The sequence below is a fragment of the Callorhinchus milii genome, unplaced genomic scaffold (assembly GCF_018977255.1).
Source record: "Callorhinchus milii isolate IMCB2004 unplaced genomic scaffold, IMCB_Cmil_1.0 Scaffold8, whole genome shotgun sequence".
Classification (NCBI taxonomy): Eukaryota; Metazoa; Chordata; class Chondrichthyes; order Chimaeriformes; family Callorhinchidae; genus Callorhinchus; species Callorhinchus milii.
The window spans coordinates 10,609,578-10,727,498 of record NW_024704749.1 but is presented as its reverse complement, the minus strand read 5'-3'; the positions used below and the strand labels follow the sequence as shown (position 1 = coordinate 10,727,498).

Sequence of the window (117,921 nt, the reverse complement as noted above, 5' to 3'; positions counted from 1 at the left end):
CGGTGGATGGAGATGGATTCTCCCCAGATATTTTATACAGAAGTCGATATTTATGAGGGACGTATATAATCAGGAGGATGAAATACAGGTTGTAAGAAATGTTGGTCATAATTTTCACTGGGTGTTTGAGTTTACGGTTGGCAGTATAGACAGAAAATAAATTACTCCAACATACATTATTTCTTTTAAAAACTTAGTGACAATCTTAAAAAGTTTCATACTACATCTGCAATCCTCTTATTCTAGTTTCAGTAAACTGACGAACACAACCTGCAATGAAGAGAAAAGATTTGAGATCAAAATCAGTTTTAACTGCTCAGCCAGCAATGCCTCACCAAATGTGATTATTTTTAGTACAGTAGTGGGTAAGAGAGATTCAAAGAGGGAGCCCACATATTCTCTGAAGATACGCCCCAGAAAGAAACAAATGATTTGCGAATTCTGAGTAAACAAAGTAGTTATTTGTAAACTGGCGATTTGGCCTTGTTTTATCAACGCCCCCAAAGTTGACAAGTAAATCCTCTTAGGTTGCTGGCAAGTCTAGGACCATGTTAGTGATGCTGCAATGCCCTGCTGGAAGTACAATAGAAAGTTGAACACATTAAAATAGTGCTAGATTTTTATTTATTACTTTCTCCTGCTTGTGCAGCAAGATTGGAGTTTAGAAAGGATTAAAAAAAAGTCTGATGCAGTCTCACCCAAAAATACTATGTTTAGGATTCTGTGTGGGTTACATTATTTGTCATCTATCAAAAATTGTTAATTGGTGCATGTTTTTTTTGCATTTTAAAATCTGATCCTGGTTTATGATATTATTTCTGTTGTACTAAATGGGAACTTTACTTCCATCTTGTCCATCTGGGATCAACTGTTATACAAGTCAGAGGTAGATCATTCAGCAGTGTAAGATATTAAAATGAATATACTCGCCATGGAATTTTATTATAAGTGCAAATTATTTATCTAAACTCACAATGAATGTCCTCAGGCAGTGAGACCCCACAGCACACAGTCAGTGTTGAGTCCAATATATAAAGAGTAAAATCATCCCATGAAATGGGAGTGATTACAAAGCAATCTCTGTTTGGGGGATCAAAACCACTCTAGCTTCAATCTTAGTTTGTATTTCTTTTTCATTTAAACTTTTTGATTTGTTTGTTTTGTAATCCAGACATTCATCAAGAATTCACATCAGCCACCCCATTAATCTTTTTCTTTGGAGAGTAATGTTTAGAGCGTGGAACCTGTAATCTTTAATCTCATTTTTAGCATTGCCGTATAAATGGGTATGTGGGCGAGGGAACTAGGATTGGTCGACAGTGCTTGCCTCATACTGAGAGATTTATTCATTTGAATCCTAGAAACTGCCCAACAGTACTTAATCCAAGATGATTTAGGCCATGTGATTCTATGACCATTTCCACATACATCTTTGCATTCTAATTTTTTTACCCATGGCAATTTAACCCGTTTCATTTATTTTAAGTTCTTAATTGTTTGAATCATTTCTTTCTGCTAAATGTGAATAAAAGTTTAAATGTGAGGGATATGTTCTAAATTTGCTGAGATGGACTTCAGTGTAGCTTGTCCCACAATTAACTGGTGTTACAATAACCCGAAAAGGCTTTTTTAAACCTTTTTTTGTTAAGCCTCTAAATTCATACAGACGGTGACGTTGTATGCAACATGAAGCGATTTTATTTTTGCCACTGATTCCGTGCGCTCCCCAGCACAAGATGAAACGCATTCCATCACGTTCTAGTATTGCGTCAAGCAAATGAAAATGAGGGTGGGGGGGTGGGGGGTGTGGAGAAGGAGAGAAAGTTAATAATTACCATCTAAGGTGCACCTTGCTTTCAGAAGCCTGCAGTATTGCTGTATTTGTGTTTGAATATTTTGTAAGTGTTTCCTCAGGAAAATAAGGTGTAAAAATGTTGGATTTTTTGTGTGTGAAGAAAGCTGTTATTTGAAGGAGTGTGACTAAAAAGCTGTAACTTCTAGCCTTGGAACTAACTACTCTGAATGTGCCTATGGTTCCCTTGTCCCACACATGCTTTCTTATCGCTCCTAGAATAATCAGAGTGCAGCCCAGTGTTGCTATTATTCTGACAACCCTGTTGAGTTTTATTTTTTGTCAATCTCAGGACTGAAACCTCTTTATTTTATGTAGGCGTTTTATTTATTCTGTTTCATTATTATTATTATTATTGGTTGACATGAAATGAATAAAGCAAATAACATCACACAAAGTCTTTTGGCTTTCTTCCCCTTTAAAATGTCTCACTGAGATTTTCTTTTTTTAAAAACAAAACAAGAAGTGCCTAAAGGATTCTGTGGCAAACTGGAAAAGAGGAGTTAATGCCCATTGTGCATTACATGATCTTAGGAGCACATTGGTTAATAACTCTGCTGTTAATTGGGTTCGTTGTTCTCTATTATGAAACACTCAAGCTAGTTAATGTTTGTAATTGTTTTTTTTCCTCTTTTTAATAAAGGGTCCTGGTGTGAAGAGTCTCTTCATGGTTTTCATGGATATTTCAAACAAAAAAAATCAGCATGAAGGATTCTCTGCTAACTGAATAATTTGTCATCCGCTAAAGTATTGAGACATAGAGAATGGAAGATCCCAAGTTTGATTAGTGGTCTGTGTGTATCAGCTGATCGCAGCCAGGTTTGTAGTGAGCTGTTAATAATAATACTAACCTGACCACTTTGTATTTAACAGTTGTTGCATCCTGACTATATGGATGAAACTTTGTGCACTAGTAGATAATTTCAAGCTTGGATGGTGCAGTCCTACATGCAGATTTCTAAGACACAAGCTCATCGCCACAGTCCTTTCTGTCCTATTAATATTTATAAGTATACCAAGATCTGATAACTTAAAATTAACCATAAATCCAATCTGCAGCTTCTTGATCTGTATGTCAACCCCTGAACAAGTACATACATCTATTGAGCTATTGGGGGCCTCCCAACTAACTACAGTATTCATGTCTGATATACGTAATCTCTACAAAACTGTGAGGTGTTGCTCAATAGAGGTAAATACATTGGTATGGACCCACTTTAGAGACAATACCTTCTTGGCCTTGTTCCTCTCTTCAAAGCCTACCTTAGGACCTATTTTATCAGCCACCCTCCTCACTTCATCTTAACCGCCTCCCCCCCCCCCCCCCCCCCCCCATATTGGAATCCCACTCAGTCGTGCGCAACAGTTTCTGAAACGTCACATGATATGGAAGGTGCTATATATAAATGTAAACTTAAGTTCTCTAATCCAGTCTGTACACTCGTATACACTATGTGCTGGTGACACTGAATTGTACATTTTGATCAAATAACCAGCATTATATTTCTGTACATATAGAGATCTCATTTGCTTTTTAAATGTAAAATACTTTCTATTCCCCCTTCCCCTCCCCCCACCCACCAAAAAAAAAGGGGACGAAAAAGAGACAACCAAATAGTTGCTTTCATGTGCAATGGGTCTCACCTCCTCTCTTTAAATCTCGCCTCTAACCCTACCTCTGATTATGCTAATGGTCACTTCCCTTCTTTCTGCATTGTGTAAATTCCACCACTGTAAAGCACTCAGATGTTATCTATGTGAAGGGTGCTATGTAAATGCAAGTTGTTGTCCACCTGAACAGGCACACATGACCTTTGTTTAATGTCTCATGCGAAGGACAGCGCTGATAATGTATTGCACCCTCAGCACTGCATTAGAGTATCAGCCTAGATCAATATTGGTGTTGAACCCACAGCCTTGACTCCCAAGAAAGAAGCGATTATGAATAATAATAGTATTAACACTACTCCTGTGAAGGATGTCATAAAATGCAAGAGATTATCGTCACCTATAGAATTGTACCTGGTTTACATTCCTCTCCTAATCCAAATTTAGCCCCAAATTCAAATTAATTGGCTCTCATCCCATTGTTTATAGGAACTTGCTGCTGCGGTGCTTGCCTGTGAAACATTCACTTAATTTCTAGCCAATTACATTTTGTAAAGTGCTCAAGACTTTTTTTGTGTGAAAAGGCGATATATAAATGCAAATTAGCCTGTGGGAGTTCCTCTTATCAAAACTCATCTGTCATCAGTAAAGGGCTCTTGGTCCTGTGATGTGTTTTGGCCACTTATGATTTTCCATGCAATAGGGTCCTCTCAGCCAAGCTGGAAGTAGGCACAAAACTGAGGAGAAACACTTTTACCGGATTAATATGAATTGGAGAGCAAGTCATCTTGAGCTTTTGTCACATCTCTCCTAACCCCCAATATAGAGATGCTGGCAAAGGCCTGGGAACAGGTCAGGATCCTTTCCTCCATCTTGAGCAATACAGAGCAGTTGAAAGGACTGAAAACCACTTATAAATTGTGGAGGGCGAGAGGTGACATTAATAATACTATCATGGTCCTCAAAGAGTTCGTTTATGTGTGAAGTGCAGGCAACTCCAGCTGCCAGCTCACCATCACAAACAATTACAGCTTGCCCTACTTTCATGCCCTGAGGATAACTGCAGTGTAGGTGATCGTTTGGAGATAAACTGGGGAGATTATTGTCCTCGTTTGAGGTGCGCAAAGCAGCTTATACCTTCCTGCCAAAGAGGAGAAATGCTCCTGGAGTCAAACTGTGAAATCCTGAAACTTGAGAGGCTTACTGCAATGTCCTAGGTTAGGGTCAAATGGGACAGGAAGATGAGTTTATTAGCCTGCTGTAATTTAGTTAATTATTTCTGAGAGGCCCGGTGTAGCAGGCCTTGGGAGTTTGCTGAGGATAACAGTTTTTAAAGTAGAAAGAGAATTCAAAGGCTGTAGTGAGTGAAGTGTTTTAGTACCTTTATTATATGTTGTCTTTTTCATCTCCCTCTCCCCCCCACACACACACATTTTAGAGCCTTTGTAAGCAGTTACCTATAGGCATAGAACACAGTACTTCCATAGTAAGTTACTGTTCTTGCATTTGACAGTAATGGGCAGGGTTTATCCCAACATGGGGCAAAACTAGTGTTCCAACTAATTCAGATTATTGCATCTCTTCTAATAATCAGTTGTAGAGCAAGTGCTTGAAACTCTCCTCTTGGCCAGAGAATACCAGTGTGGCCCAGGAAGAAAGGAAAATGAAAGTGGGGTGAAAATAAAATTTCAGTGTATCATCATTGCATATATTGGTGGGCAAGTGATTTGCAGTAACTGGTTTGTTGTTTTCTCTGCATAACTGGCCCGACAGTGGCTGCTCTTAAATACAGATTACATTATTGTGCTCTATAAAATGTTATGTGATTAAATACCTCTTATACCAATGGGACAGATAGCTGGCTAATCTGTGCCCACTGATTAATGATTGGCCTAAGGGAGAATTGTCTATTAGCACCTTAATGCTTCTAAAAGTGATTTGCTTGACATTGTTTGCTGTTGGTGCGCACGTTATAGCGCCGGATGTGAAACTACTTCAAAAGGAACATAAATGATAGCAAACTGTTTCTAAATAGGTTTGGATTGTGCCTCCAGCCTCTCCAAAATGCTCAGTCTCAGTCTCTCCGGGAACATTTTGAGGGGATCAGTGACGGCTCAGGTTGCAGTACTTTAGTGCCCTCTGATGGATAGTCTTTTCCACTGCAAGTACTGAAGAATTCGAATGATTACAGTCAAATGTTTTCAAGGAATTTTGCTAAAGGAATTGATCAAAATATATGGAATCTTGTGATCACAACTCACGAGAGCGCGGATGCACGACGTTGTTTCTACCATTCAAGGCAATCCTCTGAAATGAAGACAAATGAAATGAAGAGAGAAAAAAATTCCCTTGTCAATATGCTTTCTTGAATGTCTTGAAGGCAAATCCACCACTCGCACTGTAAAACAATGGCTAGGATTTGGTCACATTTTCCCACCATGTGAAACTGTCTTATACATACTTTTAATGAAGAATCAAACCTCGGGGGGGGGGGGGGATGTATTGTTTTGCATTAGAATCTTTAAAGATACTTCACTCTGAGCAGTAATTCTCTGAATTTAATATAAATTTTGAATTTAAGGCAGACATTATAAAACTGGACACTGATCAAACACCAACGTCAGATCAGAAAATAAATTTTAAATAGTTAAAGAGGAACTCCAGACTGTAACCAATCTATGTTTAACACTTGTGGCACTCTTTCACCACCTAGCTCCTGGCACTGTCATAATATTCATCTCAGACACCTTAAGGAAAGTTATCTTTCGGGATAATGATTGACTAGCTATGAATTTCCAGCATTTGTTTTGAAAACAGACCCTCTCTATTGCAGCTAAGTTACCGTCGATAAGAAGAAAACGGCTGCTGCAGGTTGCCAGGAAGGGTGGTTGAAGCTGGCACACTGTAGCACAACAGGTGTGCAGTCACGGGCTAATTAGTATAAATCCAGCATTGGTAGTGACTTGAATTATTATAATTGAGACATAATTCATCAAAGTATGATCTATGTTACATTTAAATACATATTTAATGGCAAGTGGAATATCCAACTGATTTTACACCTGTCTTTTAAGAAGTAGTTTTATGGCTAATTTTCTGGCCTTTGAATTACCTCATTCATGGCCCATCTCAAAAGATACCTCTTCAGGCATCTTTTCCCTCCCCTCGGTTCCCAGCCCAGGTTGAATGCCCAGCCAGCAGTGTTGAGCGCTTGCGAGATGTCCTTCCAATGTCAAAGGCACAATATAAAAGTAAATTGTATTGGCCATGTAATTAGCAACCAATGTATTGCAGCCACTACTTCATCTACTATTCCATGTATTGCCTGATTCTTTTTCTTTAGCAACCATTTATAGGATGCATCTGTGAACAGACGGACAAAAAAAATCTCAATACTAAAACCAGTTGACAGCAGATCAGTTACAAGGTGACAGTATTAATAGAGTGAGAGAAATGTGCAGCCTTCAATCCTGAAGGCAATTGTGATCTGGTTCTCAGTCACAATCCTGTGACTTGTCATCATGCTCGGCAATCAGTATTCAGGCTCACACACAAAGAAAGGCAATTCAGACAAGGTAGCAGAGATGCCCAGGACCCATTTGAAACTATATAATAATCTTCATTTGATACATCCTTATCGCGTCATTGAGACGTCTCAAAGCAGCATGTCCCAGAAAGCGATCTACCAATCAACTGACAACTGGTTTCTACTCACTGCTAGTATAAACAGATTTGTGGAGTGAGGAAACTTGCCTAAGGTTTCACCCTTTCTGAGAATCGAACCCGGGTCCTCTCACTTGCGAGGTGAGCGTGCTAACCGGTACGCTACAGGACTTCCAACTACACCTCATCCAAAGTCAGTGCCTTTAGGAAGAAAAGTAAAAGCCTGGAATTTCCCTTTAAATATTCCATACAAAGCACCATGGTATTAATAGGAGACTTTTTTTTGCAGTTATTTAAAATATTAACCATTTGTAGTACAATATCTTATCTAAATGCAGTGCAACATATTTCAAATTGTTCTATATTACTCTTCCTGAAAGTGTCTATGTAACAGAATCTTAATACTTAAATCTCTTTATGTACAACAAAATAAAAATAAAAAATATTGATCAGGAACATTGCTTGGATTAGGAACGTTGCTGGAAAACTGTTTCAAGCATGATTCAGTTTGTAGTCAATTTTTCACTCGGTGAAAACTCAATTGATGTTAGACCAGAGGAACTTGATCCCTAAAAGGAACAAAACTGACCCATTGGTAGAGAAAGAGACAGAGTGTGGCAAATCAGGAAGGTTGGGACCCAGTTGAACACTAGCTCTATCAAGAAAATAGTGCAGTGTTTCTAACAATCAAGTAGTGTCTGAAGACTACTCACAGAAATGCTCCATCACTCTGCACCAAAGAATGAAGAAAGAAACGTTCTACCACCATAAGATGCTAAATGGCAAGTTCTGGTTTCAGTGAGCAGCACTTCAAAGCCACAGTACTCTACTGCAACAACAAATTACATACGTATAGTGCCTTTCACTACGGGAGGACACCCCAAGGCACTGAGTCCTATTTACTCTAAATCAAATATTCCTGATCAAACCGTTGTATGTACAACAAAATGAGTTTCAGAAACAAACAGCAATGAATATGACATAATATAAATCATAAATATGCATTCTACTGTTATCCAACTTTAAAAAATTAGATAAGATTCAACGTGGGAAATTCAGGCTGTTTGAACTGATCAAAGACTTCTTCTTTCTAATAATAATAATCCTTGCATGTGATGTAGCACTTTTCACCTCTTCTCGACGCGCTTCATAGAATAGACTGTAAAGTGAGTTGACTGTATATTTGTGGGTGAAATTCCAAGCATATATTATCTGGCATATTAAAAACATGAGTTCTGAGAAATCTCTTACGAGGAGAGACTGAGCTGAACTTGATAACAAATACATTTGTATAGCACCTTTCACACCAGGAGGACATCCCATGGTGTTGGGCAGTCGCACCCGAGCTGGGGTTTGGGATCAGGAACGGCGGGTAGGGCAGGGGTAGGAGGGTGACTGAAGGTGTGGTCGAAGATGGAAAAAAGATAGAGGAAGAGTATGATCCACGTCTTTAAAATAAGCATAGTTGAGGTAGATATAAGAAGACTTGACTTGATCAGTGAGAGCATAGAAATCAGATGTTTAAAATTAAGAAGCCTCAAATTAGACTAAAGGTTAAAATAAATATATTCTTCCCATAAAGTGGAAGGTATTTGTGATGACATTCCCAGCAAAAGCATATGAATTCCAAAAAAAAACTTGCTGAGTACTTGTTTGCAACATATATAAATATGTATATATAAATATATATATATATAGGTGCGGATTGAGATAAACAAGATAAACAACAAGATTACACTTGTATAGTGCCTTTCATGTCGGGAGGACGTCCCGAGGTGCTGGACAATCAGTGTTTCGGACCCGAGCTGGGGGTCGGGGAGGGTGGAGGGCGGGGGGGGAAGGACGGTGCCCGAAGGCACGGTCGAAGAGGGTCCTGAGACGGGTCTTGAATACTCTATACAGCAATAGGATTTTTGTGCTGGCTTAACAGATTGCCATAAGAGGCACTCCACTGAACTGTATAATCCTTGTCCCTACCCTATAAGGTCCCTCCACCATGGTTTGATTTAATGCCAGGTTTCAGAAATAATGCTGCACAGTAATAACTTAAATGTGCGACTCGGCCCTTTTCCAGTGGATGTTTCGTTGCGATTGGCCGTATCCATACTTTCTTTCTCGCGGATGGTCCATTGAGATGTGTTCCATTCCTACCACATACTCATCAGCACGGGAGGGTTTATTCAGCTCCACAACACGTGGAACCACAGTCGACCAGCGATCTGTTGGCAAACAAACGAGGATTTAATGCTCAGGAAATTTACTGACTTTTAATAACTTTTTACCAATGTTGAGTAAAGCTTGGCTTAATTGGTAAGGCCACTACTCCGTTTGCAACTGAGGAAACCCACGTTAGAGGGACAAGAGTCTGAGGCTCTGATCTTATAGTGAACTGACCTGTGCTAGTTAAATTAACTAATCTCTTGGAGAAAGGATTGGAATGGTCTGCACCAATATCTGATACTCCCAACATCCATATCTCACCTCGGCGCAGGCGACCCATGGTTTGATTGATGCCGCCATCGAACTGGTAAATGTCATTCCTCCCTGGGTCCTCATTAATAATTCCAACATTTTGATTCCAATGCGACCAATTCACTTCATCTACTCTAGAATGTGGTGAAATGAAGAGAGGAAAGCGTTGTGTTTATTGTTGGGAGAGAAGGAAGGAAGAGAATAAAGTACCAAGGTTCACAAGAATTCCAGGTCAAGAACAAAGAATGTTAAATAATGGATATCGACAGGGAACACCTAAAAAGTACCTACCTAAAGCACCATCGCCGGTCCGGAGTGCCATCAGAATTGATCCCCACAGTAACCATCTCCCCTGAACGGAATGCTTTCCTTAGACATATTGGGAATGATCTCTCGACGTCCAGGATTGTTGTAGCCCACTAAAGAATGAGAAATATACTATTTATACCTCTATTACTTCAGTACCCCAAATGTAAGTAAGACAGCTGCCTCTGGCTTTGAGTGTCTCTGGCAATCCCTCCTGGGTTCCCTATTAACACTATTCAGGTCATTATTGCTCTGCACTCTCCTCGTGTGACTCCTGACCTCGAAATACCCAGTTCCTATGAGCTCCTCTATGCTGCATCCTCAAAACTTTACACTGTCTTCTGCTCTGACATTCTTCTCAGGGCTTCAACCACTTGAGCTCTTTACCCCCCCCCCCGCTCCCCCCCCAGCTTTGGCTCCTACAATTTACAGATGTCCATACACATGCACCTTCCAGCAGGGATCTCTGGATAGAGAAAAACAAATCCCTAGGTGATTTTTTTTTCTCCCTAACCCAGAAGTACTGAGACTAACTGTAGTATCCATCTTCTACCCTCGCTAAGATCAGCTACCTCAGCAGAGACTTTGAAACAGCAGAGGATTTGAAACTGTTACGTTCTGACCTGGTTGATCTAGTATTGGGTCAGCCCATCAGGTCCCTATGTTCTTGTGCAGTAGAATCGCCTCTAACCTGTAGTTTCCAAATTTGCTTGCTCTTCTTCGAGACCTGCCCCACGGTTTCACCCATCAAAGCGATTAACATGTTAAGCAGGAGCACGAAGGTCAGGATGATGTAGGAAACCAGCAAGATGACAAAGACGATGGGGAACTTGGCACTGTTGATAACATCCAGGTCACCCATGCCAATGGTCAGTCTGAAGAGCTCCAAGAGGAATTTGCTGAAGGACAAGTTATCTCTGCAGATGGGATACGTTGAACTTGTGCAATTTGGTGAATCGGATGTTATGTCGCAGATTTCAAACTCGTTAATGGGACACGTTACCAGTAGTGAGACCAGAGCTGTAAATACATTAATGGATGTTAGATATAAATCATCTGATGGGGTTATTATTACTGGAAGATAGTCATCTTAATCTTTGTGTTTACTGGAACCACCATGAGACAATACTATTCTCCATTGGTTTCCGTACTCCACACGCCTCTGTTTACCTAGCAGTAAGTAGGAACCTGGTTGTTAGTCGATTGGCGGATCACTTTCCTGGTGTAATAATCCTCCCCCCGCCACTCAATCCACGACTGTTTGTGGGACACTGCTGTGTGCAATTGGCTGCCATATTTCATCCACAAAATACACAGTTAATCCACTTTACAGTACATCTTGTGAAGCACTTTGAAACGTATCAATGATGTAACAAGATGTTAGCATCAAATGCAAGGATTATTATAACAAACCTGACGTGAAACCAATCATGAACAGCAGGTAAACCAGAAGGAATCTGAAAAGATCCTTAACCAGGATCTGGAAAAAAAACAATATCATTTCAGTCTGATCCCAGAGAATAGAAAAATCCATCAGAATTCAAAGAACAAGACAATTCTGCGTCAGATACCAAACTATTCAAAATGGGAGGTTCGAGATGCCGACTGGCATGAAGGGCGCTATATAAATGCAAGTGGTTGAGGTGGGTGGGAGTTGCTATACAAATGTAAATTTATTGCTGTTGCACGTGGTAATTGGTGAGCCTGTGAAAAGGGAGGAAGAGAGGGGAATTAGGAGTGACTTAGGTTGCGAGAGACATGGAGATTATTGAAAGAATCCAGTTGTTAATCGATTATCAGATTGCTTTCCGGGAGTAATAATCCCTTCAAGTAAATAAATACAATCGTTTGGTTACTGAATCCATGTCTATTTGTGGGACACTGCCATGCGCAATTGGCTGCCATGTTTCACCCACAAAATATACAGTCAATTCATTTTACAGTATATTCTGTGAAGTGCTTTAGGAGGTCTCAACTATACAGAGTCAAATGCAACGATTATTATTATTAATTGCTGCATCTTAAGATATATTGAAAGGTCAATGCTCGTGAGTCAGGGTCCAGTAGTCACTGGTCTCACCTTCTGTATCATGATGCTGTAGGTCCCTGTAAGCTTCAGGCCTCTGGTGAAGTACATTGTGTTTATCCAGCCTAAGACCAGAGCAAACACCATTACACCAAGATAGGACTCCTCACCAGCCAAGTACAGCCCAGCTGATACCAACACCAGGATGGAATAAATAAAACTGCAAAACAGGAGCAGCACTTGGTCAGTAGAATTGCACAGTAACTTGTTAGACAGAAAGAGAATTCAATCAATTGCTCTGAAAAGCATTTTGTTATCGATGGATAGACTGCAATTGATTCACTGCAGCATAAGGCATAAACTCTTCCAGTGGTACCCCCCACCCATTTGGACTGCATCTTTGTCACTTCTCTAATTACAATTCTGTACCCTTACTCCCCCCAAAAAAAATTGGTCACTCAAACCACAACTGTTTGCGGGACACTGCTGTGTGCAATTGGCTGATGCGTTTCACCCACAAAATATACTCAATTCAGTGTACAGTACATTCTGTGAAGTGTTTGAGACTTCTCAATGATGTAATAAGGCGCTGTATCAAATGCAAGGATTATTATTACCTCTCCCAGTTCTATATCTTTCCTAGAAATATCTATCTTAACCTGCCAGTGAGCATTCTCATTAAATTCCTTGTGAGCCCTCACAATTCCTGTGTTAGATGCAAAAACTGCATTAATTATGGTCCTGTCAGTCACTGACCTTTTACCTTATCACTGGCTGCAAAACCAGACTGTAAAGCTAATTTGGAGCCAGTCAAGATCACATGTAAAAAAAAATACTGTTCACAAAAACAGAAACAAAGGAACACAAGCAGGAAGGCAATGAAAGAAGGCAAGGCAGGATGGCAAGCAAGGCATGGAAAGAAGGAAGGAAGGAACACACGGAAGGCAGGGAAGGAAGAAATGAAGGACAGCAGGGAAGGAAGGAAGCCAGGCAGCAAACAAGGAAGGAAGGCAGGGAAGGAAGGAGAAAAGACAAGGAATGCAGGCAAGGAAGGAACGAAGAAGGCAAAAAAGAATGTGGGCAGGGAAAAAAGGAACAAAGCAAACATGCAAAAAAAGAACACAAGGAAGGGAGGAAGGCTGGCAAGGCAAGATAGGAAAAAAAGGAAGGAAGGAGAAAATGAAAGGTAGGCAAGGCAAGAAAGGATGAAGGAATGAAAGGAAGGAAGAAGAAGGATAGGAAGGAAACGAGGAAGGAAGGCTACTGCAGCCTGGATATAAAGGCTCATACTGTATTTCCGTTAGACTTGCTGGCTTTTTACTAAAATGAGTACCAGGAAATATGAAGGGGAGACAAATACACAAGTTTAACACCCATCTGAGTTTTAACATAATGTTGGAGGCAAACGGAAAAAATCTTACTACAAAAGCTGAAATGATCCATCAATGAACATGGAATTCACTCCAGGACATTTCTTCAGGAACAAATCCTTAACCTTTGGAATCAGAAAAAACATTTTATTTATTTAATACAAGCGCTTTACCCTCTCATTTTAGAATTTTTACCCTCCCATAACCATTGCTTGGGTTTTCCACATACCACAAGACGGCATGCTACGTGAGAAAGAAGTGCAATATGTCCCGCACTACTTCGTAAGTAGTCATTCAGTATTTTACTACAGGTATGGTCTTGGATTGGATAGAGACAGGGAAAGGCAGAGAGAGAGAGAGAGAAAAAGGCAGAGAGAGATAAAGATGGAGAGAAAGAGAGGAAAGGCAAAGAGAGAAGGGTGAGAAACACAAGAGAGTCATCAAAATACAGTAATTAATTATATGATAATAATAATCCTTGCATTTGATACAGCACTTTTCACGTCTTCTAAAAGTCTCAAAGCTCTTCACAGAATATGCTGTAAAGTGAATTGACTGTATATTTGTGGGCGAAACACAGCAGCCGTTTGTGCACAGCAGCGTCCTGATAAGGTACCATATCAAATGCAAGTAGTATTATGCTAAGCAGTTGACAGTTTAACTGCCAAGGCAACCAAACAGAACATTTCACATTTCCCACTCTGTCCTGCACCAAAATAAATAATTGAACAGATTTATTTAACAAAAAAAAGTTTACCCTACAAATATTGTGAAAATGCTTTTGGGTTCCTTATTTTAGTTAGAACCTTGTAATGTTCTGTGTTTAATGCTTAGAAAACAATTTTGATGAAGGTGGTAAAGGCAGGATACATATAAATGTGTATTTTTAAAGTTATACAGAAATTTCAGTTCTCTTTGTCGATTGTTTTTTTTTTGCTTCAGCTAAGTTTCCGCTTCAGTTTAGTTTCCGCTCCATCTTAGTTAACTTTTCAACTACAGAGTTTACATCAACACATTTTAAAATCTAAAATGGTCAGTTCATGGCTGGGGGAAGCAGTGTGCTGTGTGATGGAGCAGTAACGTTTCCTCCTGTTAACTGTTACAACAATTCACGCTGCTAAACACGTCCCTTTTGAGAAATTAACAATTTTTCAAATCCGTTTCAAAGACCAATCCTAAGTTCATAAAACGTGCCTCGAGGACTAAATTTCTTGATTCACCAATTGATGCATTCGAGAGGAAGCTATACTTTCACGAGAGAGAAGGGTACGGAAGGGAGTAAGGAACCGGCGGAGACCCATGGAGTATAAGCACTGGCACGGACTGGTTGGGCCGAGTGGCTTGTTTCGGTGCTGTACAATCTTCGTAATTGAGCAACTTACATTTGTGAAGAAAAAGAAGATGGCTGTGACAACAGTGATGATCTCTCCTCCCATTCGCATAAAATCTGCTGTGGTGTTATAAGGATAAGGAGGCTGCAAAAGATTGAAAATGAGGTAATGACTTGATATACTGTGATCCAGTGTTGGTTTAATCGAAGTAGGACATTTACACATGATTAGAGCTTTCAGCAAAGGCTTTTTTGTTCCCACTATATTTCTCCTGTTCGTTTGGTCCCAGAGAAAGTGAGGAATAGTTTGCGTTATTCAGACCTGAGGGTCTTTATGACAAGGTCAGAGATGCTTATATACCCCTCACTTATAACAGGGAAAAGTGTGTATTTCTCCCCCCCCCCGCACATCACCACCACCAATACAGAGTAGGTTGATCACTGGAGTAATGAGGGTCACATTATGCAATGAGAGATACTACTCAATGGTGCGTGGACTACAGGTTCAGTTCCCTACCACTGAGATTCTGAAATTGCAGACTCCAAACTGTGAATTCAAGCAGACACAAGGTACACAGCAACATGTTGTGTAAAAGTAGAACAGACAGGTCTGTAAATATGTGTCAGGCTTGTACTTACTTTGCCATCTGACGGCCTATAGTAGGCGATTAGGGTAAATATAACCATGGCTGTCAGATAGGAGATGACGCTGAGGTAGAATGAGACGGCCGCAAACTTCTTCCACTTGTCACGTAAGAGTTCATTGATTGGTTCCACAGCCAACATTTCATAGCGATTCTAGAAAAACAAATTCAGTCAAGCTACTTCTCAAAGGAGAAATGTCTGACAATTGGAAAACTCTTTGATACTGGGTTTGTGAATTGGGGAAGAATAGAACAGTTTGCCAATTTTAGCTTCAGGTGCTTGTAGATCAGATACATAATAAAACTTATCTTTTAAAAAATCTAGATACATATCTGCTTGTGAAATAGAATTGGAGGCACCAATAGAAGATAGAAGTTATAGTTGCAGTTACAATAATGAACTAATTTTTTGGAGCTTTTGATTTACAGTACGGTATTGTACTTTGGGACCAGTAGGTATTGAAAACAATCAAAAATCAATATGCAGAACTTCCTGAGAAGATCGAGGGAGTCAACAATAGATCACGTTTTCAGTGATCTGTGGAAGAAGCTGGCTTGACAGGCTGAGGATCCCTTTGCATATTTTCTTACGATCAACTAATATCAATTAGCTAAAAAATTCAGAAGAATCTTATATCAACGTGACAGGTTTACACACCATCCATCGTCTGAGGCCAAATTAGACTGACAATCTCTCAGCAGTTACTATTAATCTAATTAGATATATTTCTGTTAGGAAATAATACCTCGGTATACAGTATATAGCTTGGGACATGACATGTGCATATTACTGCCAGAATGGTGGAAGACGAACTGGATGGACCTTGGTCTTCTTTCGTCTCGCGAACTCTTAATCATAGGCATTTGGGTTTAAGTAAATAGGACGACTAATCTTACAGTTTAAATCTTTCCAGACTTGTAAGGGCACAGTTACCTCAATCTTTCCATTGTAGACCAGGATCTCTAGAAGTGAGACCTCCTCCCCACAGGTATCTATTGCTGAGAGATCATAAAGGGAGGAGGACACGGGACCATATGCCCAATCTCGAAACTTCCGAGAAAAGTGACGAGCGCTTTCATCTTTGATTTCTCTCCTGATAATGTGTTGAAAAATCTGTAAGCCAGAATTAGAGGCAGCCATATTAAACATTACACGTTTAACAAAATCAGCACTGAAGATGCACACACTAGAGCAAATATATCTCCCAACAGCATAAAGTCACTCCAACTGACACAGACATAAGTGTCACTCAGAAACGAAAGGATTTTAAACAACCAAATTGATATTGATAAGGAAAGGTTTCTTTACCCCAATCTTGCCCAGCTTTGCTGCCATCTTGAGTGGCGATAGCCCGTCATTGTTTAAGATAACCTCCAGGTTGCAGTCCGGATACAACTTGGCACATTTGATGAGGAGTAAATCGTACATTTTAGTCAAAAACTTTGTGTTTTCCCTGGTATTGTCAGCGATAGCGACCAGAGCGTGGAGGACGGTGTTTCCCCGCGAGTCCTGCCGTCGCAGATCCGCCACCTTATGTGGATTCTCGGTGAGGTAGTGAACAATATCAGGCTGGTTGGTGCAGGCGGCCAGGGACAGTGGCAGCTCACCTAGGGCAGCAAAGGAAAACATTGTCAATAAGCCTCGAGTGAGAAAAATCAAGTTCATCTTGTGTACTGATCCTTGGTGAATAGTGTTTATGCTCATCAAAGGTTAATTTTTCATCCGGGGCGAAACCTTAGGCAACGTTTCTTACTCCATATGCCTCTGTTTACCTAGCAATAAGTAAGAAACTGGTTGTTAGTCGATTGGCAGATCGCTTTCCAGGGGCAACAATCCCTTCAATAAAAATCAAATAATAGTAATTTGGTCATTCACTCCACGACTGTTTGTGGGACACTGCTCTGCACAATTGACTGCCGCATTTCGTCCACAAAATATACAGTCAATTTAATTCACTTTTCAGTCTATTCTGTGAAGCGTTTTGAGACATCTCAATGACATAATAGGGCACTATATCAAATGAGTGGATTATTTATTATTATTAGGGATGTTAGTCCTGGAAAAATAATTATTTTCCATTTCGGCATCAAGGTTCAACTGATCCAGGATAGGTAATGACACAGGTCAGAATACCCTAATAATGTGACTGTTTCAGACTTCTATCACTTCTTTAACAACAAGATACAACAACAAGTTTCCATTTATAGAGCGCCTTTCACGTCAGGAGGATGTCCCAAGGCACTGTACAGTTGGGTCAGGACCCGAGTAGGGGGGAAATGGTCAGGGTGAGGGGAGGGAAGGGAAGGGAGGGAGCGAGGAGGGGGTAGAGAGTCGAGAGGGGAGCTGAAGGCACGGTCAAAGAGAAAGGTCTTGAGACCGGCCTTGAAGGAGGAAAGGGAGGAGGCGGCGAAGGCACTGGGGGATAGAGTTCCAGAGCCCAGGCTAAACTCTCTCCCTGGTGACTCAGAGATCACTACCACCGGCCTTTGACAGGAAATTACTACGTGGGAAACATGTAAAGGAGATTCCATTCACAGAGGCAGCTGTAAAGTCATAAAGAAATCTGTTCCTCAGAAAAGGGATGAGTCCTACACCCAGAGTTTTGTGGGTTGAGTTTCCTATTGTCATATAGCGTGTGACCACACATGGCGCTGAGATTTGTTCTGTGCATTACATATGTTATCTTTCCTATGTTGTTCCTTGTGGGAAATTTGAATTATCTTGGTACGTACCTATTCACTCTAAACTTCAACCCAGTTTACAATAATTTATTTTTCCAGCTCCCTTAATTCCTGAAGGCATTAACGGACTCCATCTAAACTATTCCACTGGGTGTCCATTCCGTTCCTGCCACGCTTTGACTCCAATTTGGGACTGAATCCAAATTAGTCAGGCTCCTTGTTTACTGGCTACAAGGATGCCATGTGAAATGAACTCCAGAGGATCAGATGAATCCTTTGTCCTATAGTTTGCTTACATTTTTATATGGACTGACTTGAAATTGACTTGAATGTACGATACTATTATTATCAAGCTTATGTTGCTGTAATCTAAGATGGGTGTGCCTCTCTAAAATCGTTTCATTATTTTCTAAAAATTCGGTTAAAATCCCCCCAAACTAAAGCAAATGTCATCTGGAATTTGCAGCTTTCAGCACTGTTTGTGCCAGACTGCCTATTTTTAATTTAATTGTAGAAACAGCTAAAGGAAGGGAACGTACTGAGCCCAATATTCCCTGAAGCAACAAGCAGAAATGACCGGATGCCATCCTACAGACGGCAGCCTGTCAGAACCCACTCGCTGGAAAGGAAGAGGGTGATAAACAAACAAAAGTGTTGCAAGCCCCATTACTAAGCCTGTTCGGCAAAGGCTTACAAAGGGTAGCCCAGAGCCTGGAAAGCAATTGCAGGAAGCCTCGCCCAGAGAGAGGTAAGTAAAGAACACACACTCTCACCTCAGACATGAGGGGAAAAATAAATGTGATCCTGCCTCACACATACTGCTCCTTTCATACTCTTGAGAGACACAAGTCAGCTATTGACGTGGAGTTACTATAAGCTGCCTGTTCTGACTGACCATTTTAATGCATTGAACTTCCTTTGAAGCTACACCTTTTGCAAGTCTGGAAATAATTTACAGTGGTGGAATTTGCTGGCACTGTTTGAAATTGAATGTTAATGGGCAGAATTACGTAAGCGTTGTAAACATTATTCACCTCTCAAATTTTTGCTTTCACCTTCCCTCCCCCTTCTCCGAACAAACTAAAAATGTTTCTCTTGCGAAATGGAATTCAAACTGCGCAGGTATGGTACTGTATTTTTCTGGTTCAGCGGTTCATTCAAAGCATTGTTGGAGCAGAGAGGAGGGAGCTTTATTTGGCTGCTGTGTTTCACCCACAAAATACAGTCAATCTACTTTACAGTACATCCTGTGAAGCACTTTGAGACGTCTCAACAACGTTAATAAGGCGCGACATCGAATGCAAGGATTATTATTATTATTGGATACAAAAAGTAGGAAAATATTTCCTTGGTTGTATAGTACAACAGTTCATAGAATCATAGAATCTTACAGCACAGGAGGAGGTCATTTGGCCCATCATTCCTGTGCCAGCTCTTTGAAAGAGCTATGCAACTAGTACCATTCCCCCACTCTTTCCCCATAGTTTGCAAATTTTTCCTTTCCAAGTACATATCCAGTAAGTGCATAATTGGCTGCCGAGTTACGTCCACAAGACACACAGTCACTTCACTACAGTATGTTCTGTGAAGTGCTTTGAAATGTCTTGAAGACATGAGAAGGCGCTATATCAAATGCAAGGATTATTATTATTTTTAATATATTGGAAGAAAAAGTTGCATTTTTCTTTAAAAAGTAGATTGTGGATCATGGACTGGTCCTGCTGTGGCTTTGTAACTGGTGAATAAATGAGCTGGTTGGGGCTCCTGCCTTCCCCATGGATCTCCACTGTGTAATCTCTTTTACCTCTGAATCAACAGCTGTAAATATAAATAGCTGTAAACAAAATATATTCAGCAAGTACTCTGGGCACCTTTGCCAGCAAAGAAGCTTGTCACAGTAACACCCTGTTATACACCAAAACCTCTAAAAGACTCATTGCTTGCCACTCACTGATACAGAAACCTTCTCCGCATCACTTTAATCTCTCTCCATTAGACCCTTCCTTGTGCACTCAAAATAACATGCATTGCTAGTGACTCTTGCATAAGTAGAGAGACTAACGCAAACCCTTTCTATAGTGTTGCATGGATCCTTGGATCCTGAATGTTTTCCAAGGCCTATATTGAGATAATTTGGTGTATTTTCAGCAGAGGGGTTGGTTGTTGTACTGTGAGTACTTAGAAGCCCACAGTGTTTGAGTGGCACTTAGTCCAATGTATATTTTGGACCAAATGCATTTTAGTTTGTAAACAAAATTAAGCCTAGCTGAGTGAAGGTGACTGGAGATCGAAATATGCTTTCTTGGGTAAAAGTTAGGGATGAAACTACTTAAAATATACTGCCTTGATTTCATTATTTACTTTCATTCATTTCTGATCTGGGAGTGCTTGATGTTTACCCTGGATTAAAAAGTGGAGACATTTTCGATAATGTTTTTGAATATTGACACTCCACGTTGTGATAAGCACATAAATTCACCTCCCACCCTGCCCAGCTAATGTGCCTGGATAAAAACGGTGCATTTTCTTCAACCACTGAGTTAGCTGGTCTCATTCACGCTAATAGTACAATTTGCCCTAATACCTCTGGCTTAGGGGGATGCAGAAGAAAATCAGTCGAGGATCCTGCTCCAGGTGCTTATGGTCACCTCCCTCCAGCTCAGCATCGAGCTCCGCCACTTTCAAGAGCCCTGGGATGCTGCCCTGAGTGAAGGGCCCTATATAAATGCAAGTTGTTGTTATCAGGATCGGAGACCAGTGTCCTTTGCTGAGGCTTCTGAGCTCATGAACTTGTGGGGGAGAGGGGAAAATTGAAGGTATGGCACCTCTCACATCTGCCCACTCACCATCACATCGTTTCTGCGCTGGTCCTTGTATTCAAACTCATTTGGAAACAGGAACGTTTTTTTTTGTAGATTAAAAAAAAACTTCTTACCGAAATAGAAGTATCCGCCTTCGTCTTTGGGTTGGAAGAATTTGCCTCGGGCCTGAGCGTGAACATCCACCTCCTTTTCAACCAGTAACTCCACATAGTGTTTACAGCGGCGCTCGATAGCAATGTGCAGTGCGATCTGACCTGTCAGGCACAGGAGGTAAATAGAAGTGCCTTTTTTTAATATTAAGGATTTGTTACAGTGTTTGTGTTCTTATGGACCCTCACCAACCACTATAGCCAGCTTCATAAGAACATAAGAGTTGCTGGACAAAAGAAGACCAAGGTCATCCATTCGCCTTCCACCATCCTGGCAGTCGCATGCACATGTCATGTCCTAAACTATATACTGTATAACAGCTTCCGGGGCTGATTAGCTGGCCTCCATGCGAACAAATTCCCAAATTCTAGGATGTAAAGCCTTCACGAACAGTGCACAGCGTTCAATGCAAAGGAAATGCATTGGCCTTTCACCTCCTGGCTGTTTGTGGCACTTTGCTGTGTGTAAATAGACCACTGAGTTCACTGCACCTTTACACAAGAACTCTGAACACTTTACCCCTACATTCACTTATCCCAACTACCTTTCACTTTAACATATACAGCAGAAAAAATAACTTTACAAAAAGTGTTTTAACTTTTAAAACTGCCTCCTTTTAAAATTTATGTACATTTTTGCTTGTTTTTTAAAGAATATTTTGCATGTTTTTATGTTTACTTGGATTATATTTGTATAAATTACATATTTCAAATATGTTCAAACTAATGCGCAACTTATTTTTCTTAAAATGCAGGAAATTCCTTCATTTAATTGACTCAGTAACGGAACTAATTTGATAAATTCAAGGTTGGAGAATTGCCACTTCTCGGATTTCAGCGACCAAAGTTTGTAGTTTATTTTCTAAATAGTTATGTTATTGCTCAATCGTAACAGAGGAGTCCTGTAGGGTATTGGTTAGAGCATTTGCCTGGTAAGCGAGAGGACCCAGGTTGGATTCCTGGGCGGGGCGAAACCTTAGCCAAGTTTCCTTACTTCCACGCACCTCGGTTTACCTAGCAGTAAGTAGGAACGTGGTTGTTAGTAGATTGGCGGATCGCTTGCTGAGGGTAATCATCTCAACAAAAAAAATAATGATTTGGTTACTCAATCCACGACTGTTTGTGGGACGCTGCTGTGCACAATTGGCTGCTGCGTTTTGCCCACAAAATATACAGTCAATTCACTTTACAGCATATTCTGTGAAGCGCTTTGAGACATCTCAACAACGTGATAAACCGATCTTGTGAAGTAATGGGAATTGTACTTCCCTTACATTTTAAAAATACTCAGATCGTCTCACCCCTGTAATAAACATCCCGGAACGGGGCGTTGATAAACTCTCGAAGGTTTCCTGTTTTCTCCGCTATCTCAAGCAGCACCGGGATTGCATCGTTCTTCCCGTTGTTCAGGTTTAACAGCGCTTTTGGCAAGCATGTCTTTCCTGTGGAAGGTTCTGAGATCAAGAAAGAAAGATGTGTTATTCTCCACTGGCGCAGCGAGGTTAACAGACTCGAATGTTCCACAAGGAGTTTTGTTTCAGGTCATCGTCACAACAGCCATCCCCCCTCCTTCCCGGTGTTCTTCTACACCCTGGTACAAAGTGTAAGTGTATATTGAAACCATTTTATAATATTCCTCAATCAAATTATTTGCTTTTCTCATTACAGGAATTCTGAAGTTTTCAAAGAGTTACATTTCTTTTGATAAAGCCAAAAAGGGCAGGAACATGAGAAACACCATCTTGTAAAGGGCCTTCCATCCTTCTGACCACAGGCCAAAATAGTAGGGTTGGAAAATTACACTGCATGGATTTACCAGAAAACAAATCAAAACCAGAATCACTGTGGCTTACTAACTCCCTGACAATTGTTCCTTTCTTATTTTGGTTAGTTCTCTCTCTCTCTTTCTTTCTCTGTCTCTCTCCATCAAAAAAAAATGTGGTCACTCAATCCACGATTGTCTGTGCGACACTACCGTGCGCAATTGGCTGCCGCGTTTCGCCCACAAAATATACAGTCAATCAATTTTACATTACTTCCTGTGAAGCGCTTTGAGACTTTTCAACGATGTGATAAGGCGCTATATCAATTGCAAGGATTATTATTATTAACTGTCTCATATACACGGAGGAGTGACCCTAACAAATTGAACACTTCCACAGCGCAGAGTGGAAATGTTCTTTACTTGTTTTGGGGAGCGGGAGGAAAAGAGAATCTCAAGCAGTCTCCGACAGAATCGCTCTTTCAATCAAGATATGCCCAAAACTTGCATCCTGGACTGGATATTTGGTCACCTTTCCCCTCCTCGCACTCATCAGTTCCACTGCCCAGCTTTGGTGCCTTGGCGGCAGGGAAAAGCATTTTAAGACGTTCTCTGTGAAAAGTGCTGTAGAAATGTAAATTATATTGCTTTGCATCTCATTCTGGTTTTGCAGTACGGCAAGAATAAATGGAATAAGAGAAAGACACCAAACCTCAGCACAGATACTCTCTAAACCCAAAAGTAATTGAGCAAAAACTCTAGATTCATCCTGATAATGGGTAGGAAAGGACAGTCTAAAAATCCACTTAATGTAAAGCTTTTGAATAATCACTTTCCGAGAAGAAATTTGACTTTGATTTGGAAAAGGTTATTTTAAGCATTTATAAAACATTCATTAACCAGCGTTAAGAATGGGAATGATCCACGGGTGCTGGGTTAATGACTGATTCTTATTAATATTAATTGTCTCATACAGCTGGAACCAGTATTTCATCCCGCATCAACAGGAATTTCGTTTAGCATCCTGACAATTGGCATCAGCTTGAGTCGAATCTGAATCCACATCTCACAGATAAGCTCAGTCACTGAAAGCGTTTTTGACAGACTGCACTATCCAACAAGCTGAACCTTGAACCCTTCCTAACTCTGTACTGAATGTTGAAATATGCCTGGAATGGCATATGGTCTAATGGCACTTTTTCTACACTGGTACTGTGTTGCATTATTTATACCCGATCAGCGAGTGTGATGGCTTTGAGGAATATCGCTAAATAAAGGGCGGGTGGTAGGACGCGCTTCGATCTATCACTTTACTCTCTAATTATTAAAGAACATCTGCTCCCAGCCACACAAAGTACCAAGGGCATAGTTTGAAGTTTGAAACCAAAATAGCAGCTGCCTTTGGAGCTCGCCAGTCTTTGAACCGCGGTGATAGATTCAGGGGGTGGGGACAGTCAAAGCTGATCCCCACTCACAGCAATTAACTCCACCCATGTCACTTTCTGTTTCATACTCCATCATGGACAGGCTCTCAGTGATGTAGACTCTTCCCCCTCAAGATCAGGCTAGCCTTTAGAAGTACACTGAAATCCAGTTAATTGAATACTCAATTTGACAGCGAAAATTATTCAATAAATCGAACTATTCGGAAAGCCAGACCAAACACATAAATAAACCGAACTATTCAATTATCCGATATTCAACAATCCGAATTTCAGCGTATAACACTTGCTCTGTTATATACCCTTCTCCCATTATTAGAAAATACCCAATCTGTGTATCTCTCTCTTTATAATAATAATCCTTGAATTTAATGTAGCGCCTATAACATTGAGAACGTCTATCACAAATCGCTTCACAAAGTTCCTGTTAGTGCTGTAGTATGTATATTTGTAGACAAACTATCTTTATCATTTTGTTGCACATGAACCAGAAACTAAACTACCCTTCCCCAATTCTTAAGTAAGTGATTCTAAGCTGCAGTTCAAGTGACTGTGTTCCCAAATGCAGGAACAGGGGAATGATTCCCGGCCCATTCTCAAACTTTCAGACAGTTTTCATGCAGTCTCCAAGAAACTGCAGCTTCAAGTCGCTTCCTCTACAATATCCTTCAGTTTGAGATTTCAGTTTACCTCTAAATTCCTCATCCGTCAGACGCTTCTTCTGACTCAGTAGAAAGCTGAGGAGCCCATCCAGCTCACTGACGACCCCTCGGGACACAATGTCGAACAGAAGAACCCTGTTAAAGACCTTGAGCACAGGCGGAGGATCGGGTGCAGGAGGCTTCACCTTCGGGGCTTTACTGAAGGTAAAGGAAATGGGAAAGGGGAGAGGAAAAAATATATTACCAACAACCATGTAATCGAACAAATATTAAAGAATTTGTGTGTTTAATGATCTGTTATTAGGAAAGCATGGATGAAAAAGCACCATCAACCTAGTGAAGGCTCAAACCCGTGCTTGTCGAACGACCAACGACTCTCCTCTTTTGGGGGGGGAGGTAAGCAGATTCTCCTTAGAACTGAACTGACTCCAAGGTGACATGTTTGGCTACAGATTGTCGGAATCCACCCAGCCCTCTGTGACAGCCTTGGTAGTCCAGTTCCTGAGCCAGGGGGGTCCACAGTGCTCCAGTCTGGCTCATTGGCAGGACCTGGAAGGCCACAGCAGTCATTCGGGGCAGGGAATCCTCCCACTCAGCTCCTGTTAACCCTGCAAGCCAAAGGCTTAATGGGTAGGGTGGTCCTAGCTGGACAAGCAGCAAGAAAGCTTGCCAGGTATCAATGGCAAGCTATGTGGGCTTAGCTGGTAGCTAGCTCATCAACCACACTCCTTCCATAGGCCGCACCAAAGTTCACCCACGTACTCTATCCCGTCCAAGGGTGGGGGGAGAGAAACTTAGGTAAAAGTTACTCCACGATCTGAGCAAAAACTCCAGAATAAGATTGCCTGCCCATGTTCCAGTTATGACACTTTTTATTATTAACCAGCAAATGTTTCAGAATTTTACAGAAATTTCTACTCCGGTTTTATAGGTGTTTCATTCACAGAATATCATTCTGATTTATAATGTGTTTCCAAGATAAACAAATACTGGGAGGAGAGGCATGCTCAGGTTAGTACTGCAACTGGGATAGTTTGTTTTAACGTAACACCGGTGTGTGTAGGTCTGTTAAGGTTAACTGTTTGTAAAAAGTCTTATTTTTAACCCCATTCTCTCCTTATTCTCTCTTAAACACTCCCATTTACCCCACTTTGTGTAACCAAGATGATTCATTCCTTTCTTAGCTTTACTACAAAGTGACAATGAAACTGTTGCTTGTTTAGGTTGTTCAAGTAATATTTGCCACCTGCTCTTGCCAAACATGTTACTGGGTTAGTAATGCGAGATATTGGCTTCAGTGTTGCTGGGTTCAGGAGGAACTATGTTCCAGTTCTAACGCTACCCAATGATTCTTGCTGGAAACTGCCTTTCTCCAGTAGTTGGGTAAAACTAAATGCCCCATCGCCACGTAGCCTGTTGATAGTAACTGACAGGCTCAGAGATTAAGAACCGGCCATGCTGACAACATACTGGAAAGTGGGTGGGAATCCATGGAAACATTAGCCCAACATGAGTCAGCAAGGAGAAGATGGTGAAATTGGGGGTTGGGGGCGAGAGAAGGGATGTTTTCATGTAAATTAAATTGCATGTGTAATCAAGAACAACAAAACAACAACAACAAATTGCATTTATATGGTTACTTGCATGTTGGGAGGACATCCCAAGGCACTGGGCGCCAGTGCAAAAATGACTCGCCCCTCTTCTGGCTTTTGTCCCTCATAAAAGAACCACAAAATATAATTTGGCAAAGCCTTTTCTTTTGTGAAAGCTGCTCCTATGGGTGACGGATTTTCAAGGTAACATTCAGCAACAAATTTTATTTATATATATATATACTTTTAGAGAAATTTTGTATTCATTGCTTAAATGTTAAGTTTTCTTTTGGATAAACGTGACTGTTTTGGACTTCCTTATGTTCCCAAGGGAATACTTTCTGGCCAAATACAGTAGTGTATTCACCATTCACAGCACAGTATTAAGGCACAAAAGCTCTGAAGACGTACTGTTAAGGTACACAGAGCCAGACTTATAAACATAAGTTCCAAAACAAATCTAACAGCCGGTCTTTAGAAAAAAAATGCCTTGCTCTGTTACAACTATATAAAGAAATGCATTCACTCCCAAGCCACATGTATGTGAGAAACTCAGTTAAACTTCACATAGGTCGTATTCAACTGGAAGACATTTTCGTTCTATTTTTAAATTGCAGACATGATATTCATGACAAAAACCAAATGGTATTTAGTGGTTTTATTCTATTGGTAATTAGTCAACTGAAAGATCCTTTAATTAAATACCCTACGTGGTTAGTTTTGTGGAAAGGAGATTATTTTTGTGTAATATGTAGGGAAGTAAAGCAACACCATCAAACACACACACACACACACAAACTAACACATACACACACATGCAAACACACACACAAATATCCACAAACAAATACATAGACAAACTGATGCACATATACACACACGCAAACATACTTGGAGCGCTTACACACACAAACAAATATACAGGCCCGGATGTGCACGCAAATAATCGCACTCACACAAACAAACTCGCACAGGATTACCACGTGTATAAACGTAAGCACATAATAATATTTGTATTTGATATAGCATCTTATCAAGTTGTTGAGACATCTTGAGTTATTTCTTGCACACTCCCAACTCTGATTAATTTTTTTGAAATTATAATATTTGGGGCTAATTCTGTGTCATACTCACTCTTTGGGGAGCTTCTTTCTTTTCCGTTTCTCATCACTGCTCTGCCTGTAGGTGCCGTAGTCAAACAGAGAGTCCATGGGAGCCTTCTTGGGTGCAGGAGCCATACTGGGAATGGACGAGTCATAGATTGAAGACTCCAAAAGATCCATTGGATTTGGCATTCTGTTTTTAAATGCTCCGTGGAATTTGGCCCTAAGGTTTTGCTTATTACTCTCCCCGTTCTCTCGGAGCGCCCCCCTTGAGACCTCCAGGGTGGAATTGCTCTCATCGTTCTCAAACAGGTTAGCAAGCGAGGACAGTGGGAAACTCTCACTTGCTGGTGGACCCTCTTCCTCCACGTTCTCAATGCTGCTGTTGTTCACCCTCCCAGAATCCTTCCCTTCTGGCCGTGCCATGGCTCCCTCTTGCTTTGCTTTCAGACCTAAATGGACAAAATATAAGCAGAACAGTTTTTTTAATTCTAATCATGATTATTCAGGGAAGACGATTTTAAATGAAACGCATAAATGCAGTCCTCAACACACTGCCCACCTTTCAGGAGTTAGTATGTTTTATGATGTCTCTCCCTTAATCTCTCCTAAGCCAGTTGAGTCAGTCAAAGATATCATAATGCTTAGTGCAGTCTTAAATCACTGACTCTAACACGCTTCTCATAGTTTCGCCCTCTTCTGTGATCTTCTGATTCAAAGCTGAGGGGCCTTAATCACCATCTTTCACTGTGGCAATTTAGGGATATATACTCTTTACTATTTGGCCAGGACATTGGGAGAAACTCCCTTCTTTTTTCAAATAGGGATTAAGAGATCTTTACAGTGAATCCTAAAAAGGCAGACAGGACCTTTGTTTAACATTACATCCGAAGAGCGCCATCTCTGACCACACAGCACTCCACCAGCAGTTCACTGAGTGTCAGTCTAGACTATGAACTCAAAGTCCTGACATGGGGTTTGAACTCACAACCTTCTAAACCTACGCATTACTCTTTCCACGGTTCTGATGTCTTTCCCGCAATGGGGCCCAGAACTGAATGCAATACTCCAACTGTGATCTAACCTAATGTCTGTATAAAATACCTGTGCTCAGGACTTAGGTACATGGCCGGGTAAAGAGATAGTTTTAACTTTCTCTTACCCTGTATCTGAGTTCTGCTGCACCTGGTCCCACAGTGTTTAGTGCTGCCAAAAAGTGGGAAAGTGTTCCCACCGACATTTCTCACTGAATCAATGCAGTTTTATGTAAAACCTTTGAATTTCCAACTCACTCCCTGCCTCCAAAATGAAATCATAAAGTTCCAGGAATATGCATAGCTTAGTTGTGCAGACCTGGAGTCGAGAGTCTGGGCTCTGTGGTAAGTTGGGTGTTTACTGGTTACCTCAGGCACCAATTATTTTTGGTCAGCTGCAGCCCTCTTAGTATCACTGCCAAGTCTCCTTTAATGCTGCTATCACCTTTGTGGTTATTTCAAGTTGAAGGTGAAGCTTCATAGTTGGGGTCCAATTCCACAGACATTGACTGGCGACCATATTTCACCCAAGTGATCATTCTTCATGAATGATTACAGGCAGTGAGTGTCAGCAGGTCTTCCTTCTACTACGAGGAGAATCAGAGAGACGTCCCATTCTCTACTGCGTCCTGTAATGTAGTGGTTAGAGCACTCGCCTCGCAAGTGAGAGGAACTGGGTTTAAAACCCGAGTGGGGCAAAACCTTCAACAAGTTTCCTTACTCCACACGCCTCTGTTTACCTAGCGGTAAGTAGGAACCCAGTTGTTAGTCGATTAGTGGGTCACTTTCTGGGGTATTAATTAATCCTTTCAAAAATAAATCAAATAATAATAATTTGGTCACTCAATCTACGATTGTTTGTGGGCTACTAGTTGTGTGCAATTGGCTGCCGCATTCCACCCACAAAATATACAGTCAGTTCACTTTACAATATATTCTGTGAAGCGCTTTGAGACGTCTCAATGACGTGATAAAAAAGCGCTATATCAAATGCAAAGATTATTATTACTACCCTCACGCAAACACATACATTTTCAACAGGTAACTGGGCAGAGATCAGGAACAGGAACCCTTCCACTTCCTAGCCCAGAGAAGCTAAGCTGATGCGTTGAGTTTTTATTACCTTTCCTGGCTGAGATTATCTTATTCAAACATAGATCAGAAAATTAACTTGTGTTCCCTCTAAGAATTCGCTCGTAAGCAGGCACTGTAATTTTGGCCAGTTCAAAGACGTTACACAACATTATAATCACAGACCAGAAAAGCAGAAGAATCTAAGAATCCAAGTCTACATCGTCCTTCAAAGCAGTCGGGGAGCCACAGTCACCAAACCCACACAACCCACAACTTCTGCAGGGTGGCTGACAGTTTAAAACCTTTCCCTGTGCTATTTCGGACTGGGTCAGACAAGCGCCTGGAGACTGCTAAGTATTTCTTTTTGACCAAATGGGCTTTGACATTCCCATGGCGTCTTCCACAAGATTAGCAGGCCTGAGCCATTCCCTCTAATCTCTCACATTATCTTATAATTGGAGTCATGGAAAACCAAGGCAGCAAAGAGATTGAATTTACTCCAGTCCAACAGCCTAACGCGGTGTAAGAATTTAGACAAGAACTTTGCAGGCAAAGATTGGGTTGGGAGCTATGTTGCCTCAGACAGCTAACAGCCAAGAGATTAGTGAAAAATCTCATCTGACATTGAACCCAAGAAACCACGAGCATCTGGTGCATAGCCAAGGCCACTATTACATGTGGAATATTCCAACAGGGCCCTGAAGCTTTCCACAAATCCCACACTAACAAGGACACCTTCACACATGGAATATTTGCTACAAATGGCTCTCTGATATATTCTCTCCTCTACAGTGAGCAGGATTTGCTTCCATTCCTGATCCCTCAGATGCAATCTGAAGGAGGGGGCAAGGTAGAACGATTGAGGCATAGAATTCTAGTGGTTAAGGACATGTAACAGACTCTCAAAGTCTCGGATTTAATTTGTTTTGACTCTATTTGAACACTCTATTTGTTTTTAATTTACTTTAATTTGAAGCGGAGTTAAATAACAGCGATATACAGGATCTCATAGAACCGACTGAAATTGTGGACAGACAGACAGGACTCCTTAAGCCAGTCTATCTCACCACAACAGCACATTCCCAAACTTACACTTTTAGTTGTTCAGTACAAAAAAATTAATGACATCAAGCAATCAGCAGCTGTCGAGAAATTGGCAAAAAAATCCACCCGTGTGGGACATCGTACGAGGACAAGATTGGGCTCAGTCCTAATGCCTCACAGTAAATCGGTTCATAGGTATTTAAGCAAGTAGCCACAAAAACATTTTCAGAAAGTGAATGTGAGGAACGAGTAGCACAATATTATGGGAGAAATGCCAGTGAAATGCGGGCTACCTGCCACACAGCGTGGCAAGGGTATTATTGTGGTATCAGCCATGAGCCTACACACACACATTTATCGGTAACAAAAATGTTTATTACAGACCAGGGCATCCAGATATTACTTCAAAAAGTTTGTGTGTTTCTGTGCGGTCAGGATATGATGTCTCTCCCTCATGTGGGGTCAAGATGTTTCTATAGCTGATGTACGTGATAACCACACCCAGACAGAGTGCTAAAATTAGGCTTGATCTTTCAATTCTAAGTAGGAATGTACAGACGAGGTTTTTGAAGATGAATCCCTGTTCCACATGCCCCAAACCTTCATTGTCTGGGCCAGTACTAAGTCCACTCCACATGATTCTGCTCTCCCCTAACAAAGCCATTGACTTGTGTTGGGGTGCCATTCCATTGGTGTCCAGGTCCCATCTAGTCCCCATCTTAGTGTCCATTGTTCATGGACATTGAGTGCTGAGAGCCTGTTTGACTATTGGGAACATGACAGCGGAGCACAATCATATCCTATTGAATGTCGATGCATAAATATAGGGGTCACGGAATAATGACTTGGCTCACAGTTTTCCTCTCTAACCCTCAGTCAGTAAGTCTAGTTGCAGTCCTCATTCACCCACACTATATCACACCAAACCCATCTTGTTAGCACCTTTAAGAGAAGATGCAAGAGGTAATTTCTACAGAAATTGCTTGTGAGAACCACAATTTGGGATATGACCAGAGCATATTTGTGGGTTTGCTGTGTTATTATTTAGAACGTATGTGCCCTCTTGAAGCTGTTTATCAGGAGATGAGCGTGCATTTTTTGATTTTGATGCAGAAGTGAGACTTGCCAGGCAGCTTCCACATTTGTTTATATTTTCTGTCCACTTTAATTTAGTTGCTTCCAAACTATATGCCATTTCCCCATGGCTTTTTTCACTTTTGCCCCAAAATACACAATCAACTTTACATTATATTCTGTTAAGTGCTTTGAGACGCCTCAACGACGTGATAAGGCGCTACATCAAATGTAAGGATTATTATTATTTATTATCCTTCTACAAATTCCTTTTATAACCAGCAGCTTAAAATGTATGAGGGGGACTCTTGGCTGCGGTTGTTCACTCCTCGGGGTACCATAGGCAAAAAACATATTGGACTAATGTGTGACAGAATATTGCACTGTAAACATACCAAAGTGAACATACAATATCTATAAGAAGCAATGCCAATGCTAAACGGGAAGATATTCATGAATCAGAGATGAGGGGGTTATCTGTTGCCGCTTTAAAACATAGCATACAACTGGCACAATAACAGGAAAGGATGCACGGACTACTTTCCCATTTACTAAATTTATATTAAGCTCAGGATGTTTGGCTGCTGGAGAAATTGTTAACAATGACGAAAAGGCACGTGAGACTAGATTGTTGGTTGTTTCTGGCAGCCAGGCTTTGTCTAATGTATGGCCCATTAGTGACTCATTGGCATCAGTCTGAAACCATTTGTCTTTGGTGACTGTGAATGTATAGCCAGCGCTGGATTCACTTAGTTCAACGTGAAACTCCTCTTAAGTGTTTCATGAGGGAAGGAACATAGAAGTACGTGTGTGTACTTGGGAGGGGGTGGTAGGATCAATCCCTTCCTGTTCACCCACAGTTCCCATGACTAGACCAAAGAACAACACTGACGGGTGCCAGGGAGAGCGTCTGCTACATTCATACTGCCGACTAATACAAACATCTGAGCCATCCAAAACCTAACTTACCTTCTATAATCAAACCTTTCTAATGACGTTTGCTACAACAAACCTCCTGTTTATGATGCACTTTTCTCCAAATCCTCCCAACAGAATCTCCACTGTGGAACAGAGTTTCTACATCTAACATCAAAAACTGACCTTCCAACACTGAATCTAAGAATGTCCTAAAATTCTGCACAATTGTAAATATTATGCCTTATATCACTGTGCGGTCACAGCATGTATTGGCCATAAACAATTCATTAAAACTGCCGTGACTGCCACATGTGTCCCACGTTGTTGAAAGCATTTTTAGAAAGTGCTCGCAGAATTAATCCTTGCATTTCATGCAACATCTTATCACATTGAAACGTCTCAAAAAGCTTAATTCCTGCGAAGTGTAGTTACTGTGAATTTGTCAGCAACTGTGGCAGCTCGTCTGCACGCAGCATTGTAAACCGCCAGACTGAATGACTAAACTGAAGGATTATTAGTCAGGACACCAGGAGAAACCCCCTTCTCTGCCCAAATAGATTTCTGTTTTTTTTAAAAAAACATTCAGACAGACAGAACCTTTATGTAACATCCAAAGGACAGTACCTCTGACAGTACAGCACTTCCCCAGCACTGCATTGTCAGTGCGCTCAATAGTAATAATAATAATAATAATAATCCCTGCATTTGATATAGCAACTTATATAACATCTTTGAGATGTCTCAAAGGAATAAATAAACAATGGCTGTTTATTGGGGTGGGGGGAGACATTGCTTTGCGCAAATTGGCCGCTTGAGTTCGCCTACAAAGTACAGTCACTACGCTTTATCATATATACCCTGTGAAGCAATCTCAGACATCCTCCCGACACAAACGACGCCGAGACGTCTCAGAAGAAGACTTACCGACCGCGTTTAGTGCACCATTTGCTTCATCCAAAATGAATCCGCCGCAGATATTTTAATTGGAATTGGAATTTTAATTTCTAATCCTTGATTCGCTCGGAACGCTTTCGGTCCCCAAAGTTTCTCCCCGTATTGCTGTGCTCTGTGGAAGGGGGGAGTCAGAGACTTGTATATAGACCTGAGGCCCCCCCCCCCACCCCCCACCCACGGGGTTAGTAACTGTCAACACTAAAACCTTTAACAGAACACGTCCCCACGACATTACATCTGTGCTTCTGAGTAACTTTACACAGAGGAAAAAGTCGAGAGAGAGAGAGAGAGAGAGGAGTGGATGGAGACACAAGAGAGTCAAAGAAGGGGAGAAAGAGAGGAGGTGGAATGGAAGGCATATAAGGGATCGAGAGGAGAGAGAGAGAGAGAGAGAGAGAAGTAAGTGTGAAAAGGAAAGAATTAAAGTGGAGAGCAGAGGGTCGATGAGAAAGTGGAGGGGTTTCTGTTTGAGTGGATGTGACTCACCGCTCCAGTTGGCGAAGTGCGCGGTTGTCTTCCTCACCGCTGAACGGATGGAAATCGACTCAAAACGTTTGTTTGCAATATATATATATATAAAATATAATGCATATATAGATATTTTTTTTTAAAAAATCCTTTTACTTAAAACGCACGAGAGGGAATAAAATAACCGCAGGGCATCTCTCCTGGTGAGACCCCTCTCCCCTCCTGCCCTCCTCTCCCCTCCTGCCCTCCCCTCCCCTCCTGCCCTCCCCTCCCCTCCCCTCCTGCCCTCCCCTCCCCTCCCCTCCTGCCCTCCTGCCCTCCCCTCCCCTCCTGCCCTCCTGCCCTCCCCTCCCCTCCCCTCCTCCCTCCCCTCCCCTCCCCTCCTCTCCCCTCCCCTCCCCTCCTGCCCTCCTCTCCCCCCTCCCCTCCCCTCCTCTCCCCTCCCCTCCTCCCCTCCCCTCCCCTCCTCCCCTCCTCCCCTCCTGCCCTCCCCTCCCCTCCCCTCCTGTCCTCCCCTCCCCTCCCGCTCCTGAGCCTCGGGGTCCGAACACTCCTGGACGCGGTTCTCCGTCTTCCTCAGAGCGGTTCCTTTTGACCACCGCTCAGAGCCGCAATGTCACCGACTCGCAGACCCGCCGTTGAATAAACAAAATTGCACAGCGTTCGCCCAGTTACGTTGCAATTAAAGCAAAGACGCCTCTCCCCCATCCTCACCCCCTCTCCCTCCCCCCACCCCACTCCCTCTCCCCCCTCACCCCCTCATCCTCACCCTCACCCCCTCATCCTCACCCCCACCCCCTCTCCCTCACCCCTCATCCCCACCCCGTCTCCCCACCTTCACCCCTCTCCCACCCTCACCCCCTCTCCTCCCCCCACCCCCTCTCCCTCACCCCCTCATCCTCACCCCCTCTACCTCACCCCCTCTCCCTCACCTCCACCGCCTCTCCCTCACACCCACCCCCTCTCCCTCACTCCCCCACCCTCACCCCCTCTCCCTCACCCCCACTCACCCCACCCTCACCCCTCTCCCTCACCCCCTCTCCCTCACCCCTCCCCCACCCCCTCTCCCTCACCCCACCCTCACCCCCTCTCCCTCACCCCCTCTCCGTGGCCCTGTTTCTGGCACAAAAGAAACTTCTTGGATCATTACAGTTATTGGCTGACATCCGTCCACGCAAAGAGAGAGCGAAATCTTTGAAATAGAGCGAATTTGATGGGAGTATAAGAAGGGGGACATCAGGGAATGGGAGACGATGCCAAGTCAATTCTTCTTTGCGGTCCATCCACGTTTAGCACCGAGTGAGATACTTAGGGAAGATGTGTAGGTTTGACCTCAACGCGGTCCTTCCTCACTCCTTCAGCTAAAACTTGCACTTAACGTGTGCACTGTACAACATCTGTTCTGGTTCAAATGAGCCAGAGATGGCCCTTGATTTATAATAATAATAATAATCTTTGCATTTTAATATAACATCGTTTGTGTCAGGTTGATGTCTGAAATTGCTTCACAGGAATATATTATAAAATGTAGTGACTGTACTTTGCAGGCAAATGCCTCAGCCAATTTGCCCACAGCAATACCCCGCCCTCCCACCCCATAAAGAGCCATGAAGTGAATGACCAATTTTATTTGAGAGAAACACAGAGAGAAATACCCTTCTCCTTTCAAATAATGTCATGAGATCTTTAACGTTCACCTGAACAGGCAGACAGCGGTCTTGGTTTTAACGTCTTACCCGAAGGACGGCACCTCCAATTATGCAGCACACGAGTTCATGAAAGTTTTTGTCACCTGAGTTGATACGTGTAAATGTTTACGAGCCGTGCAGTGTGAACATCTCATATAGACCTATGGGCGAGGGCTTTTGATTCACCCTGTAAAAGCACCTTTCACATCAAAAAGTGTTCGTCACTGCTGACTGGGCATCTGCGCCGGGGGGCTCCGAAGACGTTGTGGGGGTGAAAGATGGACGAAAGAGCAGTCAAAAAGGTCTGTCTTAACCCTTGTGCTTTAAGAGTTTGCTTTCAGCGAGGGTTGGAGACTCCTGATAAGCCATGCAGTGATTGCAGTGGCAGTTAAAATGCCTCAATTAGGTCACATTTATAGCACATATAGTTATAGATTTATTACTTGCTCTCTTTCATCTATAATATATGATGCAAATGCAATAAAAGGAAGAGACCTCTAATGACAGCTAGAAGTAGCTGAAATTACGCAGATTAAAGACGAGAGAGGAAGTCCATTTAGAATGAAAATGGCATGTGAATATAGGGCACCTGGCCGCTGGCACTGTGCTCAGCTTTAGGAGCTGGGGTCACTTTTTTGAGGCCGTACCCCCTTCCTCTCTAACGTGCTCACACCCCAATTATCCACTTGCTCAGTCTGCTCCGGCTCTGCATTTCCCTCGTCCCCTCCATCATCAGTGCTGTGCTCTCAGCCACCACGCAGCAAAACTCTGGGACTCCCTGTCTCAATCCCTCCGCTTCACCCCTCCTTTACCCACCTTCTGATCGCAGCTGAAGACATTCCTTTTCGACTGTGCCTACGGTCACTTACCCTTTCTCCCCAGCTTGGCACCAGACTCCGACATCGCTAAGCGCTCCAAAACACTACCCTGCAGGAAGAGGTCTATATGTACGCAAGTCGTCGTCGTTGAAGTATGTGGGTTATATAATGCTTGCATTTGATATAGCGCCTTATCACGTTGTTGAGACATCTGAAATTGCTTCACAGACTACGCTGTAAAGTGTATATTTTATGGGCAAAATGTGGCAGCCAATTGCACACAGCAGTGTCCCACAAACAGTTGTGGATTGAGTGCACAAATTATTTATTTATTTGAAGGGATTATTTCCCATGGAAAAGCGATCGACTGACAACTGGGTCCTACTTACTGCTCGGTAAACAGGGGCGCGTAAAGTAAGGAAACTTGGTTCAGGTTTTACCGCGTCCGAAAATCAAACCCGGGTCCTCTTGCTTCTGAGGCACGTGCTCTTACCGCCACACTACAGGGCTCCACAACAGCGGTGGAAATTTTCACTGTAGCAAATGGCCTGCAAAGCAAAACCAGTACCATTTGATCACAGTCTGTGCAACGTCAGCTGGTCTCAACTGGAGTAAAGGTACAGGGAGGGGGGCTATTTCAATTTAGGACTGGACGGTGGGGGCTGATGTTACAAAGACCAACTACACAGGGTTTGAGATTCCCTGGACACATGTTTCAGCTTCAAGAGAAGACTCCAGCTCAAAACACGCTTCATCTGCGCCCTTGTCAACGTGCAGGTCATTTTAGCAAGGAGACGGGGAATTCCAGGCCTTGATGTAAAAGTTGCATGTGTTTTTTTTTTCCTGTCTTGTTCCTTCGCAGGTTTCTTTGACTCACTGCTCGGCATCCTCCTGCAGTCACGATGGCTGAGCCCAGGACGTCCTGAGCCTCACCACAGAATTCTCAATTACGGTAACTGCGTGTCTAGGCATTTACAATCTGCCAGCCGGATGCATGACTCAAGCGAGGTTTGGGTGAGCGACCTCCAGACTTCTCCTCCCACAGTCGCTACACCACCTGTTGACAAGCTTTCTTTGTACCCTCACTTGGGGCCTTAGAGGAGCTGAGCCGAACACTACTAGAAAGTCATCTGAAGGGGAGAAATTCCACATCTCGGTTCAGTCCCTGGTTCATTTGTTTACCTTTAGTCGCAATGCTGACATGTACACAGGGATTGAACGGTGGAATGCAAGTGCACTGGTATTTGTGTGCATTGACCAGTCTCTATGACCTACAGAGTAGCTTCCCCAGGTCTGTGCACAGATCCCAGCCCTTAAAGGGCACTCCTGCCCCAGAGAGATTCAATGTTTAAATCCACAAAAAAATGGTCATTTTTCAACCCAGTATCTTACCTACCGTCCTGCAGATACGCAGCGCAAACCCGTTTCTACAGAAAGACCCACACCCACCGTGGGGTCATTCAACTCAATTTCTCAGGGCAATGCTCTAATGCTACGAGTGTATGTTGACAAACCAAATCACATTTTAGACTTAGCCAAAGGTGGTTTTCCAGCCCCCCGAGACCCCTTCCCTGCCCAGCAATTTCCCCTCCAGCTTTTTATTTTTCGCACTTTGATTTGCAGTAATCACTAATCCTCTCCGGCCAACAGAGGTGGGTGCAAATTTGCCTGCAAATACAGTCACTCCATTTCACAGTCAATCCAGTGAAGCGCTTTGAGATTTTCTTCGACGTGATAAGACGCTATACCAAATGCAAGTATTATTATTCTAAATGAATACTTTATACCCTTTTACAGATATCGCAAGTTATACCCCAACAAAGACTGGAATGGTCTTGTTACAGAGAGCTGGTGGAGACAGTCGTGGGTGGGCCCATGACCTGCGAAACCAACCTAGGATTGTGCATGAGGATTGAAATGGTCAGTGTATTGAACTAATAACAGGTCAGTCACCCACAAAATGCATTTACACTTCAATTTTAAAATCAGTCAGGCTCCGCCATTGTTAAGCGCTCTGAGACACTATCCTGCGTGGAGGGTGCTATATAAGTGCAAGTTGTTGTACCTTGTGAAGCATTTTGAAATGTCCTCCCGATGTGAAAGGCACTGAAGCAAATTTAAGGATTATCATCATTAACTGATTATCATTATTACCCAAACCATTTATAAACCAATTCACACAGCAGCACACAAATACCAGTATAAAATAATGGCAGGGAAAACACAGGGAATATCGTGTGCAAAAAATAAATAAATAACTGAGCTGTTAAAGTTAGAATCGAGTTTATTCAATTTTCAAAAATATACAAAGTCTTCTGAGTTAAGAGTGGAGCATAGACAAGCAGTCATCATTTTGCAGTTTTTTTTAAGAAAAAAAGGCAAATTCTGAATTTTTAAATTCAGTAATTCTGGTAAAATGCATCATCGCTGTTTAACTCCCAACTCTGCTCGCTCCTGCCTGCTCTAGAGTACAGACAGGCAGGGCTATGAAGTAGAATGGCAGATATCATTGTTATGTGCAGACTCGCTGGGAAAAAGAAACTGCTGATTTAGTCAAACTCAGTCCAGAGCAGGAGTTGAGATGCGACATTGTCCTTCGTGCCTGGAACTTACTCAGCTAGGACTCTCTCTTATCCTTACATAGAGAGTTTTAACATTAAGAGTAATAGTCGCACACACCTTCTCAATGCAGGTACTTTAAGGCCCTGTACAAAATCACCCTGTGTATTACCAACAGATCAGCACGATGTTTGACCTATCGTTATATTCATTTCTCTTCCTTCTTTGGTGCAGTTCTAACAAAAGCTACATCCTTCAGTCGGGTGCCAATTGACTGCTCCTGATCTATTTCACACACACTTTACGATCGTTTGGGACGCTGGCTAGTTTTCCTCCCTCCCCAGCCCAGACACAGCGAGGCGACTTTTCATAACCTCACCTAGACTTAGTCCCTGAGATCAGCAAGCTAAACCCACCCTCCTTCCTATATACCTGTTTCAAGGCTTATGCCGACAGAAGCTTTAGCACAGCCATTGGGAATCTGATTAATTTGGGAAAAGCTTCTGTAGATTATATTTTCCAGAAAATACCTGAAAAAGAGCTCAGTACAGAGGTGAGGCTGTGTATTACGTATGATATATATAATATGTAAACAGTTGTAACATATTCGCACAAAATGTTATTGGGATCACAAACATTTGATTTCAGTTTTGTCTTGCACTATCAGCATGTACACGCATGGGGGAGGGGAAGAAGCTCAGCACAGAACAAAACAAATATTTGTACAGTTCCTCGAAAAGGAGCGGATCCTAACGATGACTCGAAAGTCATACACACAGCACCAAAATTACACTCATTCCAGCAGGACAATCTGCACACGTGATTTTAGCATTGAACTGGATCCTCTTATAGAAAGGTTAAGCTTGAACATTTACAGAAATTTGTGCATTTGGAGAAGAAACATGATCCTGAAATCTGCCCTTTATATTTATATTAAAAAAAAACAAAGTTTCTCAAGTGGTTTACTACAATATTGCTAAGTATTGAGGATTTATTAGAGGTTTATTTAAGGCCAACGTTTCACTCAGAAGCAAACAGAATACAGTAGATTTTTCCTTAGTCACTGCTTCTCAGCACATTTCAACAACAACATAAAACCAAAGCTGGTACATTGAATACCTGGAGTTTATATCCTTGCGAATCACTGAAGGAGATTCACGAGCATCTAAATAGTCTAGTCCTCTGAAACCCTGAAAAGAGACTTAAGCTCTCCGGGTACTTTATCTGTTTTAAAAAATATATGCTGGGAACTCACGGTAGGAGGAAACAATCATTATTTTGTTCTGGATCCATCCATTCAAGACTGAACACTCTACACTGTCAATATGTGGGAACAGTCACCAAATTAAAACTTAGAATATAATCGTGATACGGTTAAAATCAAGAGTTAGCCATTAGCTACATAGCAGGAATTAAGTAATAGTATTTATTATTAAAAAAAACAGGATTTGAACCCAGGGAACAGCCTCACTCTCCTCTCTACCCTCCCTCCCACTATACAGAACATTTGACGGTATTGCTGTAACAAGCAGGGCAGAGGAGGGTTAACACTGACTGTGGATCTCACCTTACCAACCCAAGCATGGGTTTGTTTTGCAATGCAGCTCTGCAAAATGAGCAATTTACAGTGGGTTACCGAGCAGCAACATGTCCGGAGATCAGAGACACAAGAGGAAAACATAAGCACTTTAACACGGCCACTCCAAAGGCCAGTATATCTTGCGTACCATTATAGCAGACATCCAGACAGTAACAATTTTAAAAAAAGCTCATACTCAAAATCTAATGGCATTAATAAACTCAAAAGATGCACACCTTCTGCATTTACTACTGCCCCGCTAAAGTCACATATTGCACATTTCCACATAAGGTTGGATTTCCGAATTGCCTATTTGCTTGCAACTCGGAATTACCAGCCGAGATTCCACATACAGACGTCACGAAGCCATGACTGTCCGAAAGAGACTTCAATCTAAATCTGTGCAATGGAGCTCGGGTGAGTTTGGTTAGTTCTCAGTCCAGATGGTTAGTCATTGCCATCCTAGTGAGAAGAGCAGGCATTTTATCCTACCCCTATTGTAAGCACATCTTAAGCTGTCACACACACACAAGGCAGCAGAGGAAATGCTAGACAAGAGCAGCCTCATGAGGTAGAAATAGTGGAAACGCTTATATTAATTACACAGCTTTCGGGATTTAAATACTCCACACATCACCCAAACTTTAAAAAATAAAGCTCTGGCTGAAAAATAAATGGATTAAAAACCAATTGCAGATGCTCATTTAACTTCAATCCCATTATTCCTTTCTAAGAATCAAACGGAGAGAGGAAAACAAAGGAAACACACTTAATCTCAGATACTGTGAAAGCACGCAACTCGACCAGCAATGTACAAAGTCCCACAAACCCATGGAAGAAGCAAAGGTCAGTCATCCTGTTATACGTGAGAATCACATAGTCACACAAAATCGGAATCTGCTGGTCTCACCAGCTGTTCTCTTGGGCAAATCTATTGCAGGATCTGGGAAGACTTAATTATTTCTATAATACATTGCACTTCTTGCACTGATCACAGAATTAACCGAGTCTAGCAAGCCACCCACCCTGGTCAGGCCCACCTCACCTATCTCCCTGAGCTGCAAACTGCAATGACTTCAAAGCAGACCAACACAGGAACAGGTCTACAATAAGGCACTCGCTGGGCACTTGAGGTGTTGCCCACTCCCAAAACCCAATTGCTTTCAGTTGCATCTTCATATTACCAGTTGTCCTTCAAGCAACACTGACACTATTTGTATTATTTGCTAATAACATTGATTTGTCAAGCAGTTTGCAAGAAATCCCTAATCTGCTGACAAGTGTAAAGACAAGCTACATCCATCTCAGCGCTCCTGTCTTTTTGTGGGAACTGTTGGGGTTGTTTTGTGCTTTGAATCAGCCCCACAGGCTAACTATCCGTTAGGTAAGAACAGTCAACCTGAATGATAGAGTGGGTATAGGCTCTGCTTAGTGCAACATTAGTCTATTTCAGACTGGAAGGTGTCAGGCTCATATCCCTGCTGGGATGAGTTAGGTGATCAGGTTATCAGTTGAGGGTGCTACAATTGGCCTCAGATCCCCTGATTTCCTGCTTATGGATATCAAGTGATTATAGTGGAAAGTGCACGTTTGTGAATATAGGGAAGCGAAAGATCGGCTGAGTACAGAATTGGACTCGATTAGGGTGAATCTTCCAGCACTGACTGAGAATCGTGTGAGGAGAGAAAGTTGGGCTAGAAAAGTTTGATCAGAACTGTCTGCTCCTGACCTAACAACTAATTAGTGAACATCAGAAGGAAACCTTCATTAAAATAATAAAACTCCCCAATGCGAGTTTGTGGTAATTTTTACCTCAACTCCAGGATTCCAAGCCCCATTATAAAACCCTTTCAGATCCAAGGACAAGAGTTCACTGAGACATAAGGCACAAGTTTGTCAGTAATTAGTTTCCGTGGCTCTATTTTAACTGCTCAACTATTGGACAGAAACGAGAAGTGCCCGAAGTTAAGGCAAAGCGTCATTGGGCTGACAGTTGGTGGGGCATAGAAGGGGAAAGAACATGCTAAGAATCCTCATCCCTCTCGTGACTTCTGGTGGGGGGCAGAAGATCGCTGGGGACCTCTTGTGGGAGGAAATGAACCTAACAGCTAAACGTCTGAAAGAAACGGTAATGCAACCAGAAAAGCAGAGAACGTACTCAGGTCAACCAGCATCGAAAGGAGAAAGATGGGTCACCCGCTCCCAAAAGCTAACCTGTCTCACTCCTTCAGATCCTGGTCTGCCTGCTGTGCATCGCCAGTATTACCACGTTACACTGACATGGTTCAGTTCTCCCATATAACCCAGAAATGGGGGGGGGGAGAAACACCACACACCAAAAATACATCTGCTACACATCATGCCATGGTTCTGAACCATGAAAACAAACCCATATTGCATTTCTGACAATAGTTTATAATCAGGCTTGGTTCCACCCTGTTATTTCAGTGGAATTTGTTTTTTTTAAAAAAAAGCTCGCCGGCCAAAACACTGTAATATAGATCTTTTGTTGCAGAACTGAGCTGAGGGAGAGGAGGAAGAGGAAGAGGATGAGGAGGAGAGAAGCAAACTATAATTGTAAGTAAGACACAACACATGAACGGTTAAGGATTTCCTGAAAACTGTATAAAAGTTTCTATTTGTTAAAAGATTTAAGATTTAGTAGATTTATCAAGGCACTGATTCACCTCACAGCTCCCTTTTTAGTAGAAAAAAATCAGATTGACTCTTCAGTTTCAATTGGAGCTTATTAAATTACTTTTTTTGGCTTCATTGATGAAATGACAAGTTTCCCAAATTTATGACTGTCTCCAACCCATTAGAATTATTTGACTGACTGGGATATGTACTTATAGCTCGGGCTCAATTCAGATCATTATCACACGAGTCAGCATTATCGCTGAATGTCAGGAGATTAAAAAAAGTCACCGTACTCAATCTAAACGATAAATTTCCTTTTTGAACTCGAGACTGTGTGGGGAATATACAGAATATATATTGCAATTGATATATCACGTCATTGAGACATCTCAAAGAACTTCAAAGTACTTCACAGAATATATTGTAGAGTGAATTTACTGTATATTTTGTGGGCGAAACGCAGCAGCCAAAATATAGTCAATTCACTTTAAAATATACTCTGTGAAGCACGCGGAGTTGTCTGAAAGACATAAGGCGCTATATCAAATGCAAGGATTATTATTTTTTTATTTTAATAGAATACAAAATATTAGTTAGGGCATAAAAACCATGATGGTGTTTCTGAAGGAAAGCAAAGACATTTCTTTTCAAAAAATATACACCCTCGATTTCCATCAGTGAAAGGCAGGACTGAAGAGATCAATCCAATTTGATACGGTATGAATCTGGTTAGGTCCACAGTGATTCACTTACATACAACAGCTGCTTTACGTTCTAGTGCTTCCCTTCAAAACACATTACTGCCATTTAATGAATACTAATGGCATAGCAGCCTGGAAAGTAATCCAATCACAGTGATCACAGTACCTTATTGCTGAGAAAGAGAGGGATTTGATTAGAAAAGTAAAGGTTAGAGAATCCGTGGGTTGGTTAGACTCTGTATTCCATCTCTGCGTTCATTTTTGTGTACATGGCGTAGATGGCATCCACAGTCACCGAGAAGTTGATTAAAAACTGACGGATCTTTTCTATACATACTTCTTCTTTGACATCCCGCCCCTTGGACAAAGCCTTCAAGAAGTCGGATTTGTATGGGGCAGCATAAAGTGCGGTCTGAAAAGAAACAGTAAGTCACGTCAATGCTGCGGGTATTACTGTCTCTGCCAGTCATTTTAGCCACAGCTCCCTTGCTCGGCTTTCACTCATTCAGCTTTGGATATAATAATAATCCTGGCATTTGATATGGTGCCTTATGGTGATCAATTTATAAAGAAATTCGAGGGATTTGGGGAGATTATTACCGCCCAGAAAAGCGATCTGGAAGGGCAAACAAGAGGAGCAAATACCAACCTGAAAGAGATTTTTTACTAAAAAGCCGTGGTACTTCTTGAGGGCTAGCTCATAGGCTTTCTTTGCGTTTACTCGAATGAGATTCGGATTCGCTTCGTCCCGTTCCCCGTCAGCAATGCTCTGCAGCAGAACCTGGATGAACTTCAAACCCCTGTTTAAAAAAAAAATGATAATCAGCCACCGTGCCACATTTTTACCCTTTCGTTTTTTTCCTCTGCTCAATGAGCTCCGGCAAGCTTCACGTCCCCTGCCTGGCCCTTCACCTCATCAGTCACTGGCCAAAATTAAAGCCATATAAAGGAATGGGTTACCTTTTCAACCACATAAGAGCCAGTGTAGCTCCAACCATAGGCCACTCTGTGCTGTGCTGCTCCTTCTCTCCCTCTAAAATCAGCTGCAAGGTTTTGTATTTTACAGGATTTGACTCATAAACTGCTTTGATTTTCTGTGGAAAAGATAAACGAAAATCAGCGCACATTTACGGGTAGTAAACAGCTTGAGAAAGTGAAACAAGAATTGCTGGTTTAGAATTGCTGAAAGGCAACATTGAGACAGATACCAGGAAGTATTTCTTTACTTAGAGGTAATAATAATACTTGCATTTGATATAGCGCTTTTCACATCTTCTAGATGTCTCAAAGTGCTTCACAGAATATACAGTAAAGTGAATTGACTGTACATTCGTGGGCAAAACGCGGAAGCCAATTGCGTACAGCAGTGTCCCACAAACAGTCGTGGATTGATTGACCAGGTTATTTTTTTTGAAGGATTATTATCCCGGAAAAGTGATCTGTCAATCAACTAACAACCGGGTTCATACTTACGGAGTCCTGTAGCTCAGTGGTTAGAGCACTCGCTTTGCAAGTGAGAGACCTGAGTTCAATTCCTGGCAGAGGGCGAAACCTTGGGCAAGTTTCCTTACTCCACACAGAGCCTAATAATAATCCTCCAAAACCAAAAACAATAATAAATTGGTCATTTTCAATCTACGACTGTTTGTGGGACATTGCTGTGCGCAATTGGCTGCCGCGTTCGCCCACAAATATACAGTCAATTCACTTTACAGTGTGTACTGTGAAGCGCTTTGGGACGTCCTCCTGACGTGAAAAGCGCTATATCAAATGCAAGGATTATTATTATTAATATTACTACTAGGTAAACAGAGGCACGTGGAGTAAGGAAACTTGCCCAATATTTCGCCCTGCCGGGAATAGAACCCAAGTCGCTTGTGAGATGAGTGCTCTAACCACTGAGCTACAGGACAGCACTGTGCTAGACACACAGTTCCAGTACATCTAATTTTGTTAGTCAATTGGCGGATCGCTTTTTTGGAGGTAATAATCCCTCAACAAAAAATTTGAAATGTGGTCATTCAATCCCTCCCTAACTGTTTGTGGGACACTGCTGTGCGCAATTGCTGATCCGTTCTGCTAACAAACTACACAATCGATCCTCTTCACAATGTAATTTGTGAGACATCTCAACCTCATGATAAAGCGCCATCTCAAATGCAAGGATTATTATTAATTTGTGTCGCTTCAAATATTCAGCACCAGAGCATGAAGGAATATCGTGCCACGCTGACCTAAATGTCATAAATAAGTCTGCTTTCCATCAATATCCAAGAGAAAATCATATTTTCAGATAGGATGAATAAGTTTCAGTGACCTGGAACTGGGTGGGATCGGTTCTGTTGGAAGCAAACTTCTGCAGTACCACCCTTGCACCACTGAAATGAAACCAGAAGGAATTGCACTGTCGGCAGTCGTAAAAGTTGGAACTGCAAGTGTCAGAATCAGTCAGCCCCCAAGAAGGAACTGTGTATATACAGTTGTGTAACAAAGCCCTCCATGGCCTCGCCCCACCCTACCTCTGCGACCTCCCAACTCCCTACCAACCCACCCGCTCCCTCTGCTCAGCCGGCGCTGGCTGCTCCACGTCCCACGTCCCCCGCCCCACCATTGGCGGGGGAGCCTTCAGCCACTCTGCCCCCAACCTCTGGAATTCCATCCCCCAGTCACTCCGCCTCGCCCACTCCTTAGCCTCCTTCAAGGCCGGTCTCAAGACCTTTCTCTTTGACCGTGCCTTCAGCTCCCCTCTCGATTCACTACCCCCTCCTCGCCCCCTCCCTTCCCTCACCCTGACCATTTCCCCCCTGCTCGGGTCCTGACTCAACTGTCCAGCGCCTTGGGACATCCTCCCAACGTGAAAGGCGCTATACAAATGTAATCTTGTTGGCGTAACAGGGAGGTATATTTTCACCTGCAAAATATATAGTCCATTCACTTTACAGTATATTCTATGAAGCGCTTTGTGACCTCTCAACGACTTGATAAGGCGCTGTATCAAATGCAAGGATTATAATAACTGTACATATCAGTGATGGCACTCACTGACTGCTACCCTTTCCAATCTCCAGCTGTGTATTTTTCCGGATTGCAATGACTCCTGGATTTGAAAGCATCGTGCCTGTAAACACCGTTTAAGTCACGCAAATGACTAAGAACTCCATTTATGGGACTAAAATACACAAGGCACAGTTTATACACTAGTCTTTGCTCAGCCTCATGACCCCCACATGAATGATCTCTCAATGGGGTTTAAACTCCAGGGCAAGGCAAGCGAAACAAACCAATCGACATGCAACTGACACACATCACAAGACTACTTACAGAGATGTTGCCGTTCACATCTGACTTGATGGGAGAGAATACTGTTGAACCGAGGCAATCTAAAACAAAGTTTAAAAAGACATGGTCATTGATGTGGCAGTACAGGTTCGATACTGGGCTTACCTTGTGTGGAAATGTGGCCCGTTTGTATTTTGGTCAGCGTGTTGTACATATGGAAATCCATCACCAAGCGTAAGAGTATCCAAACCAAACCAGTAAGAATTCCCCATAGTATGCAATGGGATAAGAGATTCATCAGGTAAAACTGTGTGGGGAAGAGAAAATCAGCCCCCCCAAAAAACTACTACTCTGCTGGACCGTTTCACGTTTCCCAACCTATCTGCCTCACCATCCGCATTCAGGCATTTTGCCCCATCTCTGCAGAATTCCATCCCGGAGTCCCTCCCAATCACTCCCTTCCTCCTTATTCAAGGCCCACCGATATTAATAATCCTTGCATTTGATGTAGCGCCTTATCACATCATTGAGACATCTCAAAGCGCTTCACAGGATATATTGTAATTGAGTGTATATTTTGTGGGGTGAAATATATGTAGTGGGAAGGGGTGGGCGGTCGGGAATATCACACAGATAGAGATTGAGGGAAGAGGGGCTGCTTTTTTTTAAAAAAAAGTATCCCTAAATTTAAAAAGAAGTACCAATTCTCCCTTTGAAGCACAGCGAGCTTGCTAACCAGTGTAACACGATCAGGTATTGTGTGTAAGGAGAGGTCTCTGGTTACTGAAGCGTCAGGGTGTAAAACCAGCTGTTGAGTGAGGTACAAAGGACAGCCTGAACATTCTCCATAGATTTATGCATTGCTCTATTCCGGACTGGAAAATACTATTGGGCCGTATGATTAATTGATGGAGACGGAAAGCTTTATAACGTGGCAATGTCAATAAGCCTGGTGTAACTGGAGAGGCAGTGCTTGAGCAGCTTGGAATGCAAATCTGCTCACCTTATTTTGGGAGGGGGTATGGGGAGAAGGAGAAGGGGCTGAGCCGCAGGGGATCACTTGTGACTGGTGAGACTCGTTGTAGGAAACTGAAAAAAAAAATCTTCAAACCCAGAAAACTGTTAATCTCCACGCACGCAAACTATAACCTGCCTTAAATAATGAATGCAGTTAATAGTAGACTCAGGGGTTGCGGGAGAGTAATTTAATCAAGTCACCCTGACGGTGTGGCAAAACACCAAAGAGAAGCCATGCATCACATTAACAAAACTCGCTGTCAAACAGCTCCAGTGGAAGGGAATGTAACTGTTCCTGTGGGGAAGGTGAATATGCAAGATATTGAACACAGATGAAAATGTAATGATGGGCTTCCCTGAGGGCTCACTGAGGAACTGGCAATGGTGCTGATCAGAATACCAGGCTGCATCTCCGCTCAGGGCAGAACGGATCTCAGCTGGAGTGAGTCTGGTGCAGGAGAGAATACGGGCTATGTGATTATGAATGGTCTACGGTTGTTACCAATCCTGGTCTTGTTCAGTGGTAGCACTCTCGCCTCTCGAGTCAGAAGTTTGTGGGTTCAATCCCCACTTTGGGACTCGGAATCACATAGTCTAAGCTGACACTCCAGTACAGTCCCGGGGAGTGTTGCACTGTCAGAGGTTCCGTCCTTCGGATGTGACGTTAAACCGAGGTCCCGTCTGCATATTCAGGTGGATGTTAAAGATCCGATGGCACTAATCAAAAAGAGAAGGGAGTTTCTTCCGGTTTCCTGGCCAACATCCCGCCAGATAAAGTCAGTCACCCAATGGGTGTGGAATACTGCCGTGCAAATTGGCTGCTGAGTCAATCCACTTTACAGTATATCCCATGAAGCACCCTGAGATGCTTTGATGACATGATAAAGCCTAATATCAAATTCAAAGATTATTATTATTGCGTTTGATACAGCACCTTTCACGTCATTGAGATGTCGCAACACACTTCACAAGAGTTACTGTGAAGTGTATATATAAAAGAGAAAGCCATGGGATTTGGAGCCCTTGAGGAACACACAGGAGAAGAAGCTGTTAAAAGACATAGTGAAGACCATGGGGCAGATAAGAGCAAAAACAGGAAAATGCAGAGCCACATTGATGTATCAAGGAGAAGGAATGGTGGGGAAGCATGGAGGTGATCAGCTATGTTGAAGGCAGAAGAGAGGTTGAGGAGGATCTGGTCAAAGAGAGGAGATGTTAGTTATTGTGATCAGGGCTGCCTTGGGACTGACTACAGAAACTCAATATAGTTAGTGGTGAAAGAACCTGAAAGGTAACAATGCATTCCAGCACCTTGGAGAGGAAGAGCAAATATTATAATAATACTGTATTTGCGTTTGATGTAGCTTCTTTTCAGTTATTACTGTTAAATATAGTGACTAGATATTTGTAGGTGAACGCGGCAGACAATTTACACACAGTGTCCTCAAAACAGCCATAAAGTTAAACTCCCTTCTCTTTTTGAATAATACCCTGTACTTTTTGTTGCATCCACCTGTACAGGCAGACAGGATTTTTGTTTAAGGTCCCTTACAAATGACAGCATCTCTGACATTGCAGCACTTCTTCAGACTGCAGCATCAGCCGAGACTATGACTGAAGCAATGAACTGAGATATCAAGTCTCCACAACAGTAACTTTCTCTGTCAAATATTATCTCCCTCTCATATTCGAATTACCCTTCAATCCGATGAATGCTCAACTCTCGTCTGCACAAAACAAGGGCTAAAAATGTCACAAACTGCAGCTCTATCTAAGGTTCACAAGATACCTTCCCATCCCACGGCACTATTCAAAAAGAGAAGGGAGTTTCTCTCTCTCGGTATCCTGGCCAACAAAAAATAGGGGATCTCCAGTTGAGCAGACAAAGAAAGATTTTCTCCCTCTGGCTAAAAGGAGAGACTGGAGATGTGCCCCAATCTGGTCTCGCCCTCCAACCTCTCCTCGCTCTGCTGGTAATAATAATAATCCTTGCATTTGATATAGCGCTTTTCACGTCTTCTCGATGTCTCAAAGCGTTTCACAGAATATACTGTAAAGAGAATTGACTGTATATTTGTGGGCGAAACGCGGCAGCCAATTGCGCACAGCAGCGTCCCACAAACAGTCGTGGATTGAAAATGACCAATTTTTTTTTTTGGAGGGATTACTATTAGGCGTGTGGGGTAAGGAAACTTGCCCAAGTTTTCGCCCTGCCCGGAATTGAACCCAGGTATGTACAGCAACAGATTTACATACCATACCCCACACCCAGTGTCTTACCATTCATCTCCCTGGAGATCTCATTGTGTTGTCCTCAAAATTCCCCTTTTGCTATTCACAGAACATATGGGAGGGGCAATTTCAACATGTGCACAACCCTTCGAAAATGAATTATGCATATAGTATCTGGTAATTCAATTAGCAGCAAATGGGTAGCTGTTTCTTTTAAGGCAGAAAGCTGGAATTATCTGAATCCCATCCATACATCTCAACCAACCTGTTCAACTACTCACCCACAAGCTTTACTTTTCTCCCCAAATTCCTCTCCAACCCCTTCTCCCTCAACTCTCTCCCCAAAGTTACACTCCGCGCAGCTGGGGCACTGTTTCATGCAAAATAATAATCCTTACATTTGATATAGTCCTCATCAAGTCGTTGAGACGTCTCAAAGAGCTTCCAAGAATATACTCTAAAGCGGATTGACTTTGTATTTTGCAGCCAATTGCCATTAGGTCATTTTTTATTGATGTACTGCCTTACGCATAGTCCAGCACCTCACCATACAACGAATGTAGGCAGGCCATTCAACACTGGGAATGGGGGGGGGGGGGGGGGAGAAATCACAAATCAGCTGATTTTCCCCCAGCTATAGAGTGTATTTTCCAACAGAAGGGACTGGAATGCAATCAGGCGAGCATCTGTTTGTCGCTGGTATGTTCCACTCCACACGCTTGATCTAGATCTGATGAACACTGTACCACCTTAGCTGAAATCAGCAACAGTGCCCTGGGGTGGGGGTGGATTTGGGGGGGGCTGCGGATAGATAAGCTAAATGTTAACAACGCTTTGCAATTCCAACAGAATTCCTGTACTGGCATAAGCCACAAACAGAGCCCTTCTTGTTCTTATACAGTACTTTGTAACAAGCTGTACCGCTCCGCCAGTTAATTACACAAGCCTGAAATTCAGGGTGGAGTTGGTGCCCACACATGTGACCCCCTCCCTCATTAACTCAGTATTCTATACTCGCTCAATCGATCAACCCCCTCAGAAGAATAATCGGGAGTGTTGAGATGTTCCTAACGGCTTTGTTAGGGGAGAGCATTTGTGTCCCCGAGTCCGTTACCCCGCGTGAGGCGCAACTAATAGTGAGCGACCCAAGAGCAGAAGTGGCCGGGAACACTCAGCAGGTCAGGCAGCATCTATGGAGAGAGGAAAGTGAGTCAACGTTTCGGGTCTGCAGAACAAGGGGGGGAGGGGGGGAAAAAGACTGGAGGTGTTAATACTGCAGCCCCCTGCATTATTAACCCTCTATTCCCCCCCCGCTTTGTTTTGCATCATTAACACCTCTTTAACCCATCATCCCCTGTCCTCTACCCCGTTTTCTCTTCCTCGCCCTGCCTTCCCCACCCCACTCCACCCGTCTCTGTTGGCCCTTAAAAGCTTCTCGCTCCCAACTTGCCCCGGTTCCGACGAAGGCTCGCGGACCCGAAACGTTGACTCACTTTCCCTTCTCCGTAGATGCTGCCTGACTCGCTGAGTGTTCCCGGCTCGCTCTGTTTTTTTTTGTTTCAGATTTCCCGCAGCTGCAGTATTTTGTGTTCTGCCTCTCTTCCATAGACGCTGCCTGACCTGCCCTGACTTGCCCAGCGTGCCCAGCCACTTCTGTTTTTGTGTCAAGACTTCCAGTTTCGTTAAGATAGCGAGTGGTGACGCCCCCGGGGTCTGGTTTGGCATCACAGCACGTACGGCGAGGGCGAGGAGATCACGGTCCACGAGGGAACCCCGAGTGACCAGGAACAGAGTGGCTTAAAGGTTCATCATGGAGTCCTGTAGCTCAGTGGTTAGAGCACTCGCTTTGCAAGTGAGAGACCTGAGTTCAATTCCAGGCAGAGGGCGAAACCTTGGGCAAGTTTCCTTACCCCACACAGAGCCTAATAATAATCCCTCCAAAACAAAAACAATAATAAATTGGTCATTTTCAATCTACGACTGTTTGTGGGACATTGCTGTGCGCAATTGGCTGCCGCGTTCGCCCACAAATATACAGTCAATTCACTTTACGGTGTGTTCTGTGAAGCGCTTTGGGACGTCCTCCCGACGTGAAAAGCGCTATATCAAATGCAAGGATTATTATTATTATTATTATCATCATCCTGCCCACTCCCAGGTTTTTACATGCCGCTCTCCCAGTTCCTGACACACACACACACACACTCGGATTTATTCTCTCGCTCTACAAATGGACTCCAACCTTGGCCAAAGGTTGAACGTGCCCAGAGATGTTCCCAGACGTGGTAACTGGTTTACATATCGATCTTCCAGCCACGGGGTGGGGGGGGGGGGGGGGGGCTGTATTAGGGGGTCCAGCAAACTCCTAACATCTGCCGCTGTTACTCCTTTCCCACCGAACCCCCTCCACACCCTTTCCGCAGACCGACCCTCCACCGCCAGTCCCTGCCCACAGTACTGTTCTGTGAAGCGCTTTGGGACGTCCTCCCGACGTGAAAAGCGCTATATCAAATGCAAGGATTATTATTATTATTATTATTATTATTACAGCACCGCACAGCACCGCACCGCCCTTCCTCCCGCAACGTCCCGGCCGCACTCACCAAAGAAGGGCGGAAGGTGGGAAACGCTGTCCAGGAAAGACTTGGTGTCGATCTGCCTGTCCGCCGGCAGCTGCTTGAACTGGTGCTCCATTAACATGGCCATGGCAGAGGCTCTGTGTGGGTGAGTGTCCCTGTCTCTCTGCGTGAGTGTCTCTGTGTGAGTGTCTCTGTGTGTGTGTGTGTGTGTCTCTCTCTGTCTCTCTGTGTGTGAGTGTCTCTGACTCTCTGTGTGTGTGTGTGTGTGTCTCTCTCTCTGTGTCCCTGTCTCTCTGTGTGTGTGTCTCTGTCTCTGTGTGTGTGTGTGTCTCTGTCTCTCTGTGTGTGAGTGTCTCTGACTCTGTGTGTGTGTGTCTCTGTCTCTCTGTGTGTGTGTCTCTGTCTCTTGTGTGTGTGTCTCTGTCTCTCTGTGTCTCTGTCTCTCTGTGTCCCTGTCTCTCTGTGTGTGAGTGTCTCTGTGTGTCTCTGTCTCTCACCGCCTGTGCTCTGTTCCCCCCCCACAGCAGTGACGAGTTCTGGCGGAGGGGGAGGAACCCGGAAGCGAAGCGCGGCCACAACTTTGCAACACCCGACCCGCCCGCGGCCAATCAGCGGCGGCTCCAGCCGCAGGGCCCGCCCCCCTTCATCCCGTGAGCCAATGGGAACTCCCCCCCTTGTGACCCTTCATCCAATAGCAGCCGAGCACCGCCCCCTCGGGAGCCAAGTGTCACCATCATCAACAACAACAACAACAACTCACACTTTGCCTCAAATGGTATTTACACATTGATTGATTGATTCATTGATTGATTGATTGATTGATTGATCTTTTTTAAAAAGAGTCCCGAAATGCCGTCCGTACACCGCCCGACGCCTTGGGACGCCCTCCCGACCCCGACCCCGACCCCGACCCCGACCCCGACCCCGACCCCGACCCCGACCCCGACCCTGACCCCGACCCCGACCCCGACCCTGACCCCGACCCCGACCCTGACCCCGACCCTGACCCCGGCGTGAAAGGCGCTGTACAAATGTAATGTTGTTGTTGTTGTTTTCCGATTCGATCCCATTCTCCACCCGCGCCCCCACCCCCCCACTCCCCCCCGCCCCCGCTCTCACTCTCTCTCTCTTTCTCTCCACCCCCCACCCCTCTCCGTAGCCCTCTCCGCAAACTCGTCCTCCCCCGAATAGTTATCCGCTCCTCTCTTTAAAAGTTGTCATCGAATCGGCTTCCACCAGCCTTTCAGGCCCCACATTCCCAGATCCCGACAACTGGCCGTGCGAAAAAGATTCCTTCTCAACCCCCCCCTTCTGTTTCTTTTCAACCACCGTTTTAGAATCGGTGCCCTCGGGTTACCGACCCGCCCGCCAGTGGAATAGTTTCTCCTTGTTTACCCGATTACATCTCCTCATAGTTTTGAGAACTTCTATTAATTCTCCTCTAACATTCTCTGCACCAAGGAGAATAATCCTCGCTTCTCTGCCTCTCCTCATAACTGAAGTCCCTCTTTCCAATGCCTTAACATCCTGCCTAAAGTGTGTTGCCCAGTACTCTGGCTGAGGCCGAACCAGTATTTTATAGTCAATGTACCAAAAACACAATTATCATAAAATGTAACACAACCCAAAAGTAGCTCAGCCCTCTCACCCCTGCGTCCGAACGTTTGTGGCTTCAAGCCCCTCATTGGGACCACGAGCTCACAGTCTGGGCTGACATTCCAGTGTATGTACGCTTGCGGAGTGCCTCGTCAGACATGCTGTCCTCCACATGAGACGTTAAAAAACAACGAGACAATCTGCCTGTTCAGATGGATGAACTGCTGTGTGCAATTGGCTGCCGTGTTTAGCCCGAGAAATATACAGTCAATTCACTTTACATTCTGTGAAGAGCTTCGAAACGTCTCAATGGCATGATAAGGCACTGTATCAAATGCAAGGATTATTTTTATTATTATACATCCCACTAGATGGAAATTTCAGAGATTCTATAAACAGTACTGCAAATAAGTGACATTAAATTATTGTACAGCAGAAACTGTTTTTGACTAAATGCACTGTTATTATGCAATACATTTATTGTTGCATACAGTAACATGTTCGCTTGGTTAAGTTGTTAACACTCTGGCCTCAGGGACTGTAAGTTCAATTCCCATGTCAGGACTGAAACTCATTATCCAGGCTGATACTCCAGCACCATACAACAACAACAACAACTTGCACTTAGATGGCGCCTCCACACCGGGTAGCGTCTCAGAGCACTTAATCAGATGCTCGGATACCGGTTTCCTGCTGTGCTGTCAGAGGTGCTGGCTTTCGCAGGAAACATTAAACCTCGACACGTGGATGTTAAAGACCTCATGACAATATTGGAAAATGGAGCTTCTCCTTCTCAAAAAAAGTCATTCATTTCATAGGTATCATCTTGGTGAATTCCATCTTGAACACAACCCCTCCTCGGTCCACATCCAACTCATTGATGCGTATTGTAAAATAGGTCATCCACTTCATGGCTGTTTGTGGGACGTTGCTGTGCACAAATTGCCTGTCACATTCACCCACAAAAACACACTATCATTTTACAGTACATCCCGTGAAAGCATTTTGAGATGTGAATGGCACTATCCCAGATGTAAGGGTTATTTATTTATTATTGTAAAATGACAAATACAGACTCAGCAGACACAACGTTAGTTGCATTCTGCTAATAAGAAACACTATTGAATCTTACTCTGCGCTCTGTCCCTCAACCACCCTTCTTATCTACTTTATCTTCAGTACCAAGACTTGTGAGTTTTGATATTTATGGCCTATCTGGCACCTTATCAGTAATTAGAACATCCATTGTATTTCCCTTATTTATGAAAGGATAATAAGAATAATAATCCTTGCATTTGGTATATCACGTTGTTGAGATGTCTCAAAGCGCTTCACAGAATAAACTGTAAAGTAAATTGACTGTATATTTTGTGGGCAAAACACAGCAGCCAATTGCTCACAGCAGCGTCCCACACACACAGTTGTGGATTGAGTGACCACATTTTTTAAAATGTACTATTACCCCCGGAAAATGATCTGCCAATCGGCTAACAACAGAGTTCCTCTGTTGAGTAAACAGAGATGTGCCGAGTAAGAAAACTTGCCTAAGGTTTTACCTTGACCGGGAATTGAACCCAGATCCTCTCGCTTGCGAGGCGCGTGCTCTAACCAATACGCTGCCGGACTCCACGTGGAGACATTGATTTCTATTGTAAAAACTAGTAACATATGTTAAAAATTAGAACCATTTAGAAATTTACAGGACAGAAGAAGGTCATTCAGCCCATTGTGTAAGTCAGTTAATTCATTACAATAATACAAAATAAATTCATACATAAATTACAGTGTATTCTGTGAAGCGCTTTGAGACGTCTCGAAGACATGACAAGGCACGATATCAAATGCATGGTTTATATTATATATATTATATAAATTACATTTTTATTTTTAGTGCAGTAAATCACATCAATAAATATAAGAAACAATCTGTGTATTAAATAGGTTCCTCTGAATTCCTAAAAATTACGGTCAGAAAGTTACTTATAATAGTACAATAAATTAAGGCAGCACTAATTTTCCTTAACCTGATGTAATATTGCTAGTTTTCAAGTTGTGCATGTTGTAACTTCCAATGAGATATTAATTTGCAATAATTTGTAACAAGATTGACAATTCCAAATAATCTATAAATTCCAACTCATTCCAATTTTCAGTTATCTTCAATGCTGCATTTTCCATATTATTAGGATTTTTCCCTCAATAAATTTCAAGGCACTTTACATTACAACCAGTTAAATCCATTGATAAGTCAGTCATTAGGTAGGTAACATTCCTGGCTGTATGCATGTTATGTAATGTGAAAAATATGTTTTTCCTTTGCTCGTGTCATGTTAAGTGCGGAAAGACCTCTGAAATATCAACATGAAACTCTTTTTACTCAGGGCAGTTTAAAAGGGCTGCTAACTGAGGTTAATAGAATCATTAAAAATTAATGGATATAAACACGATATAATTAAAATCTGGACAAGCAATTATGTTTACGTCTCTTGATAGATTGTCATTTGCTCGAGGGAGTCAATATAAGTATGGCTTACAAAGGTCTTCTTTATATATTCTGTAATTAGGACGTATTATTTCCCAGTATTAATTTTTTATGTGGTTTAAATAATTTAAGTGTACCTTACCTGACTATGTAGAGAAAAACAAATCTATGGATATTATTATGAAGATTTCTGTTGTATAATGCGTTACATTCATTGCAATACCGAAAACAATTATTAATTTACTTATTATTTTGGGTTTGAGGAGAATGTGAAATAACACTGCAAAATGCTGTAACGCTTAAAAAAGTGTTCAAAGATGTAAATTGCATGTAAATTATAAATTGGTTAGGGAGAGGGAGGTTCTAAACAAATAGAAGCAATGGAAAATTATGGATTGAAGAGAAATGTAACATAGAACATTGATAAGGATTTGGATGCAATCCTTTGCCTCCAACCTTCGGGAAGGTGTTAGTAACATTACTTCTCTTCAACCGTGCCTTCAGCTCCCCTCTCGACTCTCTACCCCCCTCCTCGCTCCCTCCCTTCCTTCCCTCCCCTCACCCTGACCATTTCCCCCCAATGCTCGGGTCCCGACCCAACTGTCCAGCGCCTTGGGACGTCCTCCCGACCCGAAGGGACTGAGCTGAGGACTGAGGGCTGAGGCTGAGGACTGAGGGCTGAGGGCTGAGCTGAGGCTGAGGGCTGAGGGCTGAGCTGAGGCTGAGGACTGAGGGCTGAGCTGAGGACTGAGGACTGAGGGCTGAGCTGAGGACTGAGGGCTGAGCTGAGGCTGAGGGCTGAGGACTGAGGGCTGAGGCTGAGGGCTGAGGGCTGAGGACTGAGGGCTGAGGCTGAGGACTGAGGGCTGAGCTGAGGGCTGAGGGCTGAGCTGAGGCTGAGGCTGAGGCTGAGGACTGAGGGCTGAGGCTGAGGGCTGAGGACTGAGGGGCTGAGGCTGAGGGCTGAGGACTGAGGGCTGAGGCTGAGGACTGAGGGCTGAGCTGAGGCTGAGGGCTGAGCTGAGGACTGAGGGCTGAGCTGAGGCTGAGGGCTGAGGACTGAGGGCTGAGGCTGAGGGCTGAGGGCTGAGCTGAGGCTGAGGACTGAGGGCTGAGGGCTGAGCTGAGGCTGAGGACTGAGGGCTGAGCTGAGGCTGAGGGCTGAGGACTGAGGGCTGAGGCTGAGGGCTGAGCTGAGGCTGAGGACTGAGGGCTGAGCTGAGGCTGAGGGCTGAGGACTGAGGACTGAGGGCTGAGCTGAGGCTGAGGGCTGAGGACTGAGGGCTGAGGCTGAGGACTGAGGGCTGAGCTGAGCTCTGAGGTTTCGAAAAGCGGACCGCGGTGCTGGCGGTGTGTTGTGTCCGCGGGCGGGACCCGTAGCGGCGGGTGGTTACCAGGGCGACAGCGCGAGGCGCGGCCTCTAACGGTCGGAGCGCGAGCGCCGGAGGCCGTGCGGTGCGGTCCTCTCTCTCTCTCGAATAATATAACTGTCTGATCTAATGTAACGCGATCTCCAACGTCGTCGTCGTTATCTCTACCGGTTTAACCCCTCCCTCCCCCCCCCCCCCGCAGCCAGGCCTCCCGCCCCCCACAGCCAGGCCTCCCGCCCCCCCCCCCCCCCCCCACAGCCAGGCCTCCCGCCCCCCCCCCACAGCCAGGCCTCCCGCCCTCTCCCCCCTCCCCCGGGGGGGAGTGCAAAATCGAGGCCGGTGATTCGGGCCTACGGGAAGGAAACCGACGCATTTTTTACAGGTAATTTCAGAGACGACTTCCAATTCCCGACAATAAAAACCCCACCTTTTGTGTGTGTGTGTGTGTGGGGCTGTGTGTGTGGGGGGGGCTGTGTGTGGGGGGGGGGGCTGTGTGTGTGGGGGGGTGTGTGTGTGTGTGTGTGGGGCTGTGTGTGTGGGGGGGGTGTGTGTGTGGGGGGGGGCTGTGTGGGGGGGGGCTGTGTGTGTGGGGGGGGGCTGTGTGGGGGGGCTGTGTGGGGGGGCTGTGTGTGGGGGGGGCTGTGTGTGGGGGGGCTGTGTGTGGGGGGGGGCTATGTGTGGGGGGGGCTGTGTGTGGGGGGGGCTGTGTGTGGGGGGGGCTGTGTGTGGGGGGGGGGGGATGGTGGTGGAGGGTGTTTTATTTTTTGGGGGTCCGTCGTATACGACACAAAACACGACAGTCACTACACTTTTTACGGTGTAGTGACTGTGCAAAGCGCTTTGAGAAGCCTCGAGTTTATTTGAATCGGGGGGTGAGGGAGGGTGTGGGGGAGGGGGAAGGTGAGGGTGTAGGGGGAGGGTGTGGGGGAAGGTGTAGGGGGGAGGAGGAAGGTGTGGGGGAGGGGGAAGGTGTGGGGGAGGGTGTGGGGGGGGGGGAAGGTGAGGGGGAGGGGGAGGGTGTGAGTGTGGGGGGGGGGAAGGCGCCAACTCCCAACGGTCAGGTCAGGTTATTTCTCGCCTCGTTGCCCACGCAGGGGGAGGGGTGTGGGGGGGGGAGCGATGGCTTTACCGACCGTCCCTTTCCGGAAAGACCAGCACCGGACCCTGGAGCGGCTGATTGTCCGTCAGCGGAACCAGGAGGAGCGGATCCGGCGGCAGTGGGACCTGCACCACCAGTACTTCAAGAAGCACGACGCCCGCAGCAACAAACAGGCGCAGTGGAGCTCCGCCCAGTCCTACCAGCGCAGGTAACGGCTCGCGGGCCGGCTCCACCCGGGAGAGCCGAGCGACCCGGGAAGGCGCTCAGGGCCTGAGGCCCGGCTCCTTCGTTGGGAGAACAGAGTTTGAGGTTCTGGCCCGGCAAGGTCGCGTTCGAATGTTTTTCTGTCGGCGAAAGGCGCAAAGAAAATAAAAAAAAATAAAAACATTGCCGCCCCTGGGTCTGTGGGAAATGGACCCGGCGCACGACGCTGTGTTTTCACTCGATTATGGAATTGGGTGACACGGTGGGTTAAAGGCACCCTCACTGTTAAATTCGTGTAAACTTTTAATGCATGTAAAATTTCGTGGCTGACGATACTACATATCGAGCCAAGACCACTAGAATAACTCTCCTCGGTCTGATGACTACGACAGTTCTCAGTTCTAACGTTTTGTTCAGTTTCTGGTGCTGGTGGGTACCAGCCTTCAGCATCTGACTGTCCCTCGTGGGCGTCCAATTGACATTAAATGAACAATCTCACAAAGGTATGAAATCAAGTGGATTGAGTGACCACATTTTTTTTGGTGAGGGAATGATTATCCTGGAAAGCAATCCCCCAATCGACTATCAACCAGGGTCCTATTTACTGTGAGTGGAGTAAGGAAACATGTCCAAGGTTTGGCCCTTCCTGGGATTTGAACAAGGATCCTTTCACTTGCGAGGCGAGTGCTCTAACCATTGAGCTACGGGACTACACAAAAAGTTTCATTTCCTCAGCACTGGTATCTCTCTACTTCATAAACACATTTGTAGACAAGAAGCCTTTGTCATATGTTACACATTTGGTATAGTTTTTTTTTATTTGATTGATAGATGATGCTGTTATAGATTAAACATGTATGAATGTCGGTTTGACTGAGAAATGAGACTGGAACTCTGAGCAGGAAATTAAGCTAACACTGGAGGCATTGGAGTGTCATAAATTTCTTGAAATGGGTAATTTGTTGCTGGTCACAAAGCGTGGTAGATTCAATGCTGAACTGTTATTGTGTGCTAGCATGGCAGCTTATCACCGGGAGCGATTGCAGGAGGAGAAGGTGCAGAGCCTGAAGCAACGACGTGAGAAGTTGCAGATGCTTTTGCAAGAGGAACAAAATCTGCTGGAAGCTGAGCTCCGCGATCTAAAAGGGGATACGAGTTCCCGTGCCCAAGAAGCAAAGGAAAGGAGCGAGGAGCTCAAGTCAGCCAGAGAGGAGCGCAGGAAAAAAGTAGGAACTGTAGTGCAAATGTTTGTTCTAGGTTCAATTCAGAAGGGATTTTAAAGGCAGTTTAATCATAGACATCTATAGCTTAGAAAGAGGCCATTTAGCACATTGAGTCTGCACCGGCTCACAGCAAGGAGATCAATTCACTCCCAACGCCCCACTTTATCCCCAAACCCCTTCAAGCCTCTCGTCTGTTGCTCGTCTATTTCTCTCTCGAAATGCTACAATGTGCTCCACCTCCACCAACTACTCGGCAGGACATTCCACATCCCCCAACGACACTTGGGATGTGGAATGCCCTGGATTAAAAAATTCCTTCAAAGTTATAATAATAATCCTTGCATTTGCTATAGCACCTTATCACAGAATATATCTTATAACTATGTCTATATCTTACAACTATGTCCACTCACTCCCCAATCAATGCAGTGCCTTTCACGTTGTCAAGAAGTCTTAAAGCGCTTCACGGGATAAACTGTAAAGTGGATTGACTGTATTTTGTGGGTGAAACACGGCAGCCAATTGCGCACAGCAGTGGTCCACAAACAGTCGTGGATTGAGTGACCATTTTTGTTTGTTTCGAAGGAATTATTAAACAAACAAACAAATTACACTTGCAAGGCGAGTGCACTAACCACTACACGAATGCACTCCACAAATGATTGCACAAATTACACACTGCTGGAACATCCACATTGTCCCCGCAACATGACTGCACACCTCTAAAAACTAGTCAAGATGAAAAGGCCAGGAACTTGCTGGATGAGGAGAGCTGATAATATAGAATTGCAAATTCACTTGTCCATTAGACAGCCTGTTTGCTGTTGCCTATCCAGCGAGACAGTGATGAATCACCTTTGTATAACAATTTAAAAACTCAGCAAAATACTTTGCAGCTGTTATTTCTTGTTGAAATCCTGTTGATTAGTTTATATGTGGCAGTTTAATTTTTACCCTAGTAACTCGTACCATTTGACTAATTTTATTTCAAGATACCAAGACACTACCCACAGGAAAGGTGCTATACACATGCAAAATGTTGTTTTATTTCTGCAGTTGTCAAGAATTTCTGGTGTTGCATTTGGTGCAGAAAATGTGTGTAATTGGCACTGAACGTTCTGGACCTTTGTTCTCAGGTTGCAGAAGAGCTATTATATGAACACTGGAAGAAGAACAATCTAGAGTTGCGTCAGGTGAGTAGAACTTAAAGAAGGATTAATATTGCTTCTGTCAGCAGCGGAGGGGGACAAAACAGATCGCTCTCTGAGAACCAGAACACACGATGAGCCAATGGCTGTCTCCTGTGCTGTAAGTTCTATAGATTCTGTGATAATCGGATTCAGCCATGAGTTGATGTGCTGCTCTCAGCTTTGAAGCCTAAACACTGACTACAGTGAATGCTATTTTGAGAAGGACCTATCTATTCATTCATCTAGTCTTATTTAACATGGTTGTCCCTTCTCCTTACATCCTACTTTCTCTCTTCGTCTTGAAGAGGTTGATTCTTGCTGAGATATCCTTCCACAGTCACTGACCGGTATCGATAGCTATTCTACCTGTAGTGAGAATTGGGTGATTAAGGGGCAGAGTGAGCGCCAGGCACTTTACAGCAGCAATCACTGCATACCCATCAGGAGTAGATGATTGACATTTAACCCCTCCCAGCCCAAAGGCACTGAGTCCATTTATATTCCTACTGCTTCCAAAGAGTGTGGCTTTTTGCAGAATGGCAGATAGCAGGAGCGCTGAGATGGTTGATGCAGGTTTGATTTTTTAAATTGGTATTTTTAAATTCAGATCGAGGCAGACTTGCACAAGGAGCACGTGACGGGCAGGTGGGGCTCACAGATCACAGAAAAGAAGCAGGTAACTGGATCTTTTTCATTTATTTACTTTCCCTTAACCAACTGGAGAGGGTATAATGTGTGCTTGAGAATCCCAAGATGCAAGGTGTTTGGTTTCTAATGTTCCAACTATTGTAGGGAAATTTAATGCCGCAGGAGTTCATTTCACGTGTTGTAATTCTTGAATTTCAAGATGTGTCCGGGACTGTCTCACTGTAACATCTGGTTTCAGAACAATCTAATTTGCTTGAACTGTGATGCGGAGATCATTTAAGAGTGAGGGAATAAACAAAGTCTTAGCAGTGATTCCTAAGTGGTGTGAAAGGCGCAATACAAATCTAATTTGTTGTTGTTTAAAGCAAAGGTTTGAAAGGGTTAGCGCTAAATTAACCTGCTTACTTTGGCTTTGATTCGGTTAGCAAGAGGAAGCGGAGTTAGAAGAGAAAAGGAGATTTGAGAACGAGTATGAAACTGCACGGAGGCAGGCCATAGAGAGGATAAGGCAGGAAGAGGAGAGACGAAGACTGGAAGACAAGAAACAAGCAGAAGCTCTGCGGCAGCAAATGGAGGAACTGCGCTTACAGGAGACCGAGGTGAGAACAAATCTGTTAACATTTTGGAATTTGGAATTTAAGTGGAGTCCTGTAGCTCAGGACTCCACGTCGCAAGCAAAAGACCTGGGTTCAATTCCAGGCAGAGGGCGAAACCTTGGGCAAGTTTCCTCCACACAGAGCCTAACAATAATCCCTCCAAAAAACCAAAACAATAATAAATTGGTCATTTTCAATCCATGACTGTTTGTGGGACATTGCTGTGCGCAATTGGCTGCCGCGTTCGCCCACAAATATACAGTCAATTCACTTTACAGTATATTCTGTGAAGCGCTTTGGGACGTCCTCCTGACGTGAAAAGCGCTACATCAAATGCAAGGATTATTATTATTAATTGTATTACACTATTGTTAATGGAAGGATCCATATCTGGGACACACAGGCAACAGTATTTGTGTGTTTGAAGCACAGTCGCTCATACATTGTGATGTTAAGTCTGACTAGGACAAAGGCAACATTAACTTGGTGCCTAGGGGGAGAAAGGAGGGGAAAAAGTGTTGTATTTTTTTTAAAAAATGACAGGCACTAACATAATTTGTGGAGTCCTGTAGCTCAGTAGTGAGAGCACTCGCCTCGCAAGTGAGATACCTGGGTTCAATCCCGGCAGGGCGAAACCTTGGGCAAGTTTCCTTACTCCACATGCCTGAAAATAAGCCCTCAAGAAAAAAAAACAATAAGCAATTGGTCACTTCAATCCATAACTGTTTGCGGGACACTGCTGTGCACAATTGGCTGCTGCGTTTTGAGACATCTAGAAGACATGAAAAAGCACTATATCAAATGCAAGGATTATTTTTTATTATAATCGTTCGGAAGGCAACCAGTTGGGCATCCAGTGCACTGCCAGCATTATGTGAAAGTGCTGATGGAGCAAGTGCATGTATTTTAATCTTTTGGGTAAGTAAATGTCAGGAACTACAATACAATAGCGTAACCACCTTATAACAAAGTGTGCATCTCAAACCACACCAACCATTCATTTGGACCTGCAGTATATTTTTGGTCTTTTCAGCACCATTTCACATCGTAAACAGGCTTCTCTATGCCTGGGGAATTAGCCTGTATAACTGTGCGGTGTTTTTATCAAATGATATATAGAATAAGCAACAGAATGTACTGTACTCCAAGGTCCAGAACAAACCAGAAGTGACGCAAGAAATGAGGGTGTCGGGTGTCAATGTGCAGAAGGGTATGCTCCAAATCAAGCACCAAATGTACTGACCTCGTCCTCTTGATGTGAAAGGCTCTATACAAATGTAATTTGTTGTTGATCTCAACTCAAATGCACGTATCTGCTCCAGCGTGAGGCACACTATTGTACAAACGTTGGGCTCCACATTGAGATAATTTGGTCAAGGGGTTTGGAAGGTTAGGAAGGAAATAATTGGCTTGCAGTCCCTGTGGACAAAGCCCCAATTCTAACATTTCTAATGGATCAGTACAATAGCTTCCAACTGATTTGCTGTTTGCAGAACATGATTGATGGGATTTGTGCATGAGGGGGAAATAAGGCTTTTCAAGTAGTTGGTTACCTACTACCGAAGGGGTGTTTGCAGTTGATTTAAACAGGAATGTGTGTTGTCTTCAGGCCAAGAAACTCCAGGGAGAGCAAAACAAATTGCTGAAACAGAGGTGGGAGCTGGAGGAGCTGGAAGAACAAAGACGACAGTTAGAGCAGCAGAGAAAGAAATCTGAGCTGGGGTAAGCACTCAGCTCCACTAATATCTCTTCGGGTTACTACTGGATGAGGGACAGACTTTGTCTCTGAGTTTCTTGCACTGGCCATTAAAATGTGCTCAAGACCATCAGGAGGTGACCCGCCATTTTATTTTGCAGGGACAGGGTTTGTTGTGTAGTGCTTTACCCACCACTCAGCACCTTCCCCCCACCCTACACACACACAGAGCAAATGTGGGAATGCGCTGTGAGGAGGGTGGTGCTCCTATGCCACTGGCTCATCAAGTCTTTACATATGCTGTTCTGAACTGGCCTGTAGGAAGCACGTGGGTTGAGATTTACTTTCATCTCAATTAACCTGCACAGAGACATGACGTGCTAGTTGTCCCAGTGTGCTGTATCACCAACACCTTTCCAGCTCTACTGATGATTTTGTTGTATTTGAATTAATTCTAACGTGAAGAGAAAGCGCTTCCAAATGCTAACCGGCTTCATTACTCTGCAGCCGGATATTGAACAGTCAGTACAAGACACAGATGAGGAGGCGAGCGCAGCAGATTCAGGAGGAGCTGGTAAGGACGGCCCACATCATTAGGAAAAAAACATGGAGTAACAGTACTATGTGAACACCCTGTACAATCCACCTCTCTATTTAGTTTCGGACACTTTGAATTTGCAGGAGATGGATCGTCAGATCCTCGCAGCTCTGATTGAGAAGGAGGAGGCAGACCAGCAGCTGCAGTCAGCCAGGCGTCAGCAAGCTGTGGCTGACGCTGCCTGGATGAAGCAGGTCATTGAGGAGCAGCTACACCTGGAGAGAGAGCGTGAGGCAGAGCTAGATACCATCTTCAGGTTGGTTTCTACAGTTCCCTGTACAGATAATGCCTTCTTGCTCAGTAAAATAGTCGCACAGTTGGAAGAATACAAAGTGGTCGAGCCCACTATACACGCAGCAGAAGCGAATAAAGTGGTCAATCCTACACTTTGTTCTGAGAAAATCACACAAAACACACAGGCAATCCACCTTACAGTATATTCTGTGAAGCGCTTTGAGACGTCTCAATGACGTGATAAGGCACTATATCAAATTCAAGGATTATTATTATCAAAAAGTCTTCTGGCCCATTAGATTGCTCCAGATAAGACTACACTGGTGTTCCCTTGTGGAGAGCTCATCTCTGTGTAATTGTAAAAGCAAATTCATGATTACATCTCTGATAGCTCTGTAAAGTCACTGCCCATGTGAACCTGAGCCAAACCGACATAAAAGATTCTGGATTTGATTTTCCCAGATCCAATGAGGTGTCTGACTCTTACCTTATTTTAAGGAAACCTAAAGCTAAAGGAAACCTTCTCAATCCATGCTGCACAATGAAAAGATATTTTGTTGTACTGTTGTTGGAGAAAGTGTGGCTGTTGCACTGAAGTTTTTAGCGCCTTGGGACATCCTCCCGACATGAAAGGTGCCATATTCAAATCTAATTTGTTGTTGTTGAAGTTGCAGGAGTCACAAAAAGTGTTTAAAATAAAAAATACAATGTTTGATTGCAGGGAAGAGGCTCAAAGGATGTGGCAGAAAAGAGAAGAGGAGTGGGAGAGAGAAAGGCGAGCCAGAGCACGGCTAATGCAGGAGGTATGGATATTCCCAATGGATATTCCCACGACATTAGGCAGCAATTCTAGTAAAGAGCAGGGCTTGACGTGACTGTCTCCCACTAGGTGCTTGCTGGCCGGCAGGAGCAAATCCAGGACCGGATTGAGACAAACCGGCGCGCTCAGGAGGAATCTGTACAGCGACGAGAGACGCTGATCCAACAACTGGAGGAGGTCAAACAAATGACCCAGAGGGAGAAGCAGAAAGAGGAGGAGATGAAACTCACTCGCAAGCAAGAGCTGACAGCTCAGGTACAACAGCTTCCATCTGGTACTTTACTCAGCTATTTTCCATCTATCAGCCCGTAACGGCTATCAGGAGGCATTTTAACTTGACGGGAGTAATCCCAGCTGAGCTTGATCTTGTGTTCACCTTTCCAGCAAGGAGATCACTGTGTAGTGATTGAGAACAGGATTTTTGTTTTTAGACTTGTTTAGCAGCTCCATGTAGGAAAAGGTTTTGAAGCATTTCAGAGATGGACTGAGGGCCCAACCGGGGTGGAAGGTGTGAGGTAGAAGATAATTGATTTGAGATTCTGGTTATTTCGAACTCTTAATTGTTTTCTTCATTTTGCACTTGTAGATTAAGGAGCAACATAGGCAGGAACAGGAAGCAATGTGCCGGCAGAGGGAGGCCATGGAGGAGGAGAAGCGTGCTGAGCAGCAGCAACGAGACATGGTACAGTACGAGGCTGAGATCATGAGGCAGCGTGGATATGAATCAAAGGTATCACTGCAGCTCCTGTCTCTCTGCATATGTTGATGTTTTTATTTTATTGCATATTCACTCAAATCTAAGATTTTAGAGTGTTTGTTTGTGTTAGTAATAATAATATTTAATAATAATAGTAAAACATTTGCTGCAATTCCAAGGCACATTCTCAATCCCCCGAAAACGAGCTCTATGTAGAGTAGAACCACTTTATAACTCAAGTTCGTTCGTAACATTGTGCGATATTGGGACGTCCTCGTGACGTGAAAGGCGCTATACAAATGTAATTTTGTATTGTTACTGAGGGTAAATTGTTCTAATGCTGATACTTGTATTTCAGGCTTCCCATCGACCAAAGATAGCTTGGACGTAGTATAGGAGCTAAGAAATCCACAACAGCTTTGGGATGCAAGTATGTCTTACAATGGATCACGTTTCAGGGCTTCATGTGAACTCAGCAAAAGCAGATGGAGCCCAGTTACCTGACTTATATGTGTGGTACAATCTGGTATTTAAATTTCACATTTAGATTTTGAGAACATCTGGAAAGCTGAGGAGTTCCTGGTGCCATTCTGGAGAGCTGGTGGTGGTGTAAGTGTAGAAGGGGGTTTGGGTAAATTTCTGATAAGATGTGAAATGTTCACGTGATCATAGGGATTAACTGCTGGTGCTGTTATTGCACCTGTTGAAAGGTACACTCAAAACTAGTAATTCGCTCTGACAGGAAATGCCTGGAAGATACACCTGGATATGCCTGGAAGATGGTGGATATTTTCACTGGCGTTTCTCCTGCTGTTGGGTTGGCCTCCAGCAGCCATCAGTAATGTTGTTCGTCAGGACACCTAATGTTCTAATCCCCAATGGGGACGGGGGGTATTTTCATCTTTGCCAGATAGCCAAGGGTGAGGGATGGGGAAATAAATCAGGAAAGGGAAAAATCCTTTGCTGTATTAGTCAAGCAGAACTCCTGATACATTGATCAGAGCCTGACTGAACCATTTGTTAGAATTATCTGTAGATTGGATAGTCCTTTTCTCCTGACCAGGGAGAATGCTATGTATTGCAGTTATGTGAAAGGGAGGGCAGTTTTCTTTTACAGCATTTAACTCATTTATTGAGTATAAAATCTTTAACTTTTAATTATTTAACCTTTTTTATGTATTTGCACTATTTAAAATGTAAGTCCTGTCTAATGTCTCTTTTGTGGCATCAGCTTAATTGTGATTTATAGGGTCTAATAAGTCTGGTTGATATTTGCAGGGTGGTTTCATTGTTTTATATTCAATTCTTGTAATTGTTGCTGATGAATGTGGAGTTAACCCTAAGTGATATCTGCTCAGATGTAGTTAGCATTTTGCTGTGTGCCTCTATCTTCAGTGATTCCATCAAACTGTTTCTCTTTCCTGTCACCTTCAGCCTATCCTGATTGATTTTAGTTACTTGTTGTGATCAAACTCCTCCTGTGACAACGATCTACCGATTGTATAGCTAACTCTTCCCACATTTTGTGACACAGTCTGGATTCTGTTGCTTGTGTCATAAAGGAACAACAATCGCTGGTCTGCTTTTCCATTTGGTAAATATGTAAATCCATTTAGATTTTTTAAAAAACCTAGAGATGGCTGGTTTTGCTTAGATATTGATTATCACCTGTGGAGATTAACACTTAGATTTATTCCAATTATATTTTCTCATCGAAATGTGCTTATTTTGTTAACCTAAAAATTTAAAACCCATTCTTTTAATTGGAGTCCTGTAGCTCAGTGGTTAGAGCACTCACTTTGCAAGCGAAAGACCTGGGTTAAATTCCCGGCAGGTCAGGGCGAAACCTTGGGCAAGTTTCCTTACTCCACACACCTAATAATAATCCCTCATAAAAACAACAATAAATTTGTCACTTCAATCCACGACTGTTTGTGGGACGCTGCTGAGTGCAATTGGCTGCCGCATTTTGCCCACAAATATACAATCAATTCACTTTACAGCATATTCTGTGAAGCGCTTTGAGACGTCTCGAAGACATGAAAAGCGCTATATCAAATGCAAGGATTATTATTATTAGAACTTAAATGCTAGCTGAAAAAAGACCAAAGTCTATCTAGTTCGTCTTCCACCTTCCTGGTGGTCGCACTTGATTAATATTTGCCAATATAAATGTATAAAAGCCAAAGATTGTCACTGTGGATACGCTGTGTAGTCTATGTTGAATTAGCTGTTGCTGTTAAATTTTTTTGTGTCTAATTTCAAACCTATACATAGTCTATTGCTGATCCCTTACCAATCTCAACAGGGTCCTTTGCCTAATTTCTAAGCAGTCATTTGATTGTGTAATTATTTAACAATGTTTGGGACAGCTTCACATCAGTTCTTTAAGCTTTTAGCATTTAAAGCACCACCAATCCAATTCTGTTAATTGCCAATGGATACTAAGTCTATCTTCTCACTAATTATATTGATAGTTCTAATGTAATGTTTCTTTTGTATATCATTTATCTTTGTTACCTTCTGGAGTTTTGACTTTTTAATTAACTGTGAAATAAATAAATCCTTTTGCTAATTGTTTATGTAAATGCCATTTAAATTAAACCACATTAGCAGATAATAAAAGTATTGCTGATCTGATAGTTTTATTAAAGGTGCAGCAGGTTGTTGCGGGGGGGTGTACTGCATTGTTGGTGGTGGTGTCCTTTGGATGAGATGTTAAACCAAGGTCTTGGCTGCTGTTCAAGGTGGACATTAAAGATCCCATGGCAGTTTTTGTCAATAACATAAGGTAGTATATCAAATGCAAGGATTATTCTAACAAATGCTTTCAGGAAAGCTTTAAATAAAATGCATGTAACATGTTTAAAGCCAGTTTTGCATTTTTAATAGGCATTAAACAAGAATTTCTCTGTAAGTAACATGTCTAGTCATACAATAATTTTACAGTAATGTTTATTATACAAATGCACACTGAGAATGCTCACAGGACCTGGAGTTATTGCAAGAATCCAATATCAGCCTGGAATTGAAGCAACTTCACAAGCTTTGATCTACATGGCACAGGTAAATCAAAAATTAATATAGGTAAGTAAACATTGCAATATACTTGTATTTGTACAAAACACATTGTGATAGTCACTGGAAGCTTGTATTTAGTGGAGAACTGGTCATGTTTCAAATACAAAATATCCTAGTATAGCTTTCTTCTGTAAGCAGGTCAACAATTCTGTCTGGGAATTGAATATTTAACTGAACCTCACTGTTGAGGATCTAAATTCAAACGAATGGGACCTGGAATTGAGTTAAAGATATTTTTGAAAAGTAGATTGTCCTTAGCACATCAGCTCAAGGGATTCTCCAATTTGAAACGTGATGAACCCCTGCACAAACAGACTGGGTCCCATGGCTGCCAATACACCTGCCACACTTGAAGTCTGGTGGGTTCTCGGCTTAGTCAATCTTTGGTAGGAAGCTTTGTTTTTGGTGGGTAATTTGTGCTCACAGCTCACTTCCTTCCCTGCAGGAGGTGGCTGTGTTGAAGTCAAATAACGGGGAACAATGTAGGGATCTGGAACCATCTCATTGGCGAGTTTATGTCAGTACAGATTAAAAAAAAATAATGTTAGTAAAATTTGTGCTCATGTTCAGAATAAAAATGAAATATTACATTTTTTTACACCCAGTGTAAGCATTAAGCACCCTACATCCTGGCACTGCTGTTTTTTCTACGTAATTAGACTAATCTCTATTTTGTTCCATAATTTCTGAAAACTATGGCACATGCTGGGGAACGTGGTCTTTAAGCAGGTTTTGAAGACTAATAGGTAGGGGCAAGAGAGAGATTGAGGGAGGGAGTTGAAGAGTTTGGGATGTAATGGCTGACGCTTGATCCTTAGAGATGTGGAGGCTGGTGGGGACTGGATAGATTATATCCATGTTATATGTGGATATGGGTGAGGACAGAATCAGGACATGACGAGTCATCTCCCTCCTCATTCTGGCTCCTTCCCTGTAGAACATTCCAAGAGGTTACTCTGTGTGAAGGGACTAGAAAAATACAAGTTGGATTTGTGCAAACAGCTATACTTCCTGGTCTCAAAATACGAGAATCACTTGGCTTTAGAGAAAAACCGGATCTATTCATTATGGGAATTGACTGCAAAAATAAAACAGGGATTTAAGTTTGATTAAATCACTTTAAATAATTTACTTAGTAAAAAGGTTGTGAACTGGTCTTAACTTGGAATCAAATGGTTGATGCAGAACAGGAATACTGCACAATAAACAAGCAAGTTTCTATGTGCACAGCCCGCATGAGAAAATTGAAAACATTTTATTAAAGAGAAAGTCTAGCAAACTTCACATAAGTCATATCAGTTGAGACCATTTCATTTAATATGATTTATGTAAAGTATGAATTATGTCAAACTTGCATAGAATATAAACTCTTGAACAGGACTTGGGCAGATGTACAACTTAGGTGATTACAACAACAACAAAATTACGTTTATAGAACGCCTTTCACATCGGGAGGACATCCCAAGGCGCTGGACAGTCAGGGATCAGGACCCGAGCAGGGGGGAAGGGGTGGGATTGGGGGAGGCAGAGAGGTGGGAGGGCGACTGAAGGCACGATTGAAGAGGAGGGTCTTGAGACCAGCCTTGAAGGAGGCGAGGGAGGAAGTGAGGCGAAGGGACTGTGGGGGCAGAGAGGCTGAAAGCCTGGCCACCGATGGTAGGGCGGGTCAGGCGGGAGCCATGGAGCAGGACGGAGCCCGCTGAATGGATTATATAATTTATGAGTTTTACTGTATGATAAACTGACTGAGGAGGTGGGAAAGAAGTAGAATATAGTATAGAGCACTTTTGCTAACCACATTTCTCAAAGATAGACTATTTGAATGCTTTATGATAGGGGGGAAACTACATTGACAATGTTGCACATCATGTAGCTAATCCAATGTACAATTTTCACAAAGCAACGATTATGGCTTGATTAGATTACTATTTGACGTGATTGCAATTCATCTTGGGTTCAATTCTTTAACACAATTGAATGAGAGAAAACAAGAAGTTAAATGATTTGGTAACAAATAATTCTCTGGTGATGTAATGAGGGGTAGAATACTGTAAGAAAATGTTGTCACTCTTGCACGAGAATGAGGCAACAGGTTAGCTTGACATCCCCAAACTGTATACAGAACAGTGCCATTAAAATGCATGCAAACATAATACTGACAGAAAACCCAGACCAGATCTGGTATGTATATAAAATATTTTGTTTTAAAAAAATTAAAAATGCGTTTTTAAAAAATGCAAATTAAAAACAGTGGCGGAGGGGAGAGAAATCAAATGCTTAGTTGTTGTTCTCCTTTGTTGTGATAGTGACCAGCTGTTTGGCAGCTTTAGCGATGTCATATGCACATTGAATTACTTGCTGGGTGATGAGTTGGATGTCTGTTGCTGGGCTGGATTCTGCAGGCACCGTTTTCTTGCACTCTGATTGCAGTCTGTACGCACTGGAGGTCAGGAGCTTTAGTGAGGCCCGAACCATCTCGGAACGAGGTTTCTGTGAAGCACAAGAATGGAGAAAACTCTTATTATTCCACAAACATCTTCTGCATAGCAGTGACAGTCAGCCAGCCATCTGCAGAAAACATGATTCCTTTTAATTTGTGTTTTCTTTCCCTTGCAAATATTCTCCCATCTCACAGAATACCACAGAGTGATGCTGGAGTACGTTTTCTTTGGGTGCTGCCTGTCCAGTGGCTGTTATTGAGTTAGTATAAATATAAATAGAGTGGATTAACACACAAATTTGGAAACCAATTATTTTTCCCACCTCCTCCTAGGTTTTGGGGCATGAGGCTAACTGTAGCACATCATAACAATGCTGGCACACTGGCACCTAGGATTATATCCAACAATTGTGGCAAAGAATCTTTGTTTCCAATGGTATAAAACATACTTTCCTTCCCCACTTCCCACACTGACCCCTCTCGCTTCTCACCGAATCACATAACTCCGTCAGATTTCATTCTTGAATATTACTCAAATTTCCAGAAGTTCAAGAATGCCCTTTGGTCTGTTTGATCTCATCCTTCCAGAATACTGACCTCCCTGGTTCCCCACAACAACAACTTGGATTTATATAGCGACCTCCACGCCGGATGTCGTCTCAAATAAATAAAATAAAATATATAGCTTCTTAAATAAACAGTGCTTTCTGGACCCAAATATAACATTGGGCAACTTGCATAGAATATGATTTGCTCACATTTGAATGGTTTCATGCACACACCTCACTAAGTGAGGTTTTTATATTAAAAATAAAACTTACCTTTGGGAAAAGAGCTGCCATTTCAGCTACAGCAACGTGTATCCTTTCTGAGCAGGGCATAAAGCTAATGTGTGGAACAGCAAAGTGGGAGAGAAAAGGAAGGGAAAAAAAACTATTAGGCACATCATTAATACACTAATGTGGAAGTTCAGTTAATATAACAATAAAAAGTGCACGATTAGAAGTGTGATGGTTGGGCAAAATGATTAATATGGGACGTGCAGTTTCTATGGGATACTGTCCCAACACCTTCAGGGGAGGAAAGGAAACATCGTCAATGTTTCTCTTCCCAAACGTCGCCAATACTCCTCTGTTCATGCCTACATTGCCTTAAATCACTAGTTAAGAGGGTCTCCCAACAGTGACAGATTGGCTTGCTGTTGGTTATTCCTTTCTTTCCTGGACACAGGCATTTAATCTTTGCTCAATGCCTCACAATAGGGTGGCTGAGATCAGAAATGGGGCAAGAACCAGCATCCCATCACTCCATGGGCACATATAATAAATCCTTTTCAAGAACAAAAAAAACCTGAGCTATCACAGGTAAAAGGGCATCATATTTATGAAACAGTAACATTCCAGATTAGTAAATGCGATACCATTTCCACACACAAACACACTTGAAGCCCTTTCATCAGAACAGAGCAATGATTTTTGTAGGCAAACCCAGTAGTCACGTGTATAGCAAGGTGCCACAGCCATGGGGCGAATGACAAGTTAATCTGGGGAATTGGTGGTCAGGGTACCAGGAGAAATTCCCTTCTCTTCAAAAAGTGCCACAGGATCTTTAACATCCATCTGAAGACTTCAAAGGATAGTATTTTTCTTGGTTTTATCCAAAGGCTGACAGTGTAGCAGTGGAATGTCAGCCTGGATTATCAGTTAAAGACTTTTGGTCTGTAAAAAATCATCTCAGTTAAACAAATGTGTTGTTTTAAAAATTAACACAGGAAATGGATACATGTGACAATAGTCAAGGGGAGAAATCCACAAAAGGATCATAATTTAGGTTCACAGAACCCTGCTCAATGCAAGTGTATCTGGTTTACACATATAGAGGACTGATGAAAGGGTTCAATGTTTTCTTTCAATAAAAGATGACTCAAGACCATTGCTATCAGGAATGTGCATTGAGTGTGCGGATCAGACCTGCCAAATCAAGTCCTGGTGATTTCTCATCCCTAAGCTCACCCCAGGGCTCAGTGGGTTTATCCAGGGAGTACCTGAGCTATACAACATTTAGAAAATTTCACATTTGATTCCCGTCTGTACTGAGGTAACAGATCTCAGACAGCGGTGCAATTGCATCAGTGTAATGCATGAGGGAAGGAAAATTTAGCTAGAATTCTGGCTCATAATCATTATCCGCTGGAGTGACAACAAATGGACACCAAGAGAGGTCAGGATCGACTTAAATAACCTGTTGATCTCACTGCTATTGAGATCAGTTGTTTTAAGAACTACTATGGAATGAACCTGAGACTTTCTCAATCCGTGAAGCTCAGCAACTCCACGAAAACAAAGTGAAACAAATGCTGAAACCAGCATGGAAGTTACTTGTTTTTTTTTTTAAAAACTCCCTCAAATTGCCTTTATCACATAGACATTAACAACACAATGAAAGCACATTTCCCCGAGAAGCAACTAGCTTCTCTCATCACACATGGTGGAATTAAATCACTTTGGCCAACAGCTGGTTACCAAGCTGCAGTATCTGAGACTTCCCAAGTTACTGCTGTAAGCATTTTAATACAGAAAACAATGGAAGATTTTACAACACAGTAATGTGGATTTGACACAATTTAAATTTTGGTTTTAATTTTCAAACTCTGTCTCATGTACTGTTTGACTTTGGCCACTGGATTTTATTTTCCACTGTGATTTTGCTTAAACACAAACCACATGCAGGGAAGTAAAAAAAAGATGGTGTGCCTGGGAGGCAGAGGCAGAGGTCAGAGTACCAGGTGGCAGGGTCAGGCTGCTGCTGTAGGGTCAGAGGCTGGAGGGAGGTTTTGTCGGCCCACAGAACCAACGTACTGAAACAGCCAAGGCTGTGCCTGAACCTGCGCAGGCTCTCACGTTCAATCTGTTTGCTGGAACGGAGGGGAAAATAGAGACCGGAAACAAAGGAAAGGATGGGAGGAGAGAAGGACAGAGAAAGAAAGAGAGAGACAGGGAGAGGAGCACGGATGAAATCAAGGTATAAAATTATGAAGGGGGGAAAAAAAGCAAAATCAGAGACTTTAGATGAAAATACACTTAAGCCCATAAATGCAAACAGATAAGAGAACGGACAATGAAGTTGGAAATGGTTCATGGGCCGGATAAAATCATCCCCGGGGCCAGATGCGGCCGGCGGGCCACTAGTTGGACCAGCCTGCTTTAACAGTATTCTCAGAATGCAATCATAGTATTTCAATTCTCATTAACGATAAACATACAGAACCGCCCCACCACTGAGGATGTGACTGCACCTTCAAGATTTGTCAATAAACCAGGCTGTAAGGATAATTGACCAAACCCTCCAGGTTGCAAGCTGAACTCACAGACCCGGGGCAGGGCGATGACTTCAGTACTCAAAGCGTCAGATCACCATAAGACTTTAAGTAACACACATTATCGGTTTCATTAACACTGAACCTTAGTGATAATGTTGGAGTAATTTGCCTGTGCTGCAATTTCTGTTGTAAGTGCTATAATACAGCTGTGCTATTGGAATAGTTCCCACACAGAAGCGATTACATCAATCTCACAAATCTTCCACTCAAGAAAAGCTTTTGAATAATCAAAATAGCTTTTATAATATAATAATCGTTGCATTTGATATAGCGTTTTTCACGTCTTCTCGACTTCTCAAAACGCTTCACAGAATATGCTGTAAAGTGAATTGACTATATTTATGGGCGAAACACGGCAGCCAATTGCGCACAGCAGTGTCCCACAAATAGTCGTGGATTGAAAATGACCAATTTATTATTTTTTGTTGTTTTTGGATATGATGGATCAGCTCACACTTGTAGAATTTGGTTCCATCCACACTATGGCCGAGTGACACTGAGGTTTACCTCACGCTGGTTTGCCCACATGTGAACAGAGCTTTTTACCTTTCGTGCTTGTTTTCCTGTGCAGCGTGTAGAAGCTCCTGAATGTTTTTGGTGATTTGTTCAGTTTTCCGAATCACATCCTCTGTGCTGGGGAGTGTGGAATCCGGTTCTGCGTCCTCCGCTTGAAATGTGGGGCTCTCCCCCCGCCACCCTACGCTTCTCGGCTTACCCTTTTGGCAAGGGCTGTCCGTCAGGTAAAAGAAACAAAACAAGATTAGTTAATTTAGACTAAACATTTGTTAGTGCAGTTTATTTTGGTGAATTCAAACCTTACAAAAACCTCATCACTAAGGCAGTGCTAATCTAAAAGCAGGAGGACATAAAATAAACATATCCAGGACCTCTGCCCTCACTGGTTTATCACATTGTGAAAACGTAAGTTGAGAAAAGATTTATTTTTCAGTCAATTGGCCTTCAAGAGGGAAATTGACAGGTACCTTAAAAACAGTCAGCTTCAGGGGTGTGGGGAAAGGACTGTGCAGCATGTAGAATGAAAGGATTGCTCTTGAGAGATCTGGCACAGACACGATGGGCCGAACGGCTTTCTTTTGTGCTGTAAATTTCTATGGTTCAACAAATGATGTGGTGAGACAATAAAAGTCACGCTTATAATAGACTTTAATAGAGCAGCCCAATAACGTAGGAGAATGGATTGGGATTTTCCACATTTGTATGTTTCAGCTGGTCACTGAAAACTAAGCATTACAAGGATGCTGGGGGGGGGGGAAAGAAAAGATGGCAAGACGAGTGGCTATAAGAGCAATTCTACCCTCAGTTACTCTTTAAAATATGAGGGAGAGAGGGTTTGGGACGAGCATTAGAAGTAACAGAAGTGGTTCAGGTGATGATTGTAAACCATTTGAATGTCAATCTTTTTATTGTAGATTTGATCCGTACCCAGATTCTTCCAGCTCAGTGTCGTTTGCGGCGTTGTCGTAGTCGCTGTCTGGCATGCTATTTTGTTTCTCCAGTTTTGAAGCCTAAGGGGCGGGAGAGGGGGAAGAAATGACAGCAGTTTGTCAAAGGACACAGAATGAGGGGAATGCATAGGCTCGGCTGCCAATGCTTGTATGACTCTGTACATACCCAGATAAAGAGGTGATGATTCCAAACAATGCTGCTGGGAGACACACCAAAAGTATAACATTGAGCCTTTGGTAAACTATAATTTGTGTACCCCATCTCCCCCGGCTGAGTATGGTTCAGTATCACACTTTAGATATGAGACTGGAATCCTTCATTAACCTCACTGTACAAGCAGATGGAGACTACATAACCGGAGGTGGGGGGGGGGGGGGGCGGAGAAATCGAACTATAGACTCACTATTTTCTGCTAACTGTAAAGGTTCTTTTCCTCCTAGACCACACTGAATTAAACACATGATGTACAAGTTCTCACAAGAAGTAAAATACTGTGGTTGGGGAGGAAAAGAGGAAGCAATGTGTTTAAGAACAGGATGTGATCTAAAGGTTTGGTAGATTGGAAACATTATTAAAGCTTTTGTAATAAACCAGTTAATAGTACAGTAACCACATGAGCCAGTCAAGATCAATGAATGCCAATTCATTCACTGAGGTTAAATAAAACAATTGGAACGAACTTACAGTATTTTGACCAAGTAAAAAAAANGTCATTACTTTAAACCAACGTTTTACACACATCTATCTGGAAATTGGCATCACTAATTACATTAAACGCATGTTACTGTTCTCAAATAAACTAAGTTTGTGAAACGTTTCATTCAGAGAAATTAAAATAAATAAACTAAACCACCATTTGCAGCTAAGTTGACATTTCTCAAAAGTTCCTACAATATAGCAATTCCATCAAGGAGAATTTGTGTCACAAAAATAAAGAACAAACCAGACTTCCTTTTGTCAAGTGAAAAATACTTTTACAATTTGACTTTGACAGAACTTATAAAACATTCAAACCAGTGGACTTAAAGTGAGCGCATGCTACACAAGTTAAGAGAGGCAAGATCATGCTCAAAGCAGTATGTTAATGACACTATGTGACCTGGTTGTTGGTTAACGTTGGTAACATTCACACTCCCATATAAAGCTATCTTCCGGCTCCAAAAATACACATTTTTAACAATATGGCTCGGGCACTTTTAAAAAAAATCACTACAAATTTCTCATCGTTAAAATTCATAGCTTAATAAACTCTTTCAGCTAAACATGTCAGGCTGTGTATATTTCGCAGCAACAGCTATCACCGACTCTGACCAAACAGGTTGTTTGGATGGAAGCATTCCACCGAGCTTACACCATCAGTCACCCGGTCCAGACCATTGGAACATTAAACCATTTGGGCTGTCTTTGGGAACTAGGGCCCGTCATTTATTACTTCTGTTTGCGTTGTATTTAAACTATCCAAAGGGCTCTTTCCGCTCCACCAGCAACCAGTCACAGTTATTTTTAAGGGTAATACCGTTGTCTCAGTAATGATAGCATCATTAGAGAAAGAAAGATCGCAGCAAGCATTTTAATTGTGATCCAGTTGTGTGGAAGCCTCATCTGATGGTACAGCACCAAGTGGCAGGAATCTCCCTGGTTATGGTGTGCGCTGAGGAAACAATTTCCTAATTTGAACCCAAGGATCCCAGGTAAGGTAGATGTGATGCATTACTCAAGGTGCTTCAGCTATCAATATCAGAATAGGGTCAACTAAGCCACCAGTACAGTATACCCATTTCACACACACTCTGTATTCAGCGCAGATTGTTGAATGAGCAACAGATAGTGCACAAACAGATGAGTATTAGTTTGTCCTATTTGGCACATCTATTGGCACTGTATTTACTGTGAAAGCACATTTAAATGGAGATCCGTAATCTATGTTGTAGCAAAGGGTCAAGCTTCGAATGCTGCAAGGCAAGTGAAAGTTGGTTGCTTAATGTGACCAGTGGTTTGTAAAAGGCACAAACGGAGAGCAAGCAGGATTAATAAACTGTGAAGGTAGGTGAAATGCAGATGGTGATGATAGTGATGAGGAATACATCAGTTGGTGACGGAAACACATGCAGCAATGAACAAAGGGAGGAATGAAGATGGCAAGAGGCACTCTTGACCATCGCCACTTCTTGTCAGGCAAGGACCAATTGAGAAGGTACTTAACCCTTCGGGTGTTGTCGTCACGGGACCAGGAAAGCATGGAAGGGAAGGAAGGTAAAGACGAAGAGGAGGTCACAAACGCACTCCTCCCAATCTGAAAGGGGAAAGAAGAAACAACTCTGGCAAACATTTAAAATAAAGAAAGGGTGAAACACGCCAAAAATGAGAGGTCTACAGACTAAACAGTAGGTATGCCAAGTTCTTCACTTGCTAAATCACTGATTGACTATAAAATCAGATCTCAAACTACAGGGAAGCTGACCTTAAATAACAACAACTTGCATTTATATTGTGTTTTTCACGTGGGACAGCGTCTTGGAGTGGATTTATATGGCTTTCTTAAGAGCAGAGAATATTGGGGCAGATGATGAACCTTAAGCCCTAATCAATGACAAATGAAAGGCAATAACCTTACATTTTCTGTCCCAAGTAACATTTCTCTATTCTTGTGCTGTTATGCCTAAGACTATTAGGTTAAATGAGCAAATCAATACCACTTAATAAGGAAGGAGTCTAGTATTATATTGAGATCGTGGGAGTGTGGAGTCCTGTAGCTCAGTGGTTAGAGCACTCGCCTCGCAAGCGAGAGATCTGGGTTTGATTCTTGGCAGGGTGAAACCGTGGGAAGCTTTTCTTACTCCACACGCCTATTAATAATCCCTCAATAAAAAAAAATTGGTCACTTCAATCCACGATTGTTTGTGGGACGCTGCTGTGCGCAATTGGCTGCCACGTTTCGCGCACAAATATACAGCCAATTCACTTTACAGTATATTCTGTGAAGCGCTTTGAGACATCGAGAAGACGTGAAAGCGCTATATCAAAATGCAAGGATTATTATTATCGCATTTAGTTACTGATCATGAAGTATAAAAATCACTTGGCATACCTACAAACAAAATATGTACACATAAGACTTCAAAATTGCCATTTACAAATAACAGGACCTCGCTGACAAAACATGCAACTCTTACAATGAAACCTAAATAAAAACAAACAAGTCAGTGATTTATCACAAGCCTCGATGATCACAAAGCCACGTACTATGCATTAATCGGTTTTAAATAAAAGTTTAAGAAAAACATATGAAAGTGGTTAGTCAATGTTGCCCATTTACCTGCAGGTTGAGAGTATAATCAATACTGTTGCAATCATTTTGAAAGAAAAATGTAATGATATATGTGGTGTCCAATGGGCCTTTAAAGTATACAAGGAACAAAGCATGTAGCATATCTATTTCGCTAATAGTTTAAAACTTTCCCAAAGATTTCCTGCTTCAGTTATGATATTTAGAGATTTTCACAAAACAAAATCCTGTCACTTGTGAGTCAAACATTCCACACAGCCTATTTAGGGGACAGTTTTGCATTTAAATCTAACTATTCAAAAGCACGACATCCAGTGCTCTCCACAGTGAACACAACAGTTTTCAAACATTCTGTGGGTAACAACTGACCGTTCTAACTCATTCTGTGATAACCAAGTGTGTGCACGAGCTAAATATTAAAGCTGTATTAAGTATTATGAGACCACAGGAGTCACACCATAATCATAAACAATTAGTTTTCACAGCAGAATATGGGTTCTATTGTTCATATCCGATGCTTAGTTATAGGTTATTTCACCTCCCATATATAGTGCTAAAGCTAGTGGGAAAACAGTGTTCTCCCTGAAGCTCTAGGCTACATTTTAAAGGTTATGTAATGTCTAAGTACTCGATATCTGCCACCACTCTTACCAGCCACAACACCAGTAATAACACAGCTGGAGGGAAAATATAATCCGCAATATGCACATATTGGCAGAACTAGATAATCTACAGGTCACACTGTTCATGTGAAGTGATACCTTACCATATATTTGGCTTTCTATAAAAACCCTATCTTGTTGGCTGTTTTAGAGAAGTTGAGTATCCTATTTACACCAGAGACAGGAATCAAAACTCCATCATTCTAAACCAGAGGCCTATTGGTACTACATGGTTACATCACTGGAATCTCTCTTTCTTCACTCAACATCACAAAACAGCTCAACTATTTTCAGGTTTTATTTTTAAAGATAGCAATGTCTCATCCAAAAGATGGCATCGCTAACAATGCAGGAGGTGCCAACACTATACTGTGGATTTTCAGCCTAGACTGTGAGTTCAAAGTCCTGACCGGAGGCTTGAACCTACAAACATCTGACTCAGAGGCGAGAGTGCTACCAACGGAGTCAGGGAGATGAAAGTTCAACGCCAAGAATCTATAACTATATAAAAAAAATCAAGATTCCAGAAAATTAGTTCAGAACATCATTTTCATCTGAACAAATTTTTTTCGTTATGTAATGAATTAACGGATCACAAAGCCTATAGGTGAGGTTTGGTATCAGTGAAACACCGTTACCATGGTGATAAAATTAACAACCCATATGCGGTTGTTCAATCACTTGTCAGAATGAATGAAACACGAACGATTAGAAACTTAATTTGTAGGAAATAAGTAATTTTTGTCATTTAAAACTTGACAAATTAAACACATGCACATGTGTATTTTGAAGCTTACTGTCAACTAAAAGCACACAGACAGTCACTGGAATTACTGTAGTTTTATTTTACAACCATTCCCAGAAAGGAAATGTAGTATCATGCAATGGGTTACTTAAAGAAAGTCTTATTTTAAGTATAAACCCGGGGTGAAACAACCATTTTAATACGATATAGGATATCAGAAAATATCACATTTAAAGGATTTTAAAAGCACAATATCTCATACCTGTCAAAATAACATGCGGAAAGGGGTTATACAAAGGGCATGATTTAATTACCTCCCACACCACCAAAACAAATCTTATAAAATAACACTTGTGTGCCACCTAGTGCTTCAAGTACTAATTTTATAACTCTAAAATCTGGCAAAAGGATTTGTGTAAAAGCCCATCGGATCTCATTATTTTCAGGATATAGTAATTTTATAATTTGGTCGGTGATGCAGAAATGGGACACTTGGCCAGAAAGTTGTCGTGATAAAAGCACAGGAAGTGGGGGAAAAAAAACATTAAAACAGAAACAAAACCACACCATTATTAGTATTATTTTTAAACACTTTGACTTTTATGGGAAAAGAACACACAATAATTCCTCAATTTTGGAAGGAAGCTAGTGACACAGAAAAGAAACGTGACAGAGCATTTTGCAAGCTGGTAAAGTTCACAAAATTCAAGAGCTCAGGGTAGAGAGGGAGGAAAGAAGTAAAAGAGCAAGCTGCTTACCAGAGCTGATGGCGATGTACTTACATGTTGAGGGAAGGGCTGAAGTCCTGCAATACTGTCCTCTGGGTACGTCACGTCCCCCATTGGAAGATAGGGTTTCTGACCAGAGCCAGTCTCGTACATGGACATAGGCCGGCTGCCACGTGCAGACGGGCGCCGTTTTAAGGACGAAGGGTTGGCGGGATCTGGGTATTCTGAACTGGTGGGAACTTGATAGATATTCGTAGTGACCTGCCGCCTGAGGGAGGTGTTTTCACTCTGCAGTGTTTGAAGCTGAAAGAAATTTTTACCAATAGTCTGTTTTGCACCAAGAAAGAGCTCACTCATTTCATTTTAAAGAAAAGGCTGGACAAGGTTTGGTGATTGTCGAAATGTGAAGCACCCACATTGCAAACACAAAATGGCCCAAAGTCAGAAAAAGAGACACACACACAACAGAAAGAATGAATAAATATGAGTAAGAAATCCTAAAGTATAGCCCTTCCATATACATCGGAAGAAATTCCACCTGACCTTGACTTGTTACTCATGAACTACAGAGAACCGATTCTTAATATTAAAATTAAATTCAACAACTTATGGATGTTCTAAAATTCTACACAACTACAAATCTAGACTAAGATGGATTTTCTCCCCAACAATTCTTTCGCTCCACCTCCACCAAGGATGTATTTAGCAATCCTTGTGGGGAGGGGGAGGGAGGGAAACTGGGAAAGAGGCCTAAAATCTAAGGAAGACATTAGAAGACGTATTTCAATGCACCACAGATATAAGTGCAAATCACTATAATGTTTATTCCAACACAATACTGCTTCTCCTGAGTTGAGGTTTAATTTCACTTATTTCAGTGAATTTTCAATGATACAATCACACACACCCCTCAGTCACAGACCGAGGGAAATTCTTATCTGATAATACAGTATAAATGTGGAATCAAGTGAAATGCTGGGCATTTAGGTGAGTTAGACCTGAATAATATAAAGGATTACAATGCTTAAACTGTTAAGTGTTTAATTACAGATGGCATAACAGGAACAGCTGAGGACAAACGTAATGTGCGGATATCTCACAAATGGCCTCTTGTTTGGGCCACAGACTTAAGCAACAGCTGATCAAAAAGGGAGAAGAGAAGATGACAAGTGTTTTTCTGGGACAAACACAAATATTTTGTCTCTCTATTAGTCAATTCCAAGGGCCCAATTCTCTCCAAAAGCAGAAAAATATCAGTAGATTTTACTTTTAAAATTCATAAACAATTTTGGAATTCAAGAATCTCGAATTAGGTATCACTGTATTGCACAAAATACAAGTGACCTTGTTCATATTCAGCCCGAACTGATCTCACACTCCATCACTGTAGAGCACGTAACCCATTCTGGATGAGTATTGTTGTAGCATTACACAAAGACTATGAATGAATAATTTAGATTATTTTTTATCTGATCCAATAAGCAAAAGTTCTTGTACATTCAAGAAAATAATAATCACAATCTTTGTATTTGATATAGCGCCTTATCACGTTGTTGAGAAGTTTCAAAGCGCTTCACAGAATAAAGTGAATTGACTGTATATTTTGTGGGCGAAATTAAAAGGTTTTTCTGCATTTTAGTTTGCATAAATCAGCTGTAAAAATTAAAAACCGCGACACCAAAATCGAGTCGGTTAGGAATAACTTGACAGAATATGTTGTTTAAGAAAACCCAGTGGAATACACCAGCTGGACAACAGTGAAGTCAGACTATATTGCCTGTATTCACACTTCAAATTTTACCACATAGCACAAATATCATGTCTTTTTAAACACATCATTAACACTGAAGAGAGCAAGTTAAAGACAGAGAATTTATCCATCACCATAGATATAATGCAGACATCACCAACTCAAACTATAGGATATGGCGCACTATATGTGCAATGATAAAACACAACAGCTGAAAACATTTAGAAAGTTGCCTCATTATAGGACTTCCCTTGTGTTCAGAACACATCAAGCAGCTATCATGTGGAACACAAAAAGTATCAGCTTTGGAGGAGATAACTCATTTTTTTCAAGTCTTCTAACTTGCAATGATATAAAAACACCATAGGTTTGCTTATGGAATAACAAGGCATAATGTAGTATGAATATGGACCATTACATTCAGTCCATTTGATCTCATGCTTCCAGAATATCCTACCGTTTTCCCATCACAGTATCAAGCTTTTTTCCAGTCTGCTGACCTCAAGCAACCTTCCTGGAAAACCTATTCCAGTCATTAATTACTCCGTGGGTAAACAAATATTTCCTGGTGTTTGTTCTAAAAATGCCCTTGGAACCCTAAACCTGAGTCCTCTTGTTTTGTTGTCTCAATGCATCCTTTCTCAATCCTATTTAAAAACTTGATAAGGCATCTCCTTTCAAGACTGAAGAGTTCCAGCTTGTCTAATCTTTGCTCATAGCTCATTCCTCTAACACTGGGCAAAAATAAAATTCCAGGAATTGATTTTGAAGAACAAAAAAAATATATTGGGAGGAAGAAAATGGTATATTCAGTGAAAATCAGGATTTATTTTGGAATATCAAAAAAACCTTTCTAGATCAAGCTAGATACAGAGTATTTTTTTCAAAGAAAAATAATAGCTGCACAGAAAGGTAACAAATCCGATCAATATTTTCACACCAAGTATGAAAATGTGTTGGAATGTGATGCTCACATCCTTAAACCTAATCTGCTTACTGCCAGGTCTGGAAATGCATACGTATAGCAATGTAATGCATGCTTATTGCTGGAGCTGCTCTACTAGCCTGTGCAATGAGCAGGCATTCCAGAACCCACTCACCTGTGTGTGCTTGACACACACACACACACACACACTCAGCACATAAAATTGCAAATTCAGTTTTTAAAATGAAATTTGGAAAGTTTTTTTTTAAAAACAGATTGACTTTTACTCCCTCAAATCTCCCTGGATATTTACTAGCGAAAAACAGTAAACAAAATCTATTTTAATGCTCCTTAAGTATGAAGTAAAAGATGTTTTGCAAGTTTATTGAAACCCAACCACCTCACAACAGCAGAGCAAATGCATTTAGTCAGTCAAAAGGAATCTCAATCAACAGAAGCCACCGAGGACAAGCTTGAACTTGCTGCTTATATTCTGCAGAGAGAGAGATGAGATAGATCGCAAGTCATTTGAGCTGCACTAAAGGACACCAATAACACAAACCAAAACCCATAAACCTGCAGTGGACTAAAGGGGGAAAAAAATGAATTGGGTCACAGGTGAGCAATGTTTCATCAACCAACATTATAAGTCACAAAAACTGCAGCAATTTTAATAATACTACATTACGTTGGCATGAAACTGCAGCAATTTTAATAATACTACATTACGTTGGCATGAAACTGCCAGCGAAATAAATGTATGCGGGAAGAATGGTCCACTATTTTGTATAGGTATACATTTACTAACTGACTAAAAACAATTTTAAAAGTGTGTTCAATGTTGCCACAAGTGGTCACAATATACGAGGAAGGGGAATAATAGACGCTTGAATAAGAAGAGCTGATATTTGATACCATTCGCTGCATATTGGCTATTTCATCTAATCCAACCTGTGGCCCGTGGGCCGGAAGTGGCTTGTGAGGCTGGCAAGAAGTGGCCCGCTGAACATTGGCACCAGTCCAGATGAGTCCATTACAAATCAACGCTTTGTTTCCAGTAGCTACCGAGCAGCGTTACCATTGGAGTGGACATCAATCCAGAAATACTCAATCAAGAAAATGTATTTGGTCAGTTGACAAAAGATTGTCCACCACTGATCTCTTCCTTAGTCAAAGAGTTTCAGCCCATTTGTTCATTAGTAGGACAGAATGAGCCAAAATAAATTGCGGCTCTGGGAGAAATCTGAACAGTTTTTTTTGAACAACAATGTAATTAAATTGGAAATGTTGACACCTTCTGCACTCATTACCCTTTTTTAAAAAAAAATATTTTGGGGAGAATGTCATCCCAAACTGTTCTGATGTTTTCACATACATGTGAGTTGAATTGCTCAGGTTCGTTGCCATTCCGCAGGGAGACCTTGTGCAGCTTCTGTTACATCTTGGCGCCACGCGCTGTAATTTCAGATCCCTCTACTGCCAGCCTGCTAGCTATTGTAAAAGGAGATTAAATATCTACCTAGTTTCAAAACCTGAACTTATCTGTAAGTCCATGACTCAATTTTCAATCAGGACTCATTGCACCTGTATAATTTCACTTTCTAGTCAACTTGTCTGCAGTTATTTTATACAAGCCACAAGAATCACAAACTCAACCACTTTGTACAATTCCACACATGCCTCTGGTATCCCAACAGTCTTTCTCCCAGCGTGAGCTTAAACACAGGCCATTTGACTGCGAAGACCATCCTTGCACACACGCATGCTGGGTAACAGCAATCAGAAACAAGACAGACAGGCTAATCACGCTACCAAACCTGGCACCAAAAAGAAACATAGTAAAGTTGGCCTGGCTAGCACAAAACTTTTAAACATCAACATGAGGTCACTGTTGAATACATTCTTCTGCTTTGGTCTGATGCCCTGTTGAGAAAGAGAAATTTTGGCTGCAAATGCTCAATACAGTTCTAATGGTTGTCTTTAAGAGGAAAATCACAGCAAGCTGTAAGATCTATTCACTCTATTCAGCTGCAGGAATCATTACGTCTCCAGCAGCAGCCTGACTCACTGTAAACTTTTAAGATTAAGAGCAGCATTTCTGTGGTGCAAAGATAATAATTGATTTTAGAATTTGCTTGGGGGAATAAAGTTCCTGGGTTTCGGGGATTACTCAGCATGTTGTATTTAACATCAGAAAAGCAAAGTCATTGACATTACGTAAATTGAGGTTAGAAAGCAAATTGCTTTTGCAAAGATGCATATAACAGGTGTTAAAATGCCACTTCCCAGCTCAGGATCGAATCACAGAGTGGCAGAAAACAGGAAAAAAGACCTAGAAAAGAGGCAGTTTCCTGAATTATCATTGTATGCGAAAAGGGCAAATATTCCAACCCCTAGAATAAAAAATGGAGTTAAGGACAAAGATAAAAAAAATCAGATTTGTAAAAAAATTTATACAGTCGCAAATGATTACTACATAGGGATCAAAGCCCACTGTATTGATTCTGAACCAGCAGCTCTGACAAATGATCTGCCCTGGTAGCAAAGTACACGTGGTTATTTAAGGGCTAAGCGAAGAAGGGTTTGAAGATCCGCTTACTTTTTTCTGCATCAAGCGCAGCTCGTCACTTAGGTTATTGTTCACCTTCATCAGCTGCTGAATCTTCGCCTCTGAAGCACTGAGTGCACTCTTTACCTCCAGATATTCCTGCAATGTAATCGGCCCATCCGACAGGTCAGAGTCCATGCTCTACAACAGACAGATTTACAGGAGCATATCGGTTGGAAAAGCCTCTGCTCTGCAGATGTAGGGATATAAACGCTCACAATTTTTAGCAATTGACACTTGCAGTTGCTTAACTTTGAGGATTTGGTCCCTTCTTTCCAACAACAACAACAACAAGATTCCATTTATAGAGCGCCTTTCATGTCGGGAGGACGGCCCAAGCGCTGTACAGTTGGGTCAGGACCCGAGCAGGGGGGAAATGGTCAGGGTGAGGGGAGGGAAGGGAGGGAGCGAGGAGGGGGTAGAGAGTCGAGAGGGGAGCTGAAGGCACGGTCAAAGAGAAGGGTCTTGAGACCGGCCTTGAAGGAGGAAAGGGAGGAGGTAAGGCGAAGGCACTGGGGGATAGAGTTCCAGAGCCTCGGGGCTGAGAGGCTGAAGGCCCGGCCACCGATGGTAGGGCGGTTGGAGCGGGGTATGTGGAGCAGACCGGAGCCAGAGGAACGGAGGGTACGGGCAGGTAGGTAGGGGGATAGTAGGTCAGAGAGGTAGGAGGGAGCGAGGCCGTGAATGGCCTTGTAGGTGACGATGAGGATCTTGAATTCGATCCTCTGGGGGATGGGGAGCCAGTGGAGGCGAGCGAGGGTGGGAGTGATGTGGTCCCGAAGCCTGGTGCGGGACAGTACACGAGCTGCAGAGTTCTGAATGACCTGCAGCTTGTGGAGGGAGGTGGCGGGAAGGCCGGCGAGGAGCGTTCCCATAGTCCAGCCTTGAGGTGATAAAGGCGTGGACCAGGGTTTCAGCCGCGTGAGGGGTGGGGTAGTGCCATAGTCTGGCGATATTCCGGAGGTGATGGAAGGCGGTGCCAGTTGTGGCACGGATATGGGGGAGAAAGGACAGCTCAGGGTCAAACAGAACACCGAGGTTCCTGATGGCTTTAAGAGGTGGAGAGTGCGGCCTTGGATGCTGATGCTGTCAGCGCCTGAGGTGCGGAGGCGCTGACGTGAGCCAATCAGGAGGGCCTCAGTTTTTCGCACGTTGAGCTGAAGAAAGTTGTCTCTTGTCCAGGACTCGATGTCGGACAGACAGCTGTCAGGACATCGGTGTTCGTGGAGTTGAGGGTAGAGGAGGAAAGGTAGAGTTGGGTGTCATCCGCATACATGTGGAAGTTAACCCCATGTCTGCGGATGATGTCACCACAGGGGGAGCATATAGAGGGTGAAGAGGAGGGGACCGAGGACAGAGACCTGAGGGACACCGCACGAGACAGTGCGGGGGTGGAGGAAAAGCCATTCGTGGAAACAAAGTGAAGACGGTGGAGAGGTATAACCTAACAGATTTACTTCAATTGCTGAAACAATAATCACTGCTACAATTGCTGTATGGGCGTCAACCAGTGCTCAACCCAAGCCTGACTGAAGTTATTCTCCATGCAACGAGTGGTCAATAATAAGCACTGCACATTTATTCACACAACCCAGTTGTCAATAAATTACTGACTTCCCAATAATTCATTGACAACTGGAAAGTCAATCAGTTTACATTTAATGTTGTCACTATGTGAAATTCCTTCCTCTCCAAATTTATGGATTTCTATGGATTATGGAGCAAATTAATGTAACTAAAAGATTTGCATATTAACAGATGAAGAATTAGCACATTGACAGCTGTGAAGTGGCAATTTAAAGTTTCCTAGAAATCTGACTGTCTTCACTTCATCTGAAACCAAACCCCTGTAAAACTACTCGAGTAAAAACTACTTGCCTTGCAAGACATCACCATTTTCCCCACATCCTTTCAAAAAACACAAATGCCAAATTTAACCACTTGAGTTATCTGAAGGAGATTGCAGATCGTGAAACACATCAACTGGAATTTTTGTGTCTGTATTAGCTTTGGTTATGGTACTGCTCAACTCTGATCTCTATCAGAAGAATCTGTGCGAAGGTTACCTTGGCTCGGTTTGCTTTAACTGATGGTTCATGGTCTGTGTCCTCGTCTGAGGCCACACTGTCGTAGTCTGGTTGGTCGTTTTCATGACTCTCGCTGCCGTGACGATCGTTAATACTCTTTAATACAAGTTCCACGTTATCTGTAGGATAGAATAAATAAAAACAGCTCCTAAACCAAGGAATCTTCAGGAGGCTCAAAATGCACAAGTTTAATTAAATAAAAGAACACTTACGTACTTCAGCAGTCTTCAGTTCTTTGAACTGTTTTTCTCACACACCTACACACAACAGTAGCCTCCAGTCTGGATATCACAGAGATGGAGTGCCCAAGGCTTTGTGTATTGCTAGGTGGCTAAACCCCGTGGCAGCCCTGCATTTTTCAATTCAGTTGTAACCAATGCACAAGTAGGTTGGAGAGGTAGGGAAATACAAGGAGTGGCAGAAATTGTAGACGAATGTGAGGATCTTGAAGTCGATCCATTCTATGATTAGGGAGCCAGTGAAGCCTTGCAAGGACTCGTGTGATGGAAGTACGGAGTAAGTATATAGGCGGCGGAGTTCTGAGTTTGTTTTATTTAACATCACTGGGGAAAGTGAAGCTGCTGAACATCCAAACAGTTCATTGAATTTTGATATATAAAAAAACTGAAGTACCATATATACAGCAAATAGAAGGTTAAAACCATCGAGATCAAGGTTGTCCAATATTTTAGCCACATGTGGCGAATTGGGAATACAGGTTTGGCTAAACTGCACTTTTGATTAGTAAATAAAAACAACAACAACTTGCACTTATATATAGCCCCTACGCAGGGTCCCAGAGCACTTAAAAAAATGAGTAATAAGACTCCATCATTAGGTGTGTGATCTCAGTATTCATATTCACACACCTTATGCAGGTGTACTTTGACCTTTTTGTGTGTTTGTCTGTAAAATGGTAAGACAAAAGAGGAGCATGTTGCTGACGCAATCTGCTGCTGCTGCAAAGTGGAAATATAACTGAGACCAACTCTGTTGAAAATGTGTCAAAACACCCTGACTGAGGGCGATTATGTGATTTTGAGAATTGCCGCTGCCAAGATGTGTCCCATGCATAATCTGGCCTGCCTTTGTGAGAGGGTTTCTGATACTGTGGAACATATTCTAGTAACTTAATGTTTATTTTACCAATGACAGGCCACATGTGTTATGGATTTGTCTCCATCTGAATTCATGCCCAAACTTATCACCCAATCAATTTCCCTTTGTTAAAGTTGACATTAATAACTCTTGAATGAACATGCAGGGAGAGAAAAGAAATATAGAAAGAATTATAGCTGAGCATAAAAGTGGGCATTATACATCAGAAAACATCCATGTATGTCAGAGGCAGTTTAGACGACAAGGAAAATGATACAGGTAGCTATTTTGCTGACAACCTCAGTGCTTGTTTGACAGCTAGCAGAGTTCAAAGCCTAGTTTTCATTGATATTCACCCTCAATGAGTGAGTTTCAATGAAGAGAGGGAGAAGGAGTGAGCCAGAAGGAGGGAGAGAATGCTTTTCACAATGCTCAAAAGCATGTCCTGGCACAGTTAGAATAAGTAACAGTTCTGAAATCACAGATATGCCACCAGAGGTTTTGCTTTCAGGAGAAGGGAGCAGAGGCAGACTGAAGCTCACCCAATTTCATTATTGAATGCTAAAACCTTAACATAAATTAAATATTTTTTTCAATACATGTAACAGAATAACAGAACTCTTCCAAACTTATTATGCTTTAACTTCCAATTGGTTTAAAAGACAAATTGAAGTTACAATGCAATGCACTAAAAAGATAGATTGTGGTTAAAGAGTATAACCAGAAAGTTACTGGACAGCAGTCTTGACCGTCACTCAGTAGGAGATCCTTAGGCTGAATTCAGAAGTGTGTTTGGCATTAGGTTCTGGAAAGACCATTGTCCATTCTTCCAACAATAGCAATACAGTTTCCACCATCTCTGAACTATAAAGCGATCCACTGTACCCTCAATGAAAGTCATTTCCCTTACACCAGCTGTTGCTAAGCATTGTCACAACTCTACCACTTCCACGCTTCATGGGTAGGACCCGGGCATTTTTCACTGAAAGCTTCACATGTTGATCTCCATGCATGCACGTTTTCATCTGAGTGGAAAAATAATAATTTGGTTTCATCTGACGGCAAGACGTTACTCCAAGAATTATAGTTGCTGAATGAAAAGAGAAGCAGGCAGAAAAAAAAAATACGGCTTTTTTCTTGCGTCTTCACCTCCATATATTCACTGAAATTCTTCAATGGTGTAAGCCTTAAGTCTTAATCATTAGCATGGCATAGAATTTTTTTTTTTAAAACTACAGAAAAACAGCTGTCAAATGAAGACTGAACTTGCTTTTTTTTGTCCTGTAACAGCTTACATTTTTAGACAATGGTTTTCTTCTATCGCGGGTTCCATGCCTCAGGTTTGCTTTTTTAAAAAAATAAAAGACAAAAGAAAGCACACGTACCAAACCTGCAACTAAAGGCTGTACATCTCGATTCCGCCCAAACCCCTCTCCACTCCATTCATGACCTCGTTCTCAGTACAGAATATCCAACTTTCTAACTTTGAGCAAGTCAAATATTTCCAAGAATCACACGGTTCCCACTTCCTGCAGTTCATCTCATTTTCCAGCAAATATTAAAGTGTCCACTTCTTATAAAACATTTCATATTTTAACTCTCTTTCATGATGATCAATTCTGCCACCAAATATCCTTGCAGTAGATTTCACATTAACTTCCGTTTGCAAAAAATCTACTCAGAATACCATGTTATCATGCTGAAATACTTTGAAGATATCACATCAACAGTTTGCAAGAATTGGTAACCAACAAATTTATTTTCTTTTAACCTGCTCACCACAATTCAGCATGTAGTCTAAGCCAAAGAAACATCTACATACTTGTCCTTCCCTGTGGAAGAAGCAGCCAAAGTTCTTCCAAACTCCAATCAAAACTGGGAGCTTTACCACCCTCACTGCCAACACACTAAGATAATTTACTTAGCTTTGCTTTTATCTTCACAAAACATCCTCTGCTAATAGGGTGACTGAATAGGAAAGAACTGTACTAGCATTTCTGTTCATTTAAAGCACATTTCTGGCCATGCCACAGCTGAAAAGCCTTCAAAGAATTGTAGGAAGTGAGGGAGCCCAGTGCGATTCATACCTGGTACTATTCCATGGGCAGAGAAACAGCCCAACACTGCACAAGAATATGTCCTTAGCAATCCGTTACAGGTACAGTGTAGGATTTTAGAGAGGGAAACGTGTGAGAGAAAGTCAGAGAGGGACAGAGAAAATACTATAGCAATATAATAACTCTTGATGAGAGTCTTTGTTGGTTAGCACTGTAGCTAATTGGTATTTTGCATGATGACCCACAAAGTTTCCTTTTCCACAATAGGTTTGATTAATGTAGATAAATGGCTCTTTACCCTTTCACCAAGCAATGCTACAGTAAAAGAAAATGGGTAACTTGATGTACACTTTCGCTCACAAATTCCATTTTGCAGTGCATACTGTAAAGTGCTTTGGGACGTCCTCCCGACGTGAAAGGCGCTATACAAATGCAATTTGTTGTTGTTGTTGAAATGGGCCACATCAAATGTAAGGATTATTATTTTTATTGATATTATTCAGAGTCCACTGTGTAAACTGCAGTGCATTTTGAAACTAGATGAAGAACACACACCTTTGGTATTTGTGATGGGATTCCCCAGCTGTCTCCGCTTTGCATCACTTAGAATATCAATAACTAGAGTAGCAAACTCATGGGCATTAAAGCGAGCCAGCTTCTGTCTTCCCTGCAATCAATAAAACAAAATACAGATAAGAGTAGCATTCATTGAGGCAGACAGTGGCTGTCACAGAATCACTGGAATAAGAATCATGTGATAATTCAGTAAAGCCAGCTTCTCCCTTTAGTAGGTTTGCAGTAATAAACCACAAAAAGAAACTTGCCTGATTCCTAGTTGATGAGTACTCTGGGTTTACAGGAAGGAAGGGGATGACGGTTGTCTCAGTTACCAGGGTGCTGTGGTTTTGAGTTGTCAGCCAAACTGCACACAGGAAAATCAAATTAGCACAAAGCACAATTCATGCAGCTTTCTACACAACACACTCAACATAACCCAGATTGCAGATCTATCTGGCTCAGGAAACGGACACCCAAGATCACAATGGTTCGACTCGATTCAGATATTCCATTGCCAAGTGCTTATTCTTGGAACCCCAAGGACACCCCGCTTACCTCGTCCCCAAGCAGGATAGTCAATAGCTGGGCATTTGAGAAGTGTTGACAAGTCAAGTTTGAGCCTCACTAGGTAGTTAGCAAGCTCTTCTTGCAAGCTTCTGGTCAGGAGCACAACTCACTAGGAAACGTGTAAGAGTGTTGCCATTATCTTTCTGCTCACAGCTCGGACATATCCCTACCCACTGAGCAATCATTCCACAAGTTGGAAGTGCAGATCTTCAGCATTCATTGCTTACCTCTCTACCTCTCAATCAAGGTGGATACAAAACCCTGGATATATGTACATGTAAGCTTTTCTTAGGAAGAGGTACCCAGGATAATAGCAGAAGTGTGAAAGTGATTGCTACCACACAGCAGACCCACATTCAAACTGAACCTCACCTGCATCAGTTTCCCTTCGGTCTACTTCATCATATACATCCATAGCCAGCTCTTCAAACAAGTGATTACTCAGCTGAAAGCAGAAGCAAGAACATTTCACAATTTCAGGAATACAATAAAACCGGACACAATCAATGCTGTGTCCACATTCTCCCAAAGGCATCCCCAAAGGCTTTCTCATTAGAAAGAAACACAAGTCAGACGATTAGGTAGGAACCCAACACCCATTTTTTGGAAAAGAGTCTAATGAGGTGTTTTGCCTTTATTGATTTCCATGTCCACTCTGTTTATTTTGCAGGATGCTTTACAGCATCCAGCATGGTCTTCTACTATTAGAAAACAGCTGCATGGCACAAACATGCTTCATTACCTCTTGGAGGCAATTTAACTAACCCTTATTTGTATCTATAGCTCATGCTCAGGTGGCTCCATTGTTGCTGTGTTCATACCAGTATCTGACACACTCCAGATCCTAATAATAATACTTGTATTTGATACAGCACTTTGCCACGTCATCAGAACATCTCAAAGCACTTGGCAGGATTTACTGTAAAATTTTGTGACATGTATTTGTGGGTGAATGCAACAGCCAATGTGAGCAAAGCAATGTCCCACAAACAGCCATGAAGGGACTGACCAATTCTGTGTTCGGAAGAAACACGACTTTTTTTTTAACGAAATATATTTTTAAAAAAATCAACTTACCGACTGTAATTTCCGTTTCGCTGCCTTTGCCAGTTCTGACAAATCTAAACTGCTGAACAAAAGGATAAAAAGCCTTACTGAAATATCCAGGCAGATTCTAGAGAGGCTTGAACAGTTTCCTGGAACAGCACTGCTATACAAACCAGTGAGCATAGTTAAAGAATGGCCACAATGATACACGGGTGTTGTTAACTATGAAGAAAAGATCTTAACCATTCTGCTAAAAGCTGTTTAGTCGGTTTCTTCACTGTCCCTTTGGGACTAACGGCAAACCAGCATATCAATCGTCCAAGTAAATTACTTGAGCCCTTATTTGATGCAGTGATAAACACGTATGCGTGTGTGTGACTGAAACAGGTATCAATTAGGGAGGGTGGTTAAGACCAAGATTCTGGAGTGATTGAAAAAANCGCTTGATGCTGTACCGAGAGGGCAGTATTATGGGTATTCTGGACAGATTAAATCAACTGGGCTAAATAAATAGAATCAATTCAGTTTTGCATCTGATAAATGGGCTTTCATCCAAAACACACTTGTAATCAATCATGCAACTAAAGAGGACTACCTGACGAGAACAGCTTTTATATTGCTCATCTTCCATGCTGGTTTGTACATGTGATAATACTGGAAAGTCCCAGGGCCTATACAGGTTTAGTCTAGTCAGACTGTTTTTAAAAACAAACTTTCCACTGATGACTTAATGGGTAAGTAGTAAACACACCAGTGTGGTGCTATTGAAATTAGTATAAAAATAGTGGAAGGTGAGATTTTTGTTGATGTGGTTACAAATCATAGGCAAACATTAAAAGAAACTACTGCAAAAAAAGGGATGGATTAACAGGAAAACCGACCATTGCAATATTGGGTTGAGATATGCTAGGTTCCCGAATTGCTCACGGTTTTCTAGGTTCCCGAATTGCTCACGGTTTTAGCCAATTCATTACCAAAAAAAGGTAATTTTTTGTTGAATATTGGAAAATAACATGTCTCAGATGCAGATTTTTCTGCAATACCAGAAAAGAGCTGGGTGATGTTGCAGGCTCATTTTAGAATGTTTAACATTAATCACACTATTGTAACACTGCAGCTTTGATTACAAGATTAAGCATGATGGAAACAGAACACAAATCATCTTTGGAACAAGAGGAGTAGAATAACTGTGACAGATGTGTACTTACAGACGCCTTTTATTCCAAGAGGTGCATTTAAGAAGAGTACAAATATATCAGTTCATTAGTCTATATAATCAGAATGGAAACATCACTGCTAACATGACCAGTATGACCATTCGATCTTTAATTCCTACAAACTAAGCGCCATGAACCAAATAAGTGATATTGCCTCAATGATCCCTCTCTCCCCTTAGTAGCTGTGGAATACATAAACAAAGCCACAAATCCAGATACTAGAGTTGGAAAGCAGAAAATAAGTGTTTGGTTGTGACCTTAACCATATCATTTGACTCATCCATATTTCAACTAGTTGTCCCATTACCACCAGAACAGTCAAACAGTGTTGTGCTCACTGTATCAGTGTCACACTGATGGAAATCGAGTGTAGGGGAAACCATGTTGAAATCAGATTTTTCTGAAGTGGAGTGAGTATCTTATCCGTGGTCAAGTTCTTGCAGCAGTTGATAGTAATCCCTCCAGTAGTTCCAGAATTCTCACTCAGAGGCGACAATGCTACCTGACTGAGCCAGACTGTCACAATGAATGTTACACAGCACACAAACAGGCCATTCAACCAATGTAGGCTTTTCCAAAGTGAACCTTTCGTAACGATTCAAACTACAACCTCAGACATTTCTAGAAGTAGACCAGTAAGATTTGCAATGTAGTGGTGGTAGAGAGGGAGAGTAAACAGGGGGATTAAAAAGACGTTATGAAAAAAAAAGGAAAGTAGTGTGCCCCCCTCCATGCTTCTGAACTGTGTATCCTGTAATGGTTTCACTATTGTATCCTGTTCAGTTTGGTCAAAGAACCATACTCTGTTGATAATGGGACATTACTAAGTTCCAAGGCCATTTTACTCTTGTACATCTCTCCTTAACTTTGCAATGGCGGTGTAATGAACCAGATATTCCAGCAGATGGCACCGCTACAGTTGTCATGGCCTGAGCCACTCATTCAAGACAGAACTTTACTGGATAGAAATAATACAATCAGAATAAAAGCAGTAAAATTACTGTAGCAAAAGACCTCGATGATTATGCGAAATGCAACAAATTGCATGTTTTCAAATACTGAGCAACAAATTAATGCTACTTTCCGAGGTTGCCCGGTCCATGTTGGATGTGCACCACACTTTTCCCTTTGGTTTCCTAGCTGGAGCAATAATTCATGAACTGTGTATTTATCTTTGCACTTCAATACAGCGCTATTCTACCTTTAACTGTTCTACTCTCATTTGTAGCACAGAACAAGATTCGGGGATTCTATGTCGATCACATCCACCCTCTACAGTTCCAGGACTACTAACCCTGGCCACTGGAAGGAGCTTTGGACAGAGGGAGAAAATCAGGCACTTTTTACACATTATTGCACTGACATTTCCTTTCAACTACATCACGCAGTGACATTGCTTCACGCAGGGATATCATCAGTATCATATTTCCACAGGTTAAACCATGTGTTGATCAGATTACACCGAGAGAAAGGTTTAGATTTGTTTATGGTGTTAATCTACAACGGCAATGGTGACATTGAAACTCTAATGTGCAATTTTTTTTAAAAAAAAGAAAAAACATTTTATCTTCTCTCTTTCGTTAATACAAAAAANTTGCAGGGCTTCACCTGTCAGCCATTTGTGGGATGATGAAATTTTGGCCATTCTTATGATCTGGAATAGAAAGGAAGAGTTATTAAACTGTTGCATTTCTAAAGCTTACAAAATAAATTTGACCTTAGCTAGCTAGTAACTGGATAAAATATCTGGTTCCAGCAAATGATAGATATATGGAGAGTTAGTTTTAATTACACATATAAAAAATACTTGTAATTGATACAGTTCTTGATCTCATTAAAACGCCTCAAAGCACTTTAGAGTTACTAGTTATGTAGACAAACAGCACATAATCTACATCAGAAATCGATTGACACACAGCAGAAACAGCCAATTGTACTGATTCCTTTTTGGTGAATTTGGTTGATGAGGAAGGAATATTTAAACCATTTGTGGGATTTTTAAAATCCTTCAACCACCAGAAAGGAATTTGTTTTTTAATGCCCGATTTGAAGGACAATACCTCCGACACTGGTGTGCCAATCGAGAATATGATGTAAACTAAAAGGTTTAAATATGTTCCACACTAAAAGGTTGCAGTGTGTTACACAAGTTACTCTCTCAACCACAAATACAACTGGAATGAGATTTTCTTTCTCTTCCAGAAACGTAACCTGGCTTTCTCTTCTTGCTTTTGAAAAGCAAATTCTGACTATAGCCTCCAAGTCACTTCTATGCTCCTCCCACTTTTTGCTCAGTGTCCACTGTTCCCACAACTAAGCACTTTGTGACATTCTTTTACGCAAAAAACCCCATTAAAATCCAAGCTGTTGTTTCGTCCTCACCTGGTTTCCTTCCACAGAGATAGAATGCCAGTCTGTCTGTGAGCTCATACTGGATCTCAATCAGGCGCTCTGCAAGCTCATGGTGGCCAGCTTGTCTGCAAGACCGAATTTTAACATTCAGCATTAGTACATTCACATTGTAAATGAAGACGAGGGATTGTTCATGTTAAAATATGGCAAATGCTCCAGTAAAACGTGCTATTTTTCAGAACTACAGCTGAAACGTATTAAAAGTTGTACAGCAAAAGCAACTTTAGTGGGAAGAGCTGAGCCAACACAACATTGGAACAACCTTTCAAATAGGAAAGCCAACAGTGGAAAAATGGGTGGTGGGGGGCAGCAGGGCTAGAAGGTTGCTGCACGATTGTAACAACTTAGCTTACTGATATACATCTTTGAAAAATATAAAAATAAAACTGACAATTTATTTATAGCCATCAATTTATAGTAAACTGGATTATTTAATTATTTAGCACTCCTTTGTCACACAGATTTATAGCATGTGCAACAAACTCACAGATCCAATAAGCCCTTCAATATCTGACTGTTACACGGAACTAAGACAGAGGGATCTTTGTAGTTGGGCAGCCGTTGAAGCATTTGAATTGTTCACAGTACCTCTGGCTAGGTTGGGAAAAGGATGAGGGTTGAATCTTCATCTTCTTGCTAAGATCAAATCAGTTTGACAGGTTTAGCTAAGATGTTGATCCAAGGAACTTGATGCTCCGATAGAGTAAAACAAGAGGACACAAGTTCAGAGTTGCAAAGGGCAATTTCAGGAAGTATTTCCTTACCCGGAGGTTAATTAACAAAAGAAACAGGTTATTAGGAAGGGTAGTTGAGACCAGGACATTGATTCATTTAAAAAATGTCTTGATGCTGTGATGAGAAGATGGTGGGGTGGGAATTCTGAGAGGATATGATCAAATGACCATCTTCACCTGAACAATTTTGTGAAATAAATAGGCAGAGATTAACATTTGGACCAGGGAAGATAAAGAAATGAGGAGCAGGACACAATTTAACAATGCAGTGAACTGTGGAACACAACCTCAGTCAATTTTTTCCCCCTCAATTTCAAAAGCTGACCTTGCGTAATCAATTGGAGTCTTGCCATTGGCGTCAGGAGAGCCAGGGTCAGCTCCATACACCGCGAGTAGCTCAGCCTGCAGGGTCTGCCCGGCCTTGCTGGCCACGTGAAGAGGAGTATTTCCTTTCTCCTATAATAGAAGAGGAATAAAAAATATACATCAGGAGGAGCTGATGTAGTTTTAGTTTCATACAAGAACTTGAATTTATATAGCGCCCTTCACCCAGCATAGCGTTCCAGGGTGATTCACAGTAGTGGTGTCCAATAATCCACGGATATGAAGATAGCTGAAAACAGATGATTTAACAGGAAACATCAGGCCTTAATTGGGATTGCTACATCATACATGCCAGTTACCCTCATGTAATTTCTTGCTCTTTTAATCACTGACCATTCTCCAACCAAGAGTGAAAAATTGAAACTGCTCCTCCCAAATCCGATAATACTGGATGATAATAATAATGATCCTTGCATTTGACACAGCACCTTATCATGCTGTTGAGACTTCTCAAAGCATTTCACAGAATACATTGCAAAGTGAATTGACTGTATATTTTGTGGGCGAAAGGCAGCAGTCAATTGCGCACAGCAGTGGCCCACAAACAGTCATGGATTGAGTGACCAAATTATTATTATTCTTTTTCTAAGGGATAATTACCCCCAGAAAGTGTTCCACCAATTCAACATATTCAAAATACACAAAAACCGAGGACTTACAAAAAATCAGCTTTGAAGTGTTTTGCACTCCGAGTTCCAACAAGGGATGAGTTTCAACATGAACATTATGCATTAAATCACTAGTTCCAGTGAGAAGCTACAGGAACATGAAAAGTAGGTTTAGAGTTACATTGGACACTTACAGGATGGAAGAAATTGGCTTGAGCCCCTGAGGAGAGCAGTCGCAGACATGTCTCCAAATTTCCCGTCCGTACACTCGAGTGCAGTTGCTGAAATAAATATCATCTAATCGTTAGGGATCAAAAGGAATTGTTTTTTAAATAGTACACAATAGCCAATAAAAAATAGTTTTATAATTAATTCCCAAGAGTAAGGAAGTGTGGCATTATTTTATTTAAGTATATTACGAATATTACATCTGAACATTTGCAGCACATAATCCAGGTTACTATGTCGCAGTGGATATTTCAATCCATTAATGTCCGTTGCCAATTAAATTTCCAATGTGCAAAAGTATTTGGTCACAACACTTAAGAATTAAGCATGTATAACATAACACAAGCTGCAGACCATCCAGACCTGTACAATTGGTGTCCTATCTCTCACCATGGTCTGTAGGGCTATCACCCTAATTTTCAATCAAACTGACTGAGCCACTCCCTCTGCACAGCAAACACTATCGTGCTTAACATCGCCCGATGGATCTGCCCCACCATTTAGGCATTGTGCCCCGCTCACTGGGATTCCATCCATCTCGCCGACCCCTCACCACCACCACCTTTAAAGCCTGCTTTAAGACCCATCTTTTCAAACATGCATTCAGTCACCTTTCTCCAACCTATCCTCAGCTTCATCCCACCCCCAGCTCAGGCTGCCAGTCTGCAGCCTGAAGCTTTCAGATGTCTGCCCGACATGAAAGGCACTATATAAATATAAATTAAGAAATTTTAATTCTTCAATGCAATCTCAATAACAAGCCTGAACACCTCAGAAGCCCAGGTAAGCCAACAAACCATGACAGTCCTCTTCCTTGCGCAACAGCCTAAGAACATTTTTAGAAGAATATTTCCATGTCAGCTATCTCACCAGCACACTGAAAGTTTCTGTAATGCTAACTGTTCATCGCTGCTAAGTATCAACTCAAATATTTACTTCATTGCCATCCCCCCATAAACATTATTTGCTGTTAGTTAGTAATGTAAACTGCCCACTTAAAATTAGTTTTGTTTTCAAAGTTTTTCTTCTGTTGCCAGTAGAATGCTTCAGTTGTGTTGAAGGTCCTACACCACCAGATAGGATGGGACATCCAAAATGGCAGGACTCCTAACCTTGACCTTCTTGTGGAACAAGGACTTATCTGGAGGGGAGTGGGCGGAGAGGAAAAGAGAGCAAGGAAAGGGTGGTTTAGGGTTAGTGCTTTAGGGTGGCATATATCTGCCCTTCAAATGACGACTCCAAGAATGCTTGAAAAAAAAATGATATCACCATCCCAATAAAACAAGAAACAAAATTTGTCTTCAAAGTTATAAACATTTCATTCTAACAGTAGATTCTTAGTGGGCGATGTGTATAAAAAAAAAGTATGATTCAAACATCTCAAAAGCAAACCTGGACTCTACTCTTTCTGTCTGTTCAGACAAGCACTGCTTAAATATTTGTTGATTTTCTAGGTTCACAGAGTTGTTTCATTTGATTCAGTTACAAAACACTGCAATGAACAAGTTCATAACAGTAATACAGAAGCACCTCAAGACATTTAGTTTAAATTTTGGCCAATACCCAAACCTCTATACTACTTGTGTGCGACTCTCGTAAGTCTCCAAAACATTTTATGTTAACTTATGTTTCTCCTGCCACATCAGCAGTACTCTTACGCAAGTGACCACATTATTATCTGACCATGAGGAGCTCCAGAAGCAAGTCTGATCTTGTCCTAACTAAACACAACCACAAACAAGTGTTCTAGGATACAACACTCGATAACAATCACAATAGCTCTGTACCACTGAGTGAGCCCAACTCCCGCTCTTAAGTTTATCAACACAGGTTTCCATATGTATTAAATTCTATTACATTAAGGAGTTTTTTGTACATTTGATAAAGAACATGTAAAATAGTTTAAATAGTTTTAAATATAAATCAAACTGCATTTGTAAACAGGATGGATGCTTATATAATCAACACAAGACACTTTAAGACAAATGCCAGATCAATGACATCCCATTAGGGCACAAGGACAGTCTTTTGATGTTTTGAGGCGGTTTGAATGATGTTTCCCAGGAAGATGCTTACCGTACTCAGGTCTTTGGCAGCAATACTGTCATCTTCACGGCATGGTAAACGATGGACAAAAGCCAGCATCTGATATTTTGCTCGGATGAATTCTGATTTATTCGAGCTGCCCATTTTTTTGGAAGAAAAAAAAGTCTTCAATTTATCTGACAAAGCAAACTCAACAACAACAACTACTTGGATTTATATAGCGCCCTCCACGCCGGAAGGCGTCTCAGAGCGCTTTACAGTAATTGATCCCGGGGCCGAGCCAGGGGGAGGGGGGAGGAAGGTGACCAAAGGCACGGTCGAAAAGGTCTTCAGCAGAGACCTGAAAATGGGAAGGGAGAGAGCGAGACGAAGGGAGTGAGGAAGGCGGGGAGGACTCGGGGGACAAAGAGGAGGCCAGACCCGGAGGAACGAAGGCAACGGGTACTGTTTTGAGGAGAGACGAGGTCAGAGAGGTCGGGGGGTGCAGAGGAGTGCAGGGACTTGAATACAAGGGTAACTCATTGTTAAAAGTAACATCTTCTGTAGTTGGAACCTAAAAAGGTGGCTAACTCTTTTCTTCACAAAGGCAAACTGAACCAAGACCCCGGTATCATTGTAGTAAACTTTCGTTGCATTCTTTACAGCCTTGTAGTGTTCGGACCAGACTTGGATACAATAGTGCAAATTTAACCAAGATTTTCTACAAATTCAAATATCACCTCCTCACTGTTATACTCTATATAAAAGCTCAGGGCACCATTAGCACTTTTTATGCCCATATCTAGCTGTATCGATACTTTTAGAGATTTGTGTGTTTGAATCCCCAGATCTCTTTGCACCTCTATTCGGCTTAGGTTCCCACCATCTAGGTTATAGATGGCACCTATTTTTTCTACCAAAGTGAATTACTTCACTTCAATAAATAGATAACTACATATATAAATAGAAGATAATGGTCAACCATCATCTGAAAGCAGACCATTGGTTAACACTGTGGGTGTGATGCTTTATTCTGCTGTGAAGATGATTAAGACCAGCAGAATGCTTAGATGCTGATCGACCCCCTTTAATTTCTATTAGTCACAGCTTTTCCTTGACATAAAAGATGTACTCACTGTACTTTATCTTGAGGATTGGCTTTGCGCTTTCCGCTCATTGCAGATGTGGGATCTAGTAAGGAGTGCTCCCAGATAGAATTAGCTCCATTGCTAACAAGAGTCTGCACCATCTGTAATCAGAACAAATTTTGCAGTGAGGTTCTTACGATTTAGTGTAGATCTGCTATCAGCTTATTGAACGCCCGCTGTAACTGTCTACTTTTAAAGGGAGACAATCATTTCCAGCGGCATGCAAAGTGGTTCCTCCACAGCCTGTGCAGATTGCACCAATATTCTGCAAGTATAAATGATAAACTCAGACTTCCCGTGTAAAACAATGAAAAAGCAGGATATGTTACTGTTGTCTCTTCCTTTTGAGGCAAAAATTCAAAGATTACAAAGAAGGTCAGCACGGAAACAGGCCACACAGACCAACCAGTCCGTGCTGGTGTTTCTACTCCACGCGAGTCTCCACCCATTCCTTGCTCCTGTTCTCTTATGTGAAGAAATAGATTTCTCTTGAATACATCAATACTAACTTATTCAATCATCGTTTCAGGCAGCGAGTTCCACAATTCCACTACCCTCTTTAAGATTCTCTTTAAGAATCCTCAGTCGCTATTTTGTATTTGTGTCCTGTGGTTACGGACTACCCAACCAGTGGAAACAACCTTTTAATGTTAACCTTATCAAGCTCTTTTATAACTTGAAACACTTCCATTAGGCCTCGTTTACATGTCTGTTCTCTAGCAAAAAATAGGCACTAACCTATCCAGTGTATAATTCACGCAGAGTTTGAGATTGAGGGAATAAACAGTTTCAGGCAAATTGTTGAAAATAACCTATGATTAAACCCCATAAAGGGCTCCTTACCAGTAGCAGCGTGGGAGGCCAGGGTGTGTGTGTCAAGTGTCGCACCTGGGAAATATGTCTGCCCAGACTGCGGTGTACGCTACAGCAGTCATCACAAATTAACACTCCTCTGTTTATTGATGCCCAGCGAAGATCTGAAACAGACAAGTTAAGAAAAATTAGTGAGGGGAGAAAAATTAGTAAGGATAACCACAGATTTGAATTATTTGAAAGGGTAACAAAAAGAGTGGACAAGGGTAATGTGATAGATGTAATATATTTAAATTTCCAAAAGGCGTTCGACAAGGTACTGCATAATATACTATTGAATAAGGTCAGAGCATGTGGAGTCAGGGGAAAATTAGCAGAATGGATAGCAAGCTGGCTACAAAACAGAAAACAGAGTAGGGGTAAAGGGTAGCTACTCAGACTGGCAAGGCATGGGCAGCGGTGTTCCACATAGATCGGTATTGGGACCACTGTTGTTCACAATATACATTAATGATTTGGACTCGGGAATCAGCAGTTACAATTTCAAAATTTGCTGGTGACACCAAATTGGGGGGACTAATTAATACAGAGGAGGACTGCAACAAATTATAACAAGATATTAATAAACTTGCTGAATGGACATTTATATAGCAAATGCATTTTAATGTAGAAAAGTGTGAGGTGGTACATTTTGGTAGAAGGAATAATGAAGTCACGTACATCCTGGAAAATAAAAACCTAAATGGGGTAGAGGAGCAAAGGGTTCTACGGGTACACATATACAATTCACTAAAAGAAGCAATGCAGGTTGATAAGGCCATTAAAAAAAAGGCAAACCAGGCATTGGGGTTCATTTCCAGAGGGATAGAAATGAAAAGCAGGGAAGTTATGGTAAACTTCTATAGTACCTTGGTTAGACCACACTTAGAACACTGTATGCAGTTCTGGTTTCCACATTATAGAAGGGATGTAGAGGTACTGGAGAGGGTGCAAAGGAGATTCAGAAGAACTGTCAGGAAAGGCTGAAAATGCTTGAACTCTTTTCTCTTGAAAAGAGGAAGGTAAGGTGTGACCTGATAGAGGTCTTTAGGATTATGAAAGGTTTTGATAGGATAGACATAGGGAAGATGTTTCTACCTGTGGGGGAAACCAAACCCAGGGGTCATCAACAGAAAATAGTCACAAATAGATCAAATAGGGAAGTTAGAAGAAATTTCTTCACACAGAGTAGTGGGAATGTGGAACATGCTACCCACAAGGAGCTGTTGAGGCAAACAACATAGATGTATTTAAGGGAAAGCTAGATAGGTACATGAGGAAGAAAGGAATAGAAGATTATCCTTGAAGGCTTAGTTGCGGAAGGGCAGGAGGAGGCTCATGTGGAGCATAGAGGACGTGAAACTAGAAAACGTGAAAAGCGCTATATCAAATGCAAGGATTATTAGTATTTATTATTTTAAACACCAGCAAAGACCAGTTGGGCTAAATGTCCTGTTTCTGTGCTGTATATTCTAGTATATTCTAATGTATTCTAATGTATTGACATTCACTGTCTGAAGTTATTTAAAACATAACCACTAGAACAAGGAGTGCGCAATCTCTTTCCAAGGAAATGCACCCTGCTCATCTAATTATGAAAAGACTGGCTTGTCCACCATCAACAGTGTCTTGGAGTACTGCAGACCTGAGGCCAATAATTTCAGAAATTAGGTATAAAGTGTGCATCCCTTCGGGGGAGAGTGGACAATCCATTGCAGACAAATGCAAAATTTGACGTGCATATGTGGAACTCTGGTTTGGAGACTCTTAACTACGGTAATGGATTTCTGCATGTTTCAAGAAACCCAGCAGACCAAAACCATTTTAAAAAAAGTTCAGTAGTCTCAAGGATACCACAAAAACAGAAGTAATCATATGCATCACTGCTATCTACCAAAGGGATGAGGAAATAAACTAAACAGAAAAGCAGAACTTGATTTACATTGTTGTGTCGAGCCAATATAGTGCAAAATTTCACAATAGAAATAGGCCTCTGAGCCATCTACAACAACATTATACCTTTTACCGATACAGTATACAGAAACAAGCAACATCAACTTTCATAGTTCAGCAAAACAGATTTATAGTTTAGAAATCAGTCCAGGTTCTGTCACCTATCCTGTTCCAGTCAAAAATAGTCAACAAGCATCATAATATTTCAGCAAATTCTTCCCTTCAGAACATACGCTGGAGGGCCCAGCTGTGGGCTTCTTTCACCATTTGCACTTGAAGATCTTGCTTCATGAGGGAAGGAACAACAACAACAAGATTCCATTTATAGAGCGCCTTTCACGTCAGGAGGACGTCCCAAGGCGCTGCACAGTTGGGTCATGACCCGAGCATTGGGGGGAAATGGTCAGGGTGAGGGGAGGGAAGGGAGGGAGAGAGGAGGGGGGAAATGGTCAGGGTGAGGGGAGGGAAGGGAGGGAGCGAGGAGGAGGAAGAGAGTCGAGAGGGGAGCTGAAGGCACGGTCAAAGAGAAGGTAAAACTACAACTGGTAACTTTTCTGCCACATACTGTTTTCTAAATATTAATTTGATGTTTTCACAACATACCAAATTGCACCTATCACACGGCTGGAGCTATACATTAACTTCCTGCTATCAGTCTGTTATTTACAAACATGATAATCAGAATAGCTGAGCATACATGGAATCCTTGCAGAACAACCATTGATTCCATGATCTCGCTAGCTATTATGGGACAATCATGTTAGCTACAAGTGTTTCACAGTGTTCTTGTACAGACAAATTCCAAAGGGCAAATCTGCCATTTTTAGTTTAGTTAAGACAGCCATAAAATAATCTGATGAAAATAAAAAATATGAATTCCGAAGCACTTGGTAGAGTGGGGAAACAGAAGGAAATTAAGTGCCAGTCATTCCTGGGGTATTCACATGTACCTCCTGTTACCTGCTACACTAAACCATGCTCTAAGCTGGGGAAACTAAAATACAAATGTGCTGTCATCTTCTGGCCTCTAATACAGCTCATTCTGAAAATAGTTACTCATATATATATATATATATTTAAAAAATCATGTTTAAACTAGCTCAGCGTTAACTCTCTATGATATTTCATACGGGTATGATTGTTCCTCTTTTCACATTTTAAAAACGTGACTTTTCTGCAAACTGGTAATTCTATGGAGGTTAATATATCATAACTAACCTAGAGAACAAACATCAATAATCTTTGTCCTCAATTCAGTGTGTATTGCAATTATCCTCTTCGAGACATCAGTTTTGAATTCTACTATGAATCAGGTGATTTAGATCAATCTGATAAGGGAGGCCCAATATGAATCTCCAATTAAATTCCTCAACAAACTATAAAACTGAGCATGTGTCAGCCTGATCATTTTACAAACTGCTCTGTGACAACACTGAATAAAAATATTATGAGCAGATTTACTTTGATCATACCAGCTTGTACAGTATTTGCTGTTACTTGACTCTGAGTCAACAGACTTTTGCAGCCCTTACTTAACTGGTTCCAAGCTTTTTTTTGTACTAACCCTACTACACTGGGCTTAATAATCCCTTTAGGCACCCAGACAAAAACGTTTCTTGTTCTCCTCCAATCACATGATGGCCAATCTGCATTCCCTGGCATGAGGGGATTTAAAAATAATATACCAGTTAACCTATCAAATGTCAATATGATTAAACAGCATGGGGATAGTAGTTTTGAATTTAGTGAGCAATTATTGCTTTCTAAATGAAGTATTGTACACTGCTGCCAACCTTTGTGCAATATAAGGAGTTAAGACAGTCTGCAAACCCCTGAAACATTAACCTGCAGTGGTTTCCTCTGCAACACACAAATGAACAGTTTCCAATTGTGAGGCCAAATAAGGGAACAGACCAAAGAGTATATGAAATTAGGAAGGTGGGTTACAACAGACACAGGAATATAAAAACACACTAACAAATGCCAAAATTAGGTCATATTTCCTTTCATGTGAACCTAACCTATTATTCACACAAACATACCACCTGCCTCACTGAGCAAACAGACGCCAACCCACAAACTTAGCACATCAAGTCAGGCATTCATGATTTGCAACATTTACTCTAATTACCCAAAAGGTTTTATTCTACAAAAATATGTCACGTTGCACGAAAATGTGCAGCTCTCACTGCAACAGACCATTATTGTTAATATAACACTCTGCTTTTACAAAATGCTTTTGGTCAACTGCTTTTAGTGTTGGCTGAGAGGTGGTTTAAAAAAGTTAGGCTCATCAGCACAAAAGACAAATTTAATATCATTTGGAGCACACCGTGCCCTTGCAAAAGAAAGCGTTTCAGCCACTTTATTACAAAAAAACTGCTAAATTACTGGATGAGCCAGTGCATTAAGAAGCCAGACGGAGTGCAATTCAAACACACCAAAACATTATTCTCTTTGCCGCTTTTCTCTACGGCGCTCAAAGGAAAGCGACCAGTTTTGACAACCTGTGCGAGACACAGAGCCGGTGGAGTTTGGTGTGTTTGAATTGCACTCCGTCTGGCTTCTTAATGCACTGGCTCATCCAGTAATTTAGCAGTTTTTTTGTAATAAAGTGGCTGAAACGCTTTCTTTTGCAAGGGCATGTGGAGGCACTGGGCGCAGTGGATTATAATAATAATAATCCTTGCATTTGATATCGCACTTTGTCGTGTAGTTTGAGACGTCTCAGAGCCCTTCACTGAATATATTGTAAATAATAATAATCCTTGCATTTGATATAGCGCTTTTCACGTCGGGAGGACGTCCCAAAGCGCTTCACAGAATAGACTAAAGTGAACTGACTGTATATTTGTGGGCGAACGCGGCGGCCAATTGCGCACAGCAGTGTCCCGCAAACAGTCGTGGATTGAAAATGACCAATTTAATTATTGTAGAGTGGAGTGACTCAAGTGTTTTGGAGAGTAAACACGGCAGCCAATTAACCAGGTGTGTGTGTGTGTGTGCTGCTGGTTTTGCCTTGTCCCTTCCTTCCCCTCTTTCAGGTCAGGACTGAGGACCTCCCTCCCTCCCTCCCTCCCAGCCCTCGGTTGGGCGTGGGGGCTCCACCAGCGTTAAGCGCTCGGAGACGCTATCCTGCGCGAAGGGAGCAGCGTCAATGCTTGTTGTTGTGGTGGTTTCTCGCTCGCACGCGTGCGGGGGCGGGTGTGTGTGTGTGTGTGTGGGGGGGGGGAGAGAATCTAAAATGACAGGTGAAGAAGAAAGGGGATGGGGGGGGGGGGGAGCAATCAAACAGGTTTCCTGGGCCGCACCTCCTCGGCTGGATTTCGCTGAAGTTTAGTTTCCTCTCAGCAGAGCTGTCCGGGGGGGGCCCACGTGAACGGTATATATTTATATATCATAAATAACCCCCTCTGCCTCTCTCCCTCTCTCCCTGACTTACCAGAGACGCTGCAGTCGGCGCAGATCTCGTTGCTCCTCAGCCTTTTCGACATGGGCAGCGCGAGCGAGGCAGCGGGCGCCGAGCCCTTCGAATGCTCTCTCTCTCTCTCTATATATAATATATATATATATATGTGTGTGTGTGTATGTATATTAATGTCTATAATAATGGAATAAGAACCAGGCTTGGGAACCGAGGACGCGCAACTTTTTTTCCCTCTCTCTCTCTCTCGAAAGGCGGTTTTAAACGCGAACCGCCATTAACGGTCGCTTCAGCACGAGCTCCTCCTGACAGCCGCCGCCGCTCGAGCTCGTTTTGGAAACACCGCGCTGCACCCCGGGATCGTGGAGGACCACAGGCGGGGTGCAGCAGTCCTCCGAGGGGGGGGCGTATTGAATGCCCAAACTCCACCAAACCAAAAGTAGCCCAATATAATATCACGCGTCGCCCTTCTGTATATATATATATATATATAGGGGCAGCAGAGTTCAGGTGAGTGCTTTTTTGAAACTGCGTGAGAAAATGTCTTCAAATGAGGGAAAAAAACACGCTTTGCGGGTTTAAATTTGAAATGTTTTTTATATTTTAAAAAATAGGGCCACACGCACGCACGCGTCACGCAAACCCGCCCAAATTGGGCGTGAACCCGCCAAACCCAATCGGTGTGGGTGAGGGGGGGGGTGACGTCGGAGCGCTGCATTCCGGGATAGTGGAGGACCTGGCGGAGTCCTCCGAGCGCCGCATGCCGGGAAGGTGGAGGTCCTGCGCACATCCCGCGCCGCCCTCCGAGCCGAGCCGCGACCAAAGAGCGAGAACCGGTGGAGGGGGGGGGGGCTTAAAAGTGGTGGGTTTTAAATGGGGGGAGAGAGGAAGAGGAGGAAGACAGACAGACAGACAGACAGACAACCTGACGCACATTGATGGGTATTAACGCGCACGTTGGCTGAGGTGAACCCGAAGGCGGCGTTTCCGAGACCTGTTATTTTCAGGAAACCCCCCCCCCCCCCTCGTGTCGTGATGGTTGAATCCATTGGAAGTTACCACAGCAGCAACTGGGAAGCGATACGCGTCTGTACGGGGGGGGAGAGGGAGGAGGGAGAGTGGGGGGGAGAGAGGGAGGTTAGCGACTGCGAGTGAAGCGCCCGCTTCAGTTGTTGATTGATTTTGTTTTGTTACCGGCGCCACCGGGAAACGGCGAGGAAGGAGACCCTCGGGGGTGGGTGGGTGGGGGGTGTCGTGACTTCACTGCGCGACGAAACCGACAAACGGTTTTTTTTTGGTTGGGTGGGGGGTGGGGGTGTGTGTGAAGTGCTCGACGGGGAATCGCTGAGGCCTCTGTATCCTCCCCCCCCCCCCCCCCCCTTCTCTCCCCCCTCCCCTCCTCTCTCTCCCCCTCTCTCTCTCTCTCTCTCCTCCGCTTCAGATTAAGTCCACTCTCACTTCCTCGTTGCGGGTTCCTTCCGGTAAAGTTTTTTTGGGGGGTTTTTTTCTCTCTCTCTCTCTTATTTTTTTTATTTTTGTTGAAAAAAAAAACTCCCCCGAGTTTCTGGTGCCGACGGCTGTTTAAACGCAACACTTTGGGGGGTCGGGAGGGTGTGGAGGGTCACACACACACACACACACACACACACAGACACACACACACAAGGGGGGTGGGGGGGTAACACAAGGGCAGTGGGGGTGGGGGAGAGGCCCCTCTCGCACTTTTTATTTGGCCTCTCTGGTTGCGAGGAGGATTTTGACAGAGGGGGGGAGGGGGGGGGCTGTGTCCATGGTGAAGCTGGAGCTGTAGGGATGTGCTCGCTGGAAGACATTCGGAGCAGATATGGACTACACCTGCGGGTCTGGCAGAACGACTACCGAGAACTTGAGGCAGAGATCCGCAAGGTAAGCCGGTCACGAACCGAGGCCGACCCTTCCCCTTCCCCTTCCCCACCCCACCCCAGAAGCCGCCAGTTAATTGGCTTCGGTTCCTCAAAAGGATTCAACAGCAACATCTTCGCGCTCGCCCGGCGCCCCCTCGCCCGAGTAGAGTCTCGGAGCAACCCGGCAATCGAAGCCGAACAGCCCGGCGTGGTTCGCCGGGGCCAAATGCCGCCGCGGTCGCCACGCTCCACGTTAACCCCCGCGGCGGGCTTTGAGGTGCTCTTCCGTCCGCGAAAGGTGCCACATCGAATGCAAGGCGGCCTGTCGTACTGCAGTGGTGGCTACAGGATTTTGATTTTAAGGCGACGTGAGAGGGCAGGAATGTGTGTCCACAAAACGCACAGTCACTACCCTTTACAGTGATTCCCGCGAAGCGCTGCCTGAAACGCAAAGATTATTTATTGTAGAGCTGGTGCGAATTGAATTTTCTTATGCAGGAAAATATTCAAATTAATGTGCCCCGAATGCAGGTTGCCCACATCAGCCTTTACTGGTAAGCGAGGTATGTTTATGAGCTGTCCAAATGCATGCCTTGGTCTCTGAGCTCAGAGTTAAAGGGTACAGACTTAAAATGATATAACCTCAAGCAAGAACTAGACATTAGTCAAACCATTTTTTTCCTACCCACAGAGAAATGTAGGAATAGAATCCTAGCAAAAGCAGTTCGTGCTTCCTCACAAATAACTTTGTAGACTTCTTTGGGAGGGAACGGCACACCACCATAGATTATAGAGAGACTGAGATGAATTTAAAAAGTCTAATGGGACACTGATAATAAAAAAAATCTGTTTGTGGGTCACTGCTGTGCGCAATTGGCTACCGCGTTTGCCGACAAATACGGAGTCAATCCACTGTACGGTATATCCTGTAAAGTTCTTTGGGACATCTCAATGATGTGATTATAGTGCTATATCAAATGCAGGGGCTATTGGTATTATAAGCCTTAAAGGTGCTTGTTTTGAGAAGTTCTCCCTCTGTCTTATGTTGCTGTTGTAAAAGCTCTTGGATTCTGCCTCCACCCACCGTCACAGGTTGTGAGCAACAACTACAAATTATATTTATATAGTGCCTTTCTTGATGGTAAGTCGTCCCAAGGTGTGGGATAGTCGAGGGTTTGCAACCATCTATGCATAAAGATCTTTGGGACGTCCTCCCGACGTGAAAAGCGCTATATCAAATGCAAGGATTATTATTATTCTCTGAACTTTCCCTTTGCTCCTTTGCTTTTTTCTTATCTTAAATCTGTACCTATCATCAAATTCATTCCTCCACCTTAATTTGAAGTGGTCACACTCTTTATTTGCATTCTGGTCTTGATTTAGATCTAAAATGTTTACAAAGATTGTGCAGCACGGAAATAGGCCACTCGGCCCAACCAGTCTGTGCCGGTGTTTATACTCTGCACAAGTCTCTACCCGTTCCTTACTCTCTCCCACATCCTTCTATTCCTTTCTCCTTCATGTGAAGGTCTAGCTTCATCTTGAATGCACTCCACTATCTGTGGAGCCCCGTAGTGTAGTGGTGAGCGAGCTCGCTTCTCAGGCAAAAAGATCCAGATTCGATTCCCGCGCGGGGTGAAATCTTAGGCAAATTTCCTTACTCCACACCTCTCTGTTTACCTCTCAGTAAGTAGGAACCTGGTTGTTAGTTGATTGTCAAATCACTTTCTGGGGGAAGTAATCCCTTTGAAAAATTTGGTCACTCAATCTACAACTGTTTGTGGGACACACCGCTGTATGCAAATGGCCTCTGCGTTTTGCCCCCAAAAATACAGCCAATTCACTTCACAGCATATTCTGTGAAGCGCTTTGAAACGTCTCGACGGGGCACTGTATCAAATGCAAGGATTATATCTGCTTCAACTACCATTCGGGTAGCTCAGGCAGAGTTTCACAATCTCACTGCCCTCTGCCTGAAGTGGTTCCTCTTCCTGATATGTTTGCTAAATGTTATGTTGAGAGTTGCTGTTGTGTTGTTTACTGACAGCTCCACTAGGGTGATTTACACAGTCTTTTGCCTCCACAGCACCACATTGAGGAGGTGGATCCCAGGGGCCGGACGGCCCTGCACCTCGCCATCTCGCTGGGCCATCTGGAGTGTGCAACGGTGCTGCTGAGGAACAACGCCTCAGTCACCAAGGAGAACGCCAAGGGATGGACAGGTCAGCAACTGTCTGGGCAAACGCACAGAGTAAAGGTCATCCTTAGCTCTTGCAACACTACTGACCCTCCGCTCCCTTTGCTCAGCGAATACTGGCTTGCTTTGTGCCCCTGCTGCCCCCCCCCACTTTCAGCCATTCTGCCCCATTCTCTGGAACTCCATCCGAGAGGCCCTCCCTATTTTCAAAGTCTGCCTCAAGACTGGCTCTGTGACTGCACTTTCGGTCACCTTACTCCCCTCTTTCCTCCCCCTCTCACCCCATGGGTGCCCAGGCAGCTGTGAAAAGTGCTTTGAGATGTCCTCCTGACGCGAAAGGCATTAGGGAAGTATATATTGTATAGAGGACTAAAGTTAGAAGCAGCCCAGACTGCACTGCAATGATGTGCTCAGCTGTAGACTTGTAATAATAGCATGTGTGATTTTTTTTTTTGTTTTCCTTCCCCTTTTCCCCCCCTCTCATCTCCCCGTGAGTTTCTGTTCTCAGGGGCTGCAAATGAAGGATAAAGAACAGTTGTCAGGGTGGGTTGGAAGGTGGGAAAATTGCCCATTAATAATAATCATAATAATATTAATAAATTAAGTGGAGCTTGGAAGCTTTTCTTTTTTTGCTACCCTCTTGTGGACGGAACGTATCCTGCAGGTGCTACTGTAGTGTGACCCAACCCTTGTAGGAGCCGCCCAGGTTAACTTGCCCTCCTTTCTGTTGTACTTGTTTTTGATCCTTGAGGAGCTGCCCAGTCCTGTAAAGCACCAGCCAAACCACATGCAGCGCATTCCACACCCAACACCGCCTAAGAGGGGAAGAACAAAAGTAAACTTAACAACAGCTGGGCCCACAAGCAGGCATTGGGGTGAACGAGCAATTTATCTGGAGGATTATTGGCAAGTTCCAACGTGGTGCTTGAACCGACGACCTTCTTTGATCATTGAGCGATCCCCTGCCACACAAGAAAATTGGTCATTCACTTCATGGCTGTTAGTGGAAATATTGCTGTGTGCAAATTGCCTGCTGCGTTCGCACAGAAAGCACACAGTCACTACACTTTGCAGAATATCCTGTGAAGCGCATTGGGTCGTCCTCCTGACATGAAAAGCGCTGTATCAAATGACCAATGACCAAATGGTGAATGACTAATTTTCTTGTGTGGTACATGGTCTAACTATACCTCAACTCTCAGCTCCTGCCAGCAGCATGAAGGAAACAAACCCAGGCTGCTGGGGTAGGGACAGCTCACTGATCAAACATTCTCCCCACCTTGGCTCAGTTGGCAGCAGATTATGGGGTCAAGCCCCAGGTTGGAACTGACCAACAATCCTCCAGATGAATTGGTCTGTAGGCCGTGGTTTTAGCTGTGAGCGAGGGGTCGTTAAACCAACATTTTGTTCCCTTCAGTGCTTCAGGAGGCGATCAGCACAGGAGACCCTGACCTGGTGATGATGGTCCTACAGTATCGGGACTACGATCGAGTCAACTCGCAGCTGAACGGCGTCCCAGAGCTGCTCAGCAAGATACAGAAGGTAACGCACTGCCCTGCCTTTAGGCTTCTCAGCTTACAACTTCTGCATGCGATGAGGCCTTTCAATTACTGCCGCTCCACAAAATACAGTCACTATTTACAATTACAATATATTCTGCGCAGCGCTTTGAGACTTCTCAGCAATGTGATAAGGCGCGATATCAAATACAAGCATTATTATTCTGCCCAAGGAACTTGCTACCTTGATGTGCCAAACCCACAAATTTGTCTTAATTTCTTTTACATCTAGGCTTCTGACTTCTATGTGGAGATGAAGTGGGAATTCACCAGCTGGAGTAAGTTTTTTTTTTCTTTCTTTTCTTCTCTTAGATACTTTAGTTATAATGCTATTGTGTCAGCTTGGTTCAGTTGGTAGCACTCACACCTCGAGTCAGAAGGTGGTGGGTTCAAGCCCCTCGTCAGGACTTGGAACCATATAGTCTCTGCTGATGCTCCAATGCGCTTCTGAGGTGCTGTCCATCAGATGAGATGTTAAACTGAGGTCCTATCTGCCTTTTCAGGTCGAAGTTAAAGATCCCACAGCACTATAGGAAAAGAGAAGGAAGTTTCTCTCTCCTGGTGTCCCGGCCAACAATCCCCCAAATAAAATTGGTCACTCACTCCATATTGGCTGTTTGAATGTTACTGTGCACAAATTGGCTGCCGGGTTCAGCTACAAAATACAGTCACTCCACTTTACAGTAAATTCTGTGAATCGCTTTGACGTGAGAGGCGCTATGTCAAATGTAAGGATTATTAGTATAGTAAATACAAAGTCATTAGATGTTACTACAACACCATTAGAGAAGAAAACTGAAAGTCTTTGAGATTTTTCAATGTGATGAGGTGTTACATCAAATGCAAGGGTTATTATTTTGACTTTGCCCCGTGTCTGTGTGTGTGTCTCTCACTCATCACTCTTCTCTCTCTCTCTCTTCCCCACCCAGTTCCACTGGTATCCAAGATGTGCCCGAGTGATGTGTACCGCGTGTGGAAGAGCGGTGCTAACCTGCGGGTTGACACCACTTTGCTGAACTTTGACAACATGCGGTGGGAAAGAGGGCGTCGCAGCTACATGTTCAAAGGAGAGGGTGGGCGTTTACCTTTCCTTCCTATGTATTGATTCGGAGGTTCCCCTGCTGCTGCTCAGTTAATCTGCAGGGCTGCCAAACCCTTCTCTTAACGTTAAGAGTTTCATTTGATGTTTCATCTTCTCTTCATCTGGTGTCCACGT

At 42.6% G+C, this 117,921-nt stretch overlaps 5 protein-coding genes across 12 annotated transcripts in view; 2 read left to right on the top strand and 3 right to left on the bottom strand.

Moving 5' to 3' along the window:
- Nucleotides 1-9,009: 9,009 nt before the first annotated feature.
- trpv4 (transient receptor potential cation channel, subfamily V, member 4) lies at nt 9,010-34,286 on the bottom strand. The gene is made up of 17 exons (XM_042337715.1): nt 34,070-34,286; nt 33,554-33,695; nt 27,517-27,937; nt 24,819-24,988; nt 22,226-22,378; nt 20,889-21,029; nt 16,581-16,879; nt 16,206-16,385; nt 15,267-15,425; nt 14,680-14,772; nt 13,349-13,422; nt 11,982-12,147; nt 11,315-11,381; nt 10,593-10,921; nt 9,887-10,014; nt 9,605-9,729; nt 9,010-9,342 (listed from the first exon to the last, which is right to left on the bottom strand). Exons 3-17 carry the CDS (start codon nt 27,909-27,911, stop codon nt 9,170-9,172), a joined length of 2,652 nt encoding a protein of 883 aa, XP_042193649.1. The 5' UTR covers nt 27,912-27,937; nt 33,554-33,695; nt 34,070-34,286; the 3' UTR covers nt 9,010-9,169.
- Nucleotides 34,287-43,877: 9,591 nt separating this feature from the next.
- Nucleotides 43,878-53,329, bottom strand: gltpa (glycolipid transfer protein a). Its single transcript, XM_007901854.2, has 5 exons — nt 53,168-53,329; nt 47,358-47,416; nt 44,997-45,130; nt 44,686-44,836; nt 43,878-44,448 (listed from the first exon to the last, which is right to left on the bottom strand). The coding sequence occupies exons 1-5, from the start codon at nt 53,268-53,270 to the stop codon at nt 44,266-44,268; spliced, it is 630 nt and encodes a 209-aa protein (XP_007900045.1). The 5' UTR covers nt 53,271-53,329; the 3' UTR covers nt 43,878-44,265.
- A 5,595-nt stretch (nt 53,330-58,924) lies between these two features.
- LOC103184032 (trichoplein, keratin filament binding) lies at nt 58,925-70,304 on the top strand. The gene is made up of 13 exons (XM_042337772.1): nt 58,925-58,973; nt 59,686-59,898; nt 60,910-61,120; nt 62,254-62,310; nt 62,915-62,983; nt 63,381-63,554; nt 65,161-65,273; nt 65,755-65,821; nt 65,929-66,101; nt 66,801-66,882; nt 66,969-67,154; nt 67,486-67,629; nt 67,955-70,304. The coding sequence occupies exons 2-13, from the start codon at nt 59,711-59,713 to the stop codon at nt 67,985-67,987; spliced, it is 1,497 nt and encodes a 498-aa protein (XP_042193706.1). The 5' UTR covers nt 58,925-58,973; nt 59,686-59,710; the 3' UTR covers nt 67,988-70,304.
- Nucleotides 70,305-72,897: 2,593 nt separating this feature from the next.
- Nucleotides 72,898-111,417, bottom strand: git2a (G protein-coupled receptor kinase interacting ArfGAP 2a). 8 transcript variants are annotated; one of them, XM_007901857.2, is made up of 21 exons: nt 111,085-111,417; nt 105,681-105,814; nt 104,826-104,938; nt 103,741-103,846; nt 101,631-101,717; nt 100,770-100,900; nt 99,681-99,775; nt 98,907-98,952; nt 96,112-96,163; nt 95,407-95,479; nt 94,734-94,831; nt 94,465-94,576; nt 90,734-90,873; nt 88,659-88,808; nt 83,439-83,687; nt 80,167-80,256; nt 77,940-78,022; nt 77,043-77,225; nt 75,900-76,031; nt 73,939-74,002; nt 72,898-73,167 (listed from the first exon to the last, which is right to left on the bottom strand). In XM_007901857.2, the coding sequence occupies exons 1-21, from the start codon at nt 111,134-111,136 to the stop codon at nt 72,955-72,957; spliced, it is 2,403 nt and encodes an 800-aa protein (XP_007900048.1). In that variant the 5' UTR covers nt 111,137-111,417; the 3' UTR covers nt 72,898-72,954. The 8 variants fall into 8 exon arrangements, with proteins under 8 accessions (XP_007900048.1, XP_007900050.1, XP_007900049.1 ...); XM_007901859.2 differs by having other exon boundaries at nt 88,659-88,766; XM_007901858.2 differs by having other exon boundaries at nt 96,112-96,160.
- Nucleotides 111,418-112,740: 1,323 nt separating this feature from the next.
- Nucleotides 112,741-117,921, top strand: part of ankrd13a (ankyrin repeat domain 13A) — a 12,098-nt gene continuing 6,917 nt past the window's right edge. Inside the window, exons 1-5 of the mRNA XM_007901856.2 lie at nt 112,741-112,971; nt 115,036-115,171; nt 116,564-116,688; nt 116,938-116,983; nt 117,635-117,778. Coding sequence (XP_007900047.1) covers nt 112,879-112,971; nt 115,036-115,171; nt 116,564-116,688; nt 116,938-116,983; nt 117,635-117,778 — 544 coding nt within the window. The 5' untranslated portion in view covers nt 112,741-112,878. The remainder of the gene's footprint in view (nt 112,972-115,035; nt 115,172-116,563; nt 116,689-116,937; nt 116,984-117,634; nt 117,779-117,921) is intronic.

Bases quoted from the DNA above. Each gene is read 5' to 3' on its own strand.
- trpv4 (XM_042337715.1), bottom strand. From the start codon at position 27,911: ATGGCACGGCCAGAAGGGAAGGATTCTGGGAGGGTGAACAACAGCAGC. The intron at 16,880-20,888 runs GTAAGAAGTTTT...TTGCTGCCCTAG, and splicing joins AGGCGGATACTTCTATTTCG to GTGAGCTGCCACTGTCCCTG. The intron at 15,426-16,205 runs GTAACTGTGCCC...TTGTTTTTCTAG, and splicing joins TCTACAATGGAAAGATTGAG to AATCGCTATGAAATGTTGGC.
- gltpa (XM_007901854.2), bottom strand. From the start codon at position 53,270: ATGGCCATGTTAATGGAGCACCAGTTCAAGCAGCTGCCGGCGGACAGG. The intron at 47,417-53,167 runs GTGAGTGCGGCC...ACTTTGTTTTAG, and splicing joins CCACCTTCCGCCCTTCTTTG to ATTGCCTCGGTTCAACAGTA. The intron at 45,131-47,357 runs GTAAGTAGTCTT...TCTTTTCCACAG, and splicing joins ATGTGAACGGCAACATCTCT to AAAATCAAAGCAGTTTATGA.
- LOC103184032 (XM_042337772.1), top strand. From the start codon at position 59,711: ATGGCTTTACCGACCGTCCCTTTCCGGAAAGACCAGCACCGGACCCTG. The intron at 62,311-62,914 runs GTGAGTAGAACT...TTTTAAATTCAG, and splicing joins ACAATCTAGAGTTGCGTCAG to ATCGAGGCAGACTTGCACAA. The intron at 65,822-65,928 runs GTAAGGACGGCC...TTGAATTTGCAG, and splicing joins AGCAGATTCAGGAGGAGCTG to GAGATGGATCGTCAGATCCT.
- git2a (XM_007901857.2), bottom strand. From the start codon at position 111,136: ATGTCGAAAAGGCTGAGGAGCAACGAGATCTGCGCCGACTGCAGCGTC. The intron at 105,815-111,084 runs GTAAGTCAGGGA...TGTCTGTTTCAG, and splicing joins CGCCGACTGCAGCGTCTCTG to ATCTTCGCTGGGCATCAATA. The intron at 104,939-105,680 runs GTAAGGAGCCCT...TTCTGATTACAG, and splicing joins GGCCTCCCACGCTGCTACTG to ATGGTGCAGACTCTTGTTAG.